Genomic DNA, 144,179 nt, shown 5'->3' with positions numbered 1-144,179 from the left:
ATATTTTCCACTGCTGACAGAAAAGGCACTCACAGTGGACCCATGTGCCCTGATGACCCAAGTCATAAAGGTAGAATTAGACTCTGGATGACAGCCTAACTTTCTTGAAACAGACATTTGTCATCTGCAAATGTATGTCCAAATAACTACGATCCACAAAGCTTACTGAACAGATGAACACAACAACACTTTTTCTGGGGAAACATTGCTAAATTTTCACTACTAAACAAATATTTTATTTATTTAATATATTTTGAACAACTAAGAAGTTTTGAAAATCTCGTTCTATAGACTAAATTCACACGGCCGCCATTTTCCTCTGACTCAGGGTGGAAAACTCAGGTGTCATCCTGCTGTGTTCCCGGTTTCAAGGTTTGAAATTGTTATAGTTTCACTGCTTCCTGATTGATCAGCAATATGATACGATAGGAATGGGAGGAAATTAACTCTAACATATCAACGCACATCTTGGACACATTTTTTCTGGATGTGGTGAAATGATCATGATTTGTAAGACTACGCTGATGTAACTTGCCTATAACCTTAACCTGGAGCACAACGGTAGGCTACAACGTTTGAGCTTTCCACTCTGGTAGAGGAAAATGGCCACCGTGTGAATATGGTCTATGGGTAACTGTGGTGGGCCAATAGACAAGGCTTTGGATCTGTGATTGGACAAGAGAGCACCGGTTGGATCAGGGCTACACCCTGTAAACATAACACTGCTGGATCACTGGCTGTGCTGCCTCCTGAGCCACAGGAAGAGAGATGAAGGGACCTGCCTGGCAGAACTAGTCTTCCATTATGAAGATCACAGTGTAGCCATTAGAGGGTCAGTGGAAATAAGAGACCAGGGTGTCTTGGGAATGTTTGGGGAGTGTAGGTGTTCTAATGAGACACCTTAGCTGAGTAAAGTAGGCCAAGCAGCATCTAAAGTCTAGGTGTCACCTCTGTTCCGTAAAAACAAGGATGATCTGTCAGCTTTGTAGAGCCCAGTGGATAAGTTGGCAGCCGCAAGAAACTTTGAGAGGCATATGTGTGAGAATTATCTGGCAACGAAGTATGAGGGTTGTAGCAAGCAGAGGTGAAATGGCCTTGTAGTCCAGAAAACTCTTGTCTGACCCTCAGCTCTTGATGAAGAGGGTGACTGTGGCTGCCACAGAGAAGAGCCTCTGGTAAAGACATTAGAATACCCCAGAACCATGTGGTTGTTTTTTTAGATTATACTACCAAGGAGACCACAGAAACGTTCTTTGATTTACTGTGATTTAATAGCTTACAATGCTGTGCTCTTCATACTCAACTTCTGAACCAAAGTTACCTGGTGGAATGACTGTCCTGCTCTACAGCACCTTAAAGGACAGGTTCACGACTTTAAAAGGTCAGTCTGAAACAACAGTAGGGTTCTTGTATGAACATTGACAGTGCTTGCCTGCTGTTATCATTCCTCATATTTGGCATTAAGGGATCCCTTTCTAATGTGCCTCCAGTATAAGTAATGGAGGACAAAATCCAGTTCTCATTCTGTGTAAAAATGTATTCCTGAAGTATTTCTGGAGCTAACATTACACTTCAACAGACAGCACTTAGCTAAATCAAGCAGATATCCCCCAAAGTTGCAGTCATTTTAGTCCAAAATTCCCTCTTTGTGTTACAACACCTCCACTGCAGCTCAACACGGAAACTGTGTCCAAGAAACACAAAGCGCACGAAAGATATTACAACTCTGGGAGATCTTCATTTAATTTGTCTTGGACTGCTGAAGCTCCAGACCTTGAGTTTCAAGTGAACTTGGACTGCAGATTTTCTTCCCCATCACTTATGTACATTGAAAACATTTAAGGAAGGCATCTCTTGATTGGAAATTTAACTAGAAGGAATTATTACAGTGAGCAGAAGCTGTTTCAGTGTTCATATGGGCCCCTGACTGTTGTTTCTAGAGTCAAAGGTTCATGTAATTGTCCTTTTACAATTAAATGTAAGTTGGGGTTCCTTAATGCTATACAAGAAACAAATATACGGTGGAGTTATGGTGAGGATGCATTCAGATGTCTCACAGCCTGAGGAGTGGAGCTGCTCTGTAGTCTGGTGGTACAGCAGCAGGTACTTCTGTATCTGTTGTCAGGTGGCAGCAGGGTGAACACACTGTGGCTGGGTGGGTGTTGTCTTTTAGTATCTTTGGGCTCTGTGCAGACATCTCACTTCACTGATGTCACTGATGCTCTGTAGATGGTACCAGTGATGTTCTGAGTGGCTTTAATCAGCCGCTGTGGAGCCTTCCTGTCCTGAGCTGAGCACCAGCTGTGCAAGTTTGTGCTGTTTCCAGTCAGGATGCTTTCTATTGCTCCTCTACCAAGACGAGAACTTGTCTCCAGAATGTAATTATCTTAAGTCTCCTTAAGAAGTAGAGCCTTTGCTGTGCTTTTTTTAAAAAATGAGTGGTGATGTGTAAATACTATCATAAGTTCTCTGTGAAAAACTGACCTGTGGTGGAAATGACGTGTCCTCCAGGTAATGAACAGACAGGGTGTCCAGCACAATGCCTCTGCACAGAGCTCCATACGTGACATTATGCAGAATACACATACATAGTGGTAGGACTGTGAAGTGCCATTACAAATCCAATGGGGACCAACCACTTCCAGCCACTCCATCATAGCAGCACACACACACACTCATGTAATGCGTGCCCCTCTTTTCTCTCTGCCAACCCCAGAGATGACCTCTGGAAGTCAATAAGGCCCATTAGTCCAGAGTACAGCAGAGAGCACGCCACGGACACAGTGAAGACCAAACCATGGGAGTGTTATCATTCAGGGGCTGAAGAACAGTGGGTGAGAATAAGTGCACAGCTGAGAGACTCATCAAATGGTTGTGTGTGTACATGCAGTGTTCAGTGACAGAGTGCATACAGGCCTGAAGCCAGTTTTAGACCAGTGTTTGCTCTCAACTGATAATAATTTGTTACACACCTCGTAATCATTTCACAACATTTTTTCCAGCCTCGAAGTCAAGTCTTCATATGATTTTGTTATGGTACAGACAGGGTTTTAGGGATTTCATGTGGAGTGATACCTCTGTGTTTTGAAATGATTTGCTCTATCTGAAAGATGAAGCTGCACATCAGAGCACAGACTGCTGCTCTGTGCCACACAGCCATCCCTCAGACCGGGGGATGTAAAAGCAGAACACCCTCGGATGAATGAGAGATGTGGATGGTGACACTCTGTACTTCGGCCATCTTTGGAGAGTTTATGCTAATTTACGCACAAATCTACGCTGGTAGAACCGGCAGTGGGTTGTGGTATGTGTGGACCTGTAAGCATCTCTGATGTGGCGCATCTCAGCTGCGTCAAGCGCAGTATGGGCAGACAGGTCAGACAGGAAATCAGGGATTTGCTTTTCAAAATAATAGTGTAACAGTTATCTCTGAGGATATGGGGCTGATCCATCCTCTGAAGGCCATTTTGATGATTTCTTCTCTGGGTCACAGTAGTGAGGTCTCTCCCTGTAAGCACAGAGTGAAAGACAGGTTAACACACAGACCACAAAAGTGCTCAAATGGAATATTTGGTGTATTTTTGGTTTCCTTATGAAAAGCATCCTGCATTATTCTATTACAAGCAATCAACCATGGAATCAAACAACCAAACAACCATGGAAGAAAGTGAAAGAAACTAAATAAATAAAAAAATAAAGATATTTTCAAATATAAGATTGATATAATGTATATATATACAATCTGTATCTCTCATTGTTAATGCAGTGAAACATTTTTCTTTCTTTCTTTGTTTATATGCAAAAGAAAAAACATAGTGTCTTTGACTTTATTATGAAACGTGGCAGCCGCACCTCACCTTCAGTGACCCGTCGACGACTCAAGAGCAATTCCTGAGTGGGACACCAAAAGTAGTGCTGTCACTCCGCTAACAAACACCCAGCTAGGGAGCACTGCATTTCGATATTTGCTAGCCCAGAGGGAGTTAAACCTGTGCCAATAGCCAAAACCCCAGACAGCCTAAATTAGCAGTGTATCAGTATCATCTTTACTAAAATTAACTTGTATAGACTAATTTCCAGGGTGGCCTTTCATTTATTGTGAAACCAACCTTTCCTAATCTTTGTCTTATGATATTCCAAAATGAGAGTTGAATCAACTCCTCCATAAAATGACGGCACCCCTAACAGATTTTCATAGATGGGGCAGAAAGGGGCTGGCTATGCATTTCTTAGTCTCATTCACGCGAACGAATATTAAAAATATACATCATTAATTTACTGTTGAAACTAAACTTCACATTATAACCTTCGTTTACTGCAGGCCTGTTTAGACTGCACTTGACTGCACATTGCAATAGATTATTGTTGATTCATTAAGGCTTTTACTTCAAAAACCACAGACCGGAAGTCCTGTCCGTGTGCACTCCTCCTGACTTGACGGTGGTGCGCATCTCACCGACCGGGAATACCGATTTCTGAACATTTCGGCCTTTTTCCCCGCTGCACCGTAAGCTGTGTTTTTCTGCGAGCGGCTGCACAGGAGGAGGGAGCGGGCTGAAGGAGAAAGATCCCCTCGGTCAGTGTTATGACAGACGGAGATGACACACATCCAGAAGGAGCCGTGTTTGTTTTGTATGGCGAAATGAGGCAGGGGGTGGAGAGTCGCCACAGAGACGCTGGGCTCCGGCCAAACATCACCGCATTTTAGCACTTACTCGATGCTCGGGATTTGCATTGCATTGCATCTGCTGCATCGCTGATCGGCCCTATTTTTGCACAGTGCATGGTGGAAAATGCAGCTTGTTTGAGGACACCCCCCCTCCAGATATCCATTGCTGCCATGATAGGCAGAGGTCTCCTCTCGACCGCGGCTCGGCCGGTTGGAGAAGAGGCAGATTGATTTGGGACGGTGGGTCGCGTCTGCGGATGTTATTCTGTCTGTGGAGCCTGTGAACATCATCCGCGCAAACACACCGTGATTCTTACTCAGGGAAAGAGGAGAAAGAAAACAACATGTCTTCTCGATCTGCATTACCGTCTGGAAACGACAGGAGTACTGGAGACCATGTAAGTGCAATTACAGCCTATAGCCTCTATTTGTGTGCATGCAGAAGATAAATCGTGCATCTCTGAAGGAGATCTCCTCATAAATGTGGCCTTTGGCGTTCACTGGGTTTGTTCACAGTGTGGATGAGGGTCATAGATGGGGCTGGTTCTCCTCATTAGCTGAAAGGACTCTGGAGGTGATACTGGACGGATATTTCAGCAGAACAGGCTCTTTGAAAATGGGCTAACCTTGAGTGTCTGCGCAGGGAAAGAGCTGATGGCAGGCAAACAGCCCGGAATGAGTCCATCCGCATACGGTAACACTCAGCGGATATGCGCAGAAAGCCTGAAAACCAGCCGTCACCTCTTATTATAAGGCTGTGGAGAGATAGTGATGTCACATTATACTCCTTGCTGCTGCTGCTGCTGCCAGTGTGTGTGTGTGTGTGTGCGGGCGTGCGTGCATGCGTGTGTGCACGCGCGCGTTAGTGTGCGTGTATTCCCCTAGAAATTGGATGGGTGGGAAGAGAGGACAGGAGGCCAAAATACATGTATAGAGAGGATATCTGGGCTGTTCGCATGAAGCGAGGGGATTACTGCGTAAAATGATGTGCAGTCCATTGCTGCGCAGCCTACAAAGCGCCCAACCCCAGAGCCAGTGGGTGTCAGACAGCGCCATACATTCAGTACAGTGGAAAACAGTAGCGGCCTGCTGTACAAGGGGGGAGAAGCAAGGGGGATGTATTCATGTGAGGCAGACAGAATAGAACAGACTGTGCATATGCATCAGCTATCTATCTATCTATCTATCTATCTATCTATCTATCTATCTATCTATCTATCTGTCTGTCTGTCTGTCTGTACACACTCCTCATTCATGTAAATCAAAATGGTGACATGACTGATTGACGTTGCATTATGTCATTTCTCTGCCCTAAACACTTCTGGCAACAGTCCCCCCCATCTGTCTGTTAGCAGAGCTTTCAGCACAGAGGGATGGTTAAGCCAGTAGATTTGTGTGTGTGTGTGTGTGTGTGTGTGTGTGTGTTTGTGTAAGTGTGTGAGATTTTTTTTTACGAGGTGCATGATTGATTATGAATGCAGATCCGTTCCTTCCATTAAAATGGATGTGGATCTGCTGTCATCACTCCACAATTAAGCGATGATGACAGAGGAGTGGATCGACCGGGGGGAGATGTTGTGTTGCTGTGTTGGCATAGGTGAGGCTCGGCCTGGCGTGCGCCTTACAGTCGTTGCGAACGCCTCCGGGTGGGACTCGTCGTCTCGTCTAGATTGTAGAGAGGGGGGTCTGAACTGGCTCTAGGTGGGGCGTGAGAACAGGAATGGAAGCATGGGAAGGAGGGAGTGTCTGAAGGTGGGGCTTAAGGCTGCATGGTTGTGTTGTGTGTGTGTGTGTGTGTGTGAAGCTGAGAGCAAGATGACATGCTGGGGGGATGGAAGTGTGATGCCTCAGGGCCTGGGACTGGCCAGGGACCACTGTGCGGGCATCTGCTCCCTTTTTTACTCTTTCCTCCTATATTCCTCTCTCCCTTTCTGTGCTTGTCTCCTCTTTTCCATCAGATATCTTTGTATTCTCCATCTCCTGGTGCTGCCTTTTGTTTTCCTCCCCCCACTATCTATTCTCTGTCTTTCCTCCTCTGTGTCGTTGCTCAGTTTGTCACATGACAAGAAGCTGCTTCATACTGTAATACATCCAGCTTTTGTTTGTGTAAATGTACATTGTTGTCCTCCCTTTCTCTTCTGCTCTGCTTCCCCGGCTGAAAATGATCTGTGACTCAAGCTTTGGACTCTATCATTGCTGCACAACAATGCTCTGAAGCGTCGGGGTCCATAATCAAGGTGGTAACATGCAGCAGCAGCAGCAGCAGCACTGCTAAACTGTTTGCAGGCCTGTTGAAGCTTCAGTGCTACCTCGGACTGCAGGGAGAGTATTAGCTTTACACAAAGACATCTTCCAGCAGTCAAGTAGTAAACCTGTGAAGAAAATGATACTGAAGCCAAAATGGAAACAGTGTGTTCATGTGCTGGACAGCAGCTGTTAACCCAGAAATGAGGGGCATGTATTCACATGTAGCTCAGCTCAGCAAACATCTGGTTGAATGATTCTGGTAATGTAGCACAGACCTGGCACTCTCTCAGTCTATCAGTGGATTATATATAAAGCCGGGCTTCTTATTGTAAGCATGTTTATGTCAGTGAAACAATTAGCCACTGAGGGATGATGACACAGCCTGGCATGGAGTTCCTTGGACCTTTCACATAAAACAATTGAGTTGCTGCCTGTAAACATCATATTTTATCTATATTCTGTGGTGGGCAGAGGTTACACAACCCAATAACAAATATAAATGTTGGCAATGTACATTTCTACAAAACCACAGATGGGTTAAACCTTGGTTTCTTTATGTTGCAACTTTCTGTTGCTTTCCATTCAGTTTTCCAATTTATGTTGTGATTATACTGTGCCAATGCTCTGGTTAGGTTGAGGCACAAGGACCACTCGGCCAGGGTGAGGAAAACATCGTGTTATGTCCCTAAAATAATGTCATGGTTGCCACAAACAAGGCTGGAAATTTGATGATCGGATTTGCAGCAACGTTAACTGCGAACATTTTGTCCTGGCGACTGGGCTGGTTCATAACCAGCCTGCAGAAACAGAAGGTGCTAGCACCACATCGTTCTGCTTCTGGAGACCATCAGTTCTCAATGGGTACAGGCAGTCCTGGAGGTCCTCTGCCAGCCTGCTGCTGCGGCTGCTCTATGCGATATTGGTGTTGGCACAGTGAGTAACCCCCTTCTTCACTTTTCTTCCAGCATGTGTCACTGGGGGCCAGCCGCGCAGACAAGGCCACCAGCCAGTCCAGCCGCTCGCTGGGCGCTCGGTGCAGGAATTCCATCGCCTCGTGCTCCGACGAGCAGCCGCACATCGGCAACTACCGTCTGCTCAAGACCATTGGCAAGGGAAACTTTGCCAAGGTCAAGCTGGCCCGCCACATCCTGACGGGCAAGGAGGTGAGACAGGGGGCAGCGGAGGTCCAGGGTGGGAGGGGGGAGGAAGGACATGGATGATTAAGAAAAACTGATGTTTGCAGGATGGGGAAAGGGGACAGTCAGCTGATGTTGCTGGTGTCCTGTAGATGAGGTTTGGTCCAGTGTTGAGTCTGCAACATTATATTTTTCTACATATTTTTAAAGAAGTAAATCTTATTATTTCATGTCGACACCTACTTGAATCTCTTCTTACATACATTTCTGTACATACACATCTGTATGAGTCAAATAACATCGTGCTAGTAGATTGGCTTATATTCTGTGAAGGCATCCTGATATTAAGCCGAGGAAACTGTAATTGTAGGAGAAAGGATTCCAATCAATTGTTCAGTTGCTTTATGAATGACAAGATTTAAACACTGAATACTAAATGATGGCATAAATGGGCACCACTTTGTGATAAGGTACACTTTATAAAAGGATTTGTAACTAATTGCTTTTTAAATGTTTAATAAGTCTTTTAATAAAGCTTTATAGCCCAGTTAGAAACCATTAAGAACAACTTTTGGGATGTTAGGTTGTTTGACTGAATGGATCATGTGACCACTTACTGTCATCTTAATGGATCACCAACATTTGTAACTGCATTACTACCAAAGAGAAAAGATGAACACTGGGAAAAAAGATCTTTTACAACCTGGCAACCCAAAATGTGTTATTTTAAATGGGTTATGACTTATCTATAAAGCTTTAATAAATGATTTATTTTAAAAAGGTGGCTGAAAACCATTGAAAGATGGCTGATGGATGATTATTAGTGCATCATTTGTTGTTTCCTAAGCTGGTATTTTGGAAAGGTATTTTCATTATCAATTAATCTGCAGATGATTTTCATTATTGAAAGATGAATTGCTTGGTCTATAAAATGTCAAATAATTGTGAAAAATGCTTATCACATTTCCAAGAGCCCAAAGTGAGGTCTTCATATTGTTTCTTTGTCCAACGAGTAGTCCAAAACCAAAAGACTCTTCATGTACAGTCATAAATGATAAAGAATAGCAGCAAATGCTCACATTTAAAAAACTGGAACTGGCAAATGCTTGACAATTTTGCTTAAAAAAATGACAGAAACCATTAATCAAATATCAGAATAGTTGGTAATTATTTTTTTTTAACAACTAATGAATGAAATAACTAACTAATCAATGCAGCTTTGCAAAGAAAGGCCTCTGAGCATCGTGTATGGAGGTTGTTCTAATAAAATGTTGTAATGGTGATGTCTTTATTTTCCTCCTTTATTTCTTCTCCAGGTTGCAATAAAAATCATTGACAAAACTCAGTTGAACCCAACCAGCCTACAAAAGGTGAGTTTACCCTCTTTATTAATGAGTATGTGCATCATGTCCTCATTGTCCACTGCTACAGTGTCTAATACTGTCTGCCTGCATAAGCAGCAGCCAGGCATCAGAAATGTGGACGAGTTGGTCACATTGATGTAATTCAGTGAAATACCGATACGCCGTCAGGGACTTGAAGAGGTTCAGGTTTATCCTCAGCTGTTTCCTCCTCAGAGGGGGCAGGAATGGGAGAGCAGCTGATAGAGAGAGGGCGCATGGGATGTGATGCTGTTTGGCAGGTGCTAGGGACTGGATGGGAGCGAGAGGAGACCTCTGCTCCACAGATCATCTCTCGTCTCTCTCTGGGCTAATCACTGCCCTGAGAGGGGGTGACTCATCTCTGAAACCGCGGTCACCCAACCCATCGTTTTTTTTGTTCGTGTTCTTAATTTGTCTTCCCCGAACACACGTTCCTGTGGATAATAAAGAAAACCACAATGCTTTTGAAGCTGTTTGGTGGTCAGTGATGTTGGGTTTGGTGGCCGAGCGATGTGAGAGATGTCTTCAGAGAAGCTTATGTATGACAAAAGGGATGCTTTTGATGGACTGCCTTATTTTTTCCTGCTGGTCAGCATGTTGAGTGCTGAGCCTGAATGGTGGACACTCGAGGTTTGTTGTGCATGAAGGTCAGAGGCTACCCAGTGGACACTTTGGTTTCCACAGCTATCAAGGGCAACCTCAGAGTGACACACACTCAACTGATTCAAGAGTTGGAATGGTTGACATCTGGAGCAGGAGACCTGGACTGGTAGATACCCAGACACAACATGGCTGACATGAAGGCCATTTGATCACATGCTCAGATATCTCCATTTGATCTCCCAATCACACCAATCAAGAGCTTTTCTACCATGTCATGTGTGGCTCATGTAGCTGGTTCACACACAGTCAGCTAAAGAACTATCTAATGAAGGAATACATGTGAATCAAAGCACAGATAGACAAAAGATGCAGAAAACCCATATTTGTCCATGGTTTAAAATATCACCATGTTGCTGTTGTTCTTACAGCATCATCATTAATGTGCCCCAGGACCATCATTGCAACTGACGAACAAGTGAAGTACACACCAAGCAAACTGTTGTGACTGGATGGGTCAATTATAGGAATCTGACCAAGGACATTGGGGTTCATGTCCTGCTTGAGCTATATTGTTATTTAGGTTTAGACAATAAAAATACTTGGTCAGGTTTAGGAAACAAGACTACTTGGTAGGGTTTAGGCAACAAGAATACTTGGTAAGGTTTAAGAAACAAGAATACTTGGTTAGGTTTAGGAAACAACAATACCTGGTTAGGTTTAGGAAACAAGAATACTTGGTTAGGTTTAGGAAACAAGAATACTTGGTTAGGTTTAGGAAACAACAATACCTGGTTAGGTTTAGGAAACAAGAATACTTGGTTAGGTTTAGGAAACAACAATACCTGGTTAGGTTTAGGAAACAACAATACCTGGTTAGGTTTAGGAAACAACAATACTTGGTTAGGTTTAGGAAACAACAATACCTGGTTAGGTTTAGGAAACAACAATACCTGGTTAGGTTTCGGAAACAACAATACCTGGTTAGGTTTAGGAAACAACAATACTTGGTTAGGTTTAGGAAACAACAATACTTGGCTAGGTTTAGGTAAATATGGTTTGAGTTAAAATACACCATTTCACAGTGTTAACCACGTGTTAAGAAGGCTAACGTCTCCCATGTGGGTATTTTTCTGGTCTTTTTGCCGAGTTGCTAAGCTTTGACATTAAAACACATGATTGGTCAGTTGCAATGACAGTCTTGGAGCAACATTAATTATAATGTTCTGGGAACAACAACAACATGGCAATATCAGATGAAGCTTTTCTCCATAATGATGCTTATATGCACATATAGGCCAACGTGTCTCCCTCACTTAGCCTGCCCCTCGCTCTCTCTTATCTCTTTCTACCTCCCTCGGCCTGTGAGAGCTCCTCTGCCTCTGGGCAAGAAGTGAACAGAGCAGAAGGATCAAATCAGGGATGAAATAATTGTTCTGTATATGTGTGTCGATTTAGGTTGACTGAAAGACGCCTGTATGTTGCTACATACATTATAAAGACCAGTGTTTCTGCACTTGAGATGTAGAATTACAGTAGCAGGAGGGGCAGAGCTGGATTTCTGGGTTCCCTAAAGGGGGACCAGAATCGTTACTATCGTTCACTTTAGAGGTAACGACATTGTGAAAATGTCCAAGAAGATTTGCCCAGAATAGACTGCGATTAAAGAAAGTAATCCTTTCGATCCATTTAGCTTCTTTTCATTCTCTTTTTGTAAATAACCTTTTCCTCAATCTGTGTATTTACAATGCACCACTAGCAATGACCTTGGGTTGTTACATTATTATCAAGGCTTAAGTACAGAAATGCAAGTTCTCATTGTTTTCCTTTCCCATAGCCGTCTGTTGCCCTTTTGATCACTGGCTTTCTGTAATCCTGATACTTTGACTCATCATATTTCTGGTGCTTATATCATGACAGAAAATGGATTTCCTGTACCTAACCTGGCTAGAATATGAAATGCTTTACAGGAACTGTAATCCCAACTTTTATCTTTCTGCCTGGTGCTTTTCTTGGACCGGACCGGCTGCTGTGAGAAACAATGGTGCAACATTTAGGACAGGATTGAGGAGAGAGGCGAAGGATTGGCCACTGATTGGAGAGAATACTCCACAATTGGCCGGTGATGATAGCGGGCTTCTTTACATACCCGTGGGCTCGAGAAAATCCTTAGTACTGAAGACATGAAAGAGCCCATATTAGCATAATCTGGACGGTAATGTATGTAGAGGGGAGAAGGAAAGAGGGGGATGTATTGTACAGGGGTGGGTAAAAGAGGGGGAGGAGGGAAGGAAGGAAGAGGGAAGTGAAATCACAGATGAGAAAATCAAACCTCAACATCCGTGAAGAAGGATTTCTTATAAGAGGAAATGGCAGATTACAGGAGGAGGTTTTTATACTGGCCTCTCTGATGTTGGAGGATACCTGGAAACATCATGTATGTAAGACATTGAATTAGGTCTCTTTTTGATAGTATATTTTTTGCCACAACACATCCAAGTTGAAACCTACATTTTAATACAATCTGTTTCCATCGGCTGGATTTGTAATTAAAAGCAGGAGCCTTGTTGCCACAGAGCATGTGTGTCTATCCCTGTCAGCTTTATCGTAGGATTGCTATTTATTTGCGGTCATTAGCGATGACCGGGGTTGAACATGTTGCCGGGGGATTGTTTATTGTTTTGACGGATCTGACCGCTCAGCCCTGCCGTGACGAGAAGGGAATTAATGGGACGCCTGGATGATGAGAGGCTTCAGCACTACGTATCCCAAGATTCCCTCTAGCACAGCTGGAGAAGCTGGGAAAGAGCCCGGTCTTAATACCTGGGTCGCTATGGCAACAGTGACGTTGGGGGCACTGCTAGAAGAGAAGACTGCTGGAGGAATTGAATGAAGGAGGAGGGAATGGAGGGAGACACATCAGAAAATAGGAGAGGGGGAGGATTGAGAAAAGAGGATGGAAAAGCTTATCGCACCATCTTTTTTCTCCCTAGTTGGAGTTGATGATGAGGAGGAGAGTCACTGTTTTTTCAGCGATGTCCTTTTGCTGAGGGAGTGTAGTGTTATATACATGAAACCAGGGGAGCTGGCTCAAATTTAATCCCCTGCTCTGCTCTGGTAAAGTGTACAAATATATCCCCCAGAGTAGACGTATCACACGCAGTGAGAAGAGCTCGGACGGAGAGTAGAAGTTGGTCTGTTTTTGGCTGAAGATTAATCACATTTGTGTGTGGAACATTTGTTGTTGTGTTTTAATGATGAGGAGGTTTTGTTGGTCATTATCACCCTCGCAAATTCTCATTTGGATGAATATTAGAGGCCGAAAGTGATACTGTTATTTTTAGGACTTGCACTGGTCCAACCCCAGTCTCTTAGGGTTTATTTTGGTTTGATTTCAGTAGCAGAGTTGTTGGCAGTGTGCTATAAAGACTTTAAACAACCAAGCAGCATTTAATGTAACCTTTACACTCCTTTCACCAGACTATGGAGTACTGTATTAAAGCTCCCATATTGTGCTCATTTTCAGGCTCATACTCTTACTCTGGGTGTCCACTAGCAGATGTTCACAAGCTTTAATGTTCAAAAAACAAATAATTGTGTCTCTTTAAGACACCCCTCCCTAAAAGCCCAGTCTGCTCTGATTGGTCAGCTCTCATGCCCATAGTGTTTCCGCCTCAGCTCTGCCGGTGTTTTTGCGACCACGGCCGTGCTGGGGCCGTGGCTGAGGGCGGTGACTGTATACTTGTGACATCACAACGTTACGGAAGTCGTGACAGCTCATCTAAAGGCTCAGTTTCTGAACACAGGCTGTGTGCATTTCTCTGTGGATTTGAGCATTTTGATACTTTCACAGTATGTATGTCAGACATAGACCTGATTTAATAATTAAAAAAGACATGGAAAACTCACTTTCTACATTATAGGGACCTTTACAAAAGTCATCCACAGTCTTGGCATTGTGCTCCTTATTATAGTGTCTACATTACCAACAATGGTCAGAGATTCGGGTGAGTTATGCTAATAGTGTAAAATTTAGCCTGGAGCCTCTGTCACATGTAGAGATTTAGTGGGGGATACAGAGGTCTGGTAAGATCACCTCTTTCTATGTCCACAGCACCAGAGTTTTTACATTTTCAAACTTTTAGTCGTCAGATTTAACCGACTCTGCCTCAAGTGACATCACTCGAGGACATGTATCTGACTTTTCCATGTTAGTTACTATGGATACAGTTGGGTCATTTCCCATGTTAGTTACCAATTAACCTCCAAACATTACTCAGGACAAATCGTGACTGTTGATGTGACCCAGCAGTATAGTAAATTATTGAGTCCACCTCATGTTTGACACCACAGGGAGGAGCTGCATAAATGTCAGATGCTGCAGCTGCAGGTCTTTGAATGCTACATTTTGCATTCAGAAAACAATATTAAAATTAACCAGTTAAAGGCACAATCTGCCAAATTACGATGAAGAGAATTAAATAAAAGTTAAGACATTATTCTTCACTCCGTTTTATCTCGTACCTCGGATGAAGAGGTTGTCACTCTCTGTATGTCAGAAAGACATTCACATCTCATGAAGTTATTTCAGGTAAATCTGGTGGACAATTTAGTTTTTGGCTTCAAACATTTGATGATAAACAGTTTGGTGATGATCAACATCTGCCATTCAGTGGACTTTTTTTTTCTTTGGTAGAACTGTGAAAATTATGGAAATCAGAAGAAGTCATTTTTACTTCAAATGTAAAAAATTAAGAAACATTACAAATGTTTTGATGGTCGTAGTTTCAAATATTGTAATCAGCAACCATCAGCCTAAAATGAGAGGCCTGAAAAGAAAATGCCTACCAAGAAAACGTCCACCATATTCATTTTCACATGACAGTTCTCTGGGTTCATATGATTTCTGGGACATACTGTACATACAGGATCATGGGCCAGATAATGCTTAGAACATACAGTACATGGTTCTTTATAATCTTAATGTATTTTCCATGAATATGATGTCATCATTGCTACAAATCTTTCTTAAATCAAAGTGAGACAATGTCACATTTTGACTGCAACATAAGATTTCTGTATGTCTGATGTTATCAAGACATTAACATGTTGTTTCTTCTCTCCAGCTCTTTAGGGAGGTCCGAATAATGAAAGGCTTAAATCACCCTAACATAGGTAAGGCACATACTGTCCATACATCTCAATGGGCTTTACGTTTGTGTGTCTGTGTGTGCGTCCATGCGTGTGTTTTACTTCCATGTGTGTGACCAGACGGAAGTGTAATGCTTTGAATAAGCTTTAGAACATTCATTGACCGAGCTGAAGCCAGCGCCGTCGTATAGAGGTCACGAGGTTGGATTTATTAAGCTGAAATGCCATATGGATCAAAACCCCCCACAGCATTAGCAGCGGGTTGCTTGGTATTAAGACAGACAGGCAGACGGCTGTGCTATCATTTCTAATGTGAGCAGGATTTGCTTATATATATATTTGATTTTAATCTGATTCTGTTTTGGGCTACAGTGCAGCTGTTCGAGGTGATTGAGACTGATAAGACCCTTTACCTAATCATGGAGTACGCCAGTGGAGGTGAGTACATCCGCCGTCAAGTCCAGGAAACGCTGAGTACAAATCTTGGTGAAAGGGCAGATTTGGTGAAAGTACATTTTGTAAATTCAGGTTTAACAGGAAATTCTTGTCTTGATCAGTATCTGGATCATTTTACAGTTTAGCTATGTGGTTTAACACAGTGGCTGAGGTTAATACTGCAGAAACTGCAGAGTTTTCCCCTCCATGTCTGATGTACAATCTAAAAGAATAGTTTGACATATTATTTTTAATAAAAATGCACATGCCATATCTAACAGACTCTGTCCGAACTTTAAAAAATCCACCTTCACATTCTTGTGGTTACCATGATGTTGCCAGGCAATTTGCCCAGATTCCAGGAAGTCATTGAACCTGACCAACAAATAGACCAACACTTAGCCCTCAGTACATTCACAATGAGTCAGGAGATGCTGGTAGGCAGATTTTTCTTTTTCACCTTTTTTTTGGACAGATCTAGGCTAGCTGTTTCCCTGTGCGTTCAGCCTTAATACAAAGCTGAGTTGATCGTGTGCTGGCTGTAGTCTCACATTTACAGTCACCTACATGAACTCTCAGCAATAATAAGCATATTTGTCAAAAAATGTTGACATATTCCTTTAACATCTGCAGCTTTGTTCCCTCTACATTTGGGGAAATGAATAGAAATGATAGCTTGTACCATTACTGTTGCTGAAGACAGTTCACACCCAGATGTGAAAAATGTGAATCAATTGTATTTGACATCTTAGTGGTTTAATCTTGTACTGTACACAGTCTGGAGCTAGTGCCTAAAAACAGGTGATGTCCCGTCTTTACAGTGTACATCTATTTGTCTCAGTCGTGTTCTGGTGCTCATTTATTAAGTTAGGATGAAGTGGACAAGAGTAGAACCATTTCACCACTTACATTGTCTTTTTCAACTGATTTAAACACAAATGTAGTGTTTATAGTGAAATTAAATTCACTCTCTGCCCATCCAAACACTCAGAGCGAGCATGTAGTCACCATAATATGACAGTGGACTCTCCGCTAATAGGTCTTGTATGGCTCTCCATTCAAACTTAATAGAGTATGGAGCCACAACATAAATAAAACGGACTTTAAACACAATTTCAGGACTAATGTCGGCACGTTGTACTGATGCTGCTTTATTCTTCTTTCATGAGACTCTTTCATGTTTCTATTTGTGTCCATTTCTTGTCACCAATCCCATTTGTCTGTGTTTTGGCCCTAACCATATTGGTTGGTCACTGTGACCTTGGAGAATGTCACAGACACAGTTTCGAATGAGGCTTTCTTTCAAGCCCATATTACTTTAATTTGGAGCGAAAAGATCATCAGGAGATATTGGGGAGTTAAACAACATCTAAGGGACTGTACAGACATTTTTGGGAGGGGTGGCGGGTCAGAAAAGGGGTGGGGTTATGTTCTTTTGAGTGGAGTCCTCAAAATATGTTGGGGGAGAGGAGGGGAGGGTCTTAAATCTCTTTGTAATCCCAGATTTATATTTTATTTCATTCTTCCCTGTGAAATGTTTTGAAAAAAAAAAAATCATGTTTTTTTTTTATGATTTGGAGTTCAGGGCGTAGAAATAATATCATGGGCTGTAAGACAAAGCAGCCAAAGCATAAACACTTTATAGTTCAGATAGCTGCTGTATTTTCACTGTTTTTCATAAAGAAATTACTTTTAGATATTGTGGGGGGAGTGTTGCACTTCTTTTCTTAGTCAACAGTCCAAAGAAACTAATAACACTGGGCATGGGTTTGCTCTTTTTTATATATAAAATAAAATATAAAATTCAACTGCACCAACAATACCTCAATAATTTTCATACAGTCCCTAAGGAATTCTTCTTCTTCTTCATTTTGAAAAGAGGTTTTTCAGTCCAATATTTCCTGTCATGAGTGAGAGCTCACAGTATGTGGCAGTAATGAAAGAGATGGTGTGAATCTGTCTGGTCTCAGGAAGCAAAGGATGTTGCCAGATTTGATGACATTGAATGAAATACTGTATGGGGTTTAACAGTAATGCATGCACATACACACACATTGTGTTAATAAATGTCACTGTTGTGTAAATATGTATGAATGAGTATAGCACTGAACATGTCATCTGCCTAACATGACTGACTGTCATGGATCATAATAGCCACGGTAAGCTGTTAATTGATGAGCTTTAGAGGTGCTTGTAGGCAGATGTTGTTGCCTTGGGACACAGCTAGGCTAGCTGTGTCTGTCTTAATGCTACATAGTTCTATATATTGCCTAAACCATGTAATTACAATGGTACCTGATGCAAAGTGGCCCAAAATACTTTTTCCCAAGCTTACATTGTGAAAGAAGCTGCTATAGAAAGATGGATAAATATTTAAAATATATTTACCAGAATTTGATCCATGCGGTCAGATGACATTTAGAAAGTCTGGAAGAGCTAGCAAAGTTAACTAAGGGATAAACTGGAAGTTAGCTGGCTCAACCGGCGGAAATCTCCATGTGCACACTTTATGGGCCCCACAACAGGGAAATCTGGGAAATTTTATAATGGAGCAGTCCAATTTTTTGGCTACATGCACCACTGAGCGGTTTTCATAGGAATGAACGGGTCCCACCTCTGACGCTGTGTCCAGTTCTCATTATATATTCATTATTGTCTCCCTTAACTCTGCGCAAGAAAGTGACAAAGTGTATTTCCCAAAATGTTTCCTTTCAGGCTGTGTATCTACAGTCTTTGTTTTGTGTGGCTCGTCGACAAATACTCCCTTGAGGACAATAAAGTTAAAGTTGACACCCTCATAAATAATAACTGAACGATGTGATTGGAATTGATTGTGTATATGAGCACTATATAATCAAATAATAATAAGGCTGTAATGCTTCTGGTTTTATGAGCTGACTGACCTGTCTGTGCTGTCCACACTCACAGGTGAAGTGTTTGACTACCTCGTGTCTCATGGGAGAATGAAGGAGGTTGAAGCCAGAGCCAAATTTCGACAGGTAGGAATACACCCGACCTTTTGATGCCACATTGTACCAATCCTCACATTAATCGTCAGCACTTCAGCTTCCTCTGTCTCCTTGTGTTCACAGATTGTTTCCGCTGTCCACTACTGCCACACGAAGAACATTGTCCACAGAGATTTGAAGGTGAGAACGCTCAGAAGATGTTTTGGGCTGCTTTCAGTGACGTCGGCGGATTAAGGCTAGTCCAAGACTGGGAGATTTCTTTCACTGACAGATTACACTGAACGGAAAGTTATAATCTGGGACTAGTCTTAATCTGTGTCTGTGAAAAGGGCCCTTTCACATCCTAATCGCACAGGAAAGCACTGATGAGAGGAGAGGCTGGTTTTTTTACCAAGCTGGAGAGGGTAGGAGGAAGTCAGAGCCTGCTCCTGTTCTCATGGATTATTACATTCCTAAACACACACAGTGACATACAGTATGTACAGTATGAGTCATGTCCAGTATCTGTGTTGTTGGACAACACGCAAGCACCACCCCCCTCCCCATCTGTCTCTCATGCGCGCTCTCTTTTTTTCCTCCATCACAACTCCCATTCTTGTGTCCTCCTACTTTCTCATTCCTCTCTTTCCTCCCCCATCCAATCATTTTCTCCGCTGCTCCCCCCTTTCCTCCCCCAACGTATTGTTCTCTGTACACATCCCCCCCCCCCGCTGCCCATCCGTGCCTCCTCCTCTTCTGCACCCATGTTTGTATGACTCAGGCGGAGAACCTTCTGCTGGATGCCGACGCCAACATCAAGATAGCCGACTTCGGCTTCAGCAACGAGTTCACGCTGGGCAACAAGCTGGACACGTTCTGTGGCTCGCCGCCCTATGCTGCCCCTGAGCTTTTCCAGGGCAAGAAGTACGATGGGCCTGAGGTGGACGTCTGGAGTCTTGGAGTCATCCTCTACACACTGGTCAGCGGCTCGCTTCCCTTTGACGGGCAGAACCTGAAGGCAAGTGGATGGAGGGAGAGAGGGACTGTATTGTGCTGTCTGAAAGTCATGTAGTTTAAAGCAGAATTTTGGGGCTGAATGTGGATGATACAGTTTAATAGAACAGCCCTGAAGGCTTTTCTGCCCTTTGGGGTAGTTTGATAAAGTCTGAATCAAATCCAGGGCCGTAGTGGCCCCCTCATGGCTCAGTGTGTGATGTGCAGTCATGACATCACACATCATGACATCCTGTTTTGAATATGGTCCAGGACTCTCTCCTCCAGTCTTCCTTCTTTTTCTTCTTCTCCAGTGAAAGAAACAAAAAAATATTCATACTGGCTGCTTTATAACTCAGTTCAGTTACTTGACAGTTCATATTTTGTAATTTACTTGAATTCTTTAAATTACTGCTTGACCACAACATTATTTCTATTAAAAATATATTTAATTTATATGAAATGTTATGAGAACTTATATATATATATATATATATATACATATATATATATATATATATATATATATATATATATATATATATATATATATATACATATATGTGTATATATATATATATATATATATATATATATATATATATATATATATATATATATATATATATATATGTATATATATATATATATATACATATATATATGTATATATATATATATATATGTATATTTGCCCTTGAAAAACAGAAACATAAGCTCGACTGATACTTGATTTTTTAGGCCATTATTGATATTTGAGAGCATAGAAATCTAAAAGAAAGCATATAACATGAACTTTTTTGATAAGGATCCCTTAAATTAATTAACCCTGCACTGCCACTGGGGAGTGGGGTTACCATGAGGGGGTGTAGTTGGTCTGCAGCGGTGTTTGAGTGATTGTTGCCTGTCAGGTGGCCTCCACATGAGCTCCAGGACCAAAGGTTTCCCTGCAGAACTTTGTATTGTAACAAGATGATGAATGTTATTCACGTCACCTGTCTGTGGTTTTAATGTTGTGGCTGATCAGGGTATATTACATATAAACATATAAGAAAATATTCAGAAATCCCTTTGGTACTGAAGTGTTTTAGTCATTACTATTCAGAGCCATTCATTCTTATCAGTTCTGATCAAAAAACTGGTGCATGTGTTATGTGTGGACGGTGTACAGTTACAGTATGTACGGTATGTTCTACATGAGTCTTGATGAAAATCATGGGACCTCAAAGATCCCACTTGTTGTTGAGGACACTGTTAATATGGCTTCATGATGCTCTTCATGCAATCTTGCCTCTGTGTCCGTCTCCTGGCAACCTCTAAAGACCTTTCACCCTGAAACATTTAGAAAGTTGTCAGAAAAGTTCAAGATTTAAAAAAAGATTTAACCTGTTGACTAATGAAGTCAATGTTTAGTGTGTACAAAGTAAATACAAAAAAATCCTAATCAGGTTTTTATACACTATATAAGCCTATTGTTGCCATGTGACTAACCTCAGGTTTACATGTGCATAGTACCTGATGTATTTCTCTTCCAGATGTCACCCCTGCTGATATACAGCAGGGTGGAAACATTATTCTCTGTCTTCTCTTTGTTTGCGTGCTGTACTGTCATTGTACCCTGTAGTAGAACTGCTGCTAACAAAAAAATAGTACAAATAGTATTTTTATCCAAAAATCCAGCAGATGGCAATGAATGGCCCCCCAGAGCTCTACCAGAGGGTGGAGACAAATGTGTCTTTAACCCCTCTCATATCTGACCGCACCCCAGCATACTGCCTGCAGCGAGGGACCTGGGGATTTACATTTTTATGCAACAGACACCATTACATCAGACTGGTCTTATCACAGAGCTGAAATACTTTTATGTAGTGTTGGATATGTGTTTTAATTAAAAGTTCAGTATAAACCAAAGTGATTGTTATGAGTGGGACGAGTCAGAGTGTATTAGTCTTCTGTTGTTTTGATCATGTTTGTTTAAAGGTGTATGAAGTAGGGGTGTCCAGTAGCCGAGCGTGTAACCGCAGCGTTCGTAGTTCAATTCGCTCGTCCTGTCTCTGTCTCTGTCTCTACTGTCACTGTAAAATAAAGGCAAAAATGCCCCATAAAAGCATCTTTAAAACAAAACAATATTTCTACTCTGAAGTGTGATTTTGCAGCTGGCTCCTGGTGTGTGTTTGGCTCGTTGAATTTAAATGTGCTCTATGTGTAACGTGACTGATTTGGCCAACAGGAGCTGAGGGAGCGCGTGCTGAGGGGGAAGTACCGCGTCCCTTTCTACATGTCCACAGACTGTGAGGGGATCCTTCGCCGATTCCTGGTGCTCAACCCCTCCAAACGCTGCACCCTAGAGGTGAGGGTGCCAAACACACAGCTCCTAACTCGTTACTTCGCTCATGTGGAATTCAAACTTAAGCTTTTATTTACTTTTTGTTTCTACAGCAAGTCATGAAGGACAAGTGGATAAATGCAGGGTATGACGGGGACGATCTGAAGCCCCATATAGAACCTGTTGAAGATTACAGTGATCCAGCCCGCATCGGTAAGTCGGCCGGGACACTGTCACTGCAGCCGCAAACAAACATGGTCAGTGTAGCTAAAAGCGGTTTAAGATGCAAGTCTGTCTCTGTTCTCACCTGTCATGTGTGGTTGTTGTGTTCCACAGAGGTGATGGTCGGGATGGGTTTCACTCCAGAGGAAATCAAGGACTCTCTGCTCAATCAGAAGTACAACGAGGTCACCGCCACCTACTTACTGCTGGGCCGCAAAGGCGATGTGAGTTACAGATCTACACTGTATTAACTTATGCCAGGGGTCTTCAGAGTTTTTCAGGCTAAGGACCTTTAGCTGATAGAGATGGAGCATGGACCCCCAACTACATATACTGTATACATTCTGTTGCATATTAAATTGGGCCTACAGTTACATGTAGGGTGGCCTATAGTGCCATGTATAAATAAATCAGCAGCAGTTGTAGCATGGCAAATGTCAGGCGTGTTAGCTTCACTCTGCAGTTCCTCCAGTGGTCTCTGAGGTGGAGGGTTTGTCAGAGTCTTTGCTCGATTGTCACAAACCATCCACTGTGGATGACATGAATGTTCAGACACTTGGGATAATAATACAAATATGTGGCTGACTAGCTCATCGATATGGTTTTGGTGCTGCACAGTGATTTAGCATATTGCTAGGTTAGCTTGGTTATTTGTTTGTGACTTGATGTTTGCTAATAACATGTTGGATTCATGTTAATCTGTATTTTCAGACACATTTAAAATTTGGAAAAAAACTTTAATATGGATCCTCCCTGGAGTAAATCCACAGACCCCCTAGGGGTCTGTGACCCCCTGATGAAGACCCAGGATTTATTCAGCTTAAGTATTTAGCTTACACACTCACCAGAGCAACTGGCAATGGAAGAAATACCAGGCTGACCTTCTCCTAGATCACCAGTTATATATGCTGTGCTGGCTATTTTGCCATATTTTGCCATATGGGTGCCAAATACAATAATTATTCGATAATGTATTTTGAAAAAATTAACCATTTTTTTAAATGCATGTGTTTTAATTATGTCTTAAAACAAACAGCCCTACAAGAAGTCAGTTTAAATAAAGTTAGAATGAATTATTAAATTGTTTACAACTCGGCTGTCATTGTACAGACATCTTCCTCGTTCGCAATAAAATGGAAAAAATATCAGACAAATGAATTATCAGCTGGTAGATTTTACTTAACTTAACCCAGAGGAAAGGGATCTTTCACACTGTGTCACACTCTCTGACACCTTTCTATCTGATTTCACTGGGACGTTGTAGGAAGCCAGTGAGGCTCGCACAGCTAGTAGCCTGTCCCTGGCGAGGGTACGACCAAGCCCCATCACCAACGGGACCAACAAGCACTCCTCCGCCACTGGCTCTTCCTCCTCCTCCACCTCCTCCTCACATAGCAAGACCCAGCGCAGTGCCTCCACCTACCACAGGCAGCGACGACACAGCGACTTCTGTGAGTCTCTTCTCTAACTTCTTAATTCCTCATCTCTAAATGAGCTGTACATGTGTTGTTTTCATCTGAAATAAAAGTCACTTGTGAGTCGGTTGATAACGGGGAAGAAAGACATAAAGACTCAGAGCTCAAGATTTGGTCCGGTAAGATGCACTGTTAACCTGGCTGATGTAAACATGTCTTCACCTGGAGTCTCATTACCGGTCTCTTGTTCCTAACATCAGGCTGTGACTGGCTGTATGGCTGGGTTATATGTTGCAGTCCCTGCTCTATATGCAGAATATTCCTTATATGAGTCCCTGTGTGTCTGTGCTCTGCTGTCCTCCACAACAAAGGCGGGCCCTCCATGCCCGTCATGCACCCCAAACGGAGCCCGACCAGCACGGGCGACCGGGAGCTGCGGGAGGGACGGATGCCTTCTCGTAAGGCCAGCTGCAGCGTGATGGGGAGCCACAGCCTCCCTCCCTCCAGCCCGATGGTCAGCAGTGCCAACAACCCCAACAAGTCTGAGATCCCAGACCGCCGCAAAGACATGACTGCCACCACGGTAAATGATAGATTTCCTCCAAAGGTAGGGAGGAGACGGTGAGTCTCAGACGATGTTCCGAAGGGGGGCCAGGGTTTTGCGAACAGGGCTCCTGAGCTGAGGGTCAACAGCGATCGTGTCACTGTTTAATGATATGTTTATGGATTTACTTTGATAACAGTTATGCTGTTTCATTTTACCGTAATATTGTTTCTACCCTCTGTTTACAACATGTTTTAAGGTGTTTTAAGGTCTAACCTGACAGTAGACAAATACAACAGATGTTTTTGCAGAATAAAAAGATCCAGCTTTGTGTTACACCCCTGGTATTAGGAACTGATTAGATAATATCTGCCTCTTACCTTCTTGCGCTCTCTCTGTAGAATAACATCCCCGGAAGCGCCATGACACGCCGGAATACATATGTGTGCACGGACCGCTCGGGCGCTGACAGACACTCTCTTCTGCAGAACGGCAAAGACAACAGGTATCACTTCAATCACAATTCATATATCTCAGTACACATCTTTTAATGGATGTTAAAGCAGGTACCACATCAGCACATAGCATATGGATCTGTTGTGAGAGCAGTAACATAAAAAGCTCAAATGGTAATTAACTTCAAAAGGTAGGGGTAAGATGGATGCTCCAGTTACTTTGCCTGGTAGCATTCAACACCTTCAGCTCCTCTTTTGTAAGGAGGACGTGTGAAAAAACTGAAATAGAACTTCTCAGTACATTTTGTGTTTGGACACTTGCCGACTCAGTTTGTACAGTTCTACCAAGATTATGACCACATTTCCAAATCTGACAAAAGTAGACGTATTTCTTCCATCTTGTTAGCTGTAAAGCACTAAGAGCCACCTTAGCTTCTACACAATGGTATATAGAGATATAGCAGAGTCTGCTGCGGATGCCAGAACCAGGAGAAAGTCAATGTGTGTGAAAGCTTTAAAGCAAAATAATCCATGAATACTTGAAATAGTAGAAATAGTTTTATCCAATGAAGCTATGAATGGAACCATCTAAGCCAGGGGTATGGGAATGGGGGGTTTATCTAAATAAAGAATATACATTTCAGAAAAATGATTATAAAGAAACACAATCACTTCCCCGTCTTCCCTGCAGCTCTCTGGGCCACCGCATGACTGCAGCGTCTCCCTCCACGCTCAGCATCTCTGGGGCCGGAGCCGCCTCCTCCTCTTCCTCTTCGGACAGATGCCGCCTGACCCGCGGCTCAACAATCCGCAGCACCTTTCACGGGGGACAGCTGAGGGACCGTGGGCCCCCGGTGTACTCAGCCCCACCCACTTCACCCACCTTGTCCCACCACGACGCCAGCCCTCTGCCACACGCCCGCACCAGGGCAACCTCCAACCTCTTCACCAAGCTGACCTCGAAACTCACGCGCAGGTAGACGCACGCCACACGTCACATATCACACGTCATACATATATATTTGGCATACAGACATGAGAATGGCATTGATCTTATCAACTAACACTCAGCAAGAAAATGTCAAACTAATCCTTTAACTGCAGATGTCACAGATAGGATATATACCCTTACCCCAGGAAATTAGAAGCTGACAGGACAATGCCAGTGTTATCATCTCCAACAGGCTAACATCACTGTTAACTTCACCAACAGGCTAACATCAGAGTTAGCATCTACAATAGGCTAATAACCATGTTAGCTACTCCAAGAGGCTAACATCAGTGTTAGCATCTCCAACAGGCTTACATTAGTGTTCGCTTCTCCGTCAGGCTAACAACAGTGTTAGCTTCTTTAACAAGCAAGCAACAGTGTTAGCTTCTCCAATAGACTAACATCAGTGTTAGCTTCTCCAACAGGCTGACATTAGTGTTAGCACCTAAAACAGTTGTGCTTTGAGTAGCCTTTTAATCACACATGTTGGTGCTCATGTTCCTCATCTGTATTGTCATTGTCATACAGACCTTACAACAGGAGTGCTTCTGTTTTGGGCAGTTATTTTGAATATAGGACAGGTTCTGTGCCATCTAAACTGAGGATTCCTACAGGAACTTCTTCAGTTGGGACAGTTCTGTAACAGCTAAACTCCTATACTGAGACGAGTTAGGCGTTTTCCTAAATGCAGTTAATAAACATGTTACTATAATACCAAAAATCCTAAATGTTATCCTAAACTGAGAAAAGATTTCCAACTTTTGGAGGTGTGGTTCCAACAAGTTTCTATAACGAGGCCCCAGAGCACGAGGGCTCTAATGCAGAATATGTCCTCAGAAGACAAGATTCACATTAAATCAAACCAAGGAAATCAACTTTGTGATGTGACATCATGTAGTGTTGACAGTGATTCCTTTCAGCCTGAGTACAGCCTGGGTATGGATCCATGCTTATCAGAACATTGTATTCACCCAGGCCTTTTGGCAAGCCCTTCTGTGGCCCTGGATTATCCTCCGCTCCCCTCTCCCTCCCAGTCGTCATAATCACACATGTCTAATCTTATCAAACCTCAGCTTTATCCTTGCCAATCAGCTCCCGCGCTGCGCTCTTTTCCACCACTTGCTCTCCTGTGATTCAATTATATTCTCTCTTATCCCCACCCCACCCAACCCCCCGCTCTTACCCCATATTCCCTCTTTTTCTCCATCTTTATCTTGTTGTGCTTCCCCTGTCATGGCATCAGGGTCAACCTTGACCCGTCCAAGCGCCAGGGCTCAAACAAATCAGTCTCGGGTTGTACTCTTCCACAAGGATCAAAAACAGTTAGTAAGTTCCCATGTCTCTCGCTTCTTTTCTTGTCTGCCTGTGCTGCCCCATCTGTCTGCCTGCTCACACGGGAATTTCCTCAAGTCCATGAATGCCTGTCGACTTTTTTTCATACCTCTATCTATGAGTTATTGCTTGTCTGCATGACTTGTTAATCATCTTCATACTGTCAAGGTCACACACACTTGCTTTCAAGCATGGTAGCATCAAGGAAGATTCATTTATTGTTGTTTTTACATTTCAGTTTCAGGATCGATGTCATTTAACTAGTGTTTTGTGATAAATCTACCCTTAGAAATGGTTTTATGGTTTCATTTTGTATCTGTGGTTCATGGGTTGAAAGCCATTAAATGTTTATTCCATGTGTTGTTAAGAAGAATCATTGGGAATGTGTAGTGTTATGCTCAGAAGTAGTTACAAGTCAAGAACTGCATTTATAGATGCATGATGTAAATACTGTGAGCGAGACAAGGTGAGAGCGTGTTCCTGTCAGGTGAGCACACACCGTTCTGCACATCACGTGCTTGTTGTTGTCGATGCTTGCTTGGTCTCCCTGTGTGGTATCCACTGCTGAATGCCATCTCATCTGAGAGTTATGGGTTGATCATAAGGCTTGTCGTGCTCTGGTGGATTACCTCTTACCCTGCCTGTTTGTCCTGCAGGGTCACAAATGAATCTGAGGGAATCAGGAGATTTGCGGTCACAAGGTCAGTACATGTGCTCCAGCTGCATTGACAGCACGTAGAAAACAGATGAGTTTATAAGTTATAAGACAGCTGTGGTCCGATGTTTGAACAGTTCTCTCATGTTTCCTCCGGTCTCTAGTTGCCATCTACCTGGGTATCAAAAAGCGTCCGAGCCCCGGGCCGTCGGACGTGGCTGGGATCTGAGAGGCGGTGTGCGGCGGGACCCTGCGGAGGTGGTACTGGCTCTGCGGGAGGCGGCGCTCGGATGTGGCTGCCAGGTCCACCATGCCGGCCCCTTTCTGCTCTCCTGCACCCATGGCGTGGCAGGGGGCCGCGTGGCTTTCGAGGCCGAGGTGTGCCATCTTTCCACGGGCACCTCCGAGACTTCTAACGGGGTGCGCTACACGCGACTCTGGGGGGCACCGCTAGCTTTTCGGGACATTGCCACCCAAATCTCTAAGGACCTTGAACTTTGAACGGAGGGTGTGTTTGTGTACCAGTGTGTGTTTTTGTGTGAGTGAGTGCTGATGTGTGTGCGCAAAGGGAGGGGGGTGGAAATAATTGATGAAAAAAAAAAATAGCAAAGAAGGGGCGAGGGGCTGGACCCGAGAGAAAAGACTACTCCTTCTGTCTCTTTCATGACTACCCCACCTGCACACACACACACACACACACATACAAACACACACACACACACAGATACATGCACACCTGACCCGTAAAAGTCACACAAACTGAAGCACCCCCCTCCACCCAATCACCCCACCCAGCTCAGCCAAGTTCTTCACTGAGCAACTGCACCCACTGGACCTGGATCAGACGGAATCTAGTTGAATATTTTTTATTGCTACTCTAGCCATAATGACTCTTTATTTTGTTATTTATTGCTCTGATCATTATCCCACTGTCACTTTCACCACCACAGAAAAACATCATCTCTCGTGTATCGGACGTCATCGACCAGCCAGTCCTTTTTTAAGAAATGTTCTTTTATATGTCACCTTTACGCACACCGTTCATTTCTTCTCTGATGTGATTATCTGCTGACTTTTTATCACCTGGGGACAACAACATGCACAAACGTGGAGATGGTCCAACTCAGTCATCAGATAAGCAGCCGCAGAGGGCTGCATCGGTTTGATTCGTGTACATACAGCAGTGACGCCTGCACTGGATTAGGGTCAGTGGGAGCAGGGTTGACAGGCCTCTGAAGCAGCCAATCAGAAGCTGAGCTGGAATACAAAAAGCCAGTCACAGCTTCCACTTCATTAACAGGCAGATCTGTTGCCTATTAATCACGTTAGTGTCTCTGCAGGGGACAAGCAGACATGAAAAATGCAGATAATTGTATTGAGAAACAAAATGGTTAGCAAAATATTTATGCATACAAGAAGAGAACATTTCAGTGCAGTATTGTAACGCTCCATTAAAGAGTCGACATCAGTAACATCAATATCAAAATGAAATGAATACAAATTATTTAGTTAAAGGGGCAAGTTGTAAGATATTGCCAGAATTTTAGTTTCAAACATTCAAAAAATGAACATTATCAAAATGTGAGGAAATAAGTGAAGATGTCTACTGAAGTTAGCATGCTAACCAGCTAGCCCCGGCCCGTCCTGTCTACTAATACCAGTGTGTACCACGAGAGGATAGTTTCAGCTGGGAGATATGTGCTAGCAGATGCTACGTTTCACAAGCTTGCTTAACTTTCATTGTAATAAATTGTCCCAGTTCAGTTCCATCCAGCTGTGTTCACTCTCAGGCCGCTGAACCAGGTTCTGCTGAGCGCCGTCGCCGGTGGTGACTCCCCCAGTGAGGTCCCGGTCCAGGCAAACTCTAGGTCCAAGGCTAACTGAGCCATGAGCTAATTAGCTAATGGTAGCTAACTAAGGCCAAGGATAGCTAGCAAAGAGCAGCAGTTGTGAGTTATTTTTCTAGCTACCTTTGAAATTCTGGCCATATTTTACAAATGACGCCTATTGTTGTAAGGGTATATAACTTTTAAACTATTATTTATTATGTTTAATACTTACTTTCAGTGCTGGCTCTCTACTGAATGAATAGAGAGGCCTGCAAAGACTTCATGCACACATGCTGCTCTCTGGTTGGCTGGATTCATTGTCTGTCAGCTCTGTCTGGTCGTCGGCAGTAGCATTTGTTCAAAGCATTTGGACTTTCTAACCTCCCACCCCGTTTCATCCTTTTACCTTTCTTCAAAAGCATTGTACTGAAGACACGACAGCAGAGACACATACTCGAGAGCGTCTTTCTATCTCGACGCCCTCAACTGTTGAAACCTTTCAAGCCAGCGTGAGCGGTCTTGAAATCTGTCCGTTGTCCCTCCACACAATAACAGAGATACTGTAAGTCTGTTTTATTTTCAGTGCGATGCAAATCTTTGGTTCTGTCCTGTGCCATGTGATCTCACCTCAGCCATCATCCTAGTACGTTGATGGGAAGCACCAAAAGCAGATCAGCCAAGCAGCGAAACCTCTCACATTACACACCCACCTTTACACACACACACTCAGAGAAACACACACATCCAAATGTCCACCCTCTCCTTTTGGCGGCACAGTCTATAAACTGGTCTGCCCATTATTGATGACTGTGGGGATCGGTGGGGGGGGAGTGTTCTGAATCTGGAAAGGCACGATGAAGGCAGTGTGCACAGTGTTTTCTTTTTGTTAGTCCAGTTGCCTTTAAAGTGAACAACCCCCAGCGCCTTCATACAGTACATATTTAATGTATAAAAAAAAGAGAGAGACAGAAAAAACTGAGAGAGCTTTCTATTCTCCCTCCCTGTTTTTAGTGAATAACGTACTGTGATATTTCCGTAGGCTACAGAGATCATGTTGTTTGGCTGCTGATTTACTGTTAATACTATCTCTCTCAGTTGTGGCTTTGCTCATGGTGACCCAAAACACCCCCCCTAACCACCTCCATTTCCTCTCCCGCCCATCATAAACTCCCCGACTCCCTACATTTAACAGGGACTCCAACGTTAGCTGTCCACCACCTTCGTATGTACCACCCACTTTTTTCTATCGTCACAATGAGCGGTCGGCTTTCCTCGGCTCTTTGTTTGAGACCCTGCTTTCTCGCGGGGAGACACTCAGCCATCATCCACACTCTCACATTGTAGACCCATGTATGACATCTTCTCAGTCCTGTTTGGTGTGTGCTGTTTCATGGAGCCCAACAGGGGAGACCGGTGCTGACCTGTCCTCCTCCTCGAGGTGAGAAGCAGACACCAATGTGGACACCTGGAGTCTGTCCTTGTCCTCTCCCTGGACGTTTCTCATTGTGGTGTATATTAGCATTAGGTAATATAGACCTCAATGCACTTTGCTTTGACTTGAATCAGCTCCTTCCAGTGTACCTGTATAGGTAATACCCAGAACTAGCCACTGGAGGGCGCCAATGTCTTAAATGTGAAACACTTCAATTTGTGGATATTTGCACAGGTACTTTATTTATTTTTTAGAATAATATCATTTAAAAAAAACAGGATTTATATCAGTCAGTTGATGGCTGTATATAAAATATATGAATATAGTATATATCTTAGAGCTCAAGGTTTATTTATAGCTAGAGCAAGGGAAGTAATTCTAGTTTAAAGCAGATTCTGTCAGTGACAATGGGGAACAAAAACCAACCTGCAATCCTGCATGACTTCAGAGTTTGGGTTTTAGGGGGAAAAAATGAAACATGATGCACACCTAGGATTGGAAGCTTTGTGAAATGCAGATGCGATCGTTTTTAGACATAAATTGATACAAAGAAATGGTGCTAAATGCAGCACCAGGTCCTTCCCCCCTTTCACAGAAACAAACAGGAAGGCTTGAGTGAAATACAGTGACTTCACTCCACCTGGTTTGCTAGAGGATAGGTTGAGTATGCTGAAGAGGACTTCTGACTTCTTAGAGGTATTTAGATGCTATGAAATGTACCACAACGTACAGTGTGTAAGGAAAAGGTTTAGTTTTAGATCCAGACACTTGCATTGGGAATTAATTGTGCAGTTTCAACTTGAATTTACACTTTTTAAGTCCCTGACATGTTGAAAGCCCTGGGTTGCATTCAAGCCATAGAAACGTTACGTCACTGTCTCCTGATTGCAAATATGAATCAGGTTGTATGCGAAGTGAAACGGGCTATAAAGCAAGTAACTTAATGTAAAACAACTCACTCTTAGTATAAGATGGATGAACATTGTCTTAAGGTGGAATCTACTGTGAAAAATTCTTGAAAAGAGTTTTTGTTGAGTGTTGATTAAACACGTGTGTACCTGTCCAGACACTGGTCGGGTTTAGATGGTGGATGGTTCAGTATTAGGACCCTCGGGGGCTCAGTATTTAACATGCACTGTCATTTCAAAGCTGATTTTGGAAACAGTTGATGTTATATGCAAAAGAGACTGAAGAAACACACAGTTTGACCTGTATGAGTAATTTTACACTGCTCTGCTGTTGAATTCCTCCCCACAGAAACAAACTGTAAACTGAGATCAAGTGGTTGTGGTATATAAGGAGAACATGGAGCTGAAGATTAATAAAACTCACTGATGTTGGCATTTTTTCCTTCATTTTGGTATGTTTTTATAGTCACGACACACCATCTGAATATGTGTTCAAAGCTCTTGATCATCCGACAAGGTGAGCGTTAATATGTGTTGTTAGGCTTTCATTTAATTTTCCTTTTTCAACTCATTTCCAGTTTGTCATGCTGCAACACAAACCACCACAGATTCATTTGTTGTTTCATGGGGCACTGTTTTTTTTATTGAGCAGTATGAACAGCTTCAATTATCATTACTTTTTATAACAAAAAGTAGGTGATGCCACATCTGCCAGGCAAGCCCAGCTGAGTGGAGGCTGATCCCAGGATGTTACCCAACCAACACTGGAGGACGTGAAAAAAAAGGGGTGGAAAAAAGAAAAAAAAACAAGCTGGAAGGAAGAAGTAGAGGGGAGCAGAGTCAAGAGTCTCTAGGTGAGCGCCTGTTTCCTCTGCCCGCCCGTCAGCTGGCTCCATTGCACATGAATGGTCACGAGAAAAACATAAGATTGTCTCTCTTTACTTCTGGGCGGGGATCATGCTGTCGATGGCCTCTCCCTTCTCCAGCTTCTTCTCCATCTCAACCATGAGCTTGACACCATCAACCACCAGCTGGACCTGGGCCACCTCGGAGGAGCCCAGACGGTCAGCGTTGGAGATGTCGAACACACCACCCACGGAGGCGGTGTCCACACCACCTGAAGAGGACAAAGGAGAAGGAGTGAGCAACAGATTAAGTCTCTGTGGAGATCTTAATGGACCTTCAGTTTTGATCTACAAGTGTACACAGTCTGTGGTTTCTTGATTTTTAATCCTAACCTTAATCCTAGCCCTACAGTTACATCTATTCAGTCAGATAAATGAACAATGAGTCAGGCTGTAAAGACTAACTTGTTCAACTAAACAACTGCCCATGCACCCTCTGCTACTAGGGGATGGAGAGGGGGGACAGGTTAAGAAGGGGGTGGCATCCCTCCTCAAATCACCCACTGGGTCTCCAAGCTAACAGGGGAATACATTTGTACCTGTGCCACGCTTCTGCAGACGCAGCCTGGTGAGGATCTCCTCGAATTTGGGGTGTGTGCTCAGCTTGGGCAGCTTGACGTGGACACCACCACGCAGGCCGGTACCCAGGTTGGAGGGGCAGGTCAGGACGTAGCCGAGATGCTCGTTCCACATGAAGCAGTGGTTGTGCTTCTTGAAGATGTCCTCAATCTGGCAGATGAGAAAAAGGGAGAGTCAGAGGGACATCCGGAGACAATCCAAACTGCTTTCACTCAGTGAGATCATGGTTTAATACGTACCATCTTCAGGCCAGTGCAGAAACGCTTGAAGACCTCCCTCATGTTTCCGCCCAGCTGCATTGAGATGACACGCAGGTGATCCTCCTCGTTCACCCAGACCAGGAAGGTCTTGTTGTCGTTGTGCCTGTGAGGAGATGAATGCAAATGATCAACCAAAGACACAGGTGATGCAGAAACACAATGAAAGTGTCAATTCATGGAGAGAGTTTTCAAAAGTGTTGTCACAGCTGACAATCTTTACTCATATTTACCAGATGCCTCTTGCATCGGGCCAGTCGCGGGCCATACCAGCGCAGGTCAGCAGGGGAGAGACAGGCTTGTCAAACAGGAAGTGGTCATTGATCAGCTGCTCCTGCTCGGCATCAGTCATGGACTTCAGGGGATAGTACTTTCCCTTGAACTCACCAGACAGGCTGGTCAGAGCTGGAGAGACGGATGTACAGTTAGGAGATTGTTCTTCTGCACTAGTATAGATCTCAAGAGTGTGTTTGCTTGTTGGGTTCATCACCCTATATTTCACTTCTAATCCTTAAACTTTCCATGTCTTGTGAACAACCTATTGCTTGGGAAAGGCTTAGCTTACTCTCCAACACTTTGTGCCCTTATGCTTTTAAACTGTCAGTAGCTTACCCTCAACGGACAGCTTCTCAATGATTCTGCGCTCGCCACGGCTGTTGTGGGGGGGCAGGGTGAATCCCTTGATGCTGCGGCCAGTACGGACACGGCTGGACAGAACGTAGTTGGGGTCCAGGTCATCACCACCCTAATGACAAAAGTCATTACAAAATTAAACAGAGACCACAAATGGAAGGCACTGTGCATCATGATCTGACAACTTCCTAGTTATCCAGTTGTGTTTGGTTTAACATCTGACAGTCTTATACATTCAGTCTTATGTTGTCTTGTGATATTTCTCCACAGTCCTTTCTACTGTACCTTCAGGTTCTCGAAGTTCAGGTCGGTCTTGTGCTTGTCAGTGGCCTTGTATCCACCATGACGGTCAGAGATGATGGGGTCCAGCAGGTCCTTGAAGACCTCGTAGGACTCCTCATCACCAGCGACGCAGCCAACAGTCATGATGAAGGGGTGACCTGAAGGCACAGAGAAAACAGGAAAGCAGGAGTGAGAAGATGCAGTCTTATTTGATTTAGCAGACCTGGATGATTTTATGATTCAGAAACAGATTTCTTTGTCTGAATTTAAGTGTCTCACCAGGGTTGTCCACACCAGTCTGGATGACGTCATCCAGGGTGTAGCCGCTGGGTGTCTGCTTGTCCCTCAATTTGCCATAAATTTCCTTGGTCAGAACCTTGGCCATATGGTTATTGTGCTTGGACAGGTCGGGGAACTCCTCCTCAACTTTGTAGTTGAGTTTGAAGTTGTTGTGGGTGTTTCCGAAAGGCATGATTGCTTTCTAACACTGCGAAGAGAGGAACAAACAGGATGAGCAAACTGAAACAGAGGCTCGGCATGATCACAAAGCAGTTCATCCCAATCTGACACTGTCTGTGAAGGCGATATGAATGTCCACAAATATTCTTCAGCATTTGGAGATATGGGATATTCTGCAAGACAGCTGCAGAGCTTAAATGGTGTCGACAGAAGAATCCTGGGAACAAGTGACACTCAATTCTCGACGGATCACATGTCAAGTTGAAATAGAGTAGGGGGGAGAGTGCGTGTTGGCTGGGTATTTTTAGCACCAGCACATCTGACTGTGTACCCATATAAAATATCCTCAGCATATACGAGTAGCATTTTAACTCTCTTGGTACACACACAAGCCCAGTTCTCCAGTTTACACGTTGACACATGAACGCATGAAGGAGTGTTAGCTGGTCATGTTTGACAGACACGCTCTGTTTAAAAAAAAACTGCAGCTTCCATGTATCACACTTGTATCACTTCAAACACTTAAAGTTATGACTATGCTGAATTCGTGACAGAAGTCACGAGTTGCAGACGCCTCTCTCCAGTCCACTCCACCATGATCCATCAACATCTATCATTTCTAATGTCTATAGGCATATACGTTACCTTTGAGTCATTTCTTTCATCTTGCCTTGATAGGCTGATAATATAATCTATAGAAGACTGACGTTCGCAATGACGCACTTGTGACATCACATGAAATGTGATCCGTATGGTGCAGTATAGCATTTTGGTAATACGCCATATTAGTTTATGCAATAAAACATTTTGATGCAGTAATCATTTTGCTAAGAACAGTTCTCTTGTTAGCTTAAAGCTGAAAAAGCCATCTTAAAAGTGTAACTCTTAAATGGCTAAAATCAATTACTGGACATGCAGGGCCTTCAGGCAGTCTCTCACATCACATGTCTGTGAGGCACCTGTCCACATAAATCACCGTCCAGATGAGAGAGACATTTGCACAGTATAAATCTATAGAGAGATACGAGTTAATGCAACAGCAATGCAGCTACTGCTATGTTTAAACATCATGTTCATGCATATTTTTTATCAATTATTTCATTTATCTGACAAAATTCAGCAACCTGTAAAACCCAGTCGGCCTCTTTTGTCCAAGAATGCACCACATGGATTTAAACATCCCAGAAATAGTTGTGCATTCATTTTTCAATTTTATCACAGACTTTGGGTCCAAAAACTTTCATTGCAGAATAAAAAGCAGCCAAAAATATTTTTGCCATTCTAAATGTTTGCATAGTTCTCCAAATCCACACAAGCCTCCAAACATCTTCTGCTGCCTATTTAACTCCGCCAAACTAATCGTCTTTCTTTACCTGCACAGCAGACAAGAACAGAGGTAACAGTCCTAGGGATCAGATCCTGTTCACCACAGCCAAAATAGGGGTCACCCAACTCTGGAGGTCTTTGCTCCCCGTTTATATACCAGGCAGACGCTCGCCATTGGCTTGGCCATTTTAGTTCCTGCTGCACTCTCATTGGCCAGTCCTCTGTGCTGATACTATGAACAGGTTGTGAAAGAGACACATTTACATCTCAGTCATCCAAGACGGGTATTGCAGCTGTACCACCGCCGCCACCACCCCCACCCCACCCTTGGCCCATAGATAGCGCCAGTTGGATGGTGGGAGACAGTGGGGGTGTGTGAGGGATGGTGTTTGGGGGGAGGGAGTTGAAGCAACAGAAAAAAGCTGAGCTTTACTTTTGCCAAGAATGCTGTGGAGATTACGGGTCCTTGTGTGGTGTGAAAGAGTTGGAAAGAGTTCGGATTCTTTTCACTCATTAAATGGCACCTTGTAGAAATTCAGTCCAGAGAAGCATTTTGGATGCTGGTCCATCAAAAAATTCCATAGAGATGAAACCACACCTCTCTAACACAGACTCAAAGAGATTTTGAGAAGATTAAAATTTTCATTTTGTGGTGCTGCTGAATAGCTAGCATTAGGTTGTAGAGATACTGTTGCTATGTTCATCCACTCTATGTTGTCCCCAACTCACATGGCTACCTCAAACCAGCCATGACTCAGTCCGGCTCTAATTGATACCCCAATTATCAGACATCGAATCTTAGATGGGAATACTGACTGTCAGATGGAACGTTGAGGATGAAAGATGATGCCGTCTTTGACATTAACTTCATTAGCCCTCCCTTCTTTGATACTCTATTCTCTCAAGTGTCTCACACTATTTTACCAATGCATATGCTCCGCAGCTGCTTAATGTAATGCTTCAACACAGTTTTGTCCAGAAGAATAGATAAAAAAAATGTATTTCATGAAGCCTGCACTATTGTCAAGGCCTCAATGTAAGTGCCAATCTGTGATCCAAGTACAGAGACAGGCACAAGACAACAACTAAATCTTAGTTGTTATTGTTTTCTTCTTTTTATCTTCTTTTGTTAAAGGAAGAGTTCACCCGAAAATGAAAATTCTGTCACTATCTCCTCAACCTCATGCTGATGGAAAGTCAGGTGAAGTTTCGTAGTCCACAAAACATTTCTGGGGCTTCACGGCGAAACAGCGTGGCAGCATTCTCCTAAACAACTGAAGTAGATGGAGACTTGTTTTAAAACATAAAATCAAACTGACAAATTCAGCTCGCCTAGCGTAATCCAAGCACAGAGATCCCAAATTGATTTGAAAAATATAATTTACACCCTTTTTTGGGCCGAAGTCTTCACTGTAGCTGTTAACTAAAAGTGTTAACGTGCACCCAGTCTGAAGTGGATGCACAAGCTTCACAGTGCCTCGATGTTGTAAATACTCTTTTCAAATCAATTTGGGATCTCAGGGCTTCAGGAGACTTGGATTACGCTGGACGAGCTGTATGGAGCCGTTTTTTTTAACGTCTTTAAACAAGAACCCATCTACTTCAGTTGTTTAGGAGAATGCTGCCACGCTGTTTCGCCGTGAAGCCCCAGAAATGTTTTGTGGACTATGAAACTTCACCTGACTGAGTAGGTAATAACTGCATTTTCATTTATAGGTAAACTTATCCTTTAAAGGTTTGTTTACACCTGGTTCGTTAGCGATGCAGAAAAGCAGAACTACATTTTCAATTATGATTAGTTATAAAAGACGGAAATGTTCTTTGACCCACATGTGTTCCACATGGATTCATAGCTGCCCAATCTTCAAGGCAAGCTACATCACACCCACTCATTCATGAACACCATCCTATTTTAGTAGAAGTAAAAGTAAAAGTTGAATACAATAAATAGTCCAAATCTATTTACACTGGAGAGAAGGTTAGTGATAACATCACTGCTGTTGTCAGACTGCATGTAGAAACAAAGTGTTGAGCTGAAATGCTGAAGGTGCATCAACAATTTAAAAGGGGATTTATAGGAGCTCTATCACGACCACTGTTCCAAGAGGGGGGCACCCCAACAGACAACAGTCCCGGTGGGATGTCCCAGCTGTCCATGACTGGCAGCTGACCGGCTCACACCTGCTTCTTCCAATCCCCCGTATCATTACCACCCCGTCTGTCCAACCAGCACGTAGAACACTCCCGCCTCCCTCCCAAATGTCCAGCCCAGCCCTGAAACACACTTCCAGCCTACACTGCAGACCTTCTGTCGTCTACACATACACAATATGTTCTCCAGCACTTCTCCTGTTATATTTGGCCAATTTCTTTCCACATCTTCTGCTTTTCAGATGAAGGCTAGTGGAGTGTCGGCTGGTCACTCTGCCCTTGCCCTGAACTGAAACCCCATCTCCTGTTACACAGCTGCCTGCTGCCTGTCCTCCTCCAAGTGGGAGGCCACCAAATTAGTCTCTGTGCAGGTTTCTACTATCACCCCATGTATCTTTCTATCACCACCATACAGCTCTCGTTTTGTCTTATGTGTATATTATTGAAGCAAAAGGTAGATGCCTGGATTTTGCATCGGAAGAGACTCCAACATTTTCTTTCCATTTCTGGCTTATAGGTAAGTAAGAATCACAAAAGGACTTCACAGATGGAAGAAGTGTCACCTGCAAAAGAGATACAGAGCGGCTTGCTGCTGACATTTGACCCTCAGCACTTGAATAATGCCAGTCTGGAACAGTTATGCAACAGGGCAGTGACATGATGATGTGCCCATTGCTCATGTACACAGAGTTCCTCAAGCTTCACAAGATGTTGAAACCCCCAACAGCCCACTTAAATATTCACTCCTTACAGCGTGGACACATTCCAACTGAGGGACGCTGCTTCGAAATAGTGGGTGGTGGTGTATTCAAAAATATGTGTTGAATTATTAGGTTACAGCATATACAGCTTTATTCCACAGAACTGATTTGTCTGAAACCTTAGCTGGTTAAATTTGAACAATTTCTGTCTTCTTATCCCACGGAGCATGTCAGAGGAAGTGAGCATTAGTTTGTGGCCTTGCAGGACACTTTCATGAAACGTATACAGCTTGACCCTCGGAAAGGAATCCATGCCAACTGCACTGACCTGTGTCAGAATAGCACAGTGTCAAGCCACAGCTGCGTGCAGTGCTAAACTCTTGGGTATTAGGTGAGAGCAAATTATGCCACATTGGTCAGGACTGAAGGAAGTATCATTTCAAATCAAAGTATCATCTCGATATCTCTGCAACTGGTAGTGAGTCCTTCATAAGGTAAAGTTTTCATTCGAAATATGTTTGTACGAAACATTATATGTTAACATGAGTAACATTATGTGCTTGGCAACTTAATACAATGACATAACAAGCCTCTATAAATAACACCTTTATGGCAGACTAAATTTAAAGCTTCTCTCCTGCATTCAATTCAACACCTGTCCGTAGAGTTTGTTTGGAGACGCAGATGATGCATGCAATATAAAATTTAAGGGAATATATTTGTTCTTGAAGACTCATTTTCAATTCATATGTGTCTGAGTACAAATAAAAGAATTCTCTGTATCTACTGACTGCCAAAAGCCGGAAAACTTACTTTATTGCTATAGTATTAAAATATGAATGCAGATTATAAATTGGCTAAATTGAGTCTTATGGAAGCTGAACTTTCTTGTGCAGGTCTGGGGTGGTTCACTTGTTGCAGTGCCTGCTGGAGTGTAGGTCGTTGGTCTTACTCCATTGAAACTAAAGCCACCAAGGTCACGTGTACATAGTGTGGTCAGGGGGAGGCTATAATTATACCATGCCTGATGTGCCATCTGTACCCTGTCAAACAGGAGCTCCCTCCCACCCAGGACCCTGATTCAATTTCATCGAGTCAGTTCTCGGTCTATGTCAGACTTGACTGGACATCAGCTAGCTTTGGTTAAACCCTCCACAGAAGGGGCACCCGTTTACTAAAGCTTAGTATTGTTAAATGAAGCTGCACATGTGGCAAATGTGGTCAGTGCAGTGCTGTTGCGCTGGACAAATTATATTTTAAAATTTTAAATCAAATGAGTTAAAACACAGACAAAAAATACTATCAAAAGTTGAACATTTGAATTACTTTTACACTTTTTTATCATAATGTGTATTATAGATATGCAGTTTAAAGGTTTGCATCACAAAACACTTGTAAACTCTGTTCTATAAAGAAAACAGTGGATCAAGTGAGATTAGAGATGTGGCACTTGTCCTCCACCTCATCTCTTTACCACAGTATTAACATGTGAGTCATGCAGGTGCTGTTGCTAGGTAAATAGGTATGGCTCTGTCAGAAGGATTAACTAGGCCAAAACACATGAACACCATGTGCTCTAGTTGGGTAATGTCTATTTAAGCATACTAAATATGTATCATACATCTGAATGAATTCCAGAGGCTTTGAGTACAGTATGTGACCATGGATCAATGCACATGTGATGTGCCCTCAAATGACATGCTGTACTGTGCAATGTAACATGCATCCACAGCTGGCTCAGTACCATAACCTTTAGGATTATATATAAACATATAGTGTAACTTTCGCCTTTATAGTTTTGCCCTCAGTTTGTGTTACACACGGTTGCTTTCATATTCATCTGTTCCTTTATTTTCTATATGAGTGATGACTGGATGGATGATTTGATTCAAGAAATAATCAGGTTCTCTATTGGTGCTTTTAACTTGTCCTAGCCCTTTAAGAGGTGCTCTGGATATTTAGTTTTGCACTTCCATAAACGTGGTTGACTTATGAGAGACCAGTTTTTAAAGTATAGTCAAAGCAAAGCAGTAGAGGCAGAGATATCCTGGCTTTAATCCCTTACATGAGTCAAGTTATAAAGATACTAAAAGGATAGAGACAGTCTAAAGGCCTGATTACCATTATTCGAAGGAGCCTTTCAATACACCCTTTTCACGGCAGACATTTTGACTTGTCAAGGCAGGAAGAGCACAGGTGGAAGTTATCTACCTTGTTACTATTCCTAATGATAACTTACACAAAATGTTCTTATTAGCATCTTTGAGGAATTTATTGCAATCAAATATTGGTGTCTGCCACTTTAGTTCAGGCTGGTTGTGATCTGTTCAGAAACTTAGGAGACAATGGTGAGTCTTGAGTCTAAGTTAAACATGGGACCTTCACATAGAATATCCTATCCACCTTATTCAGTGCCCCCCTTGTGTAAATTACTGGCATGACTTCCAATGAGTCCTGTCACTGATCCTGAACCAGTGTTTTTCATGGTAACAGCACGCTTGTCATCTTTCTTAAAGTAACTGGTACAGTAAATCATTCATTCATGAAGATCTAAACATAGCACAAAAAGTAGGGAAATTTGTGTTTGGTAGATTATTTCTTTGTTGTAACAATGCTTCTTGGCAATAAATCTTATACCGTTGGAAAGCCTTTTTAAATGGTGCCACATTTGTAAGGAACATGCATTTGTGGGATGAGCAGCAGAGCTGAGTATGTTGGTTTGCTGTTTGGCAGAGAAGATTTGGCAAATATTTCATGGGCGCAACCCACATGCTCACACACACACACGCTCATCCCACAAATGCATGTTCCTTACAAATGTGGCACCATTGGGAAATAAACAGGCTTTACAACGGCTATAAGATTGTTACAACAAAGAAATAATCTACCAAACACAAATGTCCTTACTTTTTGTGCTGTGTTTAGGTTAGCGACTTTAGCAAGTGAACGCTACTAACACTATTATCATTGCTTAGCCAATTAGCTAACGCTTCTAAAGCTAGTGTGACCTATAATCATTTCCACAGTAGCCATCCCAGGAAGCTGATGAACAACACTAGCTGCATCTGTTCAGGTGAGCTTCTTCCAGGGCTCTGGTGTTGTGCGCGCTCACTCACTCACATGGCTTACTGGGACACTTAATAGAATGGATCATTAACAATTTTGGTCACACCCGTGCTTTTCCTGCTTTAATTAGTCAAAATGTCTACCGTGATGACAGTCCATTCATTCCAATTCATTCCTAGAGATTCTTCAGTCTTCACACATTCATGATACAGGAGCCAATGCTACAAATGCATCTTTTGAATAAACTGTGTGAACTGGGTGTTGTCAGCAACCAAGTTAAGCTAGCAAGTTGGCTAACTGAAGACAAGTTTAATTTTCTCTTTTCTCTTCATTAACTCTTTCATTGAACAAAATGGTGCCCAACACGCAATAAATACCAGGGAGGAGTAAACAGAACAGCTGGTTAGCAAGTTAGTGCTTAGCTCACCAGCTACAGCAAGCCTAGGCATAATTGACTAGCCCGGTGGGTATAGTCACTATGTCACCAAGCTTCTTGAACCAAATATTTCACAAAGATGTACAGATTAATTTCACTATGCCATTTTCTAGTATGATCAGGCCTTAGAATCCTACATAAGATAACTGTGACAGCATCTTCAGAGTTTGTTTTTCTCAGACTGGGTAAAGCTCCTCCAGAGCCAAAGAGGAACTGCCTCCATGACAAGTAAACTGACCTTGATGTGTAAAATGGGTGGCCTGCCCCTTTAACCAGGGTTAAAGCAGTCATTTTATTAGAGGGGATTCTTCTTTATCCACTGAGAGCTGAGCTAATGTTTGTACCATCTCTCCTGTAAGAGCAAATCTGTTTGTTCAACTGCTTCACTACTTTGAGTTGATTAACTCTGGAATTATCAGGTAGCCACAGTTCACCTCTAACACACAGGGGTCAGTTAACCCACAATGCACAGGGGCACATGGGTAGACAACAGGTGGGGACTGTATAGGAACATAACTGTGGAGATGTTATTCCAGCCTACATGTTTCTGTGGCTCCACTGAGGAGCTCAAACAGCTTATTCTTACTGGCAATGGTGCTACTATGTTTTCTTCAAAAACAAATTCTGATCAGTCTCCACATAGTTTGAACTATAAAATTTTTTTCTTTGAGACAGTAAACACTGACTCTGTTACCACCACTGAGTCTGATTCAGACTGCAGAGGGTTTCAGAAGTCAAAACATTTGAAACATTTGTCCACCCAGTCACACATGTCTTACAATTGGCAGCTGCGATCATATTACTGAATGACTGTTACGTAATCAGACAGTATGCTGTTCTACTTTTCCAGAACAGACTATGGCCTCAAAGAACAAACACTTTCACTACAAAACTCTGGAATAGTGTTTAAATGTATCACACCCCCACTTTTTTCTGTTTTTAGAGTATGCACTTGTGAACCATTTTACTACAGTACAGCGTGGTGCCCTGCAGCAGTTCACTCTCCACACACAGCGTCTGCTGCCCCCTGTTGCTTCTCTGGCTCTCTGCCCAACACAAACCCTACTGGCTCTGGGTCCTTCTTCTGTCATCGGCAGCTGAACTATAAATCACCTCCATGATGATGAGAAAACATAAATTCAAGCTGCATCTGTTGTTTTCTATAGATGAACAACATCCATCTGCCTTCCTGGTGTTTAAAAAACCAATAAGCATCTACATAGGCTTCATTCTGCAGCCTCAGATGTGCTTAGAAACAAGTCTGAATTGGCAAAATAAAATGAAAATCTGAAAAATCTGAATATCTTTGTTGTTGTTTTTGACATGGTGGTTCACAAAACGAACATTGATAGTGGGTATCATCACAATCTATATTAGATCATTCAATTGAAAATAAAACAAAACGTTTATATAATAAAACATATTTGAACAATTGAAATAATCATTAACAGGTCAAAGGTCAGCTCGAGTGTGATGCTTTGTATATAATTTAACTCATCTCTGCACGTTTTTGTGAATTATAAACGTTCACTAAACTACATTGTATTGCCAGATGTTAGATAGTTGGGCAATGTTTTCAGGCCAGAGGTAACATCATTTTTTGACAGGCACCTGTTGACATTTATCAGTGTTGTTGCAGAGTTGAAACACCAACACTTAATTATAAGACAACTTATAGATATCGTTTATAACCAGTATATAAACCAGTATATATATATAAGTATTTAATAAATGGTTTATAGCATACTAATGTAGTTGTAAGCAGATATGAGTGTTTATAATTGTATTTGCTAAAAGCTATAAATCCGCCTCCTAGTTGGAGGTTGTTATAAACAATAACTGGCAATAAAACACACTTGTAATAGTATAAAAATGTCTTCTTAAGAGAAGTTACAGTTAATAATACTGTACGTAAAAAAAATACTTAACATGTTCTTTTATCTGCTGACATCTACATTAGTCTGTGTTTATTGACCGTTTATGAATACTAAATAAGGGACTGTAAGTAAACCATTACCCCCCATGTCTTCTAAGGTTTTATTATGTGTAATTTGATATGTGCTGCAGTACTTTAAAGGGGCATTCCCTAGTGCCCTAGGCAAGATACCTAAGCCTCTGCTGCTCTGATTTTGACCATTCTTTTTAATCTGTCTCTAACACGTCCCCCAGCTTTATGGAAGTGCAACACAAAATTACTGAAATACACCTGTAATACATCTGCTAGATGTATATTGCATGGCTTTGATGACTGAGCTTCAATAGGTTGCTCTTCGTCTGAATGTAATGCCTTTAAGATATATTCTTGAATTTGAGTAGTTGCTGCATCAGATGCTCTTATACTGAAAAAACTAAAAAAATTACAATTCTACTTCTGCAAAATGCAAGCAGTTTGTTCTCTTCTTCAAACCCTCAGACATTTTGCCCATGCACTGTATGTAAAGTATAAAATACTTTTCACTGCACTGCTTGATGCACCTACAATCCACAAGATGGAGACATTTACATAAAGTATTTGCTGTTGTGTGTGTTGACCCTACCCCTCTCTGTCATCTTTGATTCACTAAATGGTTGCTTCAGATGTTAGTATTTATATGAAATGCCATATTCAACTCCAAAGTCAAATCAGTGCTGATCACAAACATTTGTAACATGCAGATAGGTTACAGTATAATGGTGAGTGGGTCAGTAAGATAAGGGCCTTTTACAGGTTGTCAGTCAGGTCAGTAAAAAGCATCAGTAGGCACCTAATAATACAGCTGACGACAGTACATAATAAACACATATATCAAACCTATGTATGTAGCAAAACAAAAAGAAAGGTGAAAAATTGTGCAAAATTAAAAGAAATACAAGCGTTTGAAATGATCACTACTCAAATCTGGTTGTATTAGTATTGTATTCATTAGAACACATAATTTTTATAATGAATACACTTGACATAATATCTACTTCTCCTTTAAACAAAACTGCACAACCATTTTGGGTTTATAGTAGAGACTATTTATTATCTGACCTTGAGCTTTGACCTTTATGAAGGAAAGGGAAAAAGTAGAGTTAGAGAGTCTCGACTGCCAGGAATCACAGTAAAGTCACATTATTTTTATTTTCTGTTTCAACAGGTGACGTTAGAAGTACCCTGCTGAAATCATTTCATTATTAAAAGTCCAGTGTGTAGGATTTAGTAGCATCTAGCAGTGTGGTTGCAGATTGCAACAAACAAAATACTTTGTCTCACTCTGCAAAAACATGCAAAACGCAAATGGCTTCTGTCAAGAGCGAATGTTTTGTTTGTCCATTCTCGGCAACTGTAGAAACATGGCGGACTCTGTGGAAGAGGACCTGCTCCCACTGTGGATACAAAAGGCTCACTCTAATGTGAAGAAAACACAACGTTTCTGAGTTTCAGGTGAAACACTGAGGAAAACATTAATATGAATAGGAGATTCCATTTCAGCCAGTAGATCACCCTGAATCCTACACACTGAACCTTTAATACTCTGCAGTGTACAGTGGGCCACACCTTCTTAAGGCCTGTATACTGTTAACAGGTCACCTACTGAAGAAAAAAGTGTACTAAATATGTATACTATATATATAGTAAACCAGGTTGGGTTTGAAAATGTCAAATGTTTCAGTTTGAAAAATTCACAATTGAATTGAATACATAAAGCTTGTATTTTATCAGTTTAATCAGTGCACCATAAGTATCAATTCATATCTGCCCAGTGAACATACTATACCTTCATTTAAACAGTGCAAAGGTCAGGGCAGTAATGTCTCTACAACAGTCCTGTAACCAGGGAGTGATCGTATAGGGGCAAAGTGCAAGGGAAAGAAACAATACGAGTTAGCTTACAGGCTGCCACTGCCTACTCATAACACTGTACAATATGAGTGTGCTTCTGTGGATTCTGCAACTGGAGCACTTGAAATCGATTGATTAGATTCAAAACAATGTACACTTAAAGTGACAAATTGTGAGAAAAATAGCTGATTGTGAGTCTCATCCCCAGAATATGAAATAGCCTGCTGAAGTTTAGGGTTGGCTCAGGTGCTACACCAACTCAGAGGATCAGTGTTTGACAACCTGGGGATGACACTCAACATCAAATAATTCCTCGAGGAAGTTACATGTTGTTGCTTTGAATTAAATTATACAATTTAAAAAGTGGCCTATAGCATAAGAAGTTACCTGGAAGACTTTAACATTTTGTTATTCCATTTACCCATTTGGTCACAGAACATTTGTACCCACTTTAATACATGCAGTTTCTGTTTTGTCCTCACTCGTGTGAAAGATTACCAGACAAAATATAAAGCCTCACACTTCACACTCCTGTAACCTCCAATCAGCTGATAAAGAACAGAAAATGATCATTTACACAGATAACAAATTAAATCAACCGATTAGCACTAAACAGAAGAAAATAATAAATAAATTAAAATAGTTAAAAAAGTCAAACGAAATAAGAAAAAAGTATTTTATCAACATCAATTTTTATTATTCAACTATTATTATTATTATTATTATTATCATTATTATTATTTGTAGTTCAGTTACATTTTGGACTCATCTTTTGTCACTTCTGGGGCTCCATAATCAAAACCACTTCATCAGACACCCCTCTTCATAGAAAATACATATTATAATATCTTGTTATTCATGATATAATATAATACGTATAATTCTATTAGCAGCACTATTAAACTACTGTGACTTTAAGAGGCCAGGGAGCCGTTTGTATTGCCATGCACGTTGCAACAGTGGGGTGTGGTCTACAGTACAGAGCAGAGAAACGTCCTCGCAGACTTCCTGGATGGATCAGTGACATCTGACAGGATTGTTGGGTGACACCATGTCTGCAGCGGAGTGGAAGCAGAGGTGTGAGGCTGAGTGGAGTCTGCAGGGCGCACCGATGCCCGACAGCGTGGACTGGAAGTCCGTGTATGAAGCCAAACCGCTCGGGAGGAATTTACTGAAGAACCCTTCACCTCACGGTACCACAACACTGACACAGACATGATCCCTGAGCTGTCTTCCTGTTCTGTACTGATCCAGAGTCAGATTTAATGTACTGTGCTGATGCAGAGGAGGATCAATGATCTACAGTGGGTTCAGATATCAGTGCTGATACAGATGAAGGGTCTTACTAACTTGAGGTGTTTACAAAGTTTCTCAAGTTTCAGTGTTGTGTTTTGATCCATTAGTAATTATAAAGTAATTAGGCCTCCTCCTGAACTGATCCTGGAAAGTTACTGAACGTTGTTTCAGTGTGTTGTAATCAACCATTTAGAGCCAATAAGCTGCTTATTGAAACATCAGTTGTGCAGCATTGTGTAATCCGACCAACGGTTTTTGTAGGTATAATGTAATACTAGTACTATCTATTCTGGGTCCACAGTGATGTACACTGAGCATTGTGGCCTCTTCATCAGGGCTGCCCACAGTGTGTCCCGGCCATAAGGTTTGATCTGGCCTGCCAGATGTTTCTAACAAAACAATGAAAAGTTACTTTCCAAAAAAGTACAATATAAATCTGTGTTAGTTTACTGTTTTGTGAGGTAAACATTCAAATATGTAGGATCCCCAGTTATTAATTATCTTTCATAATCTAAGCACCTCAGGCAGAGTGACAGTTTGCACAGGAAGTTGGTCAATTAAGGGAAATTGAAATCCTACTATTTTGCTTTATGACAGTACAATAGGTGTTTGCTTTTCTCACCTGGACCACCATTAAGTTTCAGTTTTTGCCCTCCAAGAAAAAAACAGTTTGGGCACCCCTGCTCTAAACTCTGGAGAGGATCATTTCTTAAGCTTTATCTGTTCAAAGAGACCATAGTGCTTAGACGCCCACAGTACAGGGGAACATGAGCCATCCGTCTGTCTGTGATATTATCAATAGAAGTTCAGTACACCTTTTAACACAGGGATTGGTAAAGTGGCAACCATAGAAACAAACAGTGTCACAGGTATAGGAAAGTATAAGTTAACTCATATTTTTACAATATGCATCAGTTTTCATTCAAGCTGCAACAATTAGTTGATGAATCGATTAGTCAATTGCAAAAAATGTAATCGCCAACTGTTTTTCATAATCAGTTGACCCTATGAATCATCAGCATTTGCTAGTTCCAGCCTCTTAAATTAAATGACTTGCTGCTCTTCTTTGTCATTCATGAAGGTGAATAAAGAATGTTTGGGTTTTGGCAACAGTCCAAAACCCAAACATTCTTTATTCAAAATAAAGCAAAAATAAAGCAATTTGAAAATGGGGCTGAGCCTTTATCACATTTTTTTGACATTTTATAGACAAACAATGAATCGATTAATCGTGAAATTAACTGGCAGAATAATAGATAATGAAAATAACCATTAGTTACAGCCCTGATTGTCATAAATAACTCTATTATAGCAGGTTTTGTTAGCTCTATTTCTACATTTAAAAGGTAAGTTAATTGAGTTTAAAGGTTCAATTCTTCCACATCACAAGGAATCATTTCTGATACATTTATATTACTGTAAGGGTTAAAGGATAAAGGAATAAAAGAAGCTAGGTAATTGGATTGCACTTATCAATTCAATCTATTTTTTAAACACAAGTGATTACTCCGTTCACTTGGGTAAAAAAAAACTTGCGAAAAGTTGGGTTCTTTGACGACACCAAGCATGACTACACTGGGTGTGTCCCACAAGGCAGACGTGAGCTTTTGTGCCGACTGATACTTAAAGTATGTGTTTTCTACACAGAGGCACACCTAGTGACAGGCAGATATATCTTGTTTGTGATATTTACAGTGGGATTACTATGGCTTCCAAAGGCGTGGTAACATGTACAGTTGTCCCTTTGTCTTATTTCTCTCAGGCTTGAGCAAGGACACCCCTCCACCTGAACCACAACTGTCTGATGTACCAAAACGTGGACCTCCACGTTTTCAACCTGAGGGTGAGGGATCAGGATATTTTTGCAGCAAATGAAAACGAAGGAAATTAAGTTTGTAAAGCCTCAGATCATGTTAATGTTTCTCTAAATTCATAGGTGACTTCAGTGGCTGGACCACAGGGATAGAAGTCCTCCCCTATGATACCAGTGACATCCCACCAGGTGCTATGGTCTGTCAGCTGCCTCAATACAGGTGGGTGTTACTGGGAATTAGATGTTTACCTCACAGCTGGTTGTAACAGGGACTGCCAGCGAGCATATACTACACTGACACAAGGTTTGGTAAATATAAGGTCAGGGTACAACTTAAAAAAAGTTGATCTCACATAATGAGCATGTAGTAAATGTGTCTGTTGTCTCATCTTTAGCTGGTTCTCCATGGAGCAGGTTGTGGACCTGAAAGCAGAGGGACTGTGGGAAGAGCTGCTGGACGACTTTCAGCCTGAAATAGTCATCCAAGACTGGTGAGTTAATGAGCACCCCACCCACCTCCCACCTCCAGCCCTGTAACAGACCATGTTATCTTATCAGCAGGGCTGTAACACACGTAGATGACATCATGTACAGTACATGTTTCACAATCTGTGAGTCTACCTGTATAATATAGGTTTGGCATGTCTTTGTAGATGATATGCAAAAAAATGGATGATCTGGATTTGCCTGTATTAAATTAACTGCCTTTGAGTTATTATTTATTTTATTTCATATCCCATTTGACAGTTCATTAAGATAATTAATCATCCAAGATTCATAATTAATAAAGCTGTAGATTGTATAATCTAATAAGACTGTAATTACAACTTTTGTATCTTCTGCAGCACAAAGTATTTCTTCCTGGTGTGTTGAATATTCATATCATTGTTATTTTACCAAAGAGGAAGAAGTAGAAGTTACCAAAAAGTCCATGCTTTTCCAAAAGTGTTCTATTACATTTCCTCAGTGAAGAACTTTGTCATTTGGTTCTGATAATAAGGAGAATAGGATTTTCCTCCATTCCTTTCTTTCATAAAATACTACACTTTACTAAGATTTCTTCTTCTCCTCAACATAAACTTCTAACTGTCTATCATTATGTCAGGTATGAGGAGAGTCAGCTGCACAAGCACATCTACCAGCTGCATGTCAAGTTACTGGGTGCAGACAAAAGTACGGTGATCTCAGAGCACACTGTCAACCCCACCGAGGACTGCAGCACTTACTCACACACATGGAAGGAGGTGAGTTACTGAGTCCCCTGACAAATACAGAGGAAGTATTCAAATCCTTTATTTAATTAAAAGTACTAATCTGGCAAAGTAAAAAATACTACATACTACACAAATATGACGAGTAAAAGTCCTGCATGAAAAATAATACTCAAGTAAAAGTACATAAGTATTAGGATAAATGTAGTTAGTACTGGCCATTTGAGCATTTATTGAATTGAAACCATGTGAGAACAGGGAAAAATCGTTTGTTGGAGCTGTTAACAACATTTGAAATGTGACCCCGTTTTCATGCTGCTTTTTGTGAGATGTGAAAAGGCAAAGGGCTGGAAACAACGTGTTTAATCTTGCTTTATTTTAAAAGCATGTTTAATTATCCTTTTTGTCAAATCTTCATCTTAAAAGTAACTATAACTTAAGCTGTCAAATGATTGTAATGGAGTACAAAAAGACAATATTTCCCTCTGTAATGGAATGGAAATGTGTAGCAGCATTAAACAAACATACTCAAGTAAAATACAAGTACTTAAAAATTGTCCTTGAGTACAGGGCTAAATGTGAATGTACTTTCCACCACTGCAGTTTTTCATTGCATGTCTCTCTGTTGGCCTGCAGGTGTCACATGTGTTCTCTGGATATGGTCCAGGGGTGAGATATGTCCACTTCCTGCACCGACTGAAGAACAGTTACATGAATGATTTCTTCTCCACGGTGTTCGCTGACAGCTCAGTGATTGTCAAACCAACCAAAACCAGCTCCTAGGCTGAATACTACCAAAAAGTGCCATGCAGACACAGTTAACACACATGCAGACACATGCCATGCAGACATAGTTAATTTAGCCATTAGCCACATGCCACACAAACACTAATCTAACCACATGATCAACACATATTTGCTTTTACACCGGTTATTGTATGTTGATTTCAACGCACTTAGAAACATTAAAAAGTATGTAACGTCAGTCTTTGTATTTACTTTTTATGCTTTAAAATGTTTTAATTTTGCATTCATTGATATTCACAAAATAACTATACACTGTTTTGTGCAATAATAAAACACAATTTTCTTATTTCACAGTTCATTATTTATTTCAAGCAGTGAAACGTGTCTGAAAAAATAAATCTACATGAAGTAGACATATAGTATACTGTATATACCATACACACTCTCACTCACTGTTTTTCAGCATATTTTCTCTAATGTAAGTGGTGGGCCTGTGTGGATAGTGGACTGTTGATGTTACTGTAGGGGGTGATTCTGTCCTAATTGATGCAAAACTCATGAATCAACAGGAATCAGGATTGCCTAGGAATAGTTTTTAAAAAATTTTTTTTTCAATTTCTCAATATATACAATCTACATCATTTACACTTACACTCACATCAACAGAAACAGAGACCTAAAAAAAACAAAAACACACACATTTTCTCCACATTTAAAACAAGCAAGCTCAACTTCAGTGACCTGAACACCCATCTTTTATCCTCAGCAATATGAGCATTATGTTCTGACCACTTTATTATGTCCTTATTGTCCGCCTGTATTAGTGTAGGAGGGCATGGGGGTTGCCAATGTTTCAGTACAAGTCTCTTCATTAAAATGATGAAAAAAGAATAACCTAACTCTGTGGATGCTGCACTGTAGCCTCCAAATTGATGGATTTAAATTAAATCTCACGCCTAATATCTCTGATAATAAACAGTTTATTATAGGTTCATTATTATTTATAATTTTAAACTTTCATCTCATACACCTTCTCCTGCATTGTCATTAAGTTTGTTTACATGTCTCAGATCACCTCTATGATGACACTCTCCAGCACCTTATTTGAAGGGGTTGTAATGTGTAAGTAATTGCTTTATTAATGGTTTATACATGCTTTTGCTTTAATGCTTTAAAGATCACTTATAAGCCATTAATAGAATAACATTTGGGTTTCCAACTTTTCCAACGAATGGTGCTAACTACAGGTGAGCTGGACCAAAACCCTTTAATTGTCATCTTCACAACTGCAAACTTGATGACTACAACCCTACAATAATGACTTATTAACTTGTTTGAACTGCAGGCTTTAAGGCTCATTAGAAAGTGAGACACTCATGATCATTATTATTAATATTATTATTATTATTATTATTATTATTATTATTAGTAGTAGTAGTAGTAGTAGTTTTTTGCAAACTGGCACCTCCAAAAATGTTCTTCCTAATGGCTAAATACTAATACTAATAATATAATATAATATAATATAATATAATATAATATAATATAATATAATATAATATACAGCATTTCCAAATGATTCATTAACAAAGCCATTGGTTACAATTGAAACCCTTTAGAAAGGGTGTCTAATCAGAAATGGCACCACATTTACATGGATGCATTATGGATTATGTATTGTGTATGTTTTCAAATAAAACTCACACTGAACTAAGTTGAAACCACCCATAGTGGATGAACTATTCATCCTACTATTATACTAATAGTGGATTTGTAAAATTTAGACACATTTAGCACATTTATTAAAAAATTCAGTCCTCTCAGCAAATAAACGGCCCTAAAAAGCGGTTAATGCATTGCTAATATGCCTGCACTCGTTTTATATTAGGAGATAGGTGACAGCCCACCTGGACACAGGCTCTATAGTGACCAGCTCCACTTCTATCAGCTTTGCAGTTGCGCACCTTTACCTGCTTTTGCTACCTTCAAGTGCTCTCGGAAACAACTCGTATGAGATGTATATACACACATTACAAAGACTAACAAAAAATAGCTGTTTGATGTTTAAATTCACGGAATACTCTATGGACAGCAAAGACACATTTTTACAAAGCTGTAAATTCCAACCAGAAATACTTAAAATACGCGTCAACAAGTTGCTTTCAAATTTTCATAAATTCCGAAACACGAACTTGGGAGGAGACACTGAACGCGTCACGTCAACCGCCGCGTGCGCTCGCAGCATCAGCAGCACCGTTAGTGAAAGGCGATGTGAGTTAACGGGAAAGTTCACTGTGTGAGTCCAGCTGTGTGTCGAGACGGGGATAGTTTTACCAGGCGTGTGTTTCCAGACTTTCAGAAGCGATGCCAGCCTTTGGTGGAGCTGTGCCATAAACCTGAAGGTAAGAGACGACTGAAGGGAAGGTTAGAGGGACAGGTGCAGCGGTAAACTTGCTCTTTGGGACACTGCTAAAGGCTACGCCCTGGCGACAGTCTGTAGTTTTGATTGCTAACATACTGATATTAAATAGGTGAACGGCCACCGCTCCTGTATATCCTATGGACCTGACTACTGACTTATAACTGCACCATTACTCAGAGCAGCCGCTTATTTAAACTGTATAATGAAGAAATGTGGCAAGGAGCCTCCAGTTGTCAATATAGGCTAGCTTCTGTCTTAATGAATCCTGTCTAGGAGCAATTTTATTGCTAGTTCGAACACATATTGTGTCAAATCATTAAGAATTAAAATCTCGGTGAGTAGAAACTATTAAATATTGCTGGGGACCATTTGCATCTCCTCTGTAGGATACTTTTTGGTAATAAAACTAAAACAAAAAAACCCTCACCACAAATACATAAATTAAAAGTTGTAGTAGTCAGTTTACTGGCACAGCAGACTGAAATACCACATGGTGAGACGAATTTGGTCAAAAGTATTTACCATGTGTTTCAATGTACCTCATCTGGAAACACTTATGTGGATCATCACTGGCAGCTGTAGTGGCTCTGGCACGTCATGTATCATTTGTTTGATGGGATAAAAACACATGTATCCTGCTGCAGCTGCACTGCATGTGCATATGACAGTCCATACCTGGTACTGATTAACAATGCCCTGCTTGGCTGTGTCTGCCTAACCCTAAGGCTGCTCTTACCCTTTTCTTCTAGTTGAAGGAAGAGATATAAATTTAGATCAGAACTTTTAAGTCAAGGATGTAAAGGATTGTATATTGATGTTTGTGAATTCCTGCTGGACACTTAGAAGGTCCTATTGATTTTATTTTGAAAGATCACTGGGCTTTCGCCCTGACATTTTCTGATGAGGTTCTGAACTTCAGAGCTGACATTTAACTGACATAAAAGCATCATTCATTTAGCAGATTGGCAGCACCACATACAGCGTCCCGCTCGCCCATCTCTTATGTCCACGACAGTCCTGGCTGCCCATAGGCGTGTTAAGAGTTGGTGATGTGTGAGACAGGAGGCGTTGACTGCAGATACACCCCCAGTGCCAGTCTATTATATTTGATTACGCATGATAACGCTTATATCACTTTTCAGATAAGCATCCAAAAAGACACCATGATCACTCTTATGGTTTTTGCATTTTTTACTCGTGCATGCTGTTGGGGCATGTGTACAGTGAGCTTGGGGTCATTTCAGCACCACAGAACAAGTAAAACACTAAAGCAGAGTTTATTTCAAGATATTTATCCACAATAATGGCTTGGGCTGGACAATATATCATTATTATATGATAATCGTGATATGAGACTATATATGATCTTAGATTTAGATATCATTATATCGTGAAAGGGCATAAGTGTTGTCTTTTCCTGGTTTTAAAGGCTGCATTACAGTAAAGTGATGTCATTTTCTGAACTTGCCAGACTGTTCCACTTGTTCTAATACTATACGTCTTTACCCACTTAGTCATTTCATCCACATTGCTGACAATTACTTGTCAAAAATCTCATTGTGTTAATATCTTTTGAAAATACCAATAGTCATCCCTACCATATTGTTGCAATATCCATATCAAGGTATTCGGTCAACAATATTGTGATATTTGATTTTGTCCCTCAATCCCAGCATTTATCGAGCGCTTAAGAGGAGATTTCAAAGTATCAACATATCAACTATATACTGTATACCTAAACACACATTTTTTGCAATGATCCCTCAAATGTGGTCATCAACGGAAAGTACGTAATTGAGGCAGGATATTTTACACATTAACAATAAACTTTATTGTCCAAAATGACATCAGTGCTCTGAAACAGTAAACTTTACTGGGAAATCATTTTAAATTACCTCAGACATTTTCTGCATCATGTTCGTAAAATAAATTAATTAATTAGTTAATAAATAAAAAACAAGTTATCAGCATATCAGCACAAATCGGACAACATAAATGCCAATACCAATATACCAGGATAAGCCAATATCGGCCATAAATATGCAGTTTACTGATGAGACAACCAAGCAAATAATTAGTAGAGCTACAATTAATTGCAAAGTATGCAGAATCGCAATATGGCTAAGTACAATATCCACAAAGAAGTTACAATTTTTTGATAAAGGTAAAATTTTTGACACAACAGCAATATAATGAAGTGCTGTATGGCTGCAGGGATGTCCTGGTCCACAAAACCTGTTCTCCACATGTAAGAAAACATGTTTGTGATGATTTTAAAGGTTTTTCAGTGAAAATCTCAATTGCAGTCCGACAAAATAATTACAATATCCTTTTTTGAAGGTATCGTGCAGCTCTAATTAGCAGATTTATCCATATAAAAAAAATCATTAGCTGCAGCCCTATTTACAAGTCGTTTGCAGTATACAGTTTTTGTACGTCTTGTCTTTGGAGGCATTTAAACACAAGGAAGACAATATGTGTTGCGGTGCAGAAGCTAAATCCAAGCAGTCCACCACTAAAGCTCACTGACACTTATCCTGAAATGCAACCTACCCCCCCCCCACGTATGTGCCGGCTCAGGTAAACCAATGCTGCAGCATTGTATACAGGCACCGATATGTGCGCAATCCCAGGTGCCACAAGACACAGGGCTATACTACACCTCACGTTTCTCTCACATTTCCCCCACGTTCAGTCAGTACAACTGTGGAGTCGATCAGACTCTCCTGCTGAAACCTTTTCATCCAGTTGGGTCTCTTTTACCCTGAGAGAATTAGATTACTGTACCTCATTTTGTCATTGATTTATAATTTACATTAATGACTGATGAAGGCCAAAAGCCCCTGCCACATACATTAGGATCAGATAAATATTGTAGTTCTATGTCACAGCTGTCAGTCACAGTTTTGTTTGTGGTTTGTTTAACAGACATTATATAGCTTAAAGTTACAGCAGTGTATAGATAGTATTTAGCAGCCTCTCTGTTAGTGTATGTGTGTGTGAGAGGAGAGATGGTGCCTGTGAGGGTTTTGTTTTCATTGACTCCCTAGTCTATTGTGTGTTCAGGCCTGCTGGCTGCCTCTGCACATTTTGTTAACATGTTGTTGGTCTGAACTAGATTGTTGCGCTGAATCCAAGCGGTCGGTGTGAAGAATAAAAGGCACCATGAAAATGTTTCAAATGGAAATTGGTTAGTGGTTTGTTGACCTTTCCTTGCTGTTATTCAGTGGGTTGCTCCACCATGTGATGTCATCCAATATGTTAACTTGGACTGGGTAATAAGTAGAGATTTTCTCCTAAATGAGTCACAATGGAAAAAAGTAAGTTTCAGAGGTTAGTGTTTATACCGTTGACACCATTACATTGTCATATGACCTCTGACAGCTAGGGATGCAACAATTGTACATTTTAATAGTTCAATTACAAATATGTCTGACACAACACTAGAGATGTATAAAATTGCAGGAGCATTTGTATTTAGAGGATTTATTGTATTTTGTCCCCTCAACATTTGCTTTTTTTTTTTTTAACAGTTTTTGCCTTTCAAAACATAAATAATACAGTAACCAAATAATACAGTGCAAAATAATATTTAAAAATTAGCAAAAAGTCAGGTATTCTCTCATGCACGTGCTATGCCCTTGAAGGGTTTACATGCCATTGTGGTTCATTTATAAGTGGCGCAATGCTCCTTTTCCTGCTTTGTTGCCATTGGCTTACATTGCACTGAAAGCCCAACTCTTAACTCACAGCTACTTTGAAAAATAATGTACCATAACGTCCTTTTTTTTTGAGAGTAAGAACAGAAGCACTGAGTTGGTGTAACTGAGCCTTTACAGTCACAAAACAGTGACTTTCATGTTAATGGTCAAATCAATTCATCTCTGCATCCCTATTCACAACCAGCAGTATGTGTTTGTATATTCTTAGGAATGCACGGACCAATAAATTATCGACCCGATATTGGGAAATTTATATTATCGGCTTTTTATCTATATCTTCTGTATGTATATGTAAATAGAGCCGATGATAAGAAGCCAAATTGCTTTTATTGATTTAACAAGCGCAGGATCTATACACTGAGATACAGTTGAAAGTTAAAGTTGGTTTGTGATTACAGTGAGAAGAATTGTAATTTGCAACACATGTTCCACAAGGGTTCAGAAAGGAGGGAAAAGTCTACAAGTTATGTGTGAAGTCAGTTATCCTCTCGGTGTCGGCCTTGAGAAGCAGGTAATTATCAGTTATTGGCTGAAAAAAACACGTATTGTGCATCCTTATATATTCTGTTTGTTATTGAAGTTTCTGACAGTAACCTGAATATTGCATAACTAGTATCCTCACCAGGGTTCATGCTGAAGTTGAGAATGCTGCTCCTTCTAAGGTGACAGTGGCTGAGCAGGGTGTCTCAGGTAATGGAAACCTCAGGAGCTGCTGTCTGCTGGCTGTCACTCGTTTGTCTACCAGTCCCTTTCTGTCCACCTCACCTCCGGCCCCATGCGGCCTCTCACTGTCCACCCGCCTCTTCCTGTACGGTGAGCCTGCCTGAGGCACACGTGGAGAAATCTTCGGAAAAGAAAGTGTGTAACGTTCTTACCAGATGGGAGAAATGAGAGAAGAGAACGGCTTAGAGATGTCAAATGGATTGTTTACCCCAGAGTCAATCTGATTGGAGAGGAAGAGATGCATTGAACTCCCTTACTACCCCTGAGGTTTCAAGGGGTGTCTTCTGAAATCTCACAGTGCATAATTCATGCTAAACATGAAATCTCCCCTGGATGAAGTAGCATTTGTTGGTATGAAAATACACACCATGAGATGGTTTAAGATTACGTCAGTGTCAGAAAATGGTGAAAAATGTCAACCAGTGTTTCCCAAAGCACAAGACGGCATCCTCAAATGTCTTGTTTAGTCTACAACCTAAAGATATTCGTTTTGCTGTCATAGAGGAGGATAGAAAGAAATACAAAATCCGATTAATGGATAATTCACATAGTTTGCGATTCATTAAATAGTTGACAACTAATTGGTTAATTGCTCTAAAGAGGATTCAGGATATGGGATTTTATCTATAATGCCTGTAACTGGTGTCCAAAATTAAGTTTGCTTGTAAGCTTATGGGCCAATTAGTAGGCTATCAAAGTGTATTTACCTCTTCCTAATGAGCATTGTCAGTCACAATTTTCAAACATGTAAATGTCTATCAAAGCCACCATACTTTATCATCATCGGAGTAGAAACGATCTATTATGGTCTTCAAGAGTCATGTTGCTACGAAAAAAATGAAACAGTCTAATTTTTTTCTGATGATTTTGTTTTTAATTAATGGCAGTGCTAACAGTTCATAAGGAGGCAGTGTTCATTAATCCATAGAAAATCGTCCTGAATACCATTGGAGTCACATTTGTCAGTTTTCGGCGTCACAGGACAATGTGAACTCTTCATGCTGCTGATGATTGGAGAGTGTAGTACGTGCTTTTCACCAGAGGGCAAAGACCTGCACGAAACAGAAATTATATTTACTTTCATACGTTTACTTTAATTTATTCTTTCCAGTTCAGCGTAGTAAATTAACAAAAATTCTTCAGTCAATCACTCACTCTAGTACCTCCACCAATGAGGATACTGTATGTTTTCACCTGTGTCCATTTGTTTGTTTGTCAGCAGGATTACACAAAAAATACTGAACAGATTTTGCACGAAACTTGGATGGAGGATCGGTCTCAGCCCAGAATAGACTCCATTCATTTTTAGTGCGGATCCAGACAAAGGGATTTCTTTTACAGTGAGAGATTGTGAGGCATTTTTCAACATTTTCGTTCATTTCTCAGGGAGTAATGTATGGATCTTGATGGAAAAAAAATAAATTGTTTTTTTGTGGCTGGTATCTATGAGTGAGTACAAACTGATACAAATCCCAGATCTAGTGAGCTTAAATTTCGATTAAGCAGTTATGAGTGGTTCAATGGCACAGGGCTATTGAGTTGGATATTGGATTAGGCTTGATCGAATTAGAGGGGGCTGCTGGGCCTTGGCAGAGGTATGTACTCTCCTGAGTGCCATTCTAGTTAAAGCTTCAGGCCTTCGTCACTATTCTGTGCAAGAACTTTGCAGTGATTTTGACCTAAGATCATAGTAGCAGACATTGAAAATTCACCATTGGACTGTACATAAGCAGGCCAGAGAAATGGAGCTGAACTGTGCTGACTGAAAGTAGATCACCATACTTGAGGAACTGAACAGTGTGGCAGCGTGCCCACCGTGCTGTAAACTAAACCTCGTGCTCAGTCGAGCTTGCACTCCTGCTGTCCAGATTGATGGTAATATTGACCCAGTGCATACAAGGGGAACAGAGACTGTGCACCACTTGGGTTATCTTTCCGCCGCTACGTCTACATGTGCTTCTCCAAAACCAATTAATTCCACACGGGTACTGATTGAGCCGGTGTAGTTAATTTATAGACTGAGTTACTTCACACAGTGCACAGATATGGTAAAGCACTTTGAGAGGCTTTGAGAGCTGCTCCTGCTGAAGTTGAACTTTTCCTGTAGGTCACTTTTTTGAAAAGTTTAGGTTTAAGTCGTTTGCAATTGTCTTTTAAGCATCACTGGATCCACACAGTTGTTGAAGGTGTAATCTGATGTGCACACTTTCCTGACAGACTCAAAATATGCGCATTCTTACATTCACTCCTATATCCAGTGACTAACATAACTTGTTTGTGTGTGACATGTTTTAAGGTTGTTTAAACATTTGCAGAGATTACGCTTTGTGGAAAGTTTCCTGTAATGAAAACAACTTTACTAGATAACTCTTTAACAAACCCTGGTCTACTTTGTAAATACTTGCTCTAAAGGTTTAGAGCCCTTACACGTAAAAATGTTGTATGACTTCATTTGAAAAGATGAGTATTAATCACTATCATCAATCATATAATTTTCTTGTGTTTTTTAAGGTTTTAGAAGCCCTTTTTCCCTAAACACAATTTCATAAAGTGACAGTTATTCCTACTGAAAACAGGGATAAAGTAAAATCATAGGAAAAGTTCAGGACCAAAAGGTTTTCGAAAGAATTAGAAACAGATTCTTGGTGACAGATTTGGTTTATTGTTAATCAGTATACAAAGATTTTCATCCACATTGAAACACTAAGATGAGTAGTATCTTACATTACTTGGTAAAAAATGGGAAATGTTGGATGTAAAAAACGCCATGTTTGTTTACAATGAAGCCTCCATAAGATACCTTTATTGCCACATTAGTGGTTTGGCCCAGTCTGTCCGTCTGTCTGTGTGACTGTGTGGAGACTGGTGGATTATCTTACACTCTGATTCATTGGGTTCATTGACAGGCCCATTGCAGCGAGCCAAAGCCTTGTGTTACTTATTAAAGGGATGGATCTCTTTCCTTTCTTTACTTTAACTGCAAACAGAGAGACAGTTAAACAGAGAGACTGTCTATCTGCCTTGATTTGTGTGCAACTTCAACATAAACATTATTGTGCTTTAATGAATATTTTTCATACTGTATTGCTCAAATTAAAGACGGAATCTATAGGGAAAATTGCTTGGAGCTGTGGTCCATGAGACCGAAGGGAAAACACATCTGTTGAATGAATTCGCTTTGGTACAATTTCCGAGTGGTGTTAATTTGTACCAGTGGTGTGTCTCATAGTAACCAGCCTGGAGACTGTCTGTCTGACCATCCAAACACGTCCAAAACAATTTGTAGTAGCTTTAAAGTCCAACAACATTTTACAATACTTTGGATACAGGGAAACAAAGGGGGAAGACATCGTTTCAGAACAAACAGGGTAGAAGCAGAAGGACTAACATGATAGACAAAAACACAAATGCCACCAGTAAGTAGCAGAAACAGCTCAGCACCAAACATGCAGCCCGAAATGAATAAATTACCATTTAACCCTCCATTCCCAGCATTCTCTGCTCATGACACCAGTGCCGATGAGCAGCAGCAGATTAAGGATGTAGTGGAAATCCTGTCTGTCTTAAATATTAACTAAATGAAATCAGATTCCTGCAGGTGATATCAGAGGGAAGAATGAACTTTTAATTAAGATGCACAAATAGATTCAAACATTCAGGATTTTTATTTCCCCAGATTGCAAAAAAATAAAGTAGTTAGCTAGTTTGATAACAACAGTTTGGTATGAATTAGCAAGGTTAGGGGTGTCCTTTCTGGCAAACCCTGAATGATCACATGTATAGAAAAATACACTACTATTTTCCAACTGAAAACGCAACAAACACAAAAACGTGAAAGACCCCCTCCAGAGCCAGTGTTTGGTTTGTCCGTTCTGGGCTACTGTAGTTACAAGGCTGTGCAACGTAGCTGACTCTGTTGAAGGGGAGCTGCTCCCTCTGTAGATATAAAAAGCGCACAAACACAAAAAACACAACACAAAACATAAGTAAAACTCTAGTTTTATTTAATTATACACAAATTACAGCAATTACGTTAGATTATTATGCATAATTATTATATTCAATTTCTGCCAATGTCCCCTAAATCCTACACATTGCACCTTTAACAGAAATAGTATTTCTCTTCACCATCAGAATTACTTAGAGCTGTTATAATCAAGATCTTGATATTGATCGATCAAATGATGAACCCAGAGAGAATTATGACCCGATTCTGCAGAGTGTTTTAGCATCTTTCAGCTCATTTATTTTGGTTTTACAGCAGCTCTCCACCACCATGTTTCCAGCAGCAGCAGTACAGCTGGTGAGCACCAAGCAGCAGACAAACACAGTTAGAGACTAGCTGGTGAACATTTGAGCATTTAGCTGCCAAATACTTCCCTCACTTGTGATCGACAGATGTTTTCTAGCATGTTCACCATCTCAACTTGATCAGATGATAATATGTCACTGTTGTTAATGTTAGTTTTAACACTATTCATTTGTGTAACATTAATAATGTTATAGGGAGAAATGAGTGGCACCAGGTGGATTATAACCACACAGATAAACTACATTTCCTTTACAGTATTCTGATACCTAGTCATGAACACAAAGGTTCCTTTGTATTTATGGGTAGCTAAGATGTTTGTTTTTTTTTCTTTATGCATTGATGAGCTTTGAGTTGTAAAATCTGAAGTTACTTTATCCATTGATACATTAATTAATATTGTCTTAGATGGCATCTTGTGGTAGCAGTCAGCAGAAAATGTGTCCACAAGGCTGTGAATGACAGTGGAGTCACTCTTGTGATTTTAAATTAACCTGTTTGTTTGTAGACAGCTACAGAAATGCTATACATGGGGCTTCTCTGGGTGATTTTAAGATTAACACTGGCTTTGATTGGCTGTCTGTTAAATGTACACATGGTATGTTTCCTGTGCATATACAACATATATTATCTGTGCATCTGTGTGCATAGGGCTTGCATCCTGGAAAGATGATCTGTGTCAATCTGCAGACGGTTAATGTTCAAACTGTGCGTTCAATGCTGTTTCTTCCCATCAGTGATGGACTGGTGATTGAGAAAGAGTGTGTGTGTGTTAACATGACACATTTCAGGTCCTTGCCTCTGAATGAACTGTGACGGTGTCTTTAGATTTTTCTTGCACAAAAGAGTGCTATAGGTTTAATCACACATTACTCAGCTGCAAGACATTCAGTTTACTGTCAAAGAGGAGGAAACAAACCAGAAAATATTTACATTTAGAGTGCAGTTAAACATCTGGAGCAATGTTGTGTTTTATGATAAGTTTAAATGACATTACATTTATTTCCTATTATTGATGCTTGAATTCTCCTTCTCTGCCTCACCTGAGTGCTATGCTTGTTAAAAGGAGCATCCTTCATCTGCCAGTACCCCATGTCAGGGTACAGGCAAGAAATATTAAACTGTTGAAGGTGCTAACTCCCTTTTTTGTTGACACTCCTATCAGTGTAAGATAATCCCAGGCAATCACTTATCGGTGGTGCTGAAAGATAGCAGCCGTGTCAGAGGCAGTAAGGGGAGATGAGCTGCCACCCAGCTCTCTGTCCCTATGTGCTGAGAGGACAAGCAGACCACAGACCTGTCGACACCCCAAGACCCCCAATGACCAGCAATAACAAAGGCTTTGTGCTTTATGTTGTTCACTTGTCTCAACTTTGAACATGAACATGTAAGACTTTTACAGCTTTTTCACCTTTCGCCTTTTTCATCACAGACATTTAAGTGCTCTGTGGCATCAAATCAAAAAGAGTTGACCTGAATTAGTGGTACTGCAGAGGAAAGCTCTGATCTATGTAGGAGTGGCAGTAATCAGGCCATTTATCTCCCTATTTACTCCGTCTCAACTGGAGAGACGAGGAAGTACTCTCTTTATGTCTGGCTGATAAATCCACCCAGCTCCTCTACTGAATGATGTTTACAGTGCTGCTCGTAGGTGACATGAAAGGAAGCGATATCCTGCTATATTTAGGTGAATGCATTAATCAATAATGCATCCAGCTCTTCCAGTACTGGCTTCTTGATTATCTAGCACTCAAATGTTGTCCTCTGTAGCTTGGCTGCTTTCTACAGATCATCTGTGAGGAAAATGCACAATTTCACTAGACGGAGCAAATCTGCATTTGGACCTTAATTATGTCACACATGCTTATTACAATAATACAATTATGTAACACAGGATGTTAGTTAACTATTCCTGAGGTTCAGGTGTTTAACTTTAAAAATGTTGGAGCATTTGATCAAACATATGCTTTTTGATTAATTGGTGTGTTATGTGAGCATGTTTGCATGTGTGTTTTTAATGAAAGAGTTGGCTTTTGTGGTAAAAACAAGGCTGGTGCTGTCATTACAGTCAGCAATATTTTAATACTTTAATAGGGCCACCATATCAGAATTGATTTGGAAGGAAGATGTATATTATGGTCACTTTGTTATTTGTGCACTATTGTTGTCCAAAAATGAACGCTGAGGAAGTTATTTTTGGTGGGCCTGCCCCCCACCCCAGCACACGCTGGTGTAAGGTGGCCCTCTGTCTGAGGTCGTGGTAACCATAGCAGGCCTTGGAAAGTGAAATGCGATGCGGCGGGCCCTCTGTGCTGTGTTTCTGAATCACAACTCCATAATGAGCTGGCAGAGCTCAGGCTGCATCAAAGATGCAGCACCCCAGTATCTGTTTCAACTCACGCTGCACAATAGTGCAGTGTCACCTGTACAGGGGGAGTGGAGGTGGTGGGCCCAGGAGGAGCACAGAGAGACTGAAAGCTTTCTACCACCCTGCTCCACTCACACCACTACATCCTCAGATGAGCTCAAAGTGTAATCTGCCCGCTACACATTACTATGTGACTGCGATGTCCCTGCTTTGACATTGTTAAGCCTTCCTTTAGTCAAAAAACACTTAATGATAATAATGCACATTAATAATGCTGTAAAATAACTTATTTTAAAAGTAAGATGATGATACTGATAGAGATTTAAGCATTAACACCCGCTGTGTTCAGTTAGCCCAGTATAAACACAGTAAGCGTCTTGACAGTGGATTGTTTGTGAATATACAAAGAATTCAGGTAAAAACAATGGCAGCATGTACAGATTAAATGTCAGCAAAGAAAATGTAGATGAGGAAGATAAAGTACAGATATTAAAAACAAATGTATTACACTTTGTGCTGTTTATTACATTGAGGGATTTAAGTAGTGGATTTAGCTGTAGAAGAAAAGGTGAAAACTTGTTGTATCAAAAAACATCTTTAAGGCTAAAAGAATAGACAGCCTCAAAAATTGACAGTGGATAGTAATTAAAGGCAGACTATGCAGGATAAGGCAGTTGCTGTTTGTAATCATACCATTCAAAGAGTAAGTGATTCTGGAGGAAGATTGTTGAGTCTCATTCCCAGGTCATCAAATACTGATGATTTGGGTTAGTGGCTTGCCAACCAACCCATCAGAAATGTCTCAAACGCAGCAAAATAATAAGGATATACAGGCAGAGGTTAAGAGTCTCTGCAGACACGCATACAGCCACACACTTCTAATGAGTCATAGGTGAGAGCAGTGTAATGCTTGGTAACATTACAACTCAGTGATTAGTTATAAGACCTGTAATGGCCAATAAATAAGTGATGGTAACACACACACACACACACACACACACACACACACACACACGGGTTAGTCATGCAGCTTACCAGTGATGGGTGCCAAGGAGTGACAGGTTAAGGTTGCACTCACTGTGTGAATTTTAACAAATACATTTCTCTGTTTTATCTTCAGATATCATGTCAACATTAGCTGAGATAAAGAAACTGTCTGTCTGACTATAGTAACTGGATTTCAACTGATCATAAGTTTGCAAATTTGTTTCAAGTAGCGTCAAAACAGCATATAGTGTTTAGACAATGCTTCTGGCAGTAAAAGACTGCCTGAGTCATAAATTAGTGCAAAGTCATTCTTACCACCCGTGTTCACTGATTAGTGCCAGAGAATAAGAACCACGTGATCTGCATGGCTTTACAACCTGGCTTTGGTTTCTCGGAGGTCATTTTGATATGCTGTTAAGATTACTCTGTTGGGTCAGTTTACTTTTAACTGCATATAACACACCTTTGTGTTGGTGTCTAGTTGTAAAACAAAACAAACTGCATCCTGGCTTACGGTGCTGCACGGTCCCATAAAGACATCTGTGAACCAACACGTGGCTGATCATCACCTGCAGGATATAACTTAGGATTACCATGCAGCGAGGGAAAGAGAGTTTTGGCAATAGTCCATTAAATTATACTGAACCTTCTCAGAAAACTGTCAAGAATAAAAGGGAAACGATGCAGTAGATTTAGGTTTTAGTTTTGCAGGATGAAGAGATGGTGCTCTGAGTAGGACCTTCGGTTTTTCACTCCTTGTGCAGAGTTGTTTTACATCTACATCCTTTTGTCTGTGGAAAGCTTAGGTGCTCTACATTTGAAAATAAATCCCTTTACAGTAGTGTTAGACCTCACATTGGTTCCCTTAAATGTTTTTTGCACTTCTGCTGTAGCTTTTGTTAAACAAGAGTCTGTCTTGAAACTCTTCTGCATGTACTGCATGTCAATGTTGTTTTAATATTTGACATAATATAGGTTTTTTTGATTATACCAAAGTACCTTTCCCTTATTATGTAACCTAACTAGACTAAGGCTTAATCCCATTTCCAATTTTTACCCTTACCTCTCGTTTTTAAGTGGCCGCTTGCCTCTCAGAACAGAGTTACAAGGAGCTGTTTAAATCTCCCTCTATGAAGTGGGACAGCCCTTCAAGACCCTCGTACTTCATCAGTTGTTGCTGATGGGGTTTTCGTAAACAGATGTGACCGGACATTTCCAATATGCCGTCTTCAGCTGTGGTGATTTCTCTTTTGTTACTGTGGCAATCCTGATATTATCATCATAATGGCATTTGTCACTCATCTGATTGAGACTGAAAAGCATGGAAGCTCACAATTAGTTCACAACTTCACGCTATCAATCAAGTCATCAAATAAAAAAGAACACTGCTTCACTACCTGGCCACTAGCGGTGCTTTATAGGCTAATATAAGTAGCTTATGCTTCTACCCTGCCAGTCTGTACTGATGTTAGAGGAGTGGTATCAAGTGCAGCAACTTTGCTGCTGGACTTGACTTAAATTTTGGGCCAGATGAAAAGTCAGAGGATCATATCATTATTATGATTATAATTCATGCTCTGGGGACCATGAGTATTTGTAAAAAAAAAAATCACGTAATCCATCCAGTAGTTGTTGCCAATGTGGTGAACCAAAACCAGCCAGACCGCTGTTTAAAAGTGAAAGATTCTCTAGACAGAAACAAGGTAGACTAACTTGCACTGTAAATCTGTTACACCCCATTGTTTCCTCTGTTCCTCAGGAGAGTCCTCTGACCCAACGAGTGTCTCCCCCAGTGACTCCAAGGCCCCTCCTGATTCAGGGACATCATGGGACCCCTCCCCTTTCACATTTCCCCGTTGTTATTCCTCCTCCTCTCCCTCCTCCTCCTGGCACACCCATGTACCTCATCCAGGCCCCAGGTTGTGGAGCGAGCGTCTGAACCCGAGCAGCCTCAGTCCTCTGGTAACACTACGGGGTCTGGCAAGCGGACATGTGCGGGCATTGTAGTGTGTAGACCTGGTATCCTGCTGCCAGTGTGGATGCCAGACAAACCTCCAGTAGGGGAGCAGGCAGGGAGGGCAGTCGTCTACTTCGTCTGTCTCATGTACATGTTCCTGGGTGTGTCCATCCTCGCAGATCGCTTCATGGCATCCATCGAAGTCATCACCTCTCAGGTATTGTTGAACTTTATATTTATAAGAAGTAAAATGCAATCATCCTTTATTTAATACACAGCTTTGTTACCACATTCTTACTTTGTCGATAATACTGAGTGGGTCGGTACCATTCTACTTTCTCAGTTTGTGATGGATGTGAGGGATTCATTGTGTCATTATCCCACAGTGGCTGCTGGTCAGTAAGAGTTATATATGCTTGTTTGCAGACTGACATTTTAAAATATATTAAAGGTGCAATATGTAAATGTCATGTAAGAATTTAAGTTAGCATGCTATCCAGCTAGCCACAGCTTGTCCTGTCACATAAGAATAGCTCCCCATACTTTCAGCTGGGAGATGTATGCGAGCAGCAAGTTTGCTACGTCTCACAAGCTGTCGTTGCTTCTAATACAAAAAAAGAACATAAATTTACAAAATTTCAAATATTCTTACACCTATTTTCCTTACCAAATGGAAAAATATGACTGTTTCTCTCTTTTACTGAACTAAGACAAGATGAATTGTCTCATTTACTCAATGTTCAGCACACTTCATTCAAACTGGACATAAACTGTTCAGCACAGTCCTCACCCAGTTTTGGTTCTCTCTGTTCAAGCCTTTGAGAAAATTAGAGACTGATGAAACTGTCCAGAATGTATCCCTTAGCCTCTGTGTGCTGTAAGAAATATATATGCATCACAGCTCCTGGAATCTCTCCATGTATCATGTTCTTTTGAATACAGTGGTAACTGCAACTGTACAATCCTCTAAACTGTATTATATGTGGTGTTTTGAACGTTATCATACTGTGACATTTAAATTGATTCAAATAACTGGAACTTGTGTATAGTTAATTAATTGATGACAACATCGATCACATTTTCACAAATTTGTGTCCTTGTAGGAGAAAGAGGTGACCATCACCAAACCCAACGGTGAAACGACCGTAACAACAGTGAGAGTCTGGAATGAGACTGTGTCCAACCTCACACTCATGGCCCTCGGCTCCTCAGCGCCTGAGATCCTGCTTTCTGTCATTGAGGTAAACACTACCCATAACATCCTTTTAACATATCCCACCAAAGAAAAAAATGTTGCCTTCACTGTAAGTGTGTTTTTTTCTTTTCCTTTCTTAAATTCTTTAAAAAAATGCATGAGCTCATAAAAATCTGATTTGCCATTGTGTATGTTGATTACTTAACCTACTACAAGTAAGTTTTAACTGGTTATCAAACCAGTCTCAATGTAATGCTGGTTTGTATATATTTGTATATAGCTATTCGTAATGTCTGTTCCTGGGTCGGTGACTCTTGCAGGTTGGACAAGTCATATAATTAAAAATATTTTTTATGGCGGCGTACTGAGGATGAATTGAGGAGTCTCACAGGCTGAGGAAAGAAGCTGCTCTGTAGTTTGGTAGTACAGCACTAAAAAAGTTTACTTTGTTGACCTTTGTCCACAGGGGCCGAGCTAATAAATGAATATATTTACAACATAAATTAAAATTAGTATAAACACATTGTAAGCCATTGCTTACTGACCAATTTGAACAGAGAACATAGATTTATTTCAACCTATAAATATATAATCTCTATTCTGACTGTCATATAGTCAATTTTTCCTATGTGACGTTTGTTCTATGTGTCTGTTTTTGTTCTTTGAATATTGGCAGGTGTGTGGGCACAACTTCGATGCAGGGGAGCTCGGCCCGGGCACTATAGTGGGCAGCGCTGCCTTCAATATGTTTGTGATAATCGGTCTGTGTGTCTGGGTGATCCCTGAGGGAGAGTCTCGCAAGATCAAACACCTGCGAGTGTTTTTTATTACGGCTTTCTGGAGTATTTTTGCCTACATTTGGCTCTACCTCATACTGGCTGTCATCTCACCTGGGATCGTAGAGGTGTGTTTTGATGACTGTATAAAATTTACTTCTAATAAATCAATGTGTTAATCAGATAAAGCTCATACTGCCTTTATTACCAGGTTTGGGAGGCTGTCGTGACGCTGCTTTATTTTCCGGTGTGTGTGATCCTGGCTTGGATCGCTGACCGTCGTCTGCTCTTCTACAAATACATGCACAAGCGTTACCGTGCTGACAAGAGGCATGGCATTGTGGTGGAAATGGAAGGTGACCTTGCGCCCAAAGGCATTGATGTGATCATGGATGGAAAGTTGTCGGACAGGAGTTCGTGCCCTGGAAACTCCTCCAGTGTGACAGTCTCTGTTCAGACGGGCAATGAAACAGACCAAAAAAACGATGAGGTAAGACAAGTGGCTCAGGAAGAAATGCTGTTGTAGACACACACTTGAGATTGAAGATTAAATGGTGTGAAATCATACCTTTTTTTACTTTAAAGTCAGGTTTGGCTCTTATTTGTAATTAGAGCTCCTTATATTAAAAAGTTTGGAGAAGAATACATCTGTAGTATTTTTTAAAAGGAAGGACAAAAGGAACAAAGCTATTCGCAGGGGCACATCTTCTACCCTGTCAATCCCACTGCTGGATCTAATGTTTTTCTAACTTAAAGCTACTTAATGGGATTCAATCCCAGTAGGAGTCTGACTGGCAGGAGTGCAGACAGCAGGAGTCTTAACAGCAGGAAGCTGAGCAGTAGGAGTTTCTAAAGTTTCTTTGAGAATGATCTCTGCATTACTCTGCAAATTGCACTTGTATCTTAAAAGTTTTGTCCCAAGACACACCAATACTTTAGTCAGTATGAATTGAAGCTATGTCTTCTCATCACACCAAACCCTCTGCACATCCAGCTGGTGCAGTCACAGACGTTCTGTTGTAGCTGCCACTACTCAGTAAGATCTGAAGCAGCTTATGTTTTCAAGAGCATTTTAACGGAACATTTGGCAATACGTACATCGCTATAAACATGTTGTGTTAAAACTGGTTTCCTCTTGGACAGGTGGTCCGCATCCTGAAAGACCTGAAGGAGAAACACCCAGACAAAGACCTGGACCAGCTGATTGAGATGGCCAATTACTCTGCCCTGGTCCACAAGAAGAAGAGTCGCGCCTTCTACCGTGTTCAGGCAACACGCATGATGATTGGTGCCGGCAACATATTAAGGAAACACGCTGCTGAGCATGCTCGTCGATCAGCAGGCCAGGATGCTGACATGGCCACATGCTCGCACATTTGTTTTGAAAGTGCCCAGTACCAGTGCACAGAGAACTGTGGCGCTCTGAGCATTGGGGTGATCCTTGACGGGGGCACAGGCCAGAACACTTTTTATGTGGACTACTGTACAGAAAATGGCTCCGCTAATGCCGGCGCAGACTATGAATTCAGCGAGGGAACCCTTGTGTTTAAGCCAGGAGAGACCCGCAAAGAAATCAAGGTGAGTGAGGGGAAAAGTAGCCATTTTACTCAACATAAAGGGATTTGTCAATTGCTTTTTTTCACTCTCTCTGTTTCCAGTTAATCTTCACCGTCAACTGTCAAAATAAGCCAAAATACAGAAAATATACAGTAAACAAGTGTTGCTAATGATGTTACAAAACTATCTGAAAGGCTTAATTTCCAGGTCAGTTGCTGTTAGTAAACGCACCAAAGCTGGCTCATCCATCTGGGCTCAGCAGGCTAGACAGAGAAATCTATATGCCATTTATATGCCTTCAATACAATGTTCCCTCAGTGTGGTGTGAAGTTTTTAAGGATTTCAGACTTTGTAATATTGGTGATCTCTCCACTAATATTTCAGGGTTTTATATCAATGGGAGCCTAGAATAGTAATTTGGAGTTGTGTTGTAGTTGGTGAGTGTCTTCATTAAAACTGCTATGACCTCATGCGTACATGAGCAGTGTGACCATACGATACTCTGTGCTCTCCAGGTGGGCATCTTGGATGACGACATCTTTGAGGAGGATGAGCATTTCTTTGTACGTCTCAAGAACCTGAGGTTAGAAGAAGGTGGAAATGAAGGGACAGGGAGTCCACCCAAGGGTAGACTAGTGGAGCCGCTGCTTGCCACCATCACTATCCTGGACGATGACCATGCTGGCATCTTCACCTTTGGCCAGCGAGTGCTGCGGGTGAGCGAGAGCACAGGCACACTGACGGTCACAGTGGTGAGGAACTCGGGCTCCAGGGGCACCGTTGCTGTGCCGTACCATACAGAGGATGGCAGTGCCAAGGCCGGGGTGGACTATGAGGAGACCAGAGGGGAGCTGGAATTCACTAATGAAAAGACCAGGTGAGGCACAGTCATCAAGCAGATGCAATGACTGGGAAATAAGACTATAGGAGACACAGAGTCTGATGCATTTCCTTAGAACATCAATCTGTTCCTTTCCAGTGAGGTTGCATCTTCCTACTCTTAAACATAATATACATTAAAACAAGGATTTTACATTATCAAGAGCTGGTAATATGATAACGATTGTAGGGCTGCAACATCATCATTTTTATTATTGACTAATCTTTCGATTGTTTATTCGATTAATCAACTAGTTGTTTAGTCTCTAAAATTATTGATCAGTGTTTCCCAGTGTCCAAGGTGACGTCCTCAAATGTCTCGTTTTATCCACAACCTAAAGACATTCAGTTTAGTTACGGAGTACAGAAACAAACAAAAATTTTGGAAATCAAAGACATTTTTACAGTTCTTTTAAAAAAAATTATTTTACAGTTTTTCCCAAAATATAACTCAAACCAATAAATCGTTTATCAAAATAGTCATCAATCAGTTTAATGGTTGACAAGTTGATTAGATTGATTAATCGTTGCAGCCCTTAAAGATTGTCAATGTCAACAAAGGCCATGAAAAGACCAAAACCATCAATATGTTAGTCTGTCTCAGTACTTTCTGACTTCCCTACTCTGTATTTCAGACTCAATCCCAAGCACAGTAGTTCTTACCAAAGACATAACTCTTTAAAATTTCACAACTAATACATAGTTTCCTGTTTTGAAAAGGGTAAATGGTTCACTGTTGTTTTTCACAAATGTTACTCAAACGCGCGTTAATTTAATTTTTAAAAACACGTAAGACAGTGAACAAGAAGACTTCTGTTCTCTCGCAGTACTGACACACAGCACCCTCAGTGCTTTTACTTTGGCCCATTAGTGCTTAGTTTAGGAAAGGGGCACCTGAACCTCACTGAAAGATTACTATGGGTTCTCAGTCACCCACTCCAAATGGAGGAGGTCCTATTAGACAGAATTACCTGATGACTTGACACCCAAAGATAATCCCGTCCCCGATCAGGTGTGGGAACCTCCAGTCACCCCATGTAAGCTGACAGATCATTTTCCCATTAAATTTTCACGTTATATAAGCTGTGTTTGCACATGGACTAATTGTACACTTAGGGAAAGATTGTCAACAGACGCTGCACAGTAAAGGATATGAAAATGTGCAGATTATATTTAATGAAGAAGTGTAATGGGGTGTAGCCCTGTTATTTAATTTATCTTTTTTTCTGCTGGCACCATTATGCTGTCTTTACATATGTACTCTCCTTCCAAGCTGCCGGGAAGTCTTCAAAGTATTTCACTAATGAACTATACAGACATTGATTAAGCAGGGTATTGTGTCTTAGTTTAGCCGTATTTCTTTGGCACACTGAGGAGCAAGAGCACACTCTGTTTCAGCCTGCATTATTTAATTCCATTGTTCCATTGTGATTAATTATTTAGGTCACTTCAATTTGCGATGTGATTTAGATGGTAGATGTTAAGTTTTAAGATGTGGAGGTATTGTGTATTTATGCACTTTAAAGTTCACTGTATTTAACAGTACTTAATTGTTTGTCATATAAATTAAAATATATACTGTGTGTGTCTGTGGGTGTGTGCATGCTTACATATCTCCAGTCAGGTCTTAAAAGTGCACATTATAAATGTGGAGGAGTACGAGAAACAGGAAAACTTCTTCATTGTGCTCGAGGACCCCAAATGGCTGAAGCGAGGACTCTCTGGTAAGTGTGCAAGCTTTAATGTCTTTTGATGATTGATTATGGTAATGAATATCAGTTGATAGTCAAAGGTAATTTACACTTACAATAAAATAATACACTCCAAGTGGATGGCAGAAGAATCCAAGATCAAGTATCACAACAAAAACAATAACAACAGTAGCACAGGCGGCTGAATGCCGGCCACCTGCGTCACAGTCAGTAACCGAAGATTACACGCTGCCATTCACTCAGTCTCTGTTTCACTGTAGCACACACACACACACACACGCTGCAGCCAATTATGAGTTTAGTATCCTTTAGTTGCCTGTTCCCTGTAACATTAATGTGTCAAAAGGATGGTGTGGGAATTGGATATGTGCTCATTAGTGGAGGCCTTAAGAATCAATTACATTAGTTTGTAATGTAGAGAAATGTAATTCATCAGGTGAGAGTGGAAAGGCTATCAGTGTGTGCACCAAGTGTATTCAGTTTTGTTTCTGTTGCATTTTAGATTTAGATTGCATTTTAGATTCTCTCAAGCCACTCTAATGTATTAGACCCTGGGAATAGAGTTGTTATATTGTACTGAATCATTGTCTGTCTGTCTTCACAGCTTTACTGCTAAACCAGGGTAAGATAGTTTGGATGCAGGTTTGGGTGTTAAAGGTGCCATGTGCAGTATTTTTAAATACCAAGTTTTTCTCAAAATAAATTAGATTGCTTCCTGTAGCAAAAATGATTTTGCTACTTCTCTTTTACACTCTCTGTCATCGTGGGCATATTTGTTTAAAAAGGGGCATAAACATGGGCTTAGTCTTTTATTCCCTCTGCCAAAGAGGTTATGTTGTGGCTGGTGTCCATTTCTTGGTTGGTTGGTTCGTCAGCAGGATTACACAAAAACTACTAAACAGATTTCCACAAAACTTGGATGGAGGATGGATCTCGGCACAGAATGGACGCCACTGACTTTTAGTGTGGATCCAGATAAAGGGATGGATCAAGTAATTTTTTCTCACTTTCTACAATGCTTTGAGATATTTTCGACTATTTTTCGGGGAACAATGCGGTTAAAATCTGGTGCATTTAAGCGGTTGGTATCTTGGATGAGGACAATTTTATGAGGATCCAAATAAAATTCTGAATCTAGCAGATCTGAATATGTTTTATTTGGTATTGGATTAGGCTTGATTGAATGAAAGGGGACTGTTGCACCTTGATAAAAGCTCTACTGAGTTCCATTCTACCTGCTTTTGTACTCAACTGTAATTAACTCCATTTATGCTATTTAATGTTTTTTGCTGTAATATATTCATCAGCATATTATTATGCTGGTTAATTGTTGATTGTTTATTGGTTAATTATGATCACTGGGGGTTGTCACTGTGCAACAAGCTGCTTGTATTGGTTGGATGGGGACCTAGGTGCATCTATGGCTATGGCGTATGATCGCCTCTGAGGTAGGGCCAGTACCACTGCTGCGATTGGGGCCTGTTAACAGGATATGCCTGGGCATTTTGGGATTATAGCCATTTTTTCCTGATCAGAAACTTGCAGGCAGTGCTAGCTGTGCACCAACCTCCACAAGTTTTGCCAGTCATATGTTTGAAGTCATAGGACCATAAGACCATGATTGGGGTTTGGAAAAAAATCCTATTGGGTCTCTGTTTCAACAGGAAATACAACAAATAATGGAAGCAAGATTCTCTCTAAATGCTGCACACAGCACCTTTAAAATTACTTTGAAAGTGTGCAGAGTGTGGAATGGTTTCTTCATCTTTATGCTTGAGGTGTGGGCCTGTACCCTATGCTAAGGTTTTGGATGTGTGTGTGTATTGTAGACAACATGATATTTTATAGGCTTGATAATAAAATATTTGTGCGCCCTGACAGGCAACCCCACACCTGAGGAGGAGGAAGCCCGGAGGATCTCTGAGATGGGCAAACCCATTCTGGGAGAGCACAGCAGGCTAGAAGTCATCATAGAGGAGTCCTGTGAGTTTAAGGTGTGTAAGTGGCTGATAAGAGGCATTACAACAACTCTGTACTCTGACAAATGGATCTCCGAATACAAGGGATAGACGGGTGTATTTCAAGTTCATCAGGAAATATGAACCACAGCTTTTTAATTACCATTAGTTGAACAAACCAGGCTAAAAGGAAAGTTTTAACTTATTATTATGACTGCATGTTTATAGGGTAAATCTTGTGAAATGCACTGCTATCTGCATTGGCAGGAGTAATAGGAGTTTCTACAAATTGACATTTGAGCATATCATGGGTTGACATTTGCATTGTTGCAGACAAAAAAAATCTGTGTTGTAAGTATGTTAAAGTGTTTGTGTTTAAATTAATTAACTGTCTTGCACCCTCTTACACATCAGACTCCCAATGGAGTACTAGACCAGGTACAGTTTCTGCCTGCATGCTGTGTGTGATGGGACTTGTTACACTTGTCTTATCTTATTTTCTCATTAAACTGTTATTATACTCTCTTATCTACTTTGCTCAGGCGTTACATGCATCTTGATTGGAGATGCACTGAGGCAGTGTGTGTTTATTCATGTGTGCTTTGTGTGAAATGTTTGGGTCACTCAATTCTGCAGCAGAACAGTGAAGCCATGTGGATGTACTGTTGATATATATCACACTGGGCCTAGTCTGTATCAACCAGCCTATCAAACGATAAACCCTTTGAGATTAGTTTTAGTCTTCTTTTTTTTCATTTTTTAGATACTATATGTAAATGAGTATCTGCAAACAGCCTCATAAAAGAAGGGAAAAAACGCAGACGAGATGTATTAACATCTCAGTTTTATGTCTTTATACCCCACACTTATACCCTTGGCTGTAGAAAAGCAAGAATAAAGAATATTTTTAAATACATTTTTTAAAAAAACTACTTTGTTTACTCAATTTGACCTTCAAACCAGCCTCCAAAAGGGCTTGAATAGATTGTATTTTATCCAACAGAAATGTAAACCTATTCTTTGTCTACTATTGTGAGCTATGACCCATTATTGACCTATTTAATGTGTAATTACAGAACACAGTGGACAAACTCCTGAGGGACACAAATCTGGCTTCAGTGATTGGCACTCACTCGTGGAGAGAGCAGTTCATTGAAGCCTTCACAGTCAGTGCAGGTCAGTGGCTGTTATGTTGCTACGTTGTTATATGTTCTTATTATATTAATTGCTTTTTTAATCTGTGGATCTGTAAAATTAAGAAAAAGTTTTGATCAGAGGCAAAGTTGTGGAATTTCTGGGGCCTGTACTTTCTTTTTATGTCTGATGAACTATGAACAGGACTCACAATATGGCTAAGAATACTAACAATGAATAGGGAAGGAATTTCTTCCAAATTGCTGCTAGCTAGTTTTGTGTTATTTACAAATTGAAAACAACAGTTCAACATCACTCATCTAAAGCTCACTAATTTACATGTTCTAACTCATTTGTTTACACTGAAACGTGTGAAAACGAGAGGTTGTGGTAAATGGGGGGTGGTTACATGCTCGTCCAAAATGTTATGCTTACGTACTTCCTGGAGGTGAGTTAGATGAGAAGATCAATACGCCAGTTAAAGGTGCAATATGTAAGAATTTAAGTTTAAAACATTCAAAAATGTACTAAAATTATTAACAGAAATAACAGTTTTGACGTTATGTCAAAGACATCTATATTGTGTCTTGCAGCGATATCTAATGAAGTTAGCATGCTAACCATCTAGCCCCTTGCCACTTTGTACCTTAATAGTAGTATAGGTGATAGTCCAATTGTAAACAACAACAATCCCCGGTGCTCTGAGCTCCCAGATATGTTGCCCCATATTTGTTTGGAATATGTATTTGACAAGCGGCCAATTCTTACATATTGCACCTTTAAATATAAGGTTATGACTACAGAGGCCATTATGAAAATGTGTCTTTCACATTAGAATAATAGATTATTAACCATAAACATAATAAAATGGCACAACCTACCCCAGGTATATGATTATTCAAAATCTCCACATGACCCTTGACCTGTCAGTCACTAGTTAGGTAGCTTATAAGCACTAAGGCCACTCCCCGTGTCAGAACAGGTGAAAATAAAACATAAAGCGAGAATACTAGTTTACGAGACATATCAAAGAAATCAAAGGACATTAGATGTAAAAAAAACAGTTGATCCACACAATACTTCCAGGAAACTGAATACATTACAGCACCTGGTTTAACCTTGCTTTATTTTATTTATCTTCACTGTGTCTTCTTTAAACAGGTGATGGAGATGAGGAGGAGCAGCGAAGTCCCAACTGCTGCGACTATTTCTTGCACATAGTGTGCATTTTCTGGAAGATTGTGTTTGCTTGCATCCCACCCACTGAGTACTGGAATGGCTGGGCATGCTTCATAGTGTCAATCTCTGCCATTGGTTTCTTAACAGCCCTTATTGGAGACCTTGCCTCCCATTTTGGCTGCACTGTCGGCCTTAGAGACACTGTCACTGCGGTGGTCTTTGTAGCACTGGGGACTTCACTTCCTGGTAAGTGATTTTACTTGAGAGTCTAAGTTTTTGCAATAGAAAGAAAATGTCCAACTGGGAGGCAAACGCAGTAATGGAATATTTAAGTCAGCTCAATTTATTTCAGAAGAATTGGCCAGGGTAAGAAGCACTGAAAGGATCTTGTGTTGGATAAAGTATTGAACTCTCTGTGCTCTAACTTCGCTCTTTTTTTTCCAGATACCTTTGCTAGTAAAGTGGCTGCCACTCAGGACCAGTATGCAGATGCATGTGTGGGAAATGTGACAGGAAGCAATGCTGTTAATGTGTTTTTGGGCATTGGGGTGGCCTGGTCCGTGGCTGCCGTATATTGGGAAGTCAAAGGCAAGGTCTTCCGTGTGGACCCCGGCTCGCTGGCCTTCTCCGTCACACTCTTCACCATTTTTGCCTTCTTCTCTATGGGAGTGTTGATGCTACGCCGGAGGCCGTCCGTAGGCGGCGAACTGGGAGGCCCGCGGGTCACCAAAGTCCTCACCTCACTGCTTTTCTTCTTTCTCTGGTTCCTCTACGTCCTCTTCTCCAGCTTGGAGGCCTATTGCCATATACAAGGCTTCTGAGAGAGCAAAGCTGGGAGAGTAATGACTGCACAATAACTAACACATCACCAGGACATTTACCTGTACAGTGCTGTTACAGTAACTACCACTGAGAAGACCTATCATCACTTGACAACTGCTGCCATGGTTCATAAAAAAATATATACACACTTTGGACTCACACATGCACATCTGTATGTCACATCCACTGCAGGACAGTTCCAGTCTGTAGAATTGATTGTGACAGTACTAATTAATGAAGCGGACTAAATAACATGTAGTGACTGTTTTTGATAAACAGTCAGCATGTACTCTGTGAAGTCACTGGATTTTGCTTGACACTGGCCTGATGCCTGATGGATCATGACCTGAATTTCGAGTTTGGTCTTGTTTCTTCTCACGCTTACAAAGGCTGGGTCAGATTAGACAACCCTAATGTAGTAAGAAAATCAATTACAGCTGCTTTTACCGAGATGAGCTATGTAACTGATGATACATGACAAACCTGATTCATGAGAATGTTTGCAGAACACCACTGTGCTTTGGGTTGTAGCAGTCAAGTCTGTTATTGTTGTATATCAGGACACGACTGAGTGTATCATCTTCTACAATGGCCACTTGTCACAAGCAAAAGTAGAAGCTCCAATTTCCAAAGTTTGTTTGTTGTCAGTAAGCATTAACAAATAATTTGGTCTGTTTTTCCAGTTAGAGTTAATGGGTAATGTAGTGCAAAGCAAAAGTGCTGTTACTATGGTTACCTCCAGTCTTTGCGCACCAATTTAGATCAATAGTTAAACTGTTGACTGGAAGTGTTTGAGTTGTCTTGGTGTACAATGTTGAATGGAACTGCTAGCCAATCAGAAGAAAGTGTTTAGCTATGAAAAAGAAAAAAAACTGAGCACAGTTTGATTATAACCTACACTGCTGTTGTACAATAAATCAATATATATCGATATACAATATATGTATATTGTTTAATATGTCTCACCGATAAAATGTGTTTATCTGTTGAGTTATGTGACACAAGGGATTCTTTAGTGTAATGTAATGCACTTACTGAATTTGATCTCACTATAAGTATTGATAATAGCAATGACCAGAAATGCACTAAATGCACCCATTATTGAAATGTATAACTGATAAAGAATTAGATAGACAGTGGATCTCTAATAAGCTGTGGAATTAAAAAATGTAACTAGTATCTGCCATTAAGTGTTTCTGTTTGAAAGTAATGGTTTATTCACCCCTGAGGTCTTATCTGTTTATTTATCAATGGTGTAATTTATTGTCTTTGTAATTTAATGTATTTGATCTGATATGAACAAAAATATATTGTAATATATTGCAAGTTGTTATAATTACATTGAAATTTTAACTGAGTGTGTTTCCATTGGATTCATCACTCACACGTTTGACTACTGCATTATCCTCATTACAGTAGATGAAAACAGATGAAACACTCAATGGCTCTGAAGTAATATCAAGAGGTTTGTAGGGGAATAAGGCATGTCATCCAGGGGATTTGTTCTGGTTTGGGAACACTTACTTTAATACATATTATGCTGTTTAATTCCGTGTTTCATGTCAAATAGAAGATATATTTTAAGATTGTGCATCCAAAAATCATTTTCAACAGTTTCAGGATTCTTGAAATTGTAAAAGAAAATTGAATGTTAACATGGATAAGGTAAGACCGCTATGCAAGTAAGATATATGATAGTGATACAATAACTACCCGAGAGGCATATCTTGTGTTTGAAGGATATGTTCAACAAAAATGAAAGTTCAGTCATTATCTACTCCCTATGCCGATGAAAAGTCAGGTGAAGTTTCGTAGTCCACAAAGCATTTCTGGAGCTTCACAGTAAAACAACGTTGCAGCATTCTGCTAAACAGCTGAAGTAGCTGGAGACTTACATTACTTAACATTAAAAGACAGCTATAAAATATACATGAAATGGCCTTATGGCAATGTTGTTTCTTAGTGTTTTAAATCAGGTCCCCATCTGCTTTAGTTGTTGAGAATGCTGCAACACTGTTTTACTGTAAAGCTAAAACAATTTTTTTGCAGACTACAAAACTTCACCCAACTTTCCGTCAGCATGTGTGTGAGACGATAATGACTGATTTTTCATTTTTGGGTGAACTTCTCCTTTAGGCATTTAAGCAGGATAAGATGATGACTGTATACAGAGCTTTACTAAGGTTTAAAAGTGCTAAAACCTCTCTAGAAATGTGCCGGTCAGTCACTAAAAGAGTCTTCTCTCCGAGCAGAGCTGCCTCAGAGCTGTGTAGGACTCCAAAGCCAGATTCACACTTCTCTGAGATCATTTATATGAGTCTTGTCTACAACCTGTTTTCATGTTTTTGTTACACTCGAGTTGAAACAGAGGGTGGAATTTTTTATTTCTCCTGACCATTGACCAGGGGATAAGAAATTCAGACTGAGAATTTTAATATTTACAATATTAATGAGGTTATAATACAAACTCAGAAATATTTAGCTTTTCCATGAGTGAATAAACAAGCTGTTCTCAGAGGAAAATAAGGTCCCAAGAACACTGTTTGAAGCTAGAAAGGTGGCAGGGTCCGCCACATATAAACAAAGTGAAACAGCATAAATTGTGTTGTCCTTTAAGATCAGTTTGATTATTCTGTCATGAAAACGAAGCAAGTATGTTTCTTTAGTTTGTTTAGGCAGGAAAAAAAATCAGTCAATGAAGATCTGTCTCTTCTGATTAAAATTTCTTTCGAAAAACTACAGATTGCACCTTTAAAGAAACAACACTTGGCACGGACATTTTTGCAGAAATGGTCCTTTAGAAATTAAAAAAAAAAACACAGACAAGCGTGAGTAAGCGTCACTGATGCAAATGCAGCGACCAAATTAATGTTTGGGCAACTTGTATGGATAAAATATGTATTTACTGATTTTCTGAGCTGGAAATGTCTGAATCATAATGTACACTTGGAGAAAACATTTGGAAACATCCTAACAGAGGATGTAACTTGCATCATGAAGCTGTCGTTAAGGGGCAATGAGTCAAGCGGAAGTAGGTTAGTGTTTCATGGTCATGTGTAACAGGTTTGTTACAGAATCTGTGCTCGGGATAAAATGTTTAACCGATGGTTTAACCCGCCGCCTCTCCTGGAGGACGCAATCATTTCATTGACAGGTGAAGTGACCAACAGCAACGTGTGTAACGTTTGACGTTTTGCTGCCACATTCACTACCCATCGTGAAAAGTAAAACATTTAAGCAACCTGGTTTAAATAAATCATGTCATGTCGCAATTTCAGAATAATCAAAGTTTATGAAAAAAAAAGAAGCCATGCTGTCATCACAGCATTTGATTAACATTGTAGGGGACGCATTCACTTGTAGAAAATGTATTTTGAGGCAACTATTTGAATATCGTCTCCTCTGCAGAATAAAATTTGATTTTATGAACAACAGGAGTCACCTGAAAGGTTCAGTCAAGACTTCAAACTCCCAGCTTTGGACAATGGAACATTTTTGCCATTGTTTTTAGCCGTATAAACAGTATTCTGTTTTTTCCCACATACCATGAATGCAGCAGTAGACCGGCATAGGGGACAGGACAACATGGCTGCTGCTGCGGGCCGATATTACGGAGAAGGCGGCAGAGCAACGAAAAGACAGAAAACGGAGGACGGAGGAATGACAACGGTGAGGCTGTCCTCTATGCCCTGGTGGTTGGTGTTATTATGTCACAATTTTGCTTGATTTTGCTTTTCATAGAGAAGAGAAGCTAAGTAGCTAGCTAACCGACGCAAACCATTTGACGTTAACGCGAGTTTGGTCAGGTTTAGCCAGAACAGCGTTTTAACATTTATATTATTCATATTAACTAAACTGCAGCTGAACGACATGTGAGTCAGCTGTCGTTAGTTCATCATACGCCGTGCAAACAAACACATAATTGGACGTTTTGTCAGGCCAGCGTTTAACGTTCATTTGAACGTGGGATAACGTTACTCACGCTCATCTCCAGTGCAGTCACGGTTGTTCTGTAAAGCTCACTGACTCCAGCTGCTATTCACTTTCTTTACAAATCTGCTGCTCCATCACCTCTTCGTCAGCGGTGGAAGTAGTTTATGACCCAGCAAGCATTATGTTGTGTGCTTCGTTTTCAGGAGAGCTACGATGACCCTCATAAACCGCTACCCTCCCCGGTGGTGCACATCAGGGGCTTGGTGGACGGCATCATGGAGGCTGATCTGGTGGAGGCCCTGCAGGAGTTTGGGGCCATCAGGTAATAACGTGCTCACAGTATTCACTGCATTCTTCAGTGGTGTGATTCTCACGCTGCATGTTTCATGTCTCCTGATGTGTCAATATTCATAATAACCTCATAAAGGCACTCACAGACGACACAGTCCTGCCCCGATGTCATCTTATCAAGCTGTCATGTTAGAAAATAGTGACTGAGAGAGCACTGCAGGAGTCCAGCTCTGGGCTAGGTCTACAGTTCCTTTCCTATTTTGGTGTTGAGCCTGTTAGATGCTTGATTTTTTTTCACCAGGCACCAGTTTGCTTCTTATCTGTGCTGTTACATACAGACCTCTAGCTTAAACAGGGATATCTTAGGTTGTCAACTGCCCTTTGTCTTGTATGGGTATGATGATAAGTGCAATGAAACTCAATTATATTACAAACTGTGTGCGGCCAGAAAACCTAAACAGTGACCCCGTGTAGGGCTGCAGATTTGATTGTTGATTCTTGCTAACTCTTTCAGATCACTGGGAATCTGTTGTTTCTGTGTTAACATAATGCTGGTTTAAATTTTGGTAGTTATAGGCAAGGTCAATGTAATTGCAAGTTTAACCAATTATTTTTTTGTATTAATGTGACTCGTGCTTTTATTAATGAAACATGGTTCAGTAATCCAGCCTATGGGTCCTCTAATTTTCCTCTTGAAATATTTATTTACAGTTATGTGGTTATGATGCCCAAGAAGCGCCAGGCCCTGGTGGAGTATGAGGACATGAATGGCTCCTGCAATGCTGTTACATATGCAGCAGAGAACCAGGTTTACATCGCAGGCCACCCTGCCTTCATCAATTACTCCACTAGCCAAAAGATCTCCCGGCCAGGAGACTCAGACGACACCCGCAGCGTCAACAACGTGCTGCTGCTCACGATCATAAACCCCATCTATCCCATCACCACGGTAACGTGATTAAAAAATTTAACCTTGCGTGCAGTGACAGTGGTTCATAATATATGTAGCAGTGTGTTGACCTGAATACATTACTTTATGATTACAAATTCGGACAGAGTCCTTCATTAGGACACCGAACATTAAACCCTGTTTTACAGTGTTGGATATGAGCAATGACTGAAACTGGCTTCATGGAAGATGAAGGGATTAGATTATTAAGTGCTGAAAAAAACACTGTTTTATTAGATGTACTACTGTTAAGACATCCATTAATTAGTATCCATCCTTTTTGCACTGCATTTCACTAGCAATTCTAAACAAATATTAGGATTAGGATTTTCTGGGAAAAAAATAGCTCTGGTCCAAGTGTCCTGGAAGATTTCAGTGTTCCCGTCAAATATTATCCTCAATTGTGTTTATTGAGCTTGGAAACAGACTTCAGACTGTATCGCAGACTCATTGTTGTCCTTGTCACTAGACCTGCTTGATTTCAGAAAACATTTGTTCAGATTGCTTGTTTGACCATATCTGCTCTGTCTTGCTTGTCTCATTTGCCGTTGTGGTGGTAAGGCAGGCTATGGCATTCAATCCAAGCATGTGCTTTATCAGAGTGAAGCAGAAATGAAACAAATGTAATGGTTGTTTTGTTCATTGTATAGGCGTGCCTATTGCCTACACATTCATTAAAAAAAGATGTATATATTTTTTTGATAGTAGGATAATTGGAAATGTAATTGTAGCCTATTTTACTCAATTCAAATTGTACTTAGAGGGAATTATTTTCATTGGACATTATGACGAGTGATTTTAATGTCAGACTTCAACAGATTTTCCCAGTTAGATGTAAATGTAAATATCTGATAAAGGAAACCTGGATTCTTCTGCATCATCAGCAGAATGCAAATATGCTTAGTTTCATTTCTTTTTCCTTCATTTTATATACTTTTCACAACTACTGTGAATTTCATCCAGCAAGGCACTATGCTTCTTTGTATGGTCGTGTGTGATATTTTTAAAGGTGATAAGTGCGCTCTCACAAAGTGTGCTTTATATCAGGAATTCTAAATAAACTTACCTGTGTGCCTCTGCAGGATGTGCTCTACACCATTTGTAACAACTGTGGTCCTGTACAGAGGATCGTCATCTTTAGAAAGAACGGGGTTCAGGCCATGGTGGAATATCCTTTTCAATAATTGACTTTTTAATTGGCCTTTACATTTTGACACACTATTATTGTACAGTATGTTGGTGTTTAATTAATTAGACTTGGGCCCTCAGAAACCTTCATATAATCAGATGTTGCCTTAACTCATTGCTGCCACATTTGATTCAGTCCAAAGTGCCCAGAGGGCCAAAGCCTCTCTGAATGGGGCAGACATCTATTCAGGCTGCTGCACTCTAAAGATTGAATATGCCAAGGTAAGTGTATGGCAATGTCTAATCAACATTTGTGCCAGTTGAATTAATATCAAATGTTTGTGACAGGAAGCTATTTTTGATTTCTGTAATGCAATCCTCTTCACAGCCGGCACGCCTTAATGTCTTCAAGAACGACCAGGACACATGGGACTATACAAACCCCAACCTCAGTGGCCAAGGTAACATGCAGTCCCCAGTCCTTCCTTCCCCCTTTTTCTTCCTCTTCTCCTCTCATGCCACTGTATGGGATGGTCAGGGTTCTCTGCCTCCGGGGGTATTGCCTTTGATCACAGTTCAATGTTTCTTCCAACTCAGTGTTCAGAGGCAGTATTCTTGTGATGCCTTCACAGTCTTCATGCATTTTTCCACCACACAGCAGGCTCAAAGTAAGGGCATGAGGAGCAACCTCGAGGGCAGCCAACCTCTATTAAAGGCTCATGCATGTGAAAAGCCCAACGCACCCATCACAGTAGCATATGCAGGCGCACCATTCTTCACATAGGTTCACATTCCCTAAAGAGCATGTCACAGCTGCACAACCTCACATCCCTGCATACTCTAATCCAGGAGACACTACAGAGACTATCACACCTGTTAGCATTCTTTCAAACATAGTGGAGATTTTATCATAGCTCAAATTAGACTTGCCGGTTCTCTGCTCTAGTCAGCAGAGTTGACTTATTGTGACCCGTAGGCACACCTCTTTTTAAAGGTCCCATGAAATGACACTTCCCAGGTTTTAATGTACTGTACAAGTATTTCTGCATGAGGGATGGACCTAATATTTGAGGGTAGGTGGAGCATAACCAGCAGCAGAATGAACACTGTCCATGGCACTGTAATGTTGTGGATTAAACAATCATTACAATTAGCAGAGACGGTAGCTGCTGGCTGGCATCTCAGTCTGCAATTACATTTGTATTGGATGGCGACTTTTATGGATGCACCGATAAATTGGCCAATAATCACCTTGTTGACTGGTATTGGGCTATCTGCAAATAAGATGACATTCACCAATAGCAGTGAGTGATGATTTACGAGTGCCTTCCTCATGACATCCGTGCCATCAATTTATAAGGCTATGTAAGTCCTGAAAAACTATAAGGTAGCGAGCTAAAATGGCTTTTAACCTAAAAAACAAAAAATCTACTTAACATGACGGAAGGCTTTTTTTTTTGTCAGATTGAAGGTAATTTCATACATTTGTACGATCGAATTAGTGTATTGAAGGGGTGAATGACTTCGAAACTGTTCATTGTTTTTTTAGAATGATATATTTGTTTCCCTGACACAAATGAGGGAATAAATAACAAAAAAACATTTCTATCAGCATTGACTTACAGCCAAATTGTTATTTTAAACATTGGTATTGGGCCAGAATTTCAAAATCGATTAATCCTTAATAACTTTACATATGCTTTTCATGGGACCTTTTTAATGTTAAACATGTATTACAAACACACTAGGTAGTGTCATCTACATTGTTAAACTTACAAATCAATATTTGTAGTGTCAGTAAATTTAGATTGTTTTGAGACTCACTTGAGACCAGATAATGTCGAAATGGTTTTAAAGGCAGGGATTACCTTATTTGTTATTGGATATGTGTTTTGTTGATGTAACGCTTAATGAATACATTAAGAAATCAAGAACTAAAACTACTCAAGATCACTGCATGTCTGTAACCTCCAGGAAAGAAACTTAATCGGTCACCTGGGACTTTGTGGTAGTAGAGATTCTTCTCTATCACCATAGTGACCAAAATATGGGTTAAACTTCAGGATACTGCTAGATACAGATCTCTACTTACATGTATTGTGTTAGTAGCCTGATGGAGAAGACAATATTGCAAATCATGATATTACATATTTACCTTATTCTGCTTGGTCAGCAATAGAATTTTACTGTGTTTGTAAACCTGATTACAGATAAATATTTTTACTTTAGTGTGCCTGTATGGAGGAACTCTTTATTTCTTTTTTGGCCATCACTGTAAAATCTTGTAGTTGTTTTTCTTGTACACAACCAGGACCACAACATGTACATTTCAGGTTTCATACAGGTGTTTGACATCCTGATGATTGATATTCTTAAGATTGTGCTGCCTTATCAACCAGAGGTACTCCTTGTGTCCTCACTGCGCAAACTCATACAGACTTACCTGAATCTCTAAGCAGACACAGCGGCTTCTACAGCTACAGTATAACAGCACCCACAGCCACAACTCATGTAAATCTACTCTGTGGCATACATCGGACACAGTGGGGCAAAATACTGGAACACAACCTCAACTCACTACTTCCTTATTCCAAGTCCATCATCACCCCTATCTCCACCACCTGACATGGGACTCCATTTTACTTTTGGTGGTGGACAGTAGCCACCATTTCAGTTTGAGGGACAGAAAATACTCCAAGGCCACGCGAACAGACACCTCGCATATCCACCACAGACTGATAGATTGATAAGCATCTACCAGCACCTCTTTACCAGTACAGCACATCTCATCTGCAGATCCCTGAGGAGCCACCACTTTTGACACAACACATTGATGATGAGGGCGGGAGTCAGGTGTGTGGTCGTTGCGGCCACGCCTCCTAGCCCTTGGGATGTGCCTGCCATAACACAACCACAGGGAGCAACAGAGGATTTTTCAGACACACTCAGCCCGACCAGGGAACAGATGATACCACACACTGGGGCAGTAAACAAGAAAGAGGCCATTCTCTTTCTCAGATGCTAATACAGCTCGTCTCTTCCTTCCTGTGCTGAACACATGACATGACAACGAGCTGAACATCCACGGCCACACACAGCTGAACCGCCATGACAGCACATCGTCACGCAGATATTCCAGATGACTTATTGTCAAGCGCTAGATGCCTTTTCACTTTGCAACTGGCCGACAGCTATTAAACCAAATAAGCAAGCATCATGAGAGCGTCCATTTTTACACGAGAAGAAATATCCACGGGGGGGCCTATGAAGACACAAGCATCAAACACCAATCAAGCATACAAGCACAGATGCAAACAGATAAAAAATCCTTTCCTAAAGCTTTCTACATTTATGGACTCTGGTGTTCTGTTTTTCCCTGTACCTTCCTCCCCATTTCCCTCCTTCTCTCTGTGCTGTTCTGTTGTTGTTTCTGCGTTGTTTCATTTTCCCTTTTTTTGCACTGGCCCATAGTGATGCCTTTAACGCCTCCCGTGTGATGCAGGTTTGGCTCAGTGTGTCTGTGGACAGACAGCCCACTCTCAAACGGTGCAAATGTCCTGCTTTGTGGTCAGAGCACGGTAAGCTGGAAATGAGCCTCTAATAGCAACTTTGAAAACAAACCGGCAGCAAGTCAAAACCAAGCTTGGATGTGTGGATGTACTTTTCTCTCTGGTGGTGGGGATGCAAGGAAGGAAAGAAGGAAGAAAAGACTGAAGAGGGAGAATGAGTTGAGGCTGGAGTCAAGAGGTTGGCGGGTAGCATCCTTGCTGAAGACTGCCCCCTACCTGCCCACTGTGTCCCATGCTCCTTGTGTGGTGCTGTAAGTACTTGACAGAAATGAATGAATAATCTGACTTGATGGTTAAAAGTTGACAACATGACTGCTGTTGTCTTAAATTGTTGAGCCTTCATGTTAATACTTCAAAACTGGCTCTGAATTCTCTTGGGAACTTTCTCTTCATAAATCGCGTTTAAAATATTGTATTATAAGATTGTGCTACATTAATGGTCATATGATTACCCAACCTTGACCTTAGTATCCAAGGGAATGAGGGGGACAGTCAGTAGTTTACAATTCTTAACTTTGAAATCTCATCAAAACTTAATTCAGTTCAGGGAGTGTTGGATTTGGATTTTACTGTAGCAGTTAATATGGATCTTCCATATTGTTTGTTCTAAATGTAGGATTTTATTTCACAGATGTGGATTTTTGCTGGTTGTTTTCATGTTATTTTAGCTGTGTTCTAAGGTTGCTGTCACACCTCGTCATGAGACACTGCAATGACACAACCACAGGAGTTTTGTTTGCTCCTGCAAGGGTATAATGGAACTAAAACAGATTAAGGGTTTTATTTCTGTTCACTTTGTGTTGAACAAAACATCACTTTGTTATATTCAGATTGTACAATATTTATAATGCAAAATTATATGCAGTATGGGTTGTGGTGCCCATTTGATGACTCGTCCCAGCCACCGTCCCTTGTATTGCCTACTGGTGTGTGTCTTCAGTGGCACATTATAGGCAGCCACTGATTTAGTATGATTGAATAACTTCACATTTGTTTCAGTGAAATTCAGTGTCACTGTCTAGGCCTTTAATACACAATCTCCCAGTGTACATGTCACTGTACCTGTAGCGTCTGCATATCTCACACATTCTGCAGATAAGTATTTAGGCAATTCTGTTTCACCTAACAGATGTGAATATGTTTGGGTGATACTAAGAAAATCTGTTAACTAACAAGCCACTGTAGGCCTGCAAGAGACTTGCTGAGTGTTGTAGACTGTAGTGTCACTTTGACATTGCACTACTTAATAATGTGGTTATTTTGATTCCGGTAGGGCTGCATCTTCCAAAAGCAGTGTAGTCTGATCATAACATCATAACAAACATTTAAGGGTACATCTAGTTGGCTTATACTTATTGATGCCCTTGAAAAGTCAAAGTAGATGAACAGTTTTGACAAACATCAAGTTATCATCAAATGATACTCATGAGAAAGACAATCCTCACTGCCTTCAGGTTTGATTGAAAACTTCTTTAATCTTGAATTTGATTTCTACAGTCTTCTATATATACTACTGATTATAATCTACAATAAATTATATACACTATGCTGATGATCTGAATTAGATTATTATTATTATTATTATTATTATTATTATTATTATTGAAAAATAACTTAAACATTTAATTAAATTAAATTAACATTAACATTAAATTATGTTTTCATAATTAAGTCTTAAACTTCAAGATTTGGCCTCTACAGAATGGGTGGCTGTCATGGACCATTATGGAGAATGTCAGTAGTGACTTTTCTGTTGGTTAATTCGAGCTAGTCTTTAATTTGGGTGTAATTGTTTTCCCTTCCACAGTGTATTCTAGTCAGTGGGTCAGTCCTGATGTCGATTCACTTTTGATGTTACACCTGTGTTTCATCCTGCTCTGTAATAACTGTATATAGTTCTCATAGTTTTCAATAAAACGTTGTTTAGACTGCAGGTGCTGCTCATAGCTCTGACGCATATTTTCTCTCTGATCTTCTACTTGAATCTTTCTATTCCATTTATTTGCCTAGGATGTAAAAACATGTTTTTACAGTGTTGCCAAATTTCTCTTTTTTAATGTCAATTTGGATTTGACGTGTGTATATGTGTACCTGCACAGATGCTGATGGTGAAGGCAATTGGAACAATTCACAAGGTGTGTGTGTGTTTGTACTAGGATGGCAGATAATAGCAGCTATATTTCAAAATCGCAGTTAAAAAATCTCCATTATGTCACTTGTTAGATTAGCAAAATAGAGCCTGCAGACGTTATTTGTAACACTTAAGATGTCAGGCCCTCTGCTGCATGTCAATCACAGCCTTGTCCCGTAGCACATAGTAGCCCATGTAAGGTACCTGTTTGAAAACTTTAGCAAGGAAGCTGTTTGATAGGCAACTTTGACTTTACCATTTTAGATCCTAATGCCAATCCCAACAAACGCCAGAGGCAGCCTGCTCTTCTGGGAGACCACCCACCTGATTATGGTAAATGTCCAATAAAGAAATGGGTGTGCTGTTTAAAAGACTTAATCACGTTCCAATGTTGTGTTTGTACTTCAGATCTCTTTTTCTCTGACTAAGGTGGCCCTCAAGGAGGTTATCATGGCTACAATGAAGACAGTTACGGTCCCCCTCCTCCCCACCGCATGGGGCCAGGAATGGGAGGGCGTGGTCGTGGTAGCCAGCGCTATGGCCCTGGATACGGACCACCACCCCCTGAGTACGGTCCTCATGCTGACTCGCCTGTTCTTATGGTGTATGGCCTTGAGCCCTCAAAGATCAACGCTGATAAGGTCTTCAACATCTTCTGCCTCTACGGCAATGTAGAGCGGGTGAGTGAAATGATGCTGACCAAACACTGGGAGAATTTGTTAGACTTTAAATTCAAACAAGTCGAGCTGAATTAATTTGATTGATGGTGACTGTTGAATATGATATGTAACAAATTACACCACTTACTGAAATGATAAGGAGAGTTAGTATAATCTGAAAGCTGGTGGTTGGAACATTTCACCCTTAACAAATGTTTCCTGTTGAACTAAAGTGATTAGTTGATGGACAGACAATTGACCCGTAACTATTTAGATTTTTTTCAAGCAAAAATGCAACATATTAGCTGGTTCCAGCCTCTCAAATGGGACGATTAACTGTTTCTCTTTGGCATATACAACAGTAAATTAAATACCTCCTGGTTTTAGAAGTTTAGTCAAACAAAACAGGCATATTGAAGACGGCCCATTTTGTGCCTCAACCTAACCAGAGCACAAGCACAGCGTTCTCACAACCTAGAAGTGAAAATTGAACCTGAAGAAACGTGTGGTTCAATATAAAGAAATGTAATATATATCTGTGGTTTGCAGAAACGTGCGTTGCCAACATTTACTCTGGTGACTTGCTCGGAAGACAGTACCATGGCCTCTGAGAAATTCTTAATGCCATTATTTTTTCATTTTGTAACAATTCATAGACTGAATGATGATTTGATTACTTGAGAAACTAACTGACAGTTTTTATTCAATAATGAAAATAATTTTGTAGTTGCTACGCTAGTTGTTTGTGTGAGTCAGCTGGATGTTTTTTTTTCTTCCAGATTAAGTTCATGAAGAGTAAGCCTGGCGCAGCAATGGTGGAGATGGGAGACTGTTACTCTGTAGACAGGGCTATTACTCACCTCAACAACAACTTCCTTTTTGGACAAAAACTCAACGTTTGGTAAGAGCAGCAGTTCAAACATTACAGAACATTGACATACACTATTAAGCAAAAAAGAATTCAGAGCTGGATTTACAGACATAAGACCTGTAGCCCTCTTTCCTTGGCAGTGTGTCAAAGCAGCAGGCTATTGTGCCAGGGCAGTGCTACCAGTTAGAGGACAACACAAGCAGCTTCAAAGATTTCCATGGATCCCGCAACAACCGCTTTACCTCCCCAGAGCAGGCAGCCAAGAACAGAATCCAGCACCCCAGCAACGTCCTACACTTCTTTAACGCCCAGCCCGACATCTCTGTAGAGATATTCAACCAGGTAAGAAAAACCAGCAGGGTTCTGTCTCAAGTGTAGATTTCCCACAATCCACAGCCCCAGATTTCTTATTGAAACTGGTCTTACCTTCCAGGTCTGCGATGAACTGGGAATTAAGACCCCCACAAGTGTGAAACTTTTCACCGGAAAGAGTGAGTTATATAGATTTTTTTAAAACATTTTTTGTGGGTATGTAGATGTAAGAATACAATAGGCAAACCATTTCTTAACACTTGGGAACACTTCAGCTAAGTGTACACAGAAGGTCCAGTCTGTATGCTCACCTTAGGCCTCACACCAAATCAGGCGATCAGCTACACAATTGAGTGGCCTTGTTGGAGTGTCATTGCAGTGTTTTTTTGTTTGCCTTATTTGGTCCGAAAGAGGCCTTTACTGTTCCTATTTTATATACAACAACACAACAAGTTGCCATCATGACATTGCATTTGGTCTTCAAATTGGTACAGATGGAAGGTAATTACAACAAACCCCAACTTTTCTAAAGGCAAGGTGTTATTTGTTAACTAAATCACTTCAAAAAGGGCATAAAAAAATTCTCAAATGTATAAAACTGTTATTTAGGAAACAGAAAAATGTGTCATTATTTTTAGCAGCATAATTCTCTGTATACTTGAATTCACTTTAATTTAAATTGCAATGCATTCCAACTGGTTTTGGATCTGTTGGGAGGCCTCTTCAGGCATATTAAAGAGAGATCTTAAAACCTACACAGATCTTCACTGCATTAACAAACAGTTGAGTATCATCTATTATGATAATCTAATCACCCGTTTTGTGTGGCACTAAAGGTGAGAGAAGTTCCTCAGGCCTCCTGGAGTGGGAATCCATCAATGATGCCATGGAAGCCCTAGCTCTGATGAACCATTTCCAGATGAAAAATCCCAGTAAGATCTCATCTCATTACTTTGACAAACATATAGTTTTTATGATTTACCGTAAAAATATAAAAGACGTCATAATGTATTTTGTCTTTAAAATGATTTTTTCCCCCTTTCTTTTCTCTTACAGGTGGGCCTTACCCTTACACACTGAAACTGTGCTTTTCAACCACACACCATGCCAACTAAATACTCCCCCTCAAGCTATTTGTAACAGTTTATGTCTTTGCATAGAGTATGCTGTAGTTCTGTTGTCACGTCCCATTAAAACATTCAATCAGTATTGACAAAAACTAGGATTGATGTTGTTAAGAACATGTTACCTAAACTATGCTTTTGTATGATTTTATTTTACTTTAACCATGTTTTTCAATCAGCTGTTTATTTTGTATGTTCACAACACTAGATTTGAATAAACCCCACTACCCTGAAATAACATTACAATGTTGACCTCAGTTTTCTGTTTTTAAATCAAGTGAATAGTGATAATAATGTGAATATTGATGTAACTAGGGTTCATGTCTATCATCAGAGATGGTTTGTACTGTAGCTTTCATCATTACTTCACTCTTGGCATTAAAACATCCATGTCCTTTCATGGGAAAATAAACATACATTTATTGACAAGTTCTTACAGAGAGAAGCAGTTGTCATTTTCTGGATGAAAAAGTCACTCTGATATCTGTGTGCTGTTCTGAAGTGGTTCAGATGCCTTTCCATATATCAGTACCTGGGCTATAGAAGATAAATCACACAGATTAAAGGATGGTTATCTGTACTAATCTGTGTCTATCAACATTTCATTGTCAGTGGTCACTTTTTGTAGTACACTGAATATTGTTCTTGCTGGAATTGGTAAAAGTTGTCAGTGTCATGCAAAAGTCACATCAAGCACAGCCTGCAGAGATGTGGACTTAATGATGATGACTTAATACTAAATGACGTGATACTCAACTTAGACTTGGAAGTTACAGACTTGTGACTTAACTTGACTGAAAACATGATGACTCATGATTTGTCTGTTCATTTTATGTTGACAGTTGAGTTTTTTTTAGTGTGGCTGTCAGTATTTCACTGTTTCTAAGTGATGGAAGGGATTTTTATTTCTGACTGAGACGCAATTAAGAAATAAACCAGATTCATAAAGTTATTTGTTTTTGATCTGATTACATTTATTTCACTGAATCAATATACAAATTAGATAACTTGAAACACTTTTTGAACAGGTTAGAATAATTGGCCAATTGCGTAACTACTCGATAAGTACTAATACCTTGTCTTTTTTCTTTATAAAGACTGGATACTGCAGGTAAGACTACAGGATATTCACTTGCCTTAACTCAGGATTTGACTTGCCCAAGAAAAAATGACTTTGTTCTTGCTTGAGACTTGGACCAAATGATTCGAATCACATTAACTCAGACCTACAGTGCATTATTCCCAGTATATGTATATTCAACTTAGTATTCAACTTAGTGTTTAAATTCTTTAGAATGAAGTTTGAGTTAGAAGCACATCACATCAGTGGAGATGAAGTACTTACTTTTACCGGCTAACCACATAGTTAGTGTCACTATTGCTTGGATTAGTTGTTGGTGCATACATACATACACACACACACACATACATACATGTAGTGTCCTTGTGACAACATTTCTCTCAACGCAATAAAGTGAAGTAATTTTCTAAAGTTGTATGTTGCACAGATAAATAAAAACTCTACCTTCTTCTGACTGAATATGACGTATAAAGCGTTTTATTGATAATCATTACCACATAATTCTGATAAGAACCATTCTCTCGAGCCCAGCTCTAACATGGTGACCTGGCAGTAACGTGATGAGACTCTCAGCCTTAATGAACGCATAACCAGGGAGCTGTTAGCAGCAGAGCTATTCAGCCTGCCCCTGTAACCAACACTTACACTCCTGTACACAGACAGGTATGGAGGGCAGGAACACGTCTCTAACTGTGCAGGTAACCTTCATGATATTTTTGAAGCGTTTCTGTGCTCGCTGTCAGTAAAATGCAGCCACATTTGCTCTCCTCCCGTTTAATAACCGGTTTTATAACCCTGCTCGTTACCTTTCCTGAGTACTTACAGTCCTTGTGTGCTCTCAGGACACTGCAATGACCACAAAGTGGACAAAAAGAAAAAATACAGCAGTGTAGGAATTAAACTACAACTCCCATAGTCCCCTCGGCCTCTGTCGCGTAGGTGTTTCCGGTGTCTTATGACATTTTACTTCCTTCCACACAGACCGACACGAACAAATCGAGAAAGAAGACGTCGCTAACTTTTAAATGCTGCCGTCAACAGTCGCCTTTTGAGCTCAGTTTTCGTTTCGATTCCATCGTAAAATGCGCGGCATGCGGCGTGTGGTGTCCGAGAACTGAAGGATTGTTGAAAACGCAGACCGTAACGTGTAGGCCTCCGAAGAAAGTTTGGTCGAGGGCCTGTAAACAACATGTCCTCCGCCTCGCAGTCTTCCTCCAGACGGCAATGGTGCTACCTCTGCGATCTGCCCAAGATGCCCTGGGCCATGCTGTGGGAGTTCAGCGAGGCTGTGTGCCGGGGATGTGTCAACTACGACGGGGCAGACAGAATAGAGCTCCTCATTGAAACTGCCAGGCAGCTGAAGAGCACGCACGGAGTTTTAGACGGCAGGTCCCCCGGTCCACAGCAGGGAAAACCCAGCTCGGCTGGGCCCATTGAAGCAGGGCGGCAGCATGGAGAGCGTATAGATAGGGGGAGGGGTGAGTATGGGGTGTCTTCTCGCCTCCCCAATGGCCTGCACAGAGCTGAAGATGTGGCCTTGTCAGAGGCCAGCAGACAGAGTCCAAACACACGTCGGGCTATTGTTGGGGCAGTTCCTAGTCTTCATGGCACCATATCCCATGCCTTGATAGCTCAGGGGTTAGTAGCAGCCCCTCATGGGCTGTTACCGTTATCAGGCTCCAGGGCCGGGGCCACACCTATTGCAGTCTCGGCTGGCCCCATAATGGGTGATGCTGGCAGAAGACAGGCTGTGTCCCTGGGTGTGGGTGCCAGCACCTCTGCTCTGGTGGGTATAGATCCTGCAGTGTGGAGGAACAATGAAGTGATGGCTGAACTGAACGAGGTGGCTCGCAGCAGGGTTGAAGGCTGGCCAAACCGTCCCAAGGCAGTCCGGGATGTACTTGTAGCTCTCAGCAGCTGTGTCCCCTTTAATGTTCGTTTCAGGAAAGACCATAACCTGGTGGGTCGGGTCCTGGCCTTTGACGTCAGCTCCAGTCCAGAGTTTGAGCTGAAGGTGTTTGTGGAGTATCCTGCCGGCTCTGGAATGATCTTCTCAGGTGTCCCAGACCTGGTCAGGCAGATGTTCCGAGACTCAGCCAAAGATGCAGGTAAAGCGGTGAACTCTGGGCTACGTTATGTGGAATATGAAAAGCGGCAAGGCTCAGGAGACTGGCGTGCGCTCTCTGAGCTGTTGAATGATGGTGTGCGTATGTTTAAGGAGCCCCCAATCCCAGAGGTTCTGCCTCAGCCAGATGCAGGGTTGCCCATGGCAGCCGCTGGGCGCCCTGGACCAGCGAAAGGCACAACTCGGCGCCGCAAGGCTTCTCCGGGCTCTGAGAATGGAGAGAGTGAAGGACGGCCCGATCACCCAGCGAGAGAGCCCTGGCCCCGAGGTGCTTACTCAGGCATGGAACCTCTTCCTGGCATGGCCGCCCCTCAAGAGGGCCCACCCCGTTTACACAGCCAGCCCTCACCTATCTCGGCGCTCATGGGAGTTGCAGACAGCCTGAGCTCCAGCCAGATGGCCAGAGATAGCCCCAGCATGTCCACAGCCCACTCCTCAGCCGGGCGCCCCACCAGCAGCAGCCCCTCCACTGCCTCCACCTCAGTCTCCCAGGCAGCCTTGGCGCAGGGTTTAAGCGCGGTGGGTCAGAGCAGCAACGCCGGTGCTGGGGAGTCTACAAGCAGCGCCCAGGGCACTCTGCTCTGCTGCACCCTCTGCAGAGAGCGCCTGGAGGACACTCATTTTGTCCAGTGTCCCTCTGTCCAGCACCACAAGTTCTGCTTCCCTTGCACCCGAGGGTTCATCCGCAGCCAAGGTCAAGGCGGGGAGGTGTACTGCCCCAGTGGAGAGCGCTGTCCCCTGGCTGGATCCACTGTGCCTTGGGCCTTCATGCAGGGGGAGATCTCCACCATCCTGGCCGGAGACGGAGATGTGACAGTAAAGAAGGAGAACGACCCTTGACGTCTCCATCCTGTTGTGGTGAATGGTAAGACAGCAGCTCTCCTGAGAGGGACGGTTAGGATGGCACCAGTTTAAACACAGCTTTTAAAAGCTGAAAACAGTTTGAACTAATCAAAACAAAACAAAAATTTAAAAAAAGACAAGAAAAAAATCCCATAACGAGAGGATTCAGAAAATCAGAGTTGCAAATGAAAAATGAAATCAGTTTAATCAGTAGAGATACTGTTCTCTTTTTTCAGCTGTGACTGCTTGGCCGCAAATGACATAGCATTAAAGAGTGTGTGATTTGTAAAGAAGGTCTTTAGATTTCAGGTCAGCTCTTAATCCTCCATGGTTAAACTCAGTCAGCATTAATAATTTAAGTGATGTTATCATCTGTCTTCTAAAATACGCAAGAATATACACAGCAAAAAAACACATTGGAAACGGTGTGTGTGAATAATAACTTTATACAGTTGCTCAGGTAGTGTAAAAAGAGAAGAGTTCACAGTAATACATATAAATAACATCATTATCACAATACTTCCACAGGTTCCACACATAAGAATCACTGCAGAGCAGAATGACAGAGGAGAACTATCAGTGTCAATAGTTGTTTAATCTTTTTTATATTTTGTGAGCCACAAAGAAACATGACCTCTGTCAACATTACATATTCAACTTGTTTACACTGCAACTGACATGTGAGAAATACTTTCATGTGTTGTTTACAGTGTGTGTTAACACCGATTACAGTGGAACACTGCAATAATGCACCATAATCATTTTGGTAACACTTTATAATGATCATCTTAAATAAAAGGTAGATTTATAGTTAATTAAACTTTAGTTAACAGTTATTTCACTCATAACAAACAAGGAAATGCCTCAAACCATTTATTAAGACATTTTTAAGGTTTGTAAACATCAGGTTCAGCTTTATAAATGTCATCCAAATAATGCTTATAAATTAACTACGCAGTATTTATTAACCATTCACAAAGTATTATAAACATCAGTTGCAAATTTACAATAAGTAGTTGCTTTATCAATGGTTCATAAAGTTAATTGTTTATTAACAGTGAATTAGCTATTAACTACAGTGTAGTTAACTATAAATTTCCCTTTTATTAATGATGGTTATTATAAAGTGTTATTGTCATTTCTCCTTTGCAATTTGTAAATCACCTTAAAACTCATTACACTTTATATAATTTAGACTCCATGTTATTTGCACATAATCAGACTGTTCACTAATAAGACACAAAACAAAGTGTAGTGTGTAACGGTGTCAAGAGAGGCCTCGACAGTTTGATGCTGATTCAGAGATCAGATTGAGGCACAAAATTCAAAAATCTGACATCACGGGCTGTTGTGATAATTTGAAGAAAAAAAAGTGAAGAGACACAGGATAAAATAAACATTAGTACAGTCTCATCAGCTAACCACTGTACTGTATGTACTGTACTGGATGTTGTAGACACTTCTCTTGATTAGACCCACGTCCTGTGCAGGGTTCACCAAATTAGATCTATTAGGACCTTCTCAATATTAGAGCCCCACCTATACAATGGTTGGCTGATATTGTCAGACGATATTTGCTTATCATAGATATCTGTGATCTGATATCAAATATAAATGTACATATTTGCTGATATGCACTGATGTGACTTTTTAGTTTATTTTCTTTCAAATGCAGAAAAAGATGCTTGAGGTAATTTATCATTAAATTCCCATAAGTTTATTTCAGTGCACTTAAACAAAGTTTATTGTTTAAACTGTAAAATATCCCACCTCCATCACATATGTAATGTTTGGCCATAATTGAAGGGTCATTGCATAAAATGTGTGCAAATCGGCGGATGTAAATGTATATCCACATTTTTTTACTCCCTAATATTAGCATTGGGCCCAAAAATCTAGTATTGGTCAGGCTGTACTTACTAATTTACTAGGCAAATACATCACAGAATGCAAATTAATACCCTTTTGGCATACTGTAGTAGGGACAATAAGGCCTCTTTGTACATCCCTGCTGTAAATAATATGGGTAGCCCGATGATCAGGGCCGATATTCAGCATTTTCTGATTATCGGTATCAAACTAATAGTATATAAACTAGTTTAAAAATGTGCTGCTTAGGCTCTGATGCAGCATCTTCTCAAACAATGTCCAGCCCACAACGATATCTGATTGGTAACACGTCACAATTAACAGCCTATAAACACTGAGTAATCTGAATCTGCAAAGTAACTAGTAACTAAATGTATCAAATAAATATAGTGGAGAGGAAGTATAAAGTAGCAGAAAATGGAAATACTCAAGTATCAAAGTACCTCAAAACTGTACTTTAACAGTACTTGAGTAAATTGTTCTTTGTTTTTCAGTCTCCTTGATTTCTAATAATCGGTATCAGCCCTGAGAAAGTACCTGAACCCAGACAACATACTCAAGACCTTTTGTAAATGACATTATGAATTTTAAAACCCTCTAAGAGCCTTTTTAATGGCATTGAATTCAATATTTTTAAAGCAGATTCCCCATCACTTTCTGTCTACTTCCAAATAAGAAGAATATGACATAACGTATGGTTGTACTCATATTTTGTTAAAAGCATCATTTTAACAAGGAGGAAATTACGAGTAAAATGCACCTCAGGCAACAAGATAAAAATATTAAGAGCTCAGTTAGAAAAGAAAGCGGCTCATTGTCACTCTGTTTGTTTATAACGTTCCCAAATCCTTACACATATCTTTCTTCTTCTTCTTCCACAGTGGATCAAACACTTTGAAAGCACTTCCCTATTATCTCAAGCAGAGGTCCACTTTGGCTACAGTTCATCATGTGTGCCTCTGAGAACAGAAGAACTCTGAACGACAGGAGGACAACTACACACACCCCGTTAACTAAACACACAACGAGACTCACTTTTGAGAAGAGGGACATGTCCGTGTGTCAGGGCGGGGCTCACCTGTGAAGGCCGGGCTGCTCCATCACAACTGAATGTTGAGTCCTGACCACATCTCTCTCTCTCTCTCCCTCTCTTCTTTGTCCAGAGGCCTCTCATCAGGCCTCATTTTCAAAGCCCAGGATAGAAAGCACACGCTTGTTTCAAGAATGACAATCTATTTTGTCTTTCATTTGTGTTTTTGTTATATACGTTGCATACTGTCTTACACAGATGGATGACGGCGAGATTGACAGAATAATGCATTTCTTCAAAAAACAAATGAATGTCCAAAATGTGGCAAAACCATTGGGTCCTTAAAGCCAAGGATTGAAAAAATGTAATCCCACAATATGTCTCTTACGTAATCTCCTTATATTGTATGTCAAAAATGTGAATTTACTTTCAATATGGCTATGTAATTTCTATTTTTGATACAATACAAATTTATATGTATTTGTTTATAGTGATAAGAAGACCAAAGATGGCTTCATGCTCAATGTAATTTTATTGTATTGTAGCTGTGTATGCTGTATTCACTGATAACCTTGGCATCAGTCACTAATTTGTTCATCTATCGCAGAAGTAAGCTTGTTTTGTCTATTTACTTTTTGAATTCTATGTATGGTAAGATAATTAGCACCACAATCTTCAATGGTTAACCCACATACTCATGTGATCTTAACAGGTCAATTCTACAATAAATGACAAAATAGTTACTAGTTAGAGCTGGTTTATTCTGTGGACCACCTTGTTGAAACATTTTTATGAAACTTTATTTGATAAATATTTTTGTCAGAAACATGAAAAACCCACACCTGATATTATATAAGCCCTTGAAACAGCATCAACGTGCACAGAATGAGCGTATATTCATTGAAGCACAGTTTTGTAAACGTGTAGAGTGCAAAATGAATTAAAAAGTCATCAGCCATTCTAATCTAAAATGCATGAATTGATTAAGCACAAAGGCCAGCACACTGCAGTAATACACATATTGTAAACGCCACAACCACAGTTTTTAAAAGGTATATACACATGTATGTTGCATCTGGTCTTAATGGGTTAAACCAATATGAGACAATGCATTACTGATCTGTAAACATAATTGTACACACGGTAGTGGTGTGAATCCTCTTTACATGTGGTTACATTTATAATCTTGTTCACCCCACTTATTTGATTATAAGAGACCAAGGTGAGTAGTGGTATAGTGATCGTCTGTCTGACGTGTCGTGGTGGTTCAGAAAGGGCACCCGTTGTCTCCCAGGGCCTCCCGAGCTGCCTTCACGGTCTCTCTCTTCACACATTTCCAATAGCCAGAGAAGCCATTCTGATGCTGCACCTGAGGGAGGGACCGTGTTCATCACATCAAAATGACATTCAATTAGAAATTCTAAAAATCCTGGGACAGCAGTCCATAAGAGATCTACTGGGAGAATTCAGAATTTGTATCTTTACAAATAGCTTGCCAGGATAAAATGAAAGATACATAAATGTAGACAGTTGATTTTGTATGAATGAAAAATCAATCTGTAGAACCAAAGAGATACAAAGTAGGGCATTACAGAGCATGCAATGACTGATGCACAAATTCTCTGATTCTCTCAAATTTCTTCAGCAGTCAATATGATGACAGGACTAAATTAGAGCAATAGTTCAGCATTTTGGGAAATTCATTTATTGCCGAGTTACAGGTTATAATTACTAAATTTCCTTCGGACACAGCCAGGTTAGCTGTTTCCAGTTTTTATGCTAAGCTTAGCTAACTGGCTGTTGCTTCACATTAAAAGTGGTATCAATCTTCTCACCTGACTTTTGGCAAAAAAGTAAGTGTGGCTGAGCGATATATCCATATATCATTATCCTGATATGAGACAATATACGGTCTTAGATTTTGGATATCATCATATGGTGATATGACCTACAGGTTTTAAAGGCTGCATTACAGTAAAGTGATTTAATTTTTCTGAACTTAACAGACTGTTCTACTAGTTCTAATACTTGCCTTTACCCACTTAAGTAATTATATCCACATTACTGATGATTATTCACAAAAATGTGTTAATATTTTGTGAAAGTACCAACATTGTTATATTTGATCTTGTCACCCATACTTAGTATTTAAAAGCGCTTTTGAAATATCGAGACATATTTTGTGTTATTTTAAGGCCATGTCACATAAAAGCAAGTACGCTAATTACCCAAAACATTAAATTATTCCTTATGTAGATGTAACATTCTTTTTGCAGCTATTAAAATATGATATATAAATGTTAAGATGGACAGACTGACCTTCAGACCGCGCAGTACTCTGTCTGTCATCACACCCATGAATTCCTTATGGCTCAGGCAGTTGTCTCCGTCCATATCAAACAGTTTAAATACAGTATCCAGCACGTTCTCAGACAGATCGTGGCCTGTGGCGATCCTCACAGCTCGCTTGAACTGGGCTGTATTGAGAGGAGGAAAGATGGATCCTCTAGATTCTACTTTACATAGTATTTCATAAAAACTATCTGAATTCTACTCAACAGGGAGGTGTTACCCATTTGAACAGGACGATTGGCTCCAGTCACCAGTTTCATTGAGAAGGCAAAATCCTCCAGGTTGTTGGTGAACAGACAGAAGGCCTTGAACTCATCAAATGTGATACTCTGCGAGACAAAACATGTCAGTTTACTTTAATGCAAAACTGAACCAGGTTTTCACCAGATTGACTTTTTGTCCTACCTGGCCAGCAGGGATTTTCTTCCTCATGTTCTCCCAGTAGACGTCATTGTCTTCTTCGTTGGTGTAGTGAAGCAGCCACTCTGCAAAGTCTTCTCTTCGCATGGTGTCCATACCTTTGGAGAACTGCAGGAATTCCATCTCCTGGACTTCAGCCTGCAGGTCCTCCATGAACCTGAACAACACAAGATGTTTACTAGAAATCTAATGCTTTAAGAACCAACAGTCCTGCTGAGGTTTGTGATGGAAAAAAGGTCACAACAGTACTTAAAAGAGTGCAAAACAAATAAAACAGAACACTCCTGAGTCAAATAAAAGGGAAAGTAAATGATAGAAGGGATAATAGAGAGGGAGAAGTAACTGTTTGAGAAAATAAAAAGGAGAAATCACAGATCACACAGTGATGACAGGAAGTCTTCATCTTAAACTAAAATGCTGGTGTGTGCATCACAACTTTTTATATTTTATTAAAGATTTTTTAAAATTATTGTTGCATTTTTAAAATCAAAAGGTCAGTATCAAGTGCCGACAGTTACTGTCTTCAAATCAGTATGCAGTGGTCATGTTCTCAACGTTATACAAATAAAACTGGGAAAAAAATATTAATTGTATTAATTGAACATGCTGTAATATAGCATAGTATTATATAGCAACATTTCTACAGAGAAGAAAAACGTTTTGTTACTGTGGACACACATTTCACTATCTTAGCCCCTTTTTACACACATATTGTGAACCCAGAATTAACCTCAGCCCAGGGCCATATGACTCACTGCATTTCTACTAGCCCTGGGTTAAATATCCGTTGCAACACACAGCTTATGTTTATGCCTCCGTTTCACACTAGCCCCGTGTTTGGTTGATATTCAGGGGATAACCCCACAAACTCAGGACTAACCGTGCTCTGGAGCAGGGCCAGCAAGCCCTGGGCTAAAGTCGGGGTTAGCCCACTGTGGAATGTGCCAGGATAATGCCAGTGTGCAGCCAGGTTATAAGGCTGCATTCAGCCCTGGGTTAAGTACAATGTGATAAGCCATATTGTATGCAAGGACAGAATCTTGTGTTTAAAGGCAAGAATCTGTGCACTTCATCCAGCTTATTGAGACTTGAATTAAATACCCATTACATCTCAAATGTGGCTAAACACTGATCACTGTAATGTATTGATCACTGACAGCAGCAGTGACATTTCCTTACCTGCAAAACTGCTGATACTGCAGCTTGTTTTCCCCTTTCTTTCCAAAGAAGTAGGCCTGCAGTGTTGTGTTAACACCCTCTCCTTCTTCCACTGGTTTCTGTAAACATTCAGGGAATATACAGTACACTACTATTAAACTGAACGGGCAGGCATTACATTATTAGTGATGCTGAAAAGGGACAGAATCATTCAAAGGGAATGTGAATACTGACCTCTGTGCTCTCCTTAGGAGCTTTCCTTTTACTTTTCCCAATGATTTTCTTCAGCTTCAGAAGCAAAAAAGAAACATTCAAAAACATTATATTTACACAACAAAATTAAAAACAACTTAACAAAATGTGAACACACATCCTGCTTCTCTGAACGCTCACAAAAAAAGGATGATTTTACTGATGAAACCAGAGATATGACCTTTATCTGAGTCACACAGGACAGACACTGCAGCAAATAAGAATCCATGCACTTCTACTCTTGAATGCTTTATACTTGTCACTACATGAAAATACGACACAAGGTGCATGCGTGCCAACATGCAGTCTGCCAGCCTGGGCCTGATCTAGACTAAGCACACTGCGGTCTTATGCCGTCATCACAGAGGACGAGTCTGGTTGGAACAGACACAAAAATGTCAAGTGGCTTTACATAAACGGACTACAGTGAGGGGCTGACTCAGGCTGCACAGATGCAAACACATGACAGATGAAAAACAGACTACAGTCACTAGCAGTGCTGCTCTGCCTCACCTTCACACGGAGCCATGGTCCATACTTACAACTGTGGGAGCTTCAGTGCTTGACGCAGCATTAAAGGTGGCAGTATTTTTACATTTAAATGCACACAGACATTTGAACAAACAGAATCTCTGTACAATGTGTCCTCCCGTAATTACACGTGAAACAACAAGTGTTATGTTCAATATTAATACATCTCACTGATAAAAATTCATGATACATCAGAGGTCTTACCTTGAGAAACTCCTTTTTGTCCACATGCTCATTGCCGTCAACATCAAGCATTTTGAATGCAATGTGAAATCCTGTATGCGGCTCTGCAACAGCAATGCACTGTCAGACATCTGAGCTCTGTCTAAACACTTTTAGAAAACCTCACATGAAACAATGCACTTGGTTAGTAGGGCAGAGTAACATTTGCTGAGTGCTGAGAGTTACAACACAAATCAGGTCAGCAGCTGCTGATTAATGGTCGAGCTCAACTGAAATGTGCAGGTGTGCAAAGCTCCAACAGAACTCTTCTTGGAGAAAATGCATCCACTTAAGTCACAAAATCACAGGCAAGTCCATTCATCACAATATTACTGAGAGCGGGGGAAGACCCTGCGAGGCCCAGCAGCTCAGGCAAGGTGTGGGAATCTACTTACTAGTCAGGATAGTCAGCAGGAACAGGTACTCTGTGTACGAGATCAAACCTGCAAGACACAAAAAACAATATTGTGGAAATATTAACCAACAAATATATTGACCGATTTTGAAAAAAAAAATGCAAACATACAGACATCATTTTTTCCAGTTAAGGTCACACAGATAAAATTAAATATGAATAGGAAACAAACAAACACATTGTGATGTGGATCTGAATAATACAGAATATTCTATGTGAAGGTCCTGTGTGTTGACTCAGACTGAAGACTCACCATCGTCTCCTAAGGATCTGAACAGATCATTACCGGCCCGGACTTTAGAGACAGACACCAACATTTTGTCAACTTCCTGCAAAGACACCGACAAGAAACAGAAAAACAGAAAAACTGATGACATGATAACTACATGTGCAGCTTGAAACTACACAACGTGATGATGTAAACATACCTGTTTTGTTAAAACTTTCTTCTGCAGCTTTCCTACATGAAGAAAAACAAGATGTGTTAACAGAGCAACAATCATCGAATAAAGAACAGAAGGTACGTATCTGTATTTCATGAAACTTCATCTATACATGAGAATGTCTGCAAGGTTTTTTTATCTTCTACAATACATTTCATTCTACCAATGAAAATCTGTCAATGTGACTCAGGCAGAAATATTCACAGTTGAGGGAATGTTTTCAAGTTTTATTAATGTTTAGTTGAACGTTCACCGACTTCGTTCCTCAGTCTCTGACTCTCCCATGAGTTACGTCTTCAGGTGATGACATGAAACACACAGTTACCTTTAATAAAATTACTAATTTCTCTCTGGGTTTGAACACTGATGAAAACATTTGGGATAATGTCACTACATAACTCAACAAGAGATACAACAAATGCTGAGATGTTATATATTATATCTTTACATGATTCCCTTGTATAGAATTTAATTTGGCAATGAAGGTTATCTGTAGTTAGTTAGCTATGGTTAAAGTAAGTTATCTGCTAATAACTTATTTTGCAACATATTACTTTAAATCGCAAGAGACAGACATTTAAATGGTGCAGTAGTCAGGTGTGTCTGACTGTTTGGCATCAATGTCGACACACATGGCTGCCAGAATAAAAAAAACATTTTAAAAAACTTTTTTTTTTTTTACAAAGAATGTTTTAATCATAGCCTTATAAAAATAATACAATCACTTCCAATACAATAGGAAGCCTTGTTTTATGCGTTTGAGTTACATCTGACAGCTGGCGAGCAAATTGCAGCTCCCAGCACAGACATGTTATATATCTGATTTCACTACGTAATGTCCGTCTATTGGTGTTAAAATAAACCAACTTTGCAATGCAGCATTTTCACATAACCACTCATATCTTTTAAAACTGCACTTTCAGGATAATGCGGGCAAGGTAATATAATTTTTAAATCACCTAGATGGATCTTTTATTTGTATTTTAGCCATTTCAAATAATCAGCTTTGTTGTATATGTAAAGCTCTTACAAGCACCTGTACCTCCATGTTAAGGTCCGGCCTTTCATTAAGAACCGGGCCTGGAGCTACAACACCTTTAGCTCAGTCTTTACTGCTAAACTGGAATCTCAGATTTTAATAAAACCTCCCATAAGTGCTCCTCTGGGTTGACATGTATCTGGTGACTGTGGACACTATGACACATGATATACATTAATTTAATACTCATCAGTCATTAGATGGTGCAGTGAGTGACGTCAGAGCATCTTACTGTCAACGTTCTCCAGCATCACAGAGTACAGGAAGTCTCGCGGGGTCATGTATGGCTCCTGTTCGTACACCACCGAGGCGAACTGGATGAAACGGAGCCTCCTGGCAGAGCCCTGGGGAGCTGCGGCTTCCTGGAGCAGCACAGGAGACACAAATATCACTGTAGATATCACAAGAACTGAACCGAGTCAATACCGATGGTTGTTCTGATAGGAAACATCCTCTGCGTGGTGTGTCAGTGAGTGACAGCTGGGGGGCGTTAGATGTTGATACCAACTCTCGGCTCAGTATCTACGCCCTTTCTGTAAATATTACTGTAAGTGTGTCGCAATAACTTATTTAGCAACATATGACTTTAAGCCGCAACCGACAGACATTTAAATGGTGCAGTAGTCAGGTGTGTCTGACTGTTTGGCGTCAATGTCGACGACACAAACTTTTATGAGGCGCGTACTCACTTTTTGTTCCTCTGCATGTACGGCAAAGGGCAGAGTCCTGTTGTTAGCACGGTACTGATAATAACAGACCAGCCCAGTTCCGATTACACAACCGAAAACACCAGGGCCGACCGCACGGCGAAGTGCCGGACTTTTCAGAGACCGAGGGCTCCTCAAAACATTCCTTAAGACAGCGGCAACTCTTCCCCAGCTCGCCATTTTCGGAGAGGGATTTACTACTAAACTCAAAGGCTTCCGTAGCTGCGTACTGCACATGAGCAGAGCCACGCCCCTAGATACAAGCTGAGGTACCGGTCACGTGACGCCCCCCAGAAAGCCCAGTCATGTCCACAGAGGAAATGAAGGAGTGAAGATACAGACAGACAGACATCAGAGGTCTGTGGGAATGGGATCAGCTCACTGATAAATGATCAGGACAGAGCTCACAACGCAGTCCTCACGAATAAGCTGTAATGTGTGGGCTTGTAACATCAGTTTTAAGGAATAATATTGAAGAACAACTCTGAAAAACATGACTTCTTTAAGTGAATACCTCATTAAAACCCCCCACAGACATGTTTTGAGACATATGAACATGCTATTTGAATATTAAATTAATTATGGTTTCACACACAAAACAATTACTTAAAAAATTAAAATGACATCTTCAATAAATCAAGAATCTGTCAATATGCAGATGGTATTTCAGCTCAGGACTTTAACTGCTGGGAAAACCATGTCTCCACAGTCCATTCTCAGTGTATGTGCACTGCAGGTTTCAAGTTTAACCTGTTACGTATTGTTACTGGTTTCCAAACAAGTTGTCATGTCAGAAATCCTGCTCAGATGTTCACGTTTTGAACTGACTTCACAGATGAACTTCCTCCTTCAGCAGGTGAATGTGAAGCTCAGACATCACAGTGAAGCAATAATAAGCAAAACACATTACTGATTAAAAAATGATTATTAAATGGATTGGGGGCTTTAAAGCAGTGGTTCCTAAATGGTATGCTGCTGACACAATGGTGACCAGAATCAGAATTCAGAATCAGAATTCCTTTATTTGTCCCGCAAATGGGGAAATTTCTTTGTTACAGCAGCCAAAGGTCAGGAATATTACAATAAACAATAATACAAATAAACAATATAATAAAATAAAGATAAGAAATAGAACAGAATCGTATATACACAATATTTACAATATGAACAGTGTAATTATACACAGTGTGGGCAGTGTATTTTTATTTACAAATAATAAATATGGGTATTAAAAATTGTCCAGTTCGTGCAAACCAGAGAATGAGAGTGGGATATGTGTAGAGTTTGAGTACACAAGTGAGGTCTACTGGGAGCAGTGCTGGTTGTACAGTCTAACAGCAGCAGGAAGGAAGGACCTGCGATACCTCTCCTTCACACACTTGGGGTGTATCAGTCTGTCGCTGAAGGAGCTGCCCAGTGCGGTGATAGTGACCTGCAGGGGGTGGGACTTCTTCACCAGCAGCGATGACAGCTTGTCCATCACCCTGCTCTCTCCCACCACCTGCACTGGGTCAAGAGGGCATCCCAGGATGGAGCTGGCCTTCTTCATAAGTTTATCAAGTCTCTTCCTATCTGCTGCAGAGATGCTGCTGCTCCAGCAAACCACTCCATAGCAAATGGCTGATGCCACCACAGAGTCATAGAAAGTTGTCAGGAGTGCCCCCTGCACTCCAAAGGACACACGAGGCCAGATCAGGTGTGCCTCGGGATTTTGTTACAACTATACATTAGTATTGCAACAGACATCTAAACAAGTAACCAATGATTTTTTTTTAAATTTAGTGGGCTATATCTGTACTTTGTATGCATTCATTTCCAAATATACACCTTCCAGGACACTGCAGTATGTTTGTTAAATTTTATTTGGCATTATTAAATAAAAATACATGTGTACAGAGAATGAACATGTTATAGAGGTTTTTTTTTGCACATACATGAATACAGGTGTGCCTTGAGATTTTGAGAACCACTGATTTAATCTAATTTTATGATGTTGAATACACCACGAGAAACCCACTCTGTATTATAAATAAGGTTAATTGTTTACTAAAGAAAACTGATTTTGAAATGGGTCAGCAAAATTAATATGCAAAAAAAGAGAAAAAGGAGGGGAGCTGTAGATGAGTAGATGGACTTTTTTTGCAGTTTGTGCACATTTGTAGACACTAAAAGGCAAAAAGAACACAAAAAGGACAACCCTCAGAATTGCAACACTCATCAAGCTTACCACTCATCCTCCTGCAGCATCCATCATCTTTTTTCTCCATGTCATCCTACTGTTTCACATATCACAGCCACTTCTCCAACAGTACAGTGTCCAAGCTGCCAGCTGAAGGCTAATCTCCCTGAACTCAGCTCCTCCTGCAACAGACTGGACCTGCTGTCCCACCCGAGAATGGGCAACAGTGTGGATGACTTCCGTCATGAGCCACAGGGAGGGGAGCAGGAAAGGTTGAGGTCCAAACACATTCTGCTTCTCTCAGTGAGCTCAGGCGATCCTTCAGAGTCAACGATGTCATATACATTTGATGCCATGGCAGAGTGAGAGGCTGTTCTCCAGAATAAAAGGCTGCTCTAAACAGAATTAACGGGAGTTATCAGTGAATGGGACAGAACAGAAAGATTTCAGATTTTTGTTATAGAGAAAAAGATATTTTAGTTAATGAGATTAGACAGGCGGTTAAAATCTCATCTGTCTCTGCAGCATGACACAACAGATCATGTAATCTGCCTTGTGTGATGGTTGCATTCGCAATGATTTTGTGGAGTTTATTTTCAGACTCCTCTAGTATAAGGTAACATTGTTTTTTTCCCCTCATGGTGGGGTTGAATTTTAACTTGTAAACCTGACAGATATTTACAGAATCTGGCGGAGGTCAGTGTGGAAGGATTATGATGTTACTGTACTGACAGAGCATGACTCTCACAAAGAGTAACTATGACTTCTTTAAATCTGGGCCACATTTATTTGTTCTTCACAGAGACATCCAACCTTTGTCACATTTTATTAGACTAGCAGAAAAGTCATTTTTTTGACCAGGATGAATGTTGATATACAGTCAGGATCAATAGTCAAAATACTTTTGCCGAATGTAATATTATTTTTTTCATTACAAACAATACTACCCGCTTAACAATGCAAAGTGAAAAGCTGAATCTTTGATAAATGTCAGTGAATATTTTGCTTTAATGACAACATGCACTCAACTTGGCATGGACTTCCCAAGTTTGTACAAACATGACGGCTTACAGTATGTTATCCCAGCATGTGGTTGATCAGGTGACTGGAGGAAAAGTCTATAAAAGTCAGAACTCATACTTCATCACTTTATTTTGGGTTAATATAAGTTTACATGCTTCAATACTTAAAAAACACATCAGTTTTCTCATCCTGTCCAGTGCTGCAGCACTTTATTCCCCCTCTGTCTGAAACGCTGTTTAAGCCCCCGTCTCCTTAAGGCCCGCCCTCCCGAATACCCAGTCTGCTCTGATTGGTCAGCTCATACATGCCTGAACCAGCACCATTTACAACCACAGTGCAGCTTTGCTAAATCAGTTGTTACATGCCAAACTAGCTGCTAAGCATACATTATGCAAGTCTGTGATGTAGTGTGATGTCAGGAAGTCACAGAATTAAAGGTGAGACTACTGACGAGGCGTTTAAAGAGCAGTGTTTTCTGTGGGAGAGAGGAGCTTCTGTTGGTGAGGACTTTGACCATTTTAACTCTCAAGACCTTTTACATGCACACAAACCTATGCAAAACACTGAAGGAAAGGAAATAACTGAAAGGCATAATAGGTCTTCTTTAAGGTGTGTTTGCTGGGATAACATGAGTTGGTCAAATTTGCTGGTTTTGCACAAATTTGTGGAGTCCATGCCAGCTCGAATGCATGCTGTCATTAAAGCAAAATGGGGACATACTAAATCAGACGAATAAACCACAACAATTCACCTCAAGTATTAGGATTTTTCCTTGGTTTGCACAGGATATTTTACTGAGAATGACTCTCAGTGTAAGAGTATAAAGTGCCTGTCAGTGGCCATGATACAAACCTACATTGGAGAAAAAAGACAATGGCAAAATCAAGGGATGAACAGATTTTATGAGACAATACCATAGTTCATATTTCCACAGACAGATATTGGCAGATGTTATTCAATTCAATAAACAAATCAAAATTAAAACGTACATTCTTAAAACATACATCAAGTTGTGCAGAATTTGTGCAATACTGTATACATGTATGTATGTTTCTGTTTTATCATAGAATAGACCCTGCATCACCACTCCTGTCTCAAACTGTGCATGGGGCTGTACTTCAGTGCAAAACAAAAGTCGCATGAACCTTTATTTTTACTCACATAAATTATTCACATGTCCACTCACATTTGATTTCAAAGTGCACGTACGTAGCTCGGATGAAATTCAGCAGTTTCATTGGTTGCTATAAGAAAGCCATAAATACAGCATAAAAATGTTTGTGTTGAGCCAGTTACTGTATGTACAGAAGCAAGCAGGGCGGATCTGAAGCATTTCGATAACCCCTTGACATGGACACAGTTTGGGAAATACCAGCCCTTCAGTTGTTTCCACCAACGACTCACTCGTGCAGTCGTGTCAGTTTGAAGGCTAGTTCAGCTCTAACTCCAGGGGGCGCTAATGTGAGGGACACACAGACTGATGTTTGTAAAAAAGACATTTATGTATCAGTTGAGTGTGTTTAACATATCAACGTCACACCTACTAGACTGTATGTCCCTATTATATCTTATGTATGACCTGGAAGCACCAAGGCTTTAGCATCGAGTATATGGAGCTGATCATGTACAGCTAATCCATGCTGTGTCTTTGCAGCTGGAGTCTTCACCGTCAGATTCATGGATACTGAGAGAGAGAGCTGCAGTAAAAGTTTGTTAGTCACAAGAAGAGAGCCACTCAGCTCGTAGTTGTGAGTGGAGCAAACTGTCTCCATTATGTGTATGTGTGTGTGTGTGTGTGTGTGTGTGTGTGTGTGCGTGTGACCAGCATGTGTCCACATCAAATCCACGTCAAGTTTGCATCAGCAAGTTTGGAGGTTTATTTAATGTCATAGCAGCAAGTTGTAATGTAAAGTAACAAAGACATACACACTTGTAAGACCATCAATGAAGGAAACAAAGTTTGCACAATATTTTTTTCTTCAGTCACGGTTATGCTGCCTATTTAATTTCGACTGTTACTGTTATAACATAGTGGAAAAAAAATCCCCCTGTGTGTTTCATAAAAGTGATGGGAAGCGAACACTTAAAACGCACATGGTGATGCGAGCTAAATATCTGCCATGAGCAATGAGTCAGAACATTTACAGCCACATGAAAATACTAGAGCTCCTATCTCAATGATAAAAATGTGTATTGCAATGACAGGCTCACTGTCAGACGAGTGAAACCTTCTTCATGTCTCAATAACCAATTCTTAGCCTTCTCCTCTGAACCACTGTTTCAGCAGACTGCATGACATGGCACTTATGTAAAAAACAAACAGTGACTGACAAATGAAAATAACATTCACATCATAACACATCTTATCTATTCTCGTTTGTCTAATTTGAAGGCTGCAGTAATACAGACAGATGCAGCAGACTGTCACGACAATCCTCAAGTCAGTGAATTCACGCAGTGCTGCATCTGAGATATACTTTTGGTGTTTTTATAGAAAGGAAGACTGTTAATTAGTCATTTCTTTTTACATATTTGAGGTGCAACTTGACAGGATGGCAAATGGAAAAACACTAAGTACATCTGAATAAAGTCTCAGCGGCTGTCACACTGCATGTGTGTTTCCTCCTTTGTCTTTAACGTGTCAACATGGCTACATTTGACAGACATTAAGGAAACTTTAACTGTACTTTATCCTTAAAAATAATTGACACACATGACAAACAATGAGTGGACTAATGCGTGATCATCTCTGTGGTCACAGCATACTGTACTTCACTTTAGTCACCAATAATTAGATTATCCAGAGCAGCATGTACTGATCTGCCCCGGCTAGTGGATTATTTTTCTTGTCTGTAATATATAAATTTAGCACACCTCTCACAGACACACTGACTACTCAATCAGCTATTATTACAAGTTCTTATTGGGGCTGCGGGGCAACTCCTGAATCTGTTATGAATAAATATAGGCATATAAAAATACAACAAGCATACCTACAGTATGTCCTGCTGCTCTTCCCTGGTAAAAGGTGTTTCATACAACTAGATATTGGTGTACGTATATACACTATGATATTTAATAGTGACTCCTAATTTGCATATTTTTCATTTAAATGTAATAAACATTAATATATTTGAGTGATGATTGTTTTTATTTGTGGATTAATACAAATGTTTTAATTTTACCCATTTCAGTTCAGAGTATTGTTTTATTAGAGCACAGGATTTATTGGTATACATACAAAGATAGGTATATACAATTCATGACTTGAATCATGACAGTTTTACATTTAACTTGCCTTTGATGGAGAGAATCTAATCAGTTTGGACTTCAAATGAAAGACACAGGGTACAGAGAGGTTTAACTCTCAGTGAACTGCTTCAGGGTTTTACAATTTTGGGCACCACAGACTCGGTGGTGATTGAACATTTCACAGCTGAAATCAGTACATTCAGTGGAAAATGAAATTGCAGTAATACAGTACAAACAGCAGAGGGGCCATTTGGCTTCTTAATTCATGTTACAGATCAAGGAGTAGTCACTTCTCTGGTATACCACCTCAGAAAATTCTTGTTTCTTCTCATGCTTACTGTGGATAGAAGACAACCCTACTTTGTCAAACTTACCTCTGGACTCTGAGAAGTGGACCATGAGAGCAAAATCCCCCCCCCCCCCTCCTCTCACATTAAATTATTGCATTTCTAATACTGCCCAAATTATTTCAAGAACATAAAAATAAAGGCAAGTTTAACAGGTGCACTAATAGACTATCTCATGCAATGTTCTGATTTTTGTCATGTATACAAAGGCATTGTGTCACATAGGCTAAGTGTCACTTTGAGCATTGAACACACCTTGGGTTAATGGATTAGAATTTGATGGACAGCTCTTTTCTTGACATGGATCATTGTGGACAAATAATAATAATAACAATAATTATAATAATAATAAAAACTCAAAAGAAACTGTAGAAATGTGTAGTCATTGACACCAATGAAGTCAGGTGGGTAACACCAGCATTCCATTATATTAAGATGATTCAAAGCTAGCCATGTGATGGGATTAAATGTCATTATGATTAGTATACAGATGTGTCAAGTGTCTAAGGTGCACAACTGCCTGGAGTAAGCTTATGTGGATGTGACAAATCATAGAGTTCACATTTGCAATTATTTCTCGTTTCCTTTTCCCTTTTTCTCTCTTCAACAAAGAGAAGAAATAAAAAAGTATATTGCTTCAAAAAACATTTTTTTCTTTTTTAATATTGTGAAACATTTCATTCACCACTTCTCGGGTTTGTCTAGCTAGACAGAGCATTACATTATCAGTCAAAGATACATACAGAAAGATGCTGTGAATCCAAGAGATTAAACGATCAACGATGGGACGTGACAGTGGCTAATTCCTGGGACCACTTGTTGGAGTCTGTCTGTCCGTCTGTGTGTCTGTGTGTCCGTCTGTGTGTCTGTGTGTCTGTCTGTCTGTCTGTCTGGGCCAACCTCCTATCTACCAGCAGGTGGCACAATGCAAGCACTGATGTATTGCCTGGGTGAAGGGGAGGGGCTGAGAGATTAGTCTGTCACAGTAACAATAGTCAGTCCAAGGGCCGTGGCCTCAGTGTATTCCAGCTCTGTGACTGAGGATCTGCAAACCTAGCTGCACATGCTCTCCATCCATCCATCCCTCCCACCCACCGCATCCTATGCCTTTAGTCAGTGAGTAATGTTAAAACACAAAGGGGCTCCTCATTTGCTCTTTCCAGACGTGCTGGAGCCCCCTGCCCCGCCCTCCATTTTGTCGGCAATTTCTGACGTGTCTAACTTCTCCGAGCCATCCCCTTTCTCTGACCTCTCCTTCTCGGACCTCTCCTCCCCCTCGGCCAGCTCGGACCTCTCTGACCTGGCGTCTGCGTCTCCCTCCGACTTCTCCTTCCGCTCAGAGTGGTCGGGGTCCATGGACGAGGTGCCTGGCTTGTCCCACTTGGCCATGTCTTCATGCTCAGTTATACTGGTGGTGATATTTGAAGTCCAAGCCTTCAGGTCCTCCTACAGGGAGCAGAAAAAGACACAAGAATGTAAGGAGTCTCTTTCTCATGTAATATCTTTCTGTTGTGAATGTTTTCACATTATGTTTTGTGTTTGATTTACACCAGGTCAACATTATATATCAGTATTTGAGCCTTCAAGAGAAAAGAGAATCCAATTCAAACTGTACATATTCCCCTTATTTGAACAGATTCATCTCAGGTGTCAGTACAAAATGGTAAGTGACAGAGGCGGGAAATGTTTCTAGTACAGAAAGTGACAATAGAATTGAACATGACCTTGAAAGAGTGGTGGAAGAAGTACTCAGATCCCTTACTCAAATAAAAGTACCAATATAACAACTTCAAAATACTACATTACAAACAAAAGTCCTGCATTCACAGTACAGATGTATTATGAGCAAAATGAACTTGAAGTAATAATCTTGAAGATTTTCATGTAAATAAATATCTGTTATCAATGATGATTGAGCCTATGGCCCACTGATGAAAGCCCTTGCATTTGCTGTAATACCAAAGATGTACACTGGGTGTTGGTGGCGACTTTCCCAGCAAATATCACAAGCGGCGCACAGTTAGTGACGCGTTCACCCAGCAGTGGTTGGTTGGCCAGAGGGAGTAGGTGGTTTGCATCATAATGACCGGAATAAGTTAGCCTCATGTTAGACAATGAATAAGTATGTACTAGGGTTGGCCCGATGAACAATGCCATCGTTCAGCGGCGATGGCTGACAGCCACCGACCACTGATCCCTGACCATCGTAACCATTGTGATTCAAAAGGCTCCCCACCAGAGAGCTCAATTAAGTGGCGTGTCCCCTCAGAGTTGCCTTAGGGCAAGAGTTGTTGTTGATTGTGATATGTGGAGAGGAAATGAAAAGAAGTATGTTGCTGCTCAGTGCACTAACATTACGTCTCCATGTCCTGTTTATTACTTTCTTATTAAACCAGCTCAGTTAGGAGAACCCAAGACACTCAGTTAAATTTGTGGCAGCAGTGTTTCTTTCCCCAAGGGCCGCTGTTAGCTTAGCTTCCTTGGCTAGTCATCCAACGTTGTTTTGTGCATATGAGGCTGAACAGAGCTAAGTTACGGACATGTGGCGAGGAGACAAGGGGGCTTTTAAACCTGGCACAGGGGTGTATGTTGGTGGTAACGGGAGATAGTTTCCTCTGCAGGGTGAGATTCATGTCAGAGCAACGGCCTGAGGACAACACTGAGGGGACATGCTGCCTCAAATTCATAAACAACGTTGTCATCGTCCATCACATATTTCACTATAGACATCGTCATATGCCAATTCGGCAGACATCGCCCAACCCTAGTATGTACATAACGTTACTTTTATAGCAACCATTTTTTATTCAGTAAATAGTGAGTGTTATAACTACTGTCTCAGAAGACATCATTCACTTTCCGCTTTTATGTGGTGTTGTTATGGAGGTGTGGCAAAGCTGCCAACTGACAACTGACTGACGCCACACAGGCGACACTGGATCTCCGGGAAGCAGTGAGGTCCAAAAAATACACCTCCAATTGCCGCTTCCGGAGACCTTCGAGATTGCCACTTTAAAGCATCAATAGCAGAAGCAGTCATTCTGCAGCAAAATGTTGCCTGATATTTTGTTTTGTGGACTTTGTTCTCATTTTTGCCTTTTTCAGAATTATTGGATAATTTTACCTGTTTTGGGCCTCAAACTGTTAAATGTTTAAATGACAACATCTATGGAGTTGGAGGGAAAATGTTGCTTTGATATAATTGCTGACAACTCAGTGACATCTGAATTTTTGGGTGTTGTTCTTTTTGTGCTGGTTTAATCTTAAACTCTGTGTTGTGTTTGTTGCTAACAAGCCATCTAGCCTGCAAACTGACATCTGCAGCTCACTTCGGTCATTTGTTCAACAAGTTAAGGTGTGGGACAATACGTATGTTCATAGCTGTAAGTTAGACGAGACGGAGACTTCAGCAGTGTAATGTGTGTCGTTCAGTCTATGGCTCTTATGTTGTACACAGTAGCAGGCGCTGACTGGCTCAGTGTTACCGTCTGCTCTGCCTATCACAGAATGAAAAATAAAGCCGACTTTTAACATTATTGAAACTGTGGCAAACCTAAATTATAAAGGTGTAGTGTCTCTCTCATAGACGTCTTGTGTGGTGCATAGAAGGTCTGAAGTAAAGGACAGTGGATTGAGTCCTAATGTCTGCTTCTCTTAAACATGATTTAAATATGAATGTTCTTACCTCATCTTTTGCATGGAATGCAAAGTTGTTTCCATCGTTCATTCTGTTCAGAGAAAATCAACAGGGATTGTTAGTACTGCCCTTATCAGTCTAATGAATACTATATTATACTATAATATTTTGTGGTTTCATGTTTCAATCTTAAATCTGGAGTTTAATTTCAAAGGAAATGTACACAAATGCTACAATAAAGCAGCTCTTACTTCAGAATGAAGACATTTTTCTTCTTCTTGTATCCCATTGTAGGATCAAATGTGCAGTTACTAAGGTCAACGGGAGGCTCTTCATTGTACGTTGTGGTTTGGTTCCTTCCATCCTTGTAGAAGGTCAGCTTTCCCTCTTTCAGCACACAATATACGTTCACCCAGGACTTGCTGTAAAATCAAAATGACACATTAAGTGGCTCTTATCAGATTAAGATTCTGGACATAACTTGGACCAGTTGGATGTAACTTTTTTCAAATTATATTTTTTTGCTTCTACCCTAATAAACATTATATGACACAGTCATTAGGAATGTACAAGAACTAAATTTGGAAATGTATTTAATGCTAATTTGCTTGAATTGATTGATGGCTAAGCCGTTCCCCCTTAGTTACTGCTGCTGTGACTATTGTGCTTCCTTTTCTTACACGGCACAAACACAGTTTACAGTGAAAGCAGTGGCAGATTTACCAATGGAATTCTTTATCATTTCAAAAACTTGATTTCGGACATAGAAAGACAAAAGCAGTCATCTTCTTCTAGAATCTGATGAATCATGATCAGGTTGAAATGACATTAACATAAACTAGCTACATGAGTTGGTTGAAAACACTGTCACTGGCTGACTTTTAAATTTTTCCAGCTGATTGTTTTAAAACTATCATTTGTAAAAGGGGTCTTGAAATATGCACTTTATCACTACATAAGAGAAACTGTGCTAGGAACAACATTTCATATGAAAAAGCATCTTCACCCAATGAACCATGTATGGGGGACATTGAAATAAAGAAAAAGCAGTGCTCTTATTAAAGTTTAGAGCTAGTTAATCCTAGTATTACAAGTGTGATAAGGAAAAGTTTAAGATCAGACTGATATTCCTTCAAACATAAACCAGTTTTGTTAAATACTTTTGAGTAGTTAGTATGTAGTAGTAGTAGTAGTATGAGGACCAACTGATGTCACAGTGGTTGCTGGAGTGTTAAAACCCCAAAATCCAACAATAACATTAGCATAAACTCTGACAGCTTTATACAACACAGTGGATGTGCTAGCTGAAGTCTCGCTGAGCCAGACCTATCTCTACACCTTGTTTCTGCACTGTACTAGCACTGACTGAACCCATGATTATTCTGGAATGGGTGGAAATATGTTGGGGAGGGACATGTTTGGGTGTAACATTTCCACGTGGGGAGGTGTGCCCTGGCATTTAAATGGCTAAATCCCAGAAAAAGAACCAAGCAGGCCTGCCTCACTGCATGATACAAATCTTTTCAAATCAAAACATTTTCAGCATGTAGGTTGGTAGCTCAGAGATCGTTGTTTCTGTTTCACGTAGCGACGGAGACCTTGAAACACTCAAATTGCGGAAGGGGAGGAAAATGTTATATAATGTGTAAATATAATGTTAAATTGTTATACTAACCTACGAGCCTACTTCCTGTGAGTCAGACTATGCTATGTCTGTTAGAGCATAAAAACAACCGGTATGATTTATTCCTTACATTTTTGTTCTTGTGCTTTTGATTTTGGAAGCACGTCAATAAACATCACTTTAAAAACTCTTCAAATGGCGAGTTTTGTTTTTATTAGAAACCCATGCACACTGCTTCAACATGTGGGGAAATCCAAAGCTAAACAGGCCTGTTGTGACTTCATACCGTTGCAACAATTGGATAATTGCTGGACAGTTTTGGGCTTTGGCAAATGGTCAGTTATTAGCTTTGTCTTTTGTATAATTAATCATTAGTACTGTACCTATCATTAGGGAGATACCTATTTGGGCTTCTCTGCTGAGCTTCAAGGTCAGAGGTGGTAGCCTTTTTGCGGTAGAGGAAGCCTTCGTTTTGGGCAGTGTGTGAAGGTGGCTGAGGTGTCGTTGGGGCACCAGTAGCTGGAGCTGAACGAGAACGGCGGGTCTCCTCAGGCTCTTTTGGACGGGGCCTCCTCCTGGGTTTGGGGCGGTCTCGGGCACGAGGACGTCCGTCAAAACGAGTCACGGGTGCTGAGAGGCTGCTAGAAGGCCGATAAGGCTCTCCCCGTGCCTGAGACAGCAGGGAAAAGGGATCGTGACACCAAGACACAAAGAAAAATGATCATATAGAACGCTAATATGATACACTGTATGCAGGCTAACTCACATGTGCTGCTTCTCTCTCCTGGACTTGTTCTACAATCTCTGCCATGGTGGATCTCTTCTCCCTGCAATGAGTCACCCAAACAGTGAACACAATCATTATGTGACCCTAAAAATCATTAGGATCACGCTGGACAATGCTGACAAGGCAAACTGGAAAGCCAAATTTTGTTAGCATCATTTAAATTTCACTGTCACCAGCACAACTCATTCACATACCCTGAGCGTTTGTCAGAGCCCTCCTTAACAGAGCCCTCCAGGTCACTCGAGTCCTGCCTCTGCAGCCTCTGCTTGCTGCTCCCCTCCTGTTCACTGGATGACTGCCTCTCCAGGCGCCTCCTGTAGCGCTCCTGACGCACAATGAGCGGCAGCTCGTTGAGCCTGGCCTGGATCTCCTGTTCACTGGAGGTCTGTCTACCGAGCTTGTACTCCCTCTCTCTCCTTAGATGGTCCATCTGAGGATCGGAGCGGCTGCCACGGGGATCCCTCTGGAGGCGGCCGTGGAGGAGCTCCAGCCCTGACTCTGGCACCATGTCAGCCAATGGGATGTCCCCAAACTGTTCCCGCTGCACTCTACTGGCTTCTAGGAGGGGGTTTACAGCCTTGTGGATGTGGTTGATCCTGGGCTGCATGAAGTCAGCCTTCAGGTGCTGCCATGCATACGCCATTTTAGGGTCCATGATGCCACCACTCTGCGCCAGGTAACCAGAGCTACCCAGACTTCCACTGCTGTAATGATTTTGTGCCAGATAGCCTGAGCTACCCATTCCCCCACTGCTCTGATAATTCTGCGCTAGGTAAGCAGAACTCACCATGTTAGGCTGCTGTGCTAAATACCCAGAGCTTCCCAAATTAGGCTGTTGTGCCAAATACCCAGAACTCCCCATGTTAGGCTGTTGTGCCAAATACCCAGAACTCCCCATATTAGGCTGTTGTGCCAAATACCCAGAACTCCCCATATTGGGCTGTTGTGCCAAATACCCAGAGCTCCCCATATTAGGCTGTTGTGCCAAATATCCTGTACTCCCTAAATTAGGCTGCTGTCCCAAATACCCAGAACTTCCCATATTTTGTGTTTGGCCCAAATATCCAGAACTGCCCATATTCTGCTGAGGCATAAAGCCAGGGCTTCCCATTCCTCCACTGCTTGGCTGCTGAGCTAGGTTACCTGAACTTCCTAACCTGCCACTGGCTAGATGGTTTTGCATACCACCCACACACCCAGTAGTCAGCCCAAAGTACCCAGAGCTCTCTGCACTGCCAGCAGTTTGATGGTTTATCCCCAGATAAGTAGAAGTGTCCGCTCCACCACTCTGGGAGGTCAGCGCAGAGAAACCGGAGTCACTTCCACCTCCAGCTGCCTGGTGGTTCATCCCAAGGTATGAGGAGCCCACCAGCTTCGCGCTGCACTGCTGTTCCAGTCCAGAGTAGCCTGATCCATTTATAACCGGGTTGTAGCTGGCTAGGGTTGAGGACAATCTCTGGGTTGCAGTGGTGGCACCTAGATCCAGACTGGTCTGTAAGGGTTTGTGTTCTAGATGCGCCTGTACCGTCTGCCTCAAGAAAGGTGAGGTAGCACTGGTTGAGGGAATACTGGGCGTCAGACAAGATAATGGGAACATCCTTCGGCTGGAGAGTGGGGTTGTCTTTTTCTCCTCCTCTTTTTTCTTCTCAGCCTAAAGAGAGAGTTAACTAAATAACTAATAGCACTACACAAACCCAACTCAAACCAGAAATCAAACACAGGATGGTCCAATAAAAGTTATCAAGTTATCAAGAATGATTTGCTCAAACCAGTCTCTTTTAGTGGCTACTTAACAATGGAGCATGAAAGGCAGATGGGGTGCAGTGAGTGAGGGTACACGACATGCAGTAAACGTCATGAGGCAGATTTAAGCCCATAACGATGCAAACTCATGGCATGCGCTCATGCCTGCTAAGCAAACATAACATCCCAAGGTCACATTTTTTTTCCTGTAGCAGCATTAAATTGTGACTCCACCAAACTGATTAAACATTTATCTACAGTCAAGCTTACTGCGGAAAGCTGGCGGAGAGAGCTGAAGCGTTCTTTCCAGGTTACAGCAGCCTTGCGGAAGGCCTCATGGCGAAGGATGAGCTGCTCAACCTCGTCTGTTTGGGCCCGGGCCCCTCCTCCCTCTGGCTCCTTGGAGGTGATCAGCGGCTCCTTGGCCTTCAGCCAGGCTTCCGCCTTCACCGTCTCCTGGGCAAATTGGAACCTTTCCTGTTCTGGAGGTGACAGCAGACCGGCAGCACTGTTACCATCACACCACATTTTAATGCACACTCCAGTAGCAATTCTTGTGTGTACATTACGGTGATATTTACTGTATGTGTGAGATCACAGCTCGGATGTGTAACTTATCACTTCAGTCATGTTCAGAGTAAGTGTGTAACGTTAGCTCAAACAAGAAGAACAATAAGATTCATACATGATTCATGATAAGAGGACAAAGTGGAAAAACCATTTACAGTCTGAGCCCATTTGACATTTAACATAGTGTTGTGTTAAGAGCTGCCTCTGCTCTGATGTAGTCGTCTCTTCTACTCACTGCGCTGTAACTTTTCTTGGTGTTTGTCCCATTTTTCAATAAGATCCTTCTGCTTAGCCAGAAGGCTGTCCAACTTTTCTTTGATCTGTGGTGACAGACATATTGCAGTCATGACCATAACAACACACTGATACATCTTAAGTAATTGTACGCTTTTATGTATTTATTTTGTGGCATGTGTGATATTCATATGGGTTTTACTGTTTTTGTCTGACCTCCTCTGATGCAGGATTGCCTGCAGCTATCAGGATCTTGCCGAGATCTGCACACTGCTGTATTGTCTTGCTGCGGCCGTCTATTTTGGCTTTCAGCTCCTGATGTTGTTTCATCATCCCCTCCAGAGCCATCAAATCCCTAAGAAAGGGATAGATCAGAATATTTAGGTTAGATTTAGCAACAAATAATATTAAGGAATCAACAGACTGTAAAATGTTAGCTGAGTAATTCCAAAGAATACTCCTTTACAAACTGTAAAGTGCTGCTGGAAGTAGTTCTGAAACCCGGAATCGGAAACTCTTAAAGTCAAGGATTTTATGTGTATGGGTTTTTGGTTGGATGCCTGAAATAAGATGTGGGGTTAACATACAGTAAGCTGAAGAAATGTTCACGTTTTGTTCTACTACATAAAATACGTCAGGTCAAAACCCAAGTTTGAATTGTGAAGCGTTTACGTGTTTTTGGAAAGGCGTTTGCCATTACAAGTTGCTAAATGAGACTGCAGAGGTTGTTGGGGACATAAATCATCAATTCGCCGAACACAGAGACTCATCTACTCACTGGTTTATCTTTAAAGGCGGACTTCGGTTCAAACTATTCTAACTCTAACTTTACAACTCTAACTTTATACTACTATAGTAGTAGTATCACAAAGTATCACAAACAAAAAAAAGCCATGGAGCTTATTTTTGCCGATAATCCAAATGGAAAAATCCAACAGTTTTTGTTGAGGGAACCAGGGCGACGCTCACTACCAGGTTAGCCTACAAAAATACATCATCCCTGCTGCTCTCTATATAGTGCTGTTAACACGATTAGTCAAGAATAAGACGATAGTCAGAATTTCTAGTTAGTGGCGTGGCTCTAGGGATGGTCCGAACTACCAGATGGATGTGTATGTAATGTGTTAAAGACATTCATGGTGCCCAGAAGAATAATAATAATGACTTTGGTGATCAGCTGACTTTTCCTCTAGTGCCAGCAGCTGAACCAGCTTACACCTTCCACACACAAATAGATAATGTATTACCTCCATGGACGCAACATGATAAACCCTTCTGATATTGGTTTCTATAGCCATTTATGCTGACAACACCCGCTGCATAATTCTTGTTAATAATGAGCATTACAGCCTCACAGAACCACAGGACTGGTTATATACTCTTAGTACTGTGTTTTGTTTTCTAAAGATTATTTTTGGGGCCTTTAACCTCTATGTCTAATACTGTTTAGTAAAGAAATGGACAGGAAATGTGGGGAGACATGCAACAAAGACTGGATTTGAACCAGGTGCCTTATGATTGCATGTTTTGTTTTTTAGGTCGGTTTCAGGCCACCATTGGCCTAAAAACTAAATGGACAAGGATTTTGATATTTAATTTATCATTGAATTCATTTAAAAATTAAAAAATGTCAAACATGTAATGGTCCCATCTCCACAAATGTAAGCATTTGACAATTTAATATATAGCCTAGGATCACAAATCACAAATTTTGAGTGTTTTACAATCTATAAAGCATCCAACACCTTCTATCCTTGTCATTGTAAATCACTGAACATCTCTGGGTTTTGGATGGTTAATTGAACTGAGCATTTTTTGACATTGTATTAACAGTTAGTCGATTATAAAATAAGCCACAGACTAGGGATTATTTTCATTGTTGATTAATCTGTCCAATATTGTCCCGAATCATTTTTTAGTTTATAGTCGTGGTCAAAGTCTTCTGAAAATGTGACCAGATCAAAAATATACATACAACAAACTGAACAAGTGACCAATTTTGGGGATTATATAACATTTGTGTGAATCAAATTTGCTTTTTAGCATGGTGTCTTCACTTCTTCTGAGTGATTATGAATGATAGCTGATGACTTTTCTGGGCCCATTTTAACAGGGCTTGTTTGATACACCCATTAGACTTAACCACAAACACTACAATGGGAAAGTCTAAGGAACTCAGCATTGATCTGAAAGAGCACATTTTTGATTTGAACAAGTCAGGAAAGTCACTTGGAGCCATTTCAAAACAGTTACAGGTCCCAAGATCAACTGCACAAACAACTGTTTGTAAGTATAAAGTGCATGGCACAGTTGTGTCACTGCCATGATCAGGAAGAAAACACAAACTATCACCTGCTGCTGAGAGAAGACTGGTCAGGATGGTCAAGGGTCAACCAAAAACAAACACAAGTGTGTTTTGCATTAACATGGGCTGAGCAAGATAGAAAGCCCTTGCTCCTGACGTGGTGTCTTAAAGCTCACCTTAAGTTTGCTGCTGATCACATGTACAAAGAAAAAAACCTTCTGGAGGAAAACTCTGTGGTCAGCAGCAATATGTTTGGAGGCAAGAAGGTAAGGCCTTTAAGAACACCATGCCAACTGTCAAGCATGGTGGTGGTAGTATTATGCTGTGGGGCTGTTTTGCTGCCAGTGAATCTGCTGCTCTAAAGAAAGTAAATGGAATAATGAAGAAGGAGGATTATCTCCAAATTCTTCAGGAAAACCTAAAATCATCAGCAGAAGATTGGGTCTTGGGTGCAGTTGGGTGTTTCAACAGGACAATGATGTATCAATCAAAGGAATGGATCAATCAGGCTAGAATGAGGTTTTGGAATGGCCTTCCCAAAGTCCTGACTTGAACCCCATCGAGAACATGTGGACTGTGCTGAAGAAACAAGTCCGTGGCAGGAAGCCAACAAATTTAGTTGAACTTCACTGATTCTGTCAAGAGGAGTGGTTAAAAATTCAGCCAGAGGATTTGGTCACATTTTCAGAAGACCTATAATAAATTAATTACTGAACCAAACTTCATAAATTTGTGACACTGGAACTCAAGACCATGGTATACATGTTCTTTACATGTGTATATAAACTTTTGACCACGACTGTATAAAATTGCAGAAAATAGATTAATAAAAAAACAATAAATAATTGTTTTTTAAACCCAAGGCGGCATCTTCAAATGTCTTGTTTTGCTCAACCATCAGTCTAAAACTATGACATAAGAAAAAAAAAGCAGAAAATCTCCATGAGAAACTGTAACAAGATAATTTTTAATTTTTCCGACTGAAACCAATCATCAAAATATTAGCATAATCAACCAAACATTTTAGCTCTGTCCTCCAGACAGGAAATGTACGTATGTTTTGCCATCTTTATCGGTTCCACAGTCCTGTATGGTCGCACATATGTTCATATATCGACAGCTGCTCTAAGATTTCAAGCCAAGTGTGAAGGAGCTGGGATCTTATTGCACAGTGGAATTGGCTGGGTAAAATGACAAATAATGGCAGTGATTAAAATTGAAAATTTATGGCCAAAAATACATCATATGAAAAATTGAATAACAGATGTCATATAAAATTAGGTCAAGGTGGCAGCCTAATTCAACACAGTAATGAAATTCTGTCTACAGGGACAGCACAAGACCACAAAGACTTTTGGTTTAACTGAACACTAAAGCACACAATGCAGTTACTAAACCTCAACCATACACTGTATACAGTAGGATCAATGCACAACATCTTAACAAGCATATGTCAGATGTCTTACCTTGGCTCATCCCATCCTATCTGGCCCATGATGCCTTCCATCCACATCAGGTTTTCACGCACCACTGAGAAGAACTGCACCTTGTCGGTTACTGAAGTGACCTGGACGCGGCTGGCCTCACAAGAGCTCAGCAGCTCCTTCCACGCCTCCATCACTTCTTGCTCTTTGACCATGATGGCCTCAGCTTTCTCACCAGCATAGATGGTTCTCAACTGGGCAGCGTTCTCCTGCAGCTGCCTCACCTTCACCAAGACAGGATGAAGAGAGTTAGTGGCTCAGGCGTGGAAGAATGGTTGTGTTTGTAGAAAATACATTGAACTGAAGTGATTTAATTAGAGGTTATGACTGTTGATAGAACAAAAAAAGCTATTTAAAACAAGCACAAAGAAACAGGCATGTATTTAAATATACTTATTTATTCTAAGGGCTAGGTTATCCATGGATATGGGAAAGGATTCAGTTTTTTGTCAAAAATATGTTTGGTGAAATGTATATGCCCTCATCACAGCGCTCATGAGCAGCAAGTACAGTGTGTGACTCAGAAAGAAATCAGATCACTTGCCTGTGCCACTAGGAGTTGAAGGGCATGCTCAAAAGAGTGCATGAGTCTCTGCAGGGTGGCTGGGTTGGTGATGTTGGCTTGGCACGCCCTCACCTCTGGCAGCTGCTTCATCTTCCCTGCGATCTGAGCCAAGACCTACAACACAGGACAGCATCGTCACGAGCGTTTTAAAAATAGAAGCCGCATGTCCCAGACTGTCTACCTTTGAAACGGCTATGAAGAGCACTGTACACCTGAATCATAGGCTGGTATTTGTTTTGACTGTACCTCTTTGCAGTCAGTGAAGAACTTGTGCAGCTGGTGCGATGCTGCCAACATCTGTCGGCGGGTCTCCATCAGCTCCAGGAGGTCGGCCCACGACTCGTTCAGGCCGTCCTTCCACTCAGCAATGGTGGCTGCGTCCGAGTGGCCGCAGTCGATCATCTCGTTCACCATTTTGTTCACCTGCTCCATGCGCTGCTGGCCAATGCTGTTGGTTTCTGAGGCAAACTTGGTGAATCTCTCCTGAAGCACCTGGAACACACATAAACAACACAACACTACAGGGACTGGACACAAGAACATGAACTAATTCATTCTGATACAATGTGATAATGCTGTGCATTCATTGATGCAAATGTACTACCTTTGTGAGGCTCATAATATTTATTATTTTGAGAAATTTTTGAGGCTTTCTATACTGCTAATTATGCTCATTCTCAACCCTCAACCTTCTGTCCTCTAGACCGTAACCTGGAAATCAACAGAGGTCCACCACCATCAAGAATGTTTCTATTCCTTAAATGTGTCTAAGTAAGACGAGACTAGGAGCTTAGAATGAGGAACCACAGGTGTAATTTTGTATTTGTTGTTGTTGTATTCTGTTAGAATCTGTTTAGTGAATGGTCAGTAGATTTAATGGGACAGTAAAACTGCAGTACTGGCCAGTAAAACAATTATAATAAATAGAAAAATAAAAAAATAAATAAGGGTGGATTTCCACTACCTGTGGAACCTGGAATAACAGCACCACTCATCTTTATTCTAGAGCAGAAAACATTAGCTGACTAATCCATCAGGTAACAGAAAATTAATTGGCAATTACTTTGATGTTCACTTTCTCATTTTAAGCAAAATTCCAAACTAATGTTGATTATTTTAAGCTTTTTTTTGTGTTTTATCACTATAAATTAAATATCTCTAGTTGTAGAAGTTGTCAGACAAATGAGTAATTTGGACACATGATGGGCATTTTTACAGACAAAATGATTAACTGATTGATCGAGAAAATGAGTAATGGCTAATTGATAGATAATTACAGTAATCTTTAGTTGCAGCCCTTGTCTATTCATTGCATAAAGATTATGAAACATAAAAACTGAAAACTATTTTTCTTCATCAGCCAAGACACAAGTCTCTTCTTAGTTTTTATTACCTACTCATCTTGGTTCATGTAGGAAAAACATACTGCTGTACAGACACAGTCACAGTTATCCTTCAGTCCTGAGCCTTTAACCTTTTACAAACAAATTATAGATTTTAGAGATAGAACATTTATAGCTGTTTTTATTGCTCTCTCATGTCTCTCTATGTTCCTCCACTAAAAAAAACTAAGCAGCCATTAAACATCAGGTGTTTTTCTTTCAAACTGCTGCTTTATTAATTCCACCCATTAGGACAGTTGCAATGCTATACATCATGAGTTACTGCCGTCTCCTCAAAATGATGCTGGATTGACAGAGAATGTCCCGCTTGGTAAAAAAAATCGAGGATGAGTCCTTGTGTCATGTAGCCAAATGGACGTGTTTTCCTTCTGTGAAAAGATTTTGGATATTTTTGCATCCGGCTCACAAAACCTCAACTATAGTCACGACTTTATAATCATTTTTGCAGCTGTAGCTTGTGTATATCAGTGTTGATGTAATTGTCCAGCTTATCTAGGACATCTATTGACAAGAATAATGACTGTGAGGCATTTCATGTTGGGGTTATTTTGCATGTAACATCAGCGTACATTACATTTTTAAATAATTTTTATGTTTAATATATCTTATATGTCCATTATCACATGGTTTTAATTTAAACATAATTGTCCCATTTTTTTAAACACTATAGGACTATATATATATATATATATATATATATATATATATATATATATATATATATATGTATATATATATATATATATATATATATATATATATATATATATACATATATATATATATGTATATGTATATATAGGGCTTACTGTCATGTTGTAACTGATCCTGCGCATAAACCAAAGCATATAAAACTCATATTTGGAATGTATTGTACACGCACCAACAGCAGCCATTCTTACTCATTAATTCAATGGCTCATAAAATAACCATAATTACTAATTTACTTTATCCTCTTGCATTTTTGCTTCTTGGCCTGTGGCATGTTTGCTATGGACATTATGTTTGTGATCACAAGAAAACATTTATGAATCATCATAATCAAATTAAAATCTCAACATGAAGCTGAAACATTAAATCAGAACATTACATTTGCTCAGAAAGTAACAGGGCTTAAAAATGAAATGAAATATTTTTGATTTTTACATTTGATTTTGCTTTATTTTCTTTCAGTTTGTTTTTAATTAGGGTAAAACAGTGTACATAAAACAGGTTTCTTTAGACTTAGACTGTTTTATTACAATCTTGTAAGTCTACAGTGAAAAAAACATGTTTCTTTCAGCTTTTTGTATAACATAACTACTGATTAATTAACCACTACTACTTATTTCACTTATTGCATTAACAATGCAACTGTATTTCATTGTTCTGGTGCTATGATTATATGATCATGGTTCATGGTGTAAAATTACTCAGACTGTAAAATTTTAGTATCTCCTGTCATAAGAGTAGTATAGCATGCTGATGGACTGACCGTGACATCCTCGAGGTCTTGGCCCAGCTCAGTAGAACTTGCCACTCCCTCACGGTCAGTGATCCACTTCTCTAGCTCTTCCACATCCTTGTTGAGCTGATAGAGCCAGTACTGCTGCTCCAGCTTGGTCTTCCTGTGCTCGACCATGTCTTTCAGAGACACATACAGCCGGTCTATGTGGGACTGCTGCTTGGTGATTTGCTCACTGTGGAATATTGAGAGAAAATAGAATGTAGCAGCTACAAATAAGATGAGCATTAACAATATCACCCAAATATTATCCAACACTGTAGATAGAGCATGAAAAAATCTAACTTTCCTCTTTTCTTCGGCTATATGTGTGCTTGGTGAGTGCATGTGTGATGGCGGTTCATTCCACACCTATCTGGGTGTCCAAGTTCCAGAAGATGCTGGCATTGCTGGGATAGCATGCCTACAGTCTCTGCATATGTTTCCACTGTTTGCTCCAGAGCCAGGTGGGCCTTCAGCAGCTGCAGCGTGCTTGCCTCATCCTGAAAATATCAGAATAATGTAAGGATGTGATTTCACATGTTCACTTAAGGTTTATGCTAACAAAGACCTGTGTGACTATCAGGGCTATCCTTACCGTGCCTTTTTCTTCATTGACCAGATGAAGCTTCTGACCTGACAGCCAGGACTCCACTTTAGCTGCCTCAGTGTAGTACTGCTGAGACTGCAGAGTGGCGTCCAGCAACACAGACCTCCTCTCCGTCTCCAACTGCAAAACCTCCCACAGTTGGCGCACATGCCCCGCCCCTTCACGCACAAACTCCACCTCAGGAGTCCTCAGTGAAGCGATAATCCCCGCCCTGTCCAGAACCTCCTCAACACGAGCCCGCCGTCCTGTCAGCTCCCTCTGGAGTGTCTAAAGGACCAATCAGAGATAAGCAATAAGAGGTGAGCAAGTTTTGGTCACATTTCAGCTGAATATGGCCAAATGTCATATTTGACACTTACCTGGTTCTTTTTAACATGCTGCTGTACACTCTGGAGGTTATTCCCATAATCCTTACACGAGGCCACGGGAAGCCTCTCCTGAATCCACAGCTATCACGTAACAACAGTCAGGTCATTACATTTTCAGTTTATGTAAGGATCTATGTACAGTATCAAACATGGAAAGCATCAGTGAGACACATGAACTTTGTATCATTGATTAAATCTTTTAAATTCTGATTCCTTAAATATATGTACCATAACACCGTCTACCTTAACATACTAACTCTGACAGATGAAGCAGAGAAACCCTATAACTTGAAAGGATTGTAAAAAATAGGTCTGCACTCACTATCTCATCCTCCAGGTCTTGGGCGACTTGGTGCATCTCTTTGGAAGCCAGCAGGATGCGGCGTCTCTCCTTGAGGGGCTCAATGAGGCGGACGATGCGGGTCTCTACCCCGTCTGACTGCTCGCCGCCCTCCCTTTCACCTGCCGTCAGCCCTCGCTGGGGTAGGCAGACCCCCTGCAAGCTTCCCAGGTCTCCCACATCCTTGTAAAAGTCCCCTATCTGAGACTCCATAGCCTACACCACAGGGAAGGGGAAGGTCATCTTACAGCCATATGACGGATGGACAAACACAGCACATCAGCCGCTTTCCTATCAGAACATTTCAGGGTTATGTAAGCAGGTTGTCTCACTGTAAGGAAAAAAGGCATATGGTGCATTTTTTAATGCCACTGAACCTCGTGTTTGAGAACATGCTACAACAGCGGCCTCTTTGGACACATGTCCGAGCTGAGTTAAATTACATAAACAACAATGAGCTGAAGTATGCAGTCTGTCAAAAGCATTAGCTACATAAGGGGAGATTAGAGAGTTTTAGTCATACAAATATTTCTCATGGGCGAAGGTGCTGTGGAGGTATAAATAGTATTTTTGGTTGAGGTAAATATCACAGGGTGGAGTCAAGGTTATAATTATTTGGCCAAACTGAAGTCGACTGGTAGTCTAAAATAAATGTAGCAGGACTCAAGGACTAAATCATTGTTTCATTTTTTAAACCCTTGTTTAAATGTTTTGAGGTACTTTACATTATTATAGTATTTACATGTGATGCCACTTTATACCTCTCTCCTCTACTACATTTCAGAGGTGAAGACTGTATCTTTTACTCCACACATTTGTTTCAGCTAGATGTGTTGGTCCAATTTGTAAGGTTAAGTCAATTAGAGATTAAACTACCCAAAAGTAAAAACAATTGTTAAAATTAACTCCACCTTCACGTCAATAAAATGTTGCTTACACATCATTTCCTCATAAATAATTGATGATCATTTTAAATGTATGACTTTTACTTGTAATGAGGTATTTTCCTATTGGGCTAGTATTACCTGTGAGTAAAAGATCCCTGGAAATCATGCTGAGCAATAAATACTTAGCTATGCTTGTGCAGAGCAGTACAAAGGACAACATGTTAGACAAGGTGGAAGACATGCAAAAGTAAGAGTATGACCAGTTATGGTGGAAACTCCACCAACATAATCGGTTGTGGCTGCAGAGCAGCTCCCTTTCCCATGTGAAAGTGTTTCATATATAAAGGATTTTTTGGGTCTCAGTGAAATAATTTTATAACAAGAACCATTCTTTTGAGAGACCCTGGAGAGCCTTGAGACTTGCCTGGAATTTCTGGAGCTGCTCATTGAAGGTGGGCAGATGGTGTGCCTGCTCCAGCTGGGGGGGCTGCTGCTCCAGGTGGGAGAGCTGGTTGTCGAGGTCCGAGTAGCTCTTCACAGCCGGTTCTGGCTTGTTGTTTTCAAAGAGCTGCCGAGCCTTGGCTTTGGTCGTGATCTCCAGGTCGGACCAGCACTCTCTGATCTCCTCCAGCTTTTGCTGCACGACTGAACGCAGCTCTGGCTTCTCCTGGATCAGCTCCTGACCCTCCTGCAGATACAAAGTGTTAAACTGCAGAACATATTTCAGATTGATCACAAGATCACTTTAATGTAGGTTACTTTGTATTTTCACACGTGTTAAAGCTATCCTTTTTAAAAATGACATTATGTGCTGGACTGTCATTTCTTGGCTCAGTGACTTTTTGCTTCTCGCTTGTATACCACTTTAATGTCAGCTTTTGCTTCCAGGGATGGTTCTTATGGGCTGAGACGGTTGTTGCTTCACTTGGTACCAGAGATCTGTGAACTGTACAACTGCTGCAAAGAACTGTCCACCATTTTAGATTTCAAGCACAAAGAAAATCTTTGTCTAAATCAAAATGTATTGATTTTAAGTGGATTTTCTTTTCCATGACAATGATTTTTACATAACTGGTGACCTTTTAGCAACTGTCTTTACCAAAGGGAAGTGGTGTTCAAAGAAAGAGCTGTATGGTATTGTGCCAAACAGCCCTATTCCTGCCCTCCACACCTCAGCATCACACTGTTCTAAACCATGAATGTGGATCCTGTTTTTTTCATCTGTTATATGTATTACATTATATCAGAAAGGAGAATAAAATTTGATAGTGCTGAAAGTGAGTGGCTAAATTCAGTTTTGTCCCCAAAAATAGCTTGGGAAAACACAGCTCCATGCCAAGGCTGGAGCCCCCTGCTTGCAGAGAAGCAGGTGTATGGAGCAAAGTTTGGCCTCGGGCTGACCTAAAAATCATGCATGGCAAGTCTAATAAACCCCTGTTCTGTCCTTCGCCTGTGCTCCTCTGCTCCTCTTCCCTCCACTAAATCTTGGGCTTTGTTCATGACGTGATCTGGATGGGGAGATGCGGTGAGATCAAAGCTTGTGGCGTTTTCCCTGTGTCAATGAAGCTCTTCCCTGAACTAGATTATTAGCAGTCTCCTCCCATACCTAGACTTAGGGGAGTAGGAGGTGTTTTCCTTCTGTGACAAGATTTTGGATATTTTTGCATCTGACTCACAAAAGCTCACTTACAGTGAAGATCTTCACAACTAAAAGCACCTGATAATGTTGCAGATTTCTTCTATTTTTTAAGAAACATGCATATATGCTCAACATCCTTATGTCACATTTGATAGTGGGTGATGTATTCATTAGTTACTTAGCTCGATTTTGTAACAACCGTGCATATGTTGGATTTTATCTTCTAAATTCTGCTTCTCTTCTTTATCTTTCACAGAGAGCTGGACCTATATCCTATGGCTTTCATAATGCAGTGCTGCATTCCTCCTCTTGGCACAGGCTCTCTGCTTAACTGCTGCTAGCGCTCACTCTCTCACATCCCTCTCTCTCGCTCCTATCTTCCCTCAGCCTCGCTCTCCCTCCCATAATGCAGAGCCAGCAGAAAGCAGGTCTCTCTCTCTCCTCTCTTGGCTTTACTGACACACAGAGTGAGGCAGAGGGAGAAGAAATCAGAGAGGGGGTGGAGAGAGGAGAGGAGAGGAGAGGAGAAAGGCAGAGTAAAGGAAGAAGGGAAGCAAAAGGAGGAAGAATCAAAGGTTTATGGAACAGGAATGAGGCTGCGGGTGTGCTGGGCTGTGCTACAGCCTGGGCACAGTTGGATCCAAAGGGCATCTGTGAAGTGAATTTTTGAGGCAGTCATGGCCGACGTAGTGCGATATTTTAATGGCTACCACATATGAATCATGCTATTGGGGAAGCATTGTGTTGCCAAATTCTGCAGGCTTTCTTGTAATGCTGATGCAGCACAATGAAATAGTGGGTGGGATTAAAGGGCTTGTTTTATACTACTGGCACAAACAACAATGTATTCACACCTACTGTATGCATCAAAGTAACACTATGCAACTCACGCTGTTATCTGCATGATACTTAGAAAAAAAAAAGATTAAAAAAACATTAAACATCCTAACACCGAGCACACATCCAAATTCTATTTTAGCTGATCAAAGTGTCATAATGTTGTAATTATCACTACACAATGCCACCTTTCATTCTTTGATTCCATGTTGTCTTTTCAGCCCAACCCACAATGCAACACTAACACAACACATTAAAGCGACGTGAAACTATCAACTTAATGGATTACCATTACTTACAATTCTGGACTTTTCCCTCTGAAACAACTTTCAGCTGTGACGCTCACTAAAAATATAAGTATATACTAATATAATAACTAAAAACACAAATTCATGTCTTTTGAAATCATGTATGAATAAATGGATCCCACCATTTCTAAAAGGCTAAATAAAATGAATGTCATCATGAACTTATCTATTATTACATATCTATTATACTATTTTATTCCCATCTGTGTTTTTATTTCCTACTGGCTTCATTTTAAACCATTCCCTGACCAGTGATGCATGGATGACATGCAATGCTAGTAGCATGTTATTTCTGAAAGAACCATTGCCATCAAAGACAGAAACTTATCATTCATGAAAGCAGTTGTTTAAATACAGTTACATGCTGTAATATTTTTAAACGCTAAAATAGCAGAATGGACATGTATTTATTGTACATTGCGGAGCTATGATGGCAATGACAGTTGTCATAAAATAGCATTTTGATTTAGATTAAGCAAATAAAGTAAGTACATTTAAGTACATGTAACATGAAAAAAAGCATCATCTGGAAAGTGAGGGTGTTGTAGTGAGTTGGATAATGGACGTTAGAGACAAAATGGGGGAATTGGTAAATTCATCAATACTACAATGTAGAAGTGAGAGACTGTTAATTGTGCTTCCGGTTCACTTTTTATTGAAATGTTCCATGGACAAAACTAAATCACTGAAAGCTGGATGTTATAGATGCGAAACCTTAGGTGTTAATTAAGGCATAAGAGGGTTTTTAGATATATAGGACTTTTCAAGAGCATCAAAACAATCAAATTCATATTGGATGTCAAAGCAATCTATAAAATCTCAATGTAACAAGTACACTAATGGACTAAAGTGTGCTCGGAGTTACAAAGTCAAAAAAAGCCCTGAGAAAATGGCTACCCGCAGCTTTCTCCATTTCAAAAAGTATTGCATATATATTATATATATATATATAGTGTTTGTGCAATGCTGTTTTATAACAGGAGCATGATATGACTTGGCTGAATTTATAACTGGCAGTGTTTAAACAAAGAACGAATGACAACGACAAGACTTCACTGTAGAATAAACAATAAAAGTGACGTATATGTGTTACAGAATGCCTTATTTAAAAAAACAAGCACAGTTGTCGGTTTCATCAAATTTAAAACATTTGCACTAACTCTAGCTCAGACATCATTGAAGTAAGGAAAAAATAAACCTCAGGTCAATTGTCTCTTGGTCATTTTTTCACTTTGCTGACGAGGTTGTTTGACATCATTACACAAGTTACTGAGAAAACTAATAATTAGTCATTTTAGAAACTGTTTAGCTATGATCATTTCATTCACTCAGGACACTCGTATCTTACATGAAACAGCTACATGGCCAATTAAGAACTAGAAAGGGTAAGATGTATTCTTACTTCATAATGTCAGTTACCAGTAGTCTCAAAGTTAGCCAACAGAATTATAAAATCTTTTAGTAGACGTGACCTCTTTAATTATGATAATTTGATGGCAATGTTGGCTGTTAAACAATAGGTTTACACACACACACACACACATATATATATATATATATATATATATATATATATATATATATATATATATATATATATATATATATATATATATATATATATATATATATATACGTCGTACTCATACAGATCTCTAAACATGATGCTTTGTATGAGGTATTGTTATATGCTTCATCTTGGATAAATGAACTAGCCCGAGCCTTTATCAATCATTTATTTGCATTACTACTTCATTTATTAGTAGCAAATAAACTATAGGATAAAACAACGTAACATTCTTTATGATAATTAAATAACACATGACAACCAAACTACCCTGAAATCATGTTTAACCTGATGTAAGCTGTGGGACCTTCACAAGATCCTGATGTTGCATTGTGGATGGCACATAGTTGAAATAGCAAAAAAAAACATTTATCAGTCCACACAACTCCATTCTTACATGTGGCTACAGTAAATGGTCCTCTGAAACTGTTGCTGCTCTGAGTTACAACTGCAACTCCAAAAAGAGGTGGGACAAAGTTATGGAGTGCTCCAAAAACCCCTGTTTGGAACGTTCCACAGGTTCATTGGTAACGATAATAGTATCATGACTGGGTCTGAAAGGGGATCTTTTAAAGGCTCATTCTTTCACAAGCAAGGGTGGGGCAAGGTTCTCTACTTTGTGAAAAAAATGCATGGGTAAAGACTTTAAGAACGACATTTTTCAACACACAAGGAAGCAAGGAATTTGGCCAAATGCAAGGAATTTAGGGATATCACCATCTACAATCCATAATATCATCAAAAGATGACTGAATGCCAGTGACCTTCGATCTCTCACTGCACTAAAACTGGCATTGTATAAAGGATAAATACTTTTGAAAACTGTTGTCTGTAAACACAGTTCGTCGCTTCATCTATAATCTCTAACATGCAAAGGGAAAATCATCTATCAACTACATCCAGAAATGCCACTGACTTCTCTGGGCCCCGAGCTCATTTCACATGAAGTGATGCAAAGTGGAAAGTGCATTTCCTCTTCTCTGAACCTGTTTCGTCCATTTTCAGCAACACACTAAGCGGAGTGGACACTATAAAAGCAGGAGATTAGTGGAAGTAATTACTAATTAGGAACACAGTGGGCGAAAGGGTTAAAAATAGGGAGACTCTATCGAATTGTAAGTGTTGGCAGGTATGATGTAGTTAAATGGATTCTTTTTTTGTCTGTTTTAACGTCCATGAGGGTGCATAGGGTGTTTTATTTTGAAAACTGACTGAATGCTCTATGTGGTTCCTGTGTCTGACTTACTGCTGATCTGCTCTTTACAGCTTGATGCAGCTTCCATCAAAAATAAACTGCCCGCATGTTTTAAGCAGAGCAGAGCAAAGAGGCGCTCCTGAAACAAGCTGCATTCAGATCAATTCATCATCAATTCAGAATGAGTGTGTATTTCTAAAGAAACAATAAAGTTTATCAATTTGAACATCAAATATCTTGTCACAATTTAAATGAATGTAATGTCAGAAAGGATTTACAAATCATTGCATTCTGTTTCTATTTACAATGTCCCAACTTTTTTGTAATAGGGGTAGTATAAGCCTTGTTGTTCAGTGTTGGAATTCTGCCTGATATTATAGAATGTGTGAAGATAAACATTACTTTCATAAGAGATGAGATGAAAATAGTTAGTATTAGTTTTGAGGAAATGAAAAACTGTGAAACTAGTTCCAAGCTATGATAATGTCAAGCTTCTCTACTTCTTCACTTACTGGTTAAATAAGACTGGTGATATTCTACAGTTTTCTTTTTAGCAGTCAAAGCATGATATACAGAAATGTATTCCTCCATGCCATAGTTAGCCCAAACAGTGGAACATTTTCTTTTGCTTCAACCCATGTCATTTTTTATTTACTCATTATTAAACAGTTATTAAAAATGATAAAACAAAGAGAGGGCTGGATGCACGATTGACTGTAGTTTGAACACAAAATTAGTTCTAGCTCCATTGTTGTCCACAAACTATTAGAATGATATTAGTGAGCCACACCATTCCTTTCGTGACATATTCCTTCATTAATGTGAACATGGCAATTCCATATGCAACGTCCTGCTAACATTTTCTGGAGCATGTAATGTATGTAATCTACTGAAAAACGAAACTATACTGTTTATCTGCATAATAGGGAAAAACAAAGGTGTTACTAATGATGGCCAGGACCCTGAAACTAAAGCAGCTAAATTTAAATAATCCATTTTATCATTTACACATTTGCTTCTCCTACTGTGAAAAAGGCTGACTGAGTGAGGTGGACCTACACAATCTTAGGTGTGGTCTATTGGCATGTATTATTTGATCATGGGCTTATTTACAGTAAGAAAATTACAGAATATTGCCAGCTGAACATACAATGACACTGACTTTACCGTATGTATTCAAGAGAGGCAATCATCCCTTGTTAACCTCCTTTACCAAATTTCTACAAATCACATACAAAAGAGGAAATGAAAATAAAGAGTAAAAATATTTAGGTTTGGAAATTGGGACTGTTCAAAAACAGGTAGAAACTAAATGAATGTATAAAGATGCCCCTAACATTTCAGACAGAGAATGTGGATATGAAATATTACAGCCACATCTTTCTTTATCTAATAAAACAGACAGTCATGTTAAAAATCATTAAGCAAATGTACTGATAAGTATGTAAGTGTCCTGTGTTCATTAGTCTGTCAGTGTTCTACTGTATTTACTACAGCGACACAGGACCACATTTTGTCTGTGTGTTTACAGGCACTGACCCCTGAGCCCATGATAAGGCTTGGCACAAGGTCAGCTGTGAGTCCTCTCACTGTAACAGAGAAGCTCCCACAGATCCTCCACCAACAGGAGCCGGCCTGGAGCTGTGTGCCTGCTTCATGTGCTGAGTAAGTACTGAGAGAGAACAGAGGTGAGGGGCCGCGGCGGGAACCCTTCCAAAAGGACGCAGAGTTCTCCGATCATGGCAGGACGCGGCGTCATCTTTTCTCTCTGTCTCTCAGGTAACGACAGAGAGTGAGATGGGGGTAGATTAAGTGATGTTAGCAGGGCTAGGAAGACACAGGGTTCTCTGTAACTGCCTGTACGGGGCTACGTACACAGGAACTTTAGGAAAACATGCCAATCAGCAAGGGGAGAGACAATCTCTGTGGAGCAGCCATCTTCTGCACTCAGTGTCAGTCCTTTCAGTTGATTTATCTGGTATTTGGCATGAAAGGTTATACGAATGTGCTGATGATTCAGAAGTAAAGCAGTATCCTGTTTCAGTCCGTTTTCATCTCAAGTTGAGATGTCATTCTGGGCAGGACCTCTCCATGTCTCTCTGAGTAGAGTCACGTGACAGGCAGAACATTAACTGTATTCTTTTAAATTCTGGAAACATGAAATATTCAAATTATATTGTACACATATATTAAAGGCAACTGGTCATGGGTTAAAAGGTGTCATGGTGGTTCGAAGACACATACCATATAACTACACTGTCAATGGTTCCAATGATCTGGACCTTTGTTGCCTATTTCATTTTTACTGAAAAAAATATAAAAACAATCATCTCTGTAGCACCACAATGCTTCATTTTAAATGTGACGCATTTCACCTTTATCAAAAATATTGCAGCTCCTGCGATTTGAATATTGAGATTGGCCATATTGCGATAACGCTAATATTTAGATACATTTTGCATCTCTAAAATGAACCATGGGTTATACTGCAGTGGTGGGTCCCAGGACATTTTATTTTATTCACTGCTGTTGAAAAAAGACTCAGTCAATCAGTTACTGTAATTATTAGTTAATCTAAAATAGAGGATTCCTCACATTTGAAAAGCTGGAAAAAAAGAATTTGTTGGCATATTGCTTGAAATATGGCCGATGATTAGTCAATCATCAAAATCAAATCCAAATCAATTGACTAATCCATAAATTGACAAATCTGCACTACATAATAGAAACCAAAACGGAAACGTAAGTGTAAAAATAGATCTGGCAAACCATATTTGAACATTAGTGTTTTATAACCTCTATTTTATACAATACATACCAGAGATACTAAACCTATTTCACATTATTCTTTAATTTCAAATAACATTATAGCACACTACAGTATTCAACAGACTATATTCAAACAAACACAATATACTGTACTACTAAACCATAGGGTGTAACACTGTCAAGGACACGAATGAATATGGCTGCACAAATTCAGTGACTAAACCTGGGAACTTATAAAAAACTGTCTAAGAAAAAATAAACAAATACATCTGCCAAAAGCACAAAGCTATCTGCAAACACTGATTGGAATCTAAAAGTCATCTTTAAGCTCTTTTGCATCGTGACTGAAAAAGTTGAGGTGTCTGCTGTCTTAATGGGAGGGTCTAGACTTTAACATGATAAGCCTTAAAATACATTTCACACATGGACAACCAGGATGGCTAATGAGGATTTCCTCATTAGGTAATATACAGTAGTGGGGTTTGTCTTCAAGGACCACGGTTATAATTAGTTACACTGCCATCTTATGAATATTTAATAATACTGTATATACTACAAAAAACAATGTGTAAAAATCTATACAGTCTAATGAATGTCTTAATGTATTCAATAAAAAATTAATACACTTGAAATATCAACAAAACATCTTAGGATATTATCAGACATGTAAATACATTTTAGCAAGGTCAAAATCTGATAAAACTCACCGACACTGTGACTACATTATTCAGCTTTAAATGTGTGTCTAGGAGTCACATGTAAAGTATTCAATCACACCTTCTGTCATACTGGTACAGGCAGAGGGCAGATAGAAGCCACTCATTTGTTTCCCGGTTTAAGTGAGAAAACTGAGTATTAAATAATCAAAAACATTGCTGACAAAACACACTTTGCACAATTAATTATTGTACACTGACAGATTTCATCCCGGTGCAGCGTTTGGCCACTAAAATGCTGAAAGGAAATTAGTAATCTGCTCATTAACCTGCCTTAATTTCCTAATGAGAAAATAATAATTAAAATATTTATAAAAATGGGGGGATTATAGGATTCCAGCTGCAAAAATGGTTTCTCTCTGACATTTCGCTAATGTTCATATGATGCTTGGGGGCTGAATGCAAAAGAGCACTTCCTGGTTTAACCACTCCAGCTTTTTTTTTCTCTTTTTTTCACCCAAGATCTCATCAGTCTGAATCAATTATTATACATCACTACACATTTACAGCACATACCTAAAGTCAGCAATTCTATTTAAATTGTTGAAAAAGCGTCACACTATGACACACTATTGGTTTAAGCAAACTTCACTTTACTAAGTGCACTTACATCTCATATTCTCTACATGTCTTCGTCAGCAGCAGCCAGACATGTGACTGAGCTGAAAATTACATTTTTCTGATAGCAGCAATATGTTCGTGACTTAAACCGGCCAAATGCAATGTGCCATTAGCAGAAATGGAGTCTCATTGACTAATTTGCATCTCAAGAGCCCACCTGAGCTTCACTGAGGCAGAGGGCATGGAGAACATTCTGTGTGGAAGGGATGTTGCTCTGACAGTGTAGCAAAGCATGATGGGAATGCGGGGCAAAAAAGCTAGAATGTTTTTATGATATGAACTGACCTTACATCAGCTGTGTGTTACTGACTGATACCATTTGTGAATAGAAGGAGATGAAGAAAAATGCAGTCTCTATGTTTTGCCTCAGCTGCTGCAAAGGTTCATGTGTCCTCTATATAATTCACTGTAACCTCCATAGCTGAGCAATGAAATTCAGATGGTCTAACTTCTGTGAAAAAAGAGCAAAGAATCACAGGGACCATACCACCTGTGAATCTGAAAACAACACAGCCACTATAGCAATATAACCTTGAGAATGTAATTCAGGATGTCCCCAAACCAAGAGATGAAATGACAGCTGAGTGATGACATCTCTGCCACTTTCAACTATTCAATTTTACTGCCACCACACCCACGTTCATCACTGTTTCTCAGTCATGTGCTCTCTTTGGCATGGTACCCTCCCCCCGACTCACCTGCTCTGCCTATCTGACCTCCCCATCCAACCATCCCTCCCTCCATCATCATGCCCTGGTCACCTCCACTCACCTGTTCTATCTTGGCCAGCCATTCTTTATTGCGGGCCAGCTCCGCCATAAAGGCCTGGTGCTTCAGCCACTTCCTGTGTAGCTTTTGAGCCTCATCCCGCGCCGTGTCTCGGGCCATAAGCATCTTCTCTTCCACCCGCTGTCCCAATCACTCAGCTAGGGGAGACAAAAATAGCCACCATCAGGAGCCCAATGCTCGAGCCAGCCCTTCTTCCCCCCTTTCCCACAGGACGTCCTGCCTGCCTCGACGCAAGAGCCACCCGCTCTGCTCTGCAGGGGCCTGGGTACCTGTGCTGTCACCACCCACCCCAACCCCCACCAGACACCCTTTTCTGGAGAAAAAAAAATCAAGATAAGCACCTCAGCAGCAGTGGTAGCAATGGAAGCACTCAAGCCCTTCCTTTGGGTCGCCCCTGGGTCCTCAT

At 40.6% G+C, this 144,179-nt stretch overlaps 8 protein-coding genes across 19 annotated transcripts; 5 read left to right on the top strand and 3 right to left on the bottom strand.

Moving 5' to 3' along the window:
• Nucleotides 1–5,013: 5,013 nt before the first annotated feature.
• Nucleotides 5,014–28,582, top strand: mark4a (MAP/microtubule affinity-regulating kinase 4a). Of its 4 annotated transcripts, none has more exons than XM_073479396.1 (18): nt 5,014–5,067; nt 7,882–8,079; nt 9,369–9,422; nt 15,161–15,209; nt 15,558–15,623; nt 18,549–18,619; nt 18,713–18,769; nt 19,350–19,586; nt 21,792–21,911; nt 22,001–22,100; nt 22,224–22,333; nt 23,374–23,560; nt 23,896–24,107; nt 24,470–24,573; nt 25,215–25,499; nt 26,758–26,840; nt 27,503–27,547; nt 27,617–28,582. In XM_073479396.1, the coding sequence occupies exons 1-18, from the start codon at nt 5,014–5,016 to the stop codon at nt 28,000–28,002; spliced, it is 2,418 nt and encodes an 805-aa protein (XP_073335497.1). In that variant the 3' UTR covers nt 28,003–28,582. The 4 variants fall into 4 exon arrangements, with proteins under 4 accessions (XP_073335497.1, XP_073335500.1, XP_073335499.1 ...); XM_073479399.1 differs by having other exon boundaries at nt 27,666–27,730; XM_073479398.1 differs by lacking the exon at nt 26,758–26,840 and having other exon boundaries at nt 27,666–28,582.
• Nucleotides 28,583–32,283: 3,701 nt separating this feature from the next.
• On the bottom strand, nt 32,284–36,238 carry ckma (creatine kinase, muscle a). The gene is made up of 8 exons (XM_073480040.1): nt 36,159–36,238; nt 34,606–34,813; nt 34,330–34,484; nt 34,024–34,156; nt 33,645–33,816; nt 33,394–33,517; nt 33,115–33,304; nt 32,284–32,787 (listed from the first exon to the last, which is right to left on the bottom strand). Exons 2-8 carry the CDS (start codon nt 34,796–34,798, stop codon nt 32,609–32,611), a joined length of 1,146 nt encoding a protein of 381 aa, XP_073336141.1. The 5' UTR covers nt 34,799–34,813; nt 36,159–36,238; the 3' UTR covers nt 32,284–32,608.
• An 11,017-nt stretch (nt 36,239–47,255) lies between these two features.
• On the top strand, nt 47,256–51,683 carry nccrp1 (P1, F-box associated domain containing). Its single transcript, XM_073479417.1, has 6 exons — nt 47,256–47,463; nt 49,329–49,409; nt 49,503–49,599; nt 49,775–49,870; nt 50,485–50,623; nt 51,227–51,683. The coding sequence occupies exons 1-6, from the start codon at nt 47,322–47,324 to the stop codon at nt 51,371–51,373; spliced, it is 702 nt and encodes a 233-aa protein (XP_073335518.1). The 5' UTR covers nt 47,256–47,321; the 3' UTR covers nt 51,374–51,683.
• A 16,011-nt stretch (nt 51,684–67,694) lies between these two features.
• On the top strand, nt 67,695–79,036 carry slc8a2a (solute carrier family 8 member 2a). 9 transcript variants are annotated; one of them, XM_073479498.1, is made up of 12 exons: nt 67,695–68,042; nt 68,929–69,066; nt 69,697–69,924; nt 70,008–70,286; nt 70,940–71,374; nt 71,869–72,230; nt 73,853–73,956; nt 74,549–74,566; nt 75,826–75,938; nt 76,979–77,078; nt 78,198–78,461; nt 78,660–79,036. In XM_073479498.1, the coding sequence occupies exons 1-12, from the start codon at nt 67,695–67,697 to the stop codon at nt 79,034–79,036; spliced, it is 2,766 nt and encodes a 921-aa protein (XP_073335599.1). The 9 variants fall into 9 exon arrangements, with proteins under 9 accessions (XP_073335599.1, XP_073335600.1, XP_073335606.1 ...); XM_073479505.1 differs by lacking the exon at nt 74,549–74,566 and adding an exon at nt 75,159–75,167 and having other exon boundaries at nt 67,863–68,042; XM_073479503.1 differs by having other exon boundaries at nt 67,863–68,042; nt 74,549–74,586; nt 75,843–75,938.
• A 3,586-nt stretch (nt 79,037–82,622) lies between these two features.
• hnrnpl (heterogeneous nuclear ribonucleoprotein L) lies at nt 82,623–94,449 on the top strand. The gene is made up of 14 exons (XM_073479913.1): nt 82,623–82,706; nt 83,174–83,292; nt 83,973–84,210; nt 85,293–85,380; nt 85,526–85,620; nt 85,727–85,799; nt 91,007–91,042; nt 91,303–91,371; nt 91,468–91,718; nt 92,477–92,598; nt 92,709–92,910; nt 93,002–93,059; nt 93,717–93,812; nt 93,937–94,449. The coding sequence occupies exons 1-14, from the start codon at nt 82,623–82,625 to the stop codon at nt 93,993–93,995; spliced, it is 1,590 nt and encodes a 529-aa protein (XP_073336014.1). The 3' UTR covers nt 93,996–94,449.
• Nucleotides 94,450–96,037: 1,588 nt separating this feature from the next.
• On the top strand, nt 96,038–101,698 carry LOC141006852 (interferon regulatory factor 2-binding protein 1-like). Its single transcript, XM_073479118.1, has 2 exons — nt 96,038–98,075; nt 100,804–101,698. The coding sequence occupies exon 1, from the start codon at nt 96,275–96,277 to the stop codon at nt 98,048–98,050; it is 1,776 nt and encodes a 591-aa protein (XP_073335219.1). The 5' UTR covers nt 96,038–96,274; the 3' UTR covers nt 98,051–98,075; nt 100,804–101,698.
• Nucleotides 101,693–108,687, bottom strand: micu2 (mitochondrial calcium uptake 2). Its single transcript, XM_073479119.1, has 12 exons — nt 108,474–108,687; nt 108,017–108,146; nt 106,731–106,762; nt 106,556–106,631; nt 106,283–106,330; nt 105,870–105,952; nt 105,117–105,170; nt 104,904–105,001; nt 103,710–103,881; nt 103,525–103,633; nt 103,272–103,429; nt 101,693–102,321 (listed from the first exon to the last, which is right to left on the bottom strand). The coding sequence occupies exons 1-12, from the start codon at nt 108,669–108,671 to the stop codon at nt 102,220–102,222; spliced, it is 1,260 nt and encodes a 419-aa protein (XP_073335220.1). The 5' UTR covers nt 108,672–108,687; the 3' UTR covers nt 101,693–102,219.
• Nucleotides 108,688–116,438: 7,751 nt separating this feature from the next.
• On the bottom strand, nt 116,439–143,878 carry sptbn4a (spectrin, beta, non-erythrocytic 4a). Its single transcript, XM_073479679.1, has 19 exons — nt 143,756–143,878; nt 133,757–134,020; nt 132,428–132,661; nt 132,097–132,186; nt 131,726–132,004; nt 131,500–131,630; nt 131,119–131,323; nt 128,488–128,733; nt 128,221–128,355; nt 127,659–127,900; nt 124,104–124,242; nt 123,889–123,973; nt 123,354–123,565; nt 121,535–122,991; nt 121,320–121,380; nt 120,955–121,223; nt 119,181–119,351; nt 118,978–119,020; nt 116,439–116,738 (listed from the first exon to the last, which is right to left on the bottom strand). The coding sequence occupies exons 1-19, from the start codon at nt 143,876–143,878 to the stop codon at nt 116,439–116,441; spliced, it is 4,686 nt and encodes a 1,561-aa protein (XP_073335780.1).
• Between the last annotated feature and the right edge of the window lie 301 nt (nt 143,879–144,179).

The sequence above is a fragment of the Pagrus major genome, chromosome 13 (genome assembly GCF_040436345.1).
Source record: "Pagrus major chromosome 13, Pma_NU_1.0".
NCBI classification, from domain to species: Eukaryota; Metazoa; Chordata; class Actinopteri; order Spariformes; family Sparidae; genus Pagrus; species Pagrus major.
The sequence above is the reverse complement of the archived record's forward strand: the minus strand, read 5'-3'. Positions and strand labels throughout refer to the sequence as shown.

Bases quoted from the DNA above. Each gene is read 5' to 3' on its own strand.
- slc8a2a (XM_073479498.1), top strand. From the start codon at position 67,695: ATGGGACCCCTCCCCTTTCACATTTCCCCGTTGTTATTCCTCCTCCTC. The intron at 68,043-68,928 runs GTATTGTTGAAC...GTGTCCTTGTAG, and splicing joins TCGAAGTCATCACCTCTCAG to GAGAAAGAGGTGACCATCAC. The intron at 69,925-70,007 runs GTGTGTTTTGAT...CTTTATTACCAG, and splicing joins TCTCACCTGGGATCGTAGAG to GTTTGGGAGGCTGTCGTGAC.
- ckma (XM_073480040.1), bottom strand. From the start codon at position 34,798: ATGCCTTTCGGAAACACCCACAACAACTTCAAACTCAACTACAAAGTT. The intron at 33,817-34,023 runs GTAAGCTACTGA...CCGTCTCTCCAG, and splicing joins TGAGAAGCTGTCCGTTGAGG to CTCTGACCAGCCTGTCTGGT. The intron at 33,305-33,393 runs GTACGTATTAAA...CTCATCTGCCAG, and splicing joins TCTGCACTGGCCTGAAGATG to ATTGAGGACATCTTCAAGAA.
- nccrp1 (XM_073479417.1), top strand. From the start codon at position 47,322: ATGTCTGCAGCGGAGTGGAAGCAGAGGTGTGAGGCTGAGTGGAGTCTG. The intron at 49,410-49,502 runs GTGAGGGATCAG...CTAAATTCATAG, and splicing joins TCCACGTTTTCAACCTGAGG to GTGACTTCAGTGGCTGGACC. The intron at 49,600-49,774 runs GTGGGTGTTACT...TCTCATCTTTAG, and splicing joins TGTCAGCTGCCTCAATACAG to CTGGTTCTCCATGGAGCAGG.
- hnrnpl (XM_073479913.1), top strand. From the start codon at position 82,623: ATGGCTGCTGCTGCGGGCCGATATTACGGAGAAGGCGGCAGAGCAACG. The intron at 82,707-83,173 runs GTGAGGCTGTCC...CTTCGTTTTCAG, and splicing joins AGGACGGAGGAATGACAACG to GAGAGCTACGATGACCCTCA. The intron at 92,599-92,708 runs GTAAGAGCAGCA...TTTCCTTGGCAG, and splicing joins GGACAAAAACTCAACGTTTG to TGTGTCAAAGCAGCAGGCTA.
- micu2 (XM_073479119.1), bottom strand. From the start codon at position 108,671: ATGGCGAGCTGGGGAAGAGTTGCCGCTGTCTTAAGGAATGTTTTGAGG. The intron at 106,632-106,730 runs GTATGTTTACAT...GTGTCTTTGCAG, and splicing joins AGAAAGTTTTAACAAAACAG to GAAGTTGACAAAATGTTGGT. The intron at 103,634-103,709 runs GTAGGACAAAAA...TTTGTCTCGCAG, and splicing joins AGAAAATCCCTGCTGGCCAG to AGTATCACATTTGATGAGTT.
- sptbn4a (XM_073479679.1), bottom strand. From the start codon at position 143,878: ATGCTTATGGCCCGAGACACGGCGCGGGATGAGGCTCAAAAGCTACAC. The intron at 132,187-132,427 runs GTGAGTGCAGAC...GTTACGTGATAG, and splicing joins AAGACCTGGAGGATGAGATA to CTGTGGATTCAGGAGAGGCT. The intron at 124,243-127,658 runs GTAAGACATCTG...TCCCTTTCTTAG, and splicing joins ATAGGATGGGATGAGCCAAG to GGATTTGATGGCTCTGGAGG.
- mark4a (XM_073479396.1), top strand. From the start codon at position 5,014: ATGTCTTCTCGATCTGCATTACCGTCTGGAAACGACAGGAGTACTGGA. The intron at 9,423-15,160 runs GTGAGTTTACCC...TCTTCTCTCCAG, and splicing joins ACCCAACCAGCCTACAAAAG to CTCTTTAGGGAGGTCCGAAT. The intron at 22,334-23,373 runs GTGAGTTACAGA...GGGACGTTGTAG, and splicing joins TGCTGGGCCGCAAAGGCGAT to GAAGCCAGTGAGGCTCGCAC.
- LOC141006852 (XM_073479118.1), top strand. From the start codon at position 96,275: ATGTCCTCCGCCTCGCAGTCTTCCTCCAGACGGCAATGGTGCTACCTC.